Here is a 143,587-nt window from a genome sequence, read left to right as displayed (position 1 = left end):
CCCCCTCCCCCAATTTGGTTCCCCCACCACCCTGTCCTCCTTCCTTTCTCCCCTCCATAGTCTACTGTCCCTCCCCTCTGGCTGTCCCCACCTCGGTCTCGGGACTTGTGGTCGGCTTCACAGTCGTGTCCTTTGGTGTGGACACCATTTTTCTTTTTCTTTGTTCTTCCTTACATTGACGATGTCATTCAATATTTCTTTCTGAGTTTGGCTAACTTTAACTTTGCCAAGCATAAAGTTCTCCAGTTTCGTCCACGTCTTGAGGTGTTTAAGAGAGGCATGGGTGCTTTTGCATTGAGGTGCAGTCGTCCATTGCATGAAGGTACCGGAGTCTGTGTATCCATTCCTTTATAATCGGAGTTTTGGGTTGTTTCCATGTGTTTGCTATTTTGAAAATAGCTGCAATGTCGTATTTTTCCTTCCTTGGAATATTTTGCACATACCCAGTCGTGGGACTGCAGGGTCGGGGGGGGGGGGGCGCTCCTCTCGCCACAGCCTCTCAGCGCTCATTTTCTAATTTCTAAGTTTTGCCTAAAGTGCTAAAAATGTTTGATTAAAAAATTTGTTAAAAGCGAGGTGGCATCTCGTTGTTTTAATTTGTACTTTTAAAATTAATAAATGGGACCGTTTCTTCATATGGTTGTGGGCCACCTGGATGTCATCTTTAGTAAGTTGCTCATTCATGTCTTGTGCCCATTTTGATCGGCTTATTTGTATTTTTCTTGTTAAGATGTTGTCGTTTGCTATCAACTGAAACAAAACAAACACTCACCGCTATGGAGTCCATGCTGACTCATAGTGACCACCTGTGGGTTTCCAAGACTCGGGGGTAGAAAGCTCAATTTTCGTCCCTCAGAGCTGCTAACTGTAGTTTCTGACTGCTGTGTTTAACCCCTATATCACCAGGGGTCCTGTAGTTTGCTATAGATTTTTATCACTGGTCCTTTACCTGAAGAAGGATGGAGGGGGCCCAGGGTGGGAAGAGTAAAACACTAACTATTTTTCCTACTCTGTGCATTCTTTTAAAACTCTCTTGACTGAAGCCCTTTGAAGTCCATAAAGGTCGTGAATTTAGCAGGTTCTTTGTTTTGCCTTCTGTAGTGTGAATATTCTTCATTAGGTTCGGTAGCGTGTTTATCTCTTGTATCAGGACCTTTAAGTTTGTCCCTATTTGTTGTTGATGATGGTCTTTACGGTTTGGGGGTTTATATGTAGGTCAATGATTCATTTTAGGTTCATTTTTGTATATGCATTTGAGGTAGGGGTCCTGTGTCAATATTTTACAGGCAAAGATCCAATTTTTCCAAACCGTATATCAAAAAGGCTATCTCTTCTCCCATTGAATGTACTTTCATCCTTTATCCAAAACCAGGTGTCTGTAAGGGCTTCGCTGTATCTCTGGCTTCCCAGTTCTAATCCACCTGCTTCTTCACATCTATGAATATGCCAGTACCAAGCTGTGCTGAGTGCCAGAGCTGTAGAATAGATTTTAAAGTCTTGGCGAGAAAGGGCCCCACTTTGTTTTTATTTTTCCATCGTGGGTCATCTATCCCGAGTTCTAGCGACTGGTCTGGTCTGATGACAATTCCAAAGGGAGCAAGTCATATGATGTGTTATTTGGTTTCTGGCTTTATTTCTTGTTTCGCTCCTGATGTAAGCATGATGCTGGCTTTGATTCTGTCTCCCACAGAGATGGAAAACACCTTCAAACTCATGATTCTGACGCAGTCCGGAGACCACAGTGTTTATGCAGCGTTTGGCCAGGTTTTCAAATCACCCTCGGTTGTTTTTCCCTCTTCCCAGTCCTCTGACTCGGGCTCCTCATAAAAATCCAGAGCTCATCCTGGGTTAAGTGGCCAATTTCCTGGAAAACAGCTGGTTGAGCTTCGCCCTGTGTGCCTTTGCAGATAAACATCCCTTCTGGGGGAGGGCCTTCTTTTGAGCCTTCCTGCTCAGCATCTTTCCCAATTCACGTTCCTGGATTTCTCTGAAGAAGTCACACGGCATAATAAACAAGAGCCAAGGTCTACTAAGCACTATACTGACACATCGGCCCTGTGAGGTAGCACACATTACTGTCCTCTGTCACCCATTAATCAATAACTTACAAGTGTCAGAGGCGGATTTAATATCTAGGGAAGTTTGACTCAAGAGACTGTTGACTGTTCAGCCACACAGTCTCCTTGACCCAGAATTTGAACGTCGTCCTTGGCTTCAGCTCTCCAGCGGTGACAGGATCACGCGGAGCCCGATCTTGGGGTTCTTACAGTCCACACGCCGATGGTTATGCGTCTGCATGGACGCATCCTTGTTGCATGCGGTGGTAACCAGCTTTGGCCAGCTTATGCTGAAAACACAATGGCTGTATATTGAGAAACTCAGATGGGAAGATGGAAAAGAAAGGAAGGGCAGGGGAACATTATGAGGAAAGTTGTGGAAGGAAGAGGTGGTGTCTTGAGCACCTTATGACAATTCCAAAGATAGAGCTTAGGAATCAGTTGGCTTATGCCCCGGGGCAGCGACCTTGCAGTGTCTAAGCTGTCTTCCCTAGTGTGTGGCTTACGAGTCATTGACTTATCCACCGGGTCAGGGACCTCTCGGTTGCTAAGCTTCACACAGTGACTAGGCCATGTTATTTCATGAACACAACACACTCTATGAGCCAGACAGTCTTTTAACCAGTTTATTCCAATGGGCATTCACACATATCAATAGCCAGTTAAGAGAAAGCAGGGAAGACTTACAGCAAGAGCGAAGGAGAGAGTGAGAGTTATGTTCTGCTCGAGGAGCCAAGAAAACGCTACCCCTCTGGGCTCTTAGCTGGACTTGCATACAATGGGGGGGCAATATAGCCATAGGTGTGGTCTTGGGTGTCCAGTCCAATAAGGGGTGCAGCCTCAAGTGTTTAGTCCAACGACCTTGGATTCTGACCAGTTTCTGCAGCCATTTATTTTTTTTTATTTTTTGTTCTGCAGCCATTTTGTTGTTTCCTTTTAATTTTTGTGTCCTCCTTGTCAGCCTTTTATTGTCCATGGCTACTCCAGTCGGTATGCTCCATTCAGGCAGAGAAAGAGAGAAGGCGGCAGGAAGGGAGGGATAAGGAGAAAGGTAAAAACGAGTCTCCTCAGGTGTCTACGACGAAGCAAGAAGTCTTCTCCAGGACTTCGCATTGGGGTGGGTGAGCTCCGTCTGTGCTTTCTGCCCCTGAATCGTTTTGAGGAAGCGTTTCTGCCGCAGCACCTTGACTTTGAAGACCGATTGACTGCCCATGGACTCTTCTTGGCCCAGGGAGAGCCGGGTACTTGACTGATAGTCTCACTGAGCTAGCTCCCAATGGGGTAAAGCATGGATAGATAATTTCCCAAGGAAAATCCGACACTGACCCAGAAAGCACAGGAATGGACGATGGCTCCAGTGCTGACCCGCTCTGCTTGCTTCTGGCTCACTCAGAACACAGAAAGTCTCAGCCCTGCCCTTTGTTCCCACAGCCTGCCACTCACCCTCATGGAAACAGTGCCTAATGTAGCACCGGCAGTAGCAGGTACTTCACAAATAACTGTTGGATACAGACATAAATGAATGAATGAAAAACAACTGCCACCCCCCCCCCCAAACAAAACAAAAATCCCTAGAGTGATATTTAGGCTTTGTGTCAACTTGGCTGGGCCAGAATACTGGGTAGATTGGATGTGAGGCCTCCCCCATCCTGCAACTAATTAAAATGTGAACAACTCCATGGGATTAGGGTAGAGAACAGTCTCTTTGATAGAGATCCGTCTCCTTCAGGGTGTGGTCTGCTTCATATCTATAAATAGACACTGGAGAGAACTCACTTTTCCCTGTTGGCCTGGATCCTGCATCTGGTTTCATGGTGGACCAGTGGCCCACCATGTGGACAGCCAACCTTGGAAGCTGGTGGTAGGCTGTCATGTTGCCAGTTGACCTTGGATCCATTGGACTCTGCCTCCCCTGGCCTGTGTGGTGCCCACCTCCTGCTTCAGACTCCTGTTTCCTGGTTCATCAGCCTAATAACTGGGGGAGTTGGGAAGAGCCTCCAGCTGAGCATCTGGGGTTTGCCAGTTCTGCGGCTGTGTGGGCCGCTCTCCTGATAGAAATTTCATCCTTACCCATTGGTAAGTCTAGTTTAGCTTCTCTAGGAAAACCCAGTCTAATACATGCTGTGATCAATAGCGGGTCCAGGAACAGGATCGTTACGCAGAAATTTCCTAGCAATCTTTGGGGTGTTAATCATTCAGAATAAATAAATCAATTGAACCTCATCAAAATTTAGAATGTCTGCCCATCACAGGAGGCTATTAAGAAAATGGAAGGAGGGGGTGATGTGCTTGTTTTGCTGATAGCTACTGGGAAATTGAGGTGGACACATGGTGAGTGACCCCACATGAGTGGAGCAGAGCTGAGCTACTGGATTTTCAGAAGCAGGGAACCAGTCTTGTCTTCCCAGGTGCCTCAGACGGGCTCAAACTACCACCCTTCCACCCTTCCAGCAACTCGCCAACTATTTAGCCGTGGAACCACCCAGGGACAGACTAAGCCCTAGACTGGCAGTTGAGTATTTACTGAGAAAGAACTCATGTGCAGAACACAGACAAATCCCTACCAAGAATACTACAAGACAAACAGGTCAATTTTAAACAAGTGGGGCACTTCAGAGATGAGAGAGCAGTGTTTCCCACAGTGACAGATTCTCCCATCCCCAAAGAGGGTGTGTGTGTGTGCCTGCAAGAGGGGACATTACACTTTATCCTGATCGTGAGCTGGAGGACACACATTTGTAGTTGTCAGGGCAGACGCTGAGTCACTTTTGTTTTCTAAAAAGGGGAGGTGTCAGCCAAATACGTGTGGGGATGTATGAGACAGATAGTCAATCAGGACAAAACTGCAATTAAAAATGACAAGGAATACAATTCCACACCCATTTAAATGGAAAGAAGAACAGGAAGGAAGGAAGCAAGGAAGGAAAAGGGGATGGAGGAAGAGAGAAAGGAGAGAGAGGGGGAGGTAAGAAGTAGGAGAAAGAACAAAAGACAATTCCAAAGTGCTCATCTTTGGGGATGACAACTGCTTTGGAGATTGCTCGGTCATTGCTTATCCATTAAACACACACCAACCCTACAGCGCCGGAGCTCTGGGAGGGGTGTAGTCGCTGTGTGCTGGGCCGCTAACCACAAAGCCAGGAGCTCACACCACCAGCTGCTCTACGGCAGAGAGAGGAGGCCTTCTGGTCTCATCAGGAGTTAGAGTCTCTGAAACCCACGGGGCCATTCTACCCTGTCTGAGAGGAATCGACTCCATGGCCCTGAGTGAGACCCTACGGCCTAGCAATTCTGCACCCAAGTATTAGGCAAGAGAAACAACAATCCATTGCGGGCACAAAGACGTGTGCGTGAACACGCAAAGCTGCCTGAGTGATAATAGCTTCGTATGGCATTAACAGCTACATAGACCTTTTTTTTTGGGGGGGGGGGTGCATGAGATGCATCTAGATAATGGAATACTATTCAGCAATGAAATCAAGTGCTGATAGGCACAGAAACAGACAAATCTCCAAATTGTGCAGAAAGAAAGCGAGCCACAAAGGAGCAATACGCTGTATAGTTGCATTTCTGTGAAATTCTAAAAAAGACATTAATTTATACTAACAGGAAAACTCTCTGCAGTGGCCTTTTGGGGTACTGTATTGATGGGTGGCTGATCTGGGGCAACGCAATGAAAACATTCTCCAACGGGTTTGGGGCGGTCATCGTGTTATTGGTGGTGGTCTTTGGGGGGCTGCCGGGTTGGCTACAAGTCAGCACCCCTATGCAAAACAGAAGGAAGCACCCACGGCCCGGTCCTGAGTCATCCCCCCACCCTTGTCAGGATTGATCCCATCACTGCAGCCTTTGCGTCAATCCATCCCGTTGAAGGCCTTCCTCTTTTTCAAGGAAGTGACTTCTCCGTTTCCTTCTCCAGGGAGGGGTCCCTCCTAGTAATACGCCCAGCACCCTTGAGGCGAAGTCTTGCTGTCCACCCTCATTTTAACGAGCATTCTGGCTGTTCTGCTGAGACAGGTGCATTTGTTCTTCTGGCAGTCTCTGGTCCTGTCGAGATTTCTCCCCACTATCATCATTCAGATGCACCCTGCTTCTCTGGTCTCCCTTAGTCATCGTCCAATTTTCACACTCATCTCAGGCCATTGAAAAGACCGTGGCTTGGGGCACCTTTGCCCTCCAAGTGAACACCAATAATACTTTAAAAGGTCTTATGCTACTGCTGTTAGGGACCCTCTAGGTCAGTGGTTCTCAACCTTCCCAATGCTGTGACCCTATCATACAGTTCTTCATGATGTGGTGACCCCCCAACCATAACATTATTTTCGTTGCTACTTCATCACTGTCATTTTGCTACTGTTATGAATTGGGTGACCAGTGAAATGGTCATTCGATCCCCCCAAAGGGTCACGACCCACAGGTTGAGAACCGCCAATCTAGTTGATTTCTGACTCGTAGGATCCCGTGTGTCAGAGTAGAACTGCCCTACAGGATTCTGTAGGTTGTCATCTGTAGGGAGCAGACTGCCGGGCCTCTCTACCCCTCCAAGAGTTGCTGGGTAGGTTAGAACAGCCAACCCCGGGGTTAGCAGCTGAGCTTAACCATTGTAGCCCAAGGCTCACTGGTTGATCATTACAGGACTGCATATGAGGACGTTTCAGAAAGTTCATGCAAACATTCCATGATCACTCAATTCTGTTTTTCCACGAACTTGTTGATGCCCCTTTGTCTATGCCCATCTGCAACGAGTGGCTCATAGAGACAGTGTCACGAAATCAAGCAGTACACCACGCTGGGCAAACTGACCTCTTTAAAGTTTTGAAAAACAAATATGTTCCTTTGAGGGCTAAGATGCACCTGACCCAAGCCAGGGCAATTTCCCAAACGCATGTCCTGCATGTGACCTGCTGGACGATGAAGGAGGAGGAAGGGGGGCCTTGCTGAGCTTGAATGAGGCGGCAGGGGAAGAATATTGTGAGTCCTACGGAGCGACAGCAGGAGTGACAGTGTCTTGGAGGAAGGATAGCCGGCCTGCTTGCCCAGGCTGGTGAGATGTCATCTCACGTTCTGTGAGTACGCTGTCAGGAGGGGTCAGTCAGTCCCTGGAGAAGGACGTCCTGCTTGGTAAAGGTCAGTGAAAAAGAGGGAAGCTAGCCAAGGGGCTGGGTCGACACAGTGGCTGCAGCAATGGCCTGGTCACAGGCAGGGTCATGAGCAGGGCCCAGGACCAGGCGGTGTTTGGTTCTGTGGCACAGGGGCCACATGGGCCAGAACCGACCCAAGACAGCACAGCAATGCAGCCCAACCACAACGTAGGTGCCCAGATTCGGAAGTTAACACGGTAAGACCTGTGCATTTCAACACATGCGAATTCTGCTTCCACTGGAGGGAACCAGGGCCATGTTGACGGAGAGAAAAGATCCGGTTAGCACCTTGTCTGCCTGGGGGAGCCCACATGGGGTTGTACAGGAGGCGGGGAAATCAGGAGCATGCTGCTGCTGCTGCGAAGTTTCTGGTTGTACCCAGAAGGAATTCGCTCCTGTGTCGGGGCATGGGAACTTGGAAGGCTGGGAAGCCATGCCCTGGCCCTGCTCCTCGCCAACGCCCTCCCCTTCGCTGGGATGGTTTCCACCCGCTCCCCGGGGGAGGAGGCTGGTGGCTGGCACACACCTGAGGGCCCCGACTCGTTTGTGTGACTAATTAGGATCCTGCTGCCACGGAGCTTTGCACAAGTCCCCCGAGAGAGCACCGGGGGAGATGGAGAAGCAGAAGCGGGGACTGTTTCCACTCTTACTTTCCGAGAACCAGAGGAACAAGGCTGCGAGTTGTCAAGACCTTTGAATTCCTCCCAGGTCTGAGGCCGGTGTCTGAGTCTTGCTTGCTTTTCCCTCTTTGTTTTTGTTTTCCTACTGCTGCACTGGCAGAGACCTCACAAGGGCGTTTTCTTTCTCGCCGTTTCGCAGACCAGAAGTGGAGATTCCAGGGACCGGCTCTCTTGGTCAGCTACAGAGAAGGGTCCTCAGACAACTTTCACGTGGGCTGGCATCTCCCCGCCCACCCTTCACCTCTCGGATTCGTTGCTTAGGGTCTTTTCCGAGGGGCTTCAAAAAGTTCCTGGTAAAGTAGCAAGAAAAGACAATGAGTCCACCCCCACCCCACAGAAACCTTCTAAACCTCCTCAGATATCTCAAGACACACCCAACACTAATCCTTCCTCATTAACATAACAGAGACAAGCTATTCCCCAGGGGCTCCTAACCACAGGCAGAGAAGATAGGATTTATAACACTAATTTTGTGTGTGTGTGTGTGTGTGTGTGTGGACACAATTCAACTCTAAGTCTCCTATTGCCCAGGGAAACAACAAAGCACCTTCAATTCAGTGGGTCCCAATCACGCAGATCGATCATTTTACAGTTCTGGGGTGGGGGTCTCACTAGGTTGCAGACCGGTGTCAACAGCGCTGGTTCCTTCTGGATGCTCCAGAGAGTCCATTTCCTGGCCTCTCCTAGCATTCCTTGGGGCAAGAGCCCTTCCTTCAGCTTCAGAGACAGCAGTATTACCTCTATCTGTGCTGTTCTCCCAAGAGCCACATCCCCCTCTGCCTCTGCTTCCTCCTCAGCCTCCCCCTTTCTGTTTAAGGGCTCTGAAGAGTCCATTCGGAAGCCCTGATAGTGCAGGGAACAAACACTCAGCTGCTAACCTGGGAGGTGGGAAGTTCCAGCCCATCAGGTCTACTCAGTCACCAGGAGTCAGAGTCGATAACAACAGGCAACCTGCTGGGCCCACCTGGATTTCCAGGCCTAGCTCTTCTCCTTAAAACCAGCGGATACATCAAAGAACAAAAGCTCACATCATTGTGAATGAGGGGGAGTGTGGAGTGGGGACCCAAAGCCCATCTGTAGGCAACTGGACATCCCCTTACAGAAGGGTCAGACGAGCAAGTCAGGGTGCAGTGTAGCAACAATGAAACATACAACTTTTCTCTAGTTCCTAAATGCTTCCTCCTCCCTCTATCATGATCTCAATTCTACCTTACAAATCTGGTTAGACCAGAGGGTGTACAGATAAGAACTGGAAACACAGGGAATCCAGGACAGATGATCCCTTCAGGACTAGTGGTGAGAGTGGCAATACTGGAAGGGTGGGGTAGAAAGGGGAAACTGATTACAAGGATCTACATATAACCTCTTCCCTTGGGGGCGGACAACAGAAAAGTGGGTGAAGGGAGACTTTGGACAGTGTTAGATATGACAAAACAATAATAATTTATCAATTATCAAGGGTTCGTGAGGGAGGGAGGGGAAAATGAGTAGCTGATACCAAGGGCTCAAGTAGAAAGCAAATGTTTTGAGAATCATGAGGGCAACAAATGTACAAATGTGCTTGACACAATGGATGCATGTATGGATTGTGATAAGAGTTGTATGAGCCCCCAATAAAATGATTTAAAAAAACCCAACAGCTGATACATTCCATCTGGCCTTGGACCCCCCCCCCCCCCTTTGCCAGGGCAGCACAGTCACAGGTCCCCTTGCTTGCACCCACAATCAATGCTCAGGGAGGCAGAAGTCAAGAGATCAAATGAACCCATTGCATTGGGTCAATTGGGTACGCACAGACTTCTATAAACTATGGAAAAGCAACGATGTTACTTGAGGGCTAAGGGCGTTTGACTCAAGCCATGGTATTTCCAGTGATCTCCGGTGCATGTGAAAGTTGGACACTGAATAAAGAGAACCAAAGAAGAAGAGATGCATTTGGATCACGGTTCTGGTGAAGGCTGTTGAGAGTATCAATGGAGTGGCAAGAGAACAAACAAAATGATCTTGGGAGAGGTACAGCCAGAAGTCTCCTCAGAAGCAAGGATGGTGAGACTTCATCTCACAGACGTGGGACGTGGTGTCAGGAGAGACCAGTTCCTGGAGAAGGACATCGTACTTGGAAAGCAGAGGGGCAGTGAAAAGAGGAAGGCCTTTGATGAGATGGTTGACGCAGTGGCTGCACAACAGGCTCTGTCTGACAGGAAACAGTTGTGAGGCGGCGCAGGGCGGGGCAGGGTTTCCTTCCGTGGCACACAGGGCTGCCATGAGTTGGAACTGACTTGATGGTACCTACCAAGGACAGGTCACAGGTTCCAGGCGTCAGGGTGTGGACATCCTGAAGGTGTCAATATTCTGCCTACCTTACTCCCCGATGCTCTGACTTGAACTCACAACCTCCTCACTTGCAAAATTGGACCTGGGTTCCTAGTCTGGTTCTGTTGTGTGGGTGACGGAAGCAACAGCGACCCCAATAGCAGCAGCCCCCCACTGAGACCATAGCTCCAGGGCAGAGGGGACAGGTGGTCGCATTCAATTCTCACAGGACCCCTGTGCAGTAGGGATGTCTTCCTTATTAGAAAGGGGAGATGGAGGCTCAGGCAGTATTGGTAGCCAGGCTCAAATTGCTATTTTAAAATGGCAGATGTTGGTTGGGAACATTCGTTTGTCTATGATAGATGATAAACACTCATTTTCATTTATCCTATTAGTTAATTGGGCGAAATATTCAGTTTCCACCACTCTTTTTTCCTCTGAACAATGGAGACCCATGGCTGTACCTGAGACGGTCATTCATGGCTGTACCTGAGACGGTCATTCATGAGCTTTTCAGGCTCCAGTCACTACACACATAGTAGGATGTAGGCCGTCGTCTTTGTGAACTATGTTATTCCCATTGACCTCGGTGTTCTTCAAGACCGGGGTCCTGAACACTCAGGTCCAGCAACTCAGTCCCTCAAGATGCTCGATTATGTCTAAGAAGTTCTCTTAATATTGTCCGCTGTATGCGCCACTCGATGCATGGATCTACTTGCAGCCAAGGTAAATACACACGCATCAATATCCTCTGTCAAACATGCATATTCATGGGTGTATTCCCCTGAACCACTCAGTCCTCATGTCTGTTCACGCATCGACTCTTCCACATCCTGGCTATTGCAGGGTTTTGCCTACAGCAATATTTATACAGCCTCTGTGACTTTGAACTCTTCCCTGTGTTCCCTAGCCTCTATCACTTCCAACTGACTTCTCTTATTTTGCATCGCCTTCCCCTGCAGGCCAATCAGCAAATGTCTACCCTGTCTTTCAAGACAGAAAAACAAAACAAACAAATAGACTCACTACCATCAAGTCAAATCCAATTCATAGCAACCCTATAGGACAGAGTAGAATGGATTTCTTTCTTTTCTTTCTTTTTGCAGTTTGAGAAAGTGCTTTATTACTGAATGGTGAATAATTTACGTTTGTCTTTTTAAGCCTAGAATATTCTCAAATTGTTCAATTTGAATTGATTTTAGAATTTTATTTTGCTACTGATGGATTTAAAAAAATACATTTTTGGGGGGACTCTTACATTTCTTATCACAATCCATACATTCATCCAGTGTGTCAGGCACATTGGCACATATGCTGCCATCATTGTTTTCAAAGCATTCTCTTCCCACTGGAGGCCCTGATATCAGCTCCCCATTTCTTCCCCTCCCTTCCCCCGCCCACCCTCCCTCACGAACCCTTGATAAGTTATAGATTATTATTTCCATAACTTACATCATCCTCCATCACCCCTCACTCACTTCTCTGTTATTTGTCCCCTGAGAAGGGGTTCTAGATTGATCCTTATGATCGATTCCCCCATTTTCTCCCCATCCTCCCCTAATCCTCCTGTTATCTCTACTCTCCTTGTTGGCCCTGAGGGGTCTAGCTATCTTGGATTCCCTGTGTTGTGGGCCCTTATCTTTAGCAGTGTGCATGCTTTGGTCTAATCAGATTTGTAAGGTAGAACTGAGGTCATGATAGTGGGAGAAGGAAGCACCAAAGAACTAGAGGAAAGTTGTGTGTTTCATCGGTGCTATACTGTACCCTGACTGGCTCATCTCTTCCCTATGACCCCTCTGTGAGGGGATGTCCAATTGTCTACAGATGGGCATTGGGTCTCCACTCCATGCCTCCTACCCCTTTCACCTTGGGTATGGTTTTGTTCTGGGTGTTAGATGCTTGATACCTTATCCCATAGACACGTCATGATCACACAGACTGGTGTGCTTCTTCCACGTGGGATTTGTTGCTTCTGAGCTAGATGGCCGCTTGTTTATCTCCAAGACTTTAAGATCCCAAATGCTATATCTTTTGATAGCCGGGCACCATCAACTTTCTTTTCCACATTTGCTTATGCACCCACTTTGTCTTCAGCGATCATGTCAGGAAGGTGAGCATCACAGTATGCTGGATTGTAAGAACAAAGTGTTCTTGTGTTCAGGGAGTACTTGAGTCAAGATCCAATGTCCATCTGCAACCTTAATTCTTAACATATAGATATGAGTACATAGTTCTATTCCCTTCTCATTATATCTATCTATCTATCTATATATATCTATATATATATACATTTGTACAACATGTCTGTATTTAGGCCTCTATAAATGTCCGTTGCCTCCTGGTTCTTTCCTCTATTTCCTTTTCACTTTAGAATGGATTTCTAAGCTTTCTAAGACTGTGCATTGTTGAGAGTAGACCACTTCACCTTTCTCCCTTGTAGTGGGTGGCTGGTGGGTATGGACCACTTACCTTGGGCTTAGCAGCTCAACAGTTAGTCCCCTAGGGCATCCTTTCCCCTCCCACTGCTGATAACCCACAACAAATGTTTCTTTTAGAACAAAAACCTTCTCTTGACTCTTGACAATAGTGGCTTCATAGACGACTTTTCCTTTTGTGATGGACTGATTTCACTCAGCATCATGTCTCCCAGGGTCATTCCTGTTAGGAGGCGTTCACAGCTTCATGATTATTCTTTAACTTTGCGTAGTATTCCATTACATGTTCGTACCAAGGTTTGGCTATCCATTCTTTCACCGACGGACACTGAGATGGTTTCCATCTTTCCCGGTGCTGTCAGTAGTGCAGAGCTGAGCACAGGGGTGCATCTCTCTATCGGTGTTGTGGCTCTATGTTCTGTCACGTATATACCTAGCAGAGGGACGATCAAGCCAGACACTACTTTTATTTCCAAAATCGTAAGGAAGGGCTATGCTGTACGACACGGTGGTGGTGCCGTTTTACAGTGCCACCAGCATTAGATGAGAGCTCCAGTCTTTCCACACCCTCATCAGCATTTGCTTTCATCTTTTTTGAGGGGGAGGGGCTAATGGGTTAATTTTGCTGTTAAGGCTGGTGTGAGATGCTGTCTCCCTGCTGTTTGGAAGGACATCACTCTAATGCCTCAGGAGTGTGAGCATGTCCTCAGATGTTTGCTGGCCACTGGAATGTCTTCTTTGATGAGCTGTCTGGTCATGTCCTGGGCCCTTTTAATATTAATTTTTTCTCTGTCCATTTTTAAGTGGATTATTTATCTTCTTGTTGAGGTCTTGACGTTTTCTACAGATATTAGTAATTCCTTCCGCGTCTGATCATTGCCAATTTCTTCCCCGAGGCTATGGGTTCTCTTTTGACTCTCTGGATAGAAACTTTTGTTGCACACCAACGTCTCAATGTTAGGCGATGTCGGTCATCTAGCTTATCTCCTGTTGTTGGTGTGTTTTCAGCAGTGTCTGATAGTGCTGACACTCCTTCTGGGTCTCAGGTTCTCATCACTCAGATCGAATGCTCATAAGAAGAGGCGTGGTTACTGAGAAACACCAGAGCTGAATGAACACTCTGAGCCCTCTTGGTCCTCACAGGAATTCCATCTCAGCTCACTGCCCTGGCGTCAGAATCACCCCCACGGGATGCAGGAGCGCTATCTCTGTGGGTCTCTGAGACTGGAAATCTTATATAGGAATACAAAGTCAGGTTCCTTGCTCCTGCAGAGCAGCTGGGGATTGAGAACTGCTGACCGTGTGGTTAGCAGCCCAATGCCACAGAAAACTCAATGACGCAGAGTTTTACACAGCTCTATAAATTATAGTCAGCTCGGTGGCAAGTTGTTTAGAGTGAGCCAGACACGGCTAGGCATTTTTTCTTGGCTAACGCTTCTAATGCATCTCCTGGTACTGTTATCAGTACTCCCATTTTGGAAATGAGGAAACGGAGGCACAGAATCTTTCCTTCACTCGCATCTTCCAAGCACTGGGACTCACAGGGGTCTGGCTCTGGAGGCACAGTATGGAAGGCACAATGGTTTGTGTCATCCGGAGTGGCAATTCTCACCCCGAAGGTTGATCAGCCTGCCAGGCTCTTATTTGGCTGCGCCTGGTTTCATTTCCTGTTGAAGCTGGAGTCAGCTGCCTTTGGCATCCTAAGGAGTTAAACTCACACCAGGAAGATGCTCACGCATCCGCCCCTGCAGCCTGTGCTAGGAGAACCCACCCTTTGCCCGGTGCCCAGCTCGCCTGGCCTGGAAGCTGTGTGTGATGGCGGAGGTGGGGCACACTCCCCTGGAATTTTACCAGCAGCAAGTGTCCCTCAGTGTTTCTGTTTACTCCTGTGTGCATACCAGAAGCCCTGGTGGCACCGTGGGTCAAACTGGGCTGCTAATCTGAACGTTGGCAGTTTGGACCCACCAGTGGCTCTGAGTGGGAGAATGATGGGGCCGTCTGCTCCCAGAAAGATGCAGGGCTCCGAACCCCCACGGAGCAGCTCGCCTCTGTCCTACAGGGTTGCTATGAGGTGGGAGCATAAATCCCCTTCCCCTCTATAACTTCCTTTTGGAAAGAGTTTTCTGGTCTAGTATTTGCTTAATCTAAAACAAAAATGATAGTCTAAGCCCCTTTGTTTGGGGGCACTGCGGGTTTTCCAGTGACGGTGGAATTTCTGGGGGTGGAGACAAGTGAAAATGGGCACTGCCTGAGGACCGTGATCGGTGTCCCTGGCGGTGAGTGTGAGAGCAGACACGCTGGTCTGCACTGGTCATGTTCAACATCATAAAAGCAAGCCGTCTGTTGCCACGGAATCGAATCCTACTAATAGTAAGCTCACTCTGGTTTTCCATAGAGCTTTCCCGCGGCTGACTTGTCAGAAGGAGATCACCAGGCCTTTCTTCCGAGGGCCCCTGGTGTCAGGAACCTTCTGCCTTTCTGTTAGGAGCTGAGTGGGTCAGCCCGAGCATGTCCCCGCCCCAGCCCTCCATACTTAGTAAAACTCAACAGGAAAGGAGCCAAACCCACGACCATTGAGTCGATCCCAATCCTCAGCGACCCCATGCAGAGCTCCCTGAGGCTGGCAATCTTTACGGGAGCACACAGCCTCCCCTTCCTCCCCAGGAGTGGCTCAGGGTTCTCCATAAGACGGACCTGTTTAGGAAATAGTCAAACACCCCTACAGTGTGAGTAAGTGAAATGGAAGGGGGGTGCAGGCCCCAGGCATGGAAAGACCCTCCCCGCCCAGAGCCCCCTCCAGATAGAGCACACGGAGAGGGGAATCTTGATGTGGAAGAAAGAGAATCCACACTGCTACCTGAGGCTGAAGGACAACAAGGAGCTTTTCTTTCTTTCTCGTTGAAAATATTTCAGAAATGTATTTTGTTCTTGATTTTTAATTCGTGTTTACCTGTAGACACATAGCAACGCGATTCCCATTTCTAGACATAATGAGCAGTGGCATGCCTGAGGACTTTCACATCATGTCAACATCCCCATTATGTCTGTTCTAGTGGGTTCCCTTTCATTGACTTGAAGTCCCTGCTCCCTCCACCTTCTCATTGGTGCTTTAGAAGAGCTGTCACCCATTTGGCTTCATAGTATTATTATTTTTAGAGCACAGTTACTCAAGGGTGACAATCTACTTCTCGAGCAAATGGTTTCCTGGTTCAATTTAGAGGACTCCTCCAGCCCGAATAATAGGTACAGAAAGTCCGGATTCTTGTCGGATGTGCAGTTCTATTCCATAGATTACTTGCTTTCTATTAGGATCTATCTGTGTGTCGCTGATGAGATTGGTTCGTACAGCAGAGCTGGGCACCATTTAGTTCTTCTGGTTTGAAAGGGAAACTCCTTCTGTATCTCCATCACTGCGTAAAGCAAACAAAAGAGGAGGGCTGTGTTCTAGCAAAACTTCCCGGAGCCTTGGGCTCATGGTGTGTCCAGCTCTGGTCTAGAGAAACCAGAAAGACACACTTACTTGCTTGAAACGCAGGCATCGGACCCTGAAGCGGTGCAGCCAGTTTCCCCATGCTGAGTCCGAGGAGGAAAGGGGAGTCTTTATGGAGAAGGGGAATCAGCAGGGATCCCTCAGCAGCGCAAAACAGACTGTCTTTGTGTGCGATCAGAACACAGACGATGGAACCTTGGCTTTGGAAGTTGCACTTCGGGGGGGTCGCGTTCAGATTTTTTCCATGGACACGGGTTTCAGGGTCACCACGGGACACCACTGCTGACCACGAGCCAGTCCACGGCACACACAGTAAGATTGGCTCCGTCTCAGGCCTGTCTCGAGTGTCTTTGCTGGCTGACTGCACAGCAGGGCCTAGCTTCTCATCACCAACGGTCAGCACAGAAGAGGAGACTCTCAGCATTACCTGGCCCTTTGAAGCAACATCTGCATCCAACCTATCTGCTTTTGAGCCGTGTGGCAAGTTATAAAAATTCATAGAGAATGCATTCAGTAAAGGCCTGTAGGCTAACTGCACTTGATAAGGTTGTGTGTGTGTGTGTGTGTGTGTGTGTGTGCATCTAACTAAATGAAGCAAAAGAACTTGGATTACAACTTAAAGAATGATGGGGTTCTGGGAGATCTGGGTTCAAAATCCACCTCTTCCACTTAGTGATTGTACCATCTTTGTGAATCTCAGTTTCCGTGTTTGTAAACATGAATTACTGGTAACTGTGCACTTAGCATGTGAATCTGTGTGACGAGGAAGGCTTAGAAGGAGAGGCAGGAAGAAAAGAGGTGGGGATGGAGTGATGAACAGGGAGAAAGAGAGAGGGGGAGAGGAGAGGAGAGGAGAGGAGAAGGAAGCAAAAGAAAAGACTGGAAACATTATGCTTTGGCGAAGCTACTGTTTAAAAGGGGGTGGTGTGGGGTGGAGAGTGCTCATAGGTGTACCTACCTCTTTGATGACTTTGTCATTAGAATCAGATGGAACAGAACTTGACAAACACTTGGCCCTGGGCCAGGGCGCATAGAAACACTACATTATAGAAGGGGACCCCCCCACAACCAGCCCCCACCTTTCATGATGGGACTCACTCCATTGCACTCTCCCCTCCCCTGGCAAGAATTCGAGGATCGCATCTCCTCAGCACTTGACGGTCTTGCACTTCCTCTAAAGGCAGAGCTTGGGCTGAGGCCTTGGGAGCAGAGGCTGAGCCAGGGAAGGGCTCGTGGAAGAAGGTGAGCTGGCCAGGGGAAGAGGGTGTGAGGTTGGCCTCCTGGGTCTGGTTGCAGCCTGGCCCGGTCGAAGGCTCTGGTACAGATGAGAATAGGACACCACATTTGGAGTCTCACCTTGACCCAAGGGGGCTTGCCATTTGTCACCTGGGGCAGTCAGGTATTGTCTGTGGGCTGTCCCATCATGGGGGTGGTGCCCATTCCCCCCGCCCCCAAAGGACTCAGTCTAGTCTCACTTAGAATGAGCCCCAGGTGCAGGGCTGGGGGGAACCTGGCTGGGCATGCAAGGCTTCCACGGTGGTGCACATTTGGTGCATGCTGCATGTTCTGAAGTGGGGGCAGCCTGGTGCCACAGTGGTTCACAAGAGTCTGCTACCAGCAGAAAGGTTCCCAGTTCAGGGCTGAGCTGCTCGGGAGGAGAAAGAGCAGTCTGCTTCTTTGCAGACAACAGCCCAGGGCAGCTCGTGGGGCCAGAGCACCCCGTCCTATAAAGGTTGCTGCGAGTGTGTTTTAGTGGGCGCCTGGCATGTGCTAAGCTAATGACTGACCTCCCTTCCTTTCAAACCAAGTCTCTCCCCTCCCTACACTCTTTGATCTTCAATGAGTCATGGATGTATCCTTACAACTACTTGCTTGGTAGGAATCCCCTGCATCCCACCAGGGGATACCCCCCTTCCTGCCCCCACTCAACCCGTTAGATCACCGAGCTCCCACAGACAACCAGGAAACCGATACTCAGAGCTGAGTGCTCAAGACGAGCCCTGGAAATTCCCCTCCCTGGCCTTAAATAACAGGATCAGGAACACAACAACCCGAGCTTTGTCCAGGCTGGAAACAATGTCCTTTCTAAGCGAGTCTTGTACAGAAACACTTACTGATCACTCAGGACTCATAGTGACTCTATAGGACAGAGGAGAAAACCCTTTGAGGGTTCCCAAGGCTGTACATCTCGATGGGAGCAGAACGCCTCATTTTTCCCTCTTGGAGCTGCTGCGGGGTTTGAACTGCTGACCCTGTGGGTTAGCAGCCCAACTCAAAAGCACTATCCCGCGTATATGGATACATGGTAGTAGTTTTCGCTGGCAGGCTAGAAAGAGGCCAGGCTATCTGGGGACCATCCCAGGGACAGCCACGGTGGGCTGCAGCGAGGCCCAGAGGAATGACCAAGAAGGTTAGGGCGGGAAGGGCGCTGTCACACGGCACTCACCTGGGTTGCCTGCTGCACATCATTTAAGACTGAACTACAGGTAGTGTGTTCTGTTCTTGGGACATGGGCATGAAGCGTCCTTGGGGCTCTCCTGCGAACGTATGTCACTATTTTGAAGATGACATCAGAAGTCTCTCTGAGGCCAAGCACAACCTAGACCCCCCTGCTGCCTCCTGCGCATGGCATTCAACATGAATAAAAATGCAACCCATGTCATTGAATTGTGCATGTAGAAACGATTGTGTACATTTTACCGTGGAGAGTCTCAATACCAACAAACACCGCAAGAAGTTTTAAAAAGAGACGACAAGTAAATAAAAGGTATCTGGGACCAGGCTTTCACTTGGCTCCTCACAGCATTTCAAACATCACGAACAAACCGTCACTCACCCTGAGCTCACTAAAGCCTCTCGTTCGCACATGGGCGTGGGAGCAAAACCGTGTGGTTAGCAGGGAAGTTATTTTGAATACGGGTTCTTTTATCTCTGCCTCATCCTTTTTTAAGTGTCTGATCTATAATTGTTGTATTCGAAATGAATGTAATAAAAGGCTAAGATGAAACACTAATGATTAGTGAATGGGTGAATGCTGTGCTGTATTTATTTTTGCCAAAAGTAAGATGAGGCTGTGTCTTGTGCTTCCTGTCTCCTCAGACCAGGGTGTGCGGGGCTCTGGGTGTAACAGGGTCACCAGAATGGGCACCTAAAGGCATTCCGCTCTTGCCTGTGGCTCTGCCCCAACCAGCTGTGCGACCTCATTGGGAAGTCATGGAGTCTCCCTGGATTTCCCCATCTATAAAAAAATGCAAATGTTGGATAGACTATCCTGGCAAGTTCTTTCTAAAATTGTCTGATTTCACCGGTTCTGGGTGAAAGGAGGGTCTGGAGACGGGTGGTGAGGATATCACACAGGCCCAGGTCTTGCTCGTTGTAGGGGGCTTGCAGTTTTGGGGGTGGGGTGTGGGGAGGCAGTTTTACTCTGTCCTGTAGGGCTGGTAGGAGACGCTGGGCGTGTCCTGTCTGGTTCCGTGAATTGGAATGGGTGGAGATGGCTCAGGGGAGCCGTAGTTAAGAGCACAGCTGCTAACCGGCAGATTGGCAGTTCAAACCCAGCAGCTGGGCAGGAGCGAGGCCTGGGAATCAACTCCTGGCCAGACTGCAGCGGAGAAAACCCTGTGGGGCGTTCTGCTCTGTCTCACAAGGTCACGAGGAGCAACAATGAACTGGCTAACAACAACGACATGCCGAGTGCACGCGGCTGACAAACTTTGCCGAAGGGGCTGCAGCATTTTCAGTTTCCAGTCTGAGAAGGCTAATGGCTCCGCACATCCTGCCAACACCTGACGTGCTCATCTTCCGAGTTTTAGTCATCGCACTGGGTGTGCAGTTGGTATCTCCGTGTGGTTTCAATGTGCATTTCCTTAGTGACTAATGACATGGAGTGCCTGCTTGGGTCCTCTTTCCTGAGTGACAAAGCTGTGACATATTTTGCCTAGCGTTGTTGGTTTTTAATGGGCGTGTTATTGACTTGTAAGGACTTCCTGATGGATTCTGGGTATCAGTCCTTTATTAGACACCACTTTGCACATATTTCCAGCTCTGAGACGTCCCTCCCTTCCTTCTTCTTAGTAGTGTCTTTTGAAGAGTGAAACGTTTCCTTTTGGATGAAGGTCCATTTAGCCATTTTCCTTTTAAGATTTGTGCTTTTTTTATGTCTTAAGTATTTGTTTAAGATCTAAAGTCATAAAGATTTTTCTCCCTAGTTTTATAAGTTGAGCCTTCACATTTCGGTCTCTGGTTCATTGCAGCTTTGCAATTTTGGTCTGCTTGTGAGGCAAGCGTGAAAGTCGGTGTTTGTACATGTGGATTTCCAATTGCTCCAACACTGATTGTTGAAAAGACCGAATTCCCCCCCCCCCATTAAATTATGTTGGCATCTTTGTCACAAATTAAACTGTGTAGATTTATCTCTGGAGACACGGTTAGGCTTTGTGTCCACTAGGTCTGACCATAGGGCTCAATGGTTGGGAGGCCTCCCCATGATGTGATCTAACATAATGTAATCACCTCCATGATGTAGGCAAGCAGCCAAGCCGTTGTGGGAAGATTCGGGTGGAGTGAATCCACTTATTTAGAGCACAGCCCTGATGCTATCCCCTCTTGTGGGGAGCCCACTTGACATGCTATGCTTGCTGTAGGCTATGGAGAGCTTGTTTGCTTTTCCTGCTGGGTCGTTCTTTGGTCTTGAGTCAAAGGCCCGCCATAGTACCTGCCAATCCTAGGAGTCATCTGACCTTCCAACCTCGGAGTCATTTAACGCTGTAGTCACAAGTCTGACCTGATGACACCCACCCGCTTGTGGTCTTCCTGCTTTGTCTTCTTGTTTCCGAGTTCAGCAACTCCCACCATTACATGAGTCAGGAGAAGCCTCCAGCTCAACCCTTTACTTGACCCACAGACCTGAGCTGGACGGAACTTACCCGCTTCTACCACTGCAGGAGCCATTTTCTTGATACAAGCTCCTCTCTCTCTCTCTTTCTGCACACCCATATGTATAGATTGTATGTATTTTTTTCAGTTGCCTCATATGCAGGTGAACGTAGGACATTGATGAAGGAAGACCGGGGAGGATTCCGTGCATTTGAACTGTGGCTTTGGAGAAGAATATTGAAAGTACATGGACAGCGGAAAGGGCAAACTGATCCATCTTGGAAGAAGTATAGCCAGAGTGCCCTTTAGTGGACGGGGAGACTTCATCTTACATACTTTGAACATGATGTCGGGAGGGACCAGTCCCTTAAAATGATTGCTTGGCAGTGATTGGTGGAAATGAATCATGCTTGGCAACAAAGGGGAAGTCCCTCATGGAGATGGATGGACACAGTGGCTGTGACAATGGGCTCAAGTGTAGGACTGAGGATGGCACAGGCTGGGCCCGTGTAAGTCTGTTGTGCAAAGGGTCACCATGGGTTGGAATTGGCTCAATGATACCTAACAACAGTGTATATATACACAAAATGGATTTTTTAAAGCTATATATTCAAGTTTTTTTTTTTTACAAAACAGCGATATCACCTTCAAACGATTCTCCATCACACTTAATACATCTGTCAAATCTGTGATTCCATTCTTGGAAACAGTTTTCAAATTCATCTGTTTGGATGACTGACAGCACCACCCTCATTTTTTCCTTCACCTCTTCTACACCATCAAATCTTTGTCCTTTCAAGTCCTCTTCATTCCAGAAACAAAAAGACATCGCCCTGAGCGAGGTCGGGTAAGTAAGGTGTGTGGGGGCAAGAATGGCATGCTTATTTTTGCCAAAAACTGGTGCACTGAAATGGCTGTGTGAGCAGGTGCATTGTCTTGGTGGCAAAACCAGTCCCCCATCCACAAATCAAACCTTTTTGGTCCCACACTGTTATGCAATTTTTTCAGAACCTCTAAATAGAAAGCTTGATTAACAGTCTGACCTAGTGGAAGGAACTCCAAATGCACTACCCGCTTCACATGACGTCGTTTTGGGGGTGCCCCTCGTATATGCTAGTTCTGCTTCTCTAGAAAACCCAGCAGATCACACCACAGTATCTCCATTGTGGCAGTTTTATGTTTAGTCTTGAACTCTTGAAGTCTCCAAGTCGTCTGCATTTTCTCCTTTTCAGCATTCATTTATCAAGTGCCATCTGTGTAACCGGTCTTTATCATTGCTCACTGATTAATCCAAGAACTTCTATAGAGCATCTCTTAAGTATCAGGTTTGGCTTTAAGTACTGGAATATAAATATATGCCATACAATCATTTAGTGACAAACTATATCAGTTTCCTGTCCTCAGGGAGGGTACAGTTCATTGAGGGGAGGGGTAGTGGAATTGTACTCCACACACAGATGTATGTCGACATACAAGGGGACTTAACACGTTCATATAAAATTCCATTCTCTTTTAATATCACTTTTTCCATGAACTTTTTGAGGCTCCCATGCACACTGTGCGTAGGCCTCGGAGAGACTTTAGGTTCTGCTCCAGATGACTGCGATAAAGCCGCTGCCACAATACAGCAAGCATCGCCAAAATATGGGCTTCCCAGTCCATGGGAACATCACGCTTACACCATCCTGTAGTCAGTGCAGTCTGCCAGGGGGCCTTGGTGGCGCTGCTGAGTATGCGCTGGTGGTTCAGAACCACCAGCCTCTCCGCTGGAGAAAGATCCCTGTCTGCTCCTATGAAGATTTACAGCCGTGGGAGCCCCATCAAAGGTTGCTATGAGTCAGAATTGACCTGATGGCCGTGGGTGCGCGTTGGTCGGTTGGTTCGTGTAAAGTGTGCGATGGCATTGTGAAAAAGCTTGACATACTGTGAGAATGACCCAAAACAGGAGGCTGAAACATGAGGTGAACGCACGGTGTTGGGAAAAGGGCACCCACAGGCCTGCTGGGTGCAGGTTGCCGCCGACCTTCGGTGCGCAAAAAAAAGTCCCTGGCTGCGAACTGTAGTCAAGGGAAGCGTAATGAGCAGCAGCCCGCGTGTCTGTCTGTGCACACAGAGCGGAAGAAAAGAATGCAGAGACGGAGCGGGAAGTGGGGTTTCCTGCTGGGGAGAGCTGAGCCAGGCAGCATACGTATAATGGGGGCGGGGACAAATTCAGCAGGGGCAAGGGTTTAGATGAGAGTTCTGGAAATGTTGGGTGGGGAGACAATCCAAGTTCTCCAACCTCCATTCGTGGTCGTGTTTGTTAAACAGGACTGCAACCACAAAGTGTCAGAACACAGGTCTGTCAGTCTGGGTGGCCTAGAGAAAGAAATCCATGGACACACCTATGTGTAGAAGAAAGAGATTCATATACAAGAGCAATTGAACATGGAAAAAACATCCCAGCCCAGTCCAGATCAGGTCCATAAGTCCGATATTAGCCCACCACATGTCTGATACCAATCTATAAAGTTCTCTTCAGACTCACGAAACACACGCAATGAAGTCTTTGGGTTCAGTGGTGTTGTAAGCAGTTCAGCGCTGGCAGGGGTCTCTGCGTGGCTTCTCCAGCTTCCGAGCTCTGGTTGCGTCCATGTGGCTTGTCTTCTGTAATGTCTCCCAGGGAGTAACACACACACACACACACACACACACACACACACACACACACACAGAGAGAGAGAGAGAGAGAGAGAGAGAGAGAGGTCTTCCACTTCCAAGGAGGAAACGTCAGATTTCCCAGAATTCTCAGGAGAAGGCCATGCCTACACAGAAGTCTCATTGGCTATTTCCAGACTGAGAGCCTAGACTCCACCTTACACTCTTAATCCTTAAATTGACACCAGATTAGGTGACTGCCACAACAGGTGCCTAAAAATGGCAGGGAGGTATCGTCTCAAAGTTCTGGAGGCTAGAAGGCAGAATTCCTGGTGTTGGCAGGGCGCGGCTCTCTGAAGGCTCCACAGGAATGTGCTTCCCGGGTTCTTCCAGGTTCCAGAGGTCCTACACATCCCTTGGCCTGTGGCAGCGTCACTCTGTCATCTCCTTCCTTGCCAGATGTCCATCTCCCCTATGTGTGTCTCTTCTCCTGCCTTATAAGCACCCCTCTCCTGTTGGATCAGGACCCACCCAATCCTAGTGTGACTTCCTGTGAAGGTGTACCACCTCCCAAGCCCTCTCACAGGAACCAAGGCTTGGGACTCGAACATAAACTCTCTTCTGGGATACAATTCAATACACAGCACGGGTCATGTATAGAGATCAGGCAGAGCTAGGTAGGACAGTGTTGAGCTGAGACTGAAATACAAACCCCAACCCCAAAGCCACCACCACAGTGTCAGTTCCAACCCAGGTGGGGGCTGTTGTATGGGGCCATCGAGTCGGTTCTGATTCACACGTCCCGTCACAGGAAACACGACTGGGTCCTGTGTCATCCTCACAAACGCTCCTATCGACCCTTGAGCCACTGTGTGAATGCTGCTCTTTGACTTTCCTCTCTTTTGCTGCCCTTCCACTTGAACAAGCACGGCGTCCTTCTTCAGGGTCTGAGCTCCTGATAACATGTCCAAAGCACACAAGACCACGTCTCACCTTCCTGGCCTCTAGGGATCACTCTGGCTGTCCTTCGTCCAAGGCAGATTGGTTTGTTCTTGGAGCGGTCGGTCTACAGTACAGCGCATCCGCCACCACAGGGCGGCAAACTGACAGACAAGTGGTAGATTCATAGCAACCTTCTATAGCAGCGGTTGTCAACCTGTGGGTTGAGAGCCCTTTGGGGGTCGAACGACCCTTCACAGGGGTCGCCTAATACAGCCTGCATATCAGATATGTACATGATGAGTCATAATAGCAGCAAAATGACAGTTATGCAGTAGCAGTGAAAATAATGTTATGGTTGGGGTGGAGTGGTCACCACGACATGAGGAACTGTACGAAAGGATCACGGCATTAGGAAGGTTGAGAAACACTGCTCTAGGGCTTCTGGTCTCCGAGTGTGGAGACTGATGTTCCTTGTTTCCACGTGTCTTTTGATTTTCATGACTTTTCTTGCGTCTCAGAAGCAGAATCAGGCAGGTATGGAACGGCCGACTGCAAGGGTCAAACTCGCTCGGGAGCAAGATGAGGCAGTCTGCTCCCTGTAAAGATTGACAGTCTTGGAACTGGACAGTCTAGGGTGTCTTATGAGGGGACTTGACAAAGTGTTTTTGGGGAACTCTCATTGGTGCCTTCTTTCATGAACTTTTTGATGTCCCTCATAGTTCTGTTGGGGGTGGAAACTGAGCAAGTGCCAATATGTCATGACCAGGGGCTTCCACGAAAGGGGAAATCGATCCCAGAGAGAAGCAGCACAGCAGGGAGCAGATCTGAGAGGCAGAGACAAAGGTGAACTGGGTGGATGCTCCGTGAACCTTGACGTTACCTGAATGCATGTGTGAGGCTGGGTTGTCTAGGGAAACAAGACCAGCGACGCTCATTCATGTGTAACAAAGAGATTGATACCAAGAAAACATTTTATATCGAGAAAGTGTCCCAGCCCAGCCCAACTCAAGTCCATGGGTCTCATGCCACCCAGAGCCTCTTCAAACGCATGTAGCAGCGAGCTGAGGGTGCAGAAAGGTGAAGCAGAGAGCAGGGAGCTCACAGGCAGAGAGACAGGATTGAAGGTCAGCGGGAGTGTGACAGCTATGGTGTCCACCGCTCGGACGGAGGTTGGCTCCTAGGGTAAGGTGACCAAATTTTAACATTGGTAAAGTGGGACACCATTGACCGGGGGTGGGGGTGGCAGTGGTTCTTGATGAAAAATTTGGTCTATATGGAGCAACAAAAATTTTCATAGAATACAAAAATAGTATTGTAATATATATTTAAAAATTTCAACATAAGTACAATTTACAAATATAATACATTAAAATTATGTATAGTATCATTTTATTCTTTGGCATATTTCTCATTTGAGTGAATTTTTTTAGTACATTGCTGTTGTTGTTTAAAAGGTCATGATATTTTTTACAAGAATTTGTTAAATTATATTTCATACATAAAATGGCTTTCAAAGTCTCAACAGTTAATTGTGATTTTTCTGATGTCCACACTTTATTTACTGTAGAAAAAACGCGTTCAGTCGCAGCATTAGTTCCTGGTAAGGACAGCGTGTATTCCACAATTTTTAGTGCATTATTGTATGGAACATAGTTTGTTTCAAAATGATGAAATATTTCTAACCATTTGTTCTCTATTGTGATTTTTGCTGATGTCCAAGATTTAACCTTTTCCTTATCAATATATATTTTAATAATGATACCTCATTAAAAATATCATTTTTGGAAATATTACCATATGGGAAATTTTGAGTAATGATATTTTGCACATCATTCCAAATAAGTTCTTGTTTTAATGTAACCTAATGAAAATGATCAATATCATTATAATGTACCATCCACTCTTCTAAATAATCTATATAGTTACTATAGAACTTTTTAACATGATTTATGGTATCTGCACAATTTATTACACCTTGTTCTTCTAGCTGGCTTATACCATTACAGATAGTTAATGGAAGAAAATTATTTTCTAACCACTCTTGACACTGAAATTTAAAATTATTAACTTCATTTGCTACTTCGATTACCGAAATTTTGCTACCTTCAATAAGTTTTATAGCATTTTGAAAAAGAGCTGCTTGATTGTATACAAACTCTAGCCGAATTTTTGAAGATTCCTTTTCAAAAAACTCTTCCAAAATTCTAGGACATTTATCTTGTGATAGAAAGTAGGATTTCAAAGGATCGTTTATTTTCAAAATGCTTCCGACAGCTGGCAAAAGAGCAAACCAGCGTGTTTTACCGTATCCAAGTATTTTCTGATATTCAACTTTTGCAGTTTCACAAAATTCTTTAAGCATTTCAACGTGCACAGTGTATATATAGAAATAAGAATATATTTTAATAACAATATTTTCCACATCTACGGGCAGCAAATCAGCAGCCGTTTGAATGGTGTTATGTAATATGCATATTCCCTTCCCGTTCTCCCGCCATTCCCTAGCTTGTCGTGCATTCTTTCCAAAAATCAGGACTTTAAAAAAACGCCGTGGGATGGGGGACAAATTGTTAAGAATCGGAACTGTCCTGCCAAAAGCGGGACGTCTGGTCACCTTATCCTAGGGCCAGCGACACACCTGGGGCCACCGCTGGAGGCTGACTCTGAGTCCCAGAAAGAAGGCAGGCAAAGGGGCAGAGAAAGAGATGCCCAGTGTCCCTCTTATACAAAGGCCAAGCCCCCAGGAAGCATCATCAGGCTGTGGCCTAATTGATTGCTTGGACTCCACCCCTCCACTTTCACACAGGTGCGCGCTGACATAAAACCTAACTACCACAGTCAATAAACGGCTGTGTTGCGTAATTTAGTTTGATGGCAAGGGCTATAGCCACACAGCGGGAGAGAGCGTGGCCCAGGAGACGACTAGTCTAGTGTCAGAATGCAGTGTGGCTCGAGTGGAGCGGACACGGGAAAAGAAGTGGCAGAGACCACCAAGTCAGCGGCAGGGCCGAGGAAGAGAGGCGGGAGGGGGCTCCAGTCAGCAGGCACATGTTTCTTCCCTAGGGATGCTGCCGCGCTAAGTACCACCCACTGGGACTGGGCTTGAGACAACAGAAATCTAGGTCTCCTAGCTCAAGAGGCTGGCCGTTGGAACCCAAGGTGTCAGCAGGGCCAGGGATGTGCACTCTCTGAGGCTCCAGGGGGGACCTTTCCGGGCCTCTTTCTAGCACCTGGGGGCTGCTGGTCATCCGTGTGTCCTTCCCTTGGCATGCGGATGCATCCTTCCGATGTCTACCTCCACCTTCAAATGACTTCACATGGTCTTCCTTCTGTGTGTGTGTGTGTGGTCTCCTCTTTTGTAAGGACTCATTGGATTCAGGCCCCCCTGACAGCGGTATGACCGCCTGTGACTAATAACATCTTCCAATACTCTATTTCCAAACAATGACACACACACAGGTCCTGGGAGCTAGAACTTGGCCGTATCTTTTGTGGGGTGTGGGAGACCATTAAATCCATGCTATGGTGCAACTTCATGGGACACCTTGACAGTCCAGGTTCTGCAGACCAGGGTACCCAGTCCTGGCCGAGAGAGATGTGTTCCCCCCTTCCCCTGCCTGCAGAATACACATCCTGGCTTTGCCATTGGCCAAGGCCCATCTTCTCCAGGCCCTGTCCCCCATCAAAAAGTCTAGGGTCATTCTAAAGACAACAGAAGGGTGTTAAGCAAGAAAAGCATTTTTAAATAACCCTAAGGGATGAATCCTCTTTGATTTTGCTTTCTCTCTTTGGGCCAGCAGAGTGGTTCTGCATTGGGCTGCAGTCCGCAAGGTCAGCAGTTTGAAACCACCAACCATTCCTCTGGAGGAAGACCCACGCTAGCGAGTTACAGTCTCAGAAACTCACAGGGCCAGTTCGATATGCCTTGTCAGTGGCTAGGAGTGGGCATCCACTGGGTGGCAGCGAGACTGATTCCCGGTTTAGGCTGTCCTGTAGAGTCCCTGTGAGTCAGCCTCCACTCAATGGCAGTGAGTGTCCTTTGGTTTGGGGGTTTTCTGGGGCATGGAACACTGGGTGCTAGAGGCAGGTGCAGGGATCAGTTGATGACCCTACAACACCAGGATGAGTCACTGTGTTCTGGGGCCTTCTGCCAAGGGGTGTCAAGAGGAAGACACATGAAGTGGAGATGGTTGAACTCAAAGAAAGCTTGTGAGCAAGTGAGACAAAGCCCAGCTCTCCGGCCCTGATCCTGGAGAGAGGAGAGCGAGAGAGCAAGAGCGAGAGCAAGAGCGAGCGAGAGCCGACTTGACCAAAGTCGCACAGCTGTTTTCCTTCCTCTTCCTCCCCTCCAAGCCCCGTCCCTGCATTTACCACACAGCTAGTCCTCTTCCTCAAAAGCGTTGCTGAGCGACAGCGGGCACGCTCCACGTAGCAGCCCCTTCAGAAAGTTCTTGGGACTCTTACAACGGGAGCCGTTTCATCTCATCAACAGAATCACAACTCCATTTCTCAACAAATCCACTGCGACTGAGTCCCTTTTCACTCTTAGCGCCCCTCCAGGACTTGGTGGGACTGACCCTGTGCGTTTCCCAGGAGGGAAATCTTTGCCGGAACAGACAGCCTTATTTTCCTCCCTTGAGAGCTGGTGGTGAGTTTGAACCACTGACCTTGCGGTTAGTAGGCTAACACGGAACTCAATATGCCACCAGGTACCAGAGCGTCTTACAAATATGCTGTGTGTGTGTGTGTGTGTGTGTGTGTGTGTGTGTAGAAAATGAAACTGTAACTGGCTTCAGGCCCTCAGACTTTAGGGAAAAAAATCCTATGTTTCATCATGAACTGGCAACAGCAGCAAAAGGCAGGGGAGGGGTGGGGGCAGCTAGGACTTCAGCCCCAGGCAAGAAATGAAAGTTACTAGTTGGGGGTGGGGGTGGGGAGGAAGAAGTGAGGGAAGTTGAGAGAGATACTTAAGGTAGGAAGATCGATAAATAGATAATAAGCTTAAAATCTGAGCACCAAGTCTCTCTTGTACCCTAAAACAAGAAATGAGCTAAATATAGTGTGAAAAAATGAGAAACTCTGAGGTTGAAAGAAAGAGGGGTTTAGAAAAGGGTATCTATGGGTGTGTGCTGAGAGAGATATTGATCTACGACGGAGCTGCAAACAGTTTGTGGAAGATTTTCATCATTTTTCAGTTCTACTTTCCCACAAACTTTTTGAAGCCTCCTCATGTATTAATATATATTTAGTATATGTTGATAATAGTTTATATTGGCATGTGAATAGATCATATGGAGAGAATGAACATGCGACTGAGATTAGGAGAGAAAGAAAGAGATCTTGATATACATATATATTACATATGTGCGTTCTATATCGATATGTCTATCTCCATCTCTCTCTATATCTATATAGAGACATAGATATACACCAGTATACGGAGAGAGCCAGCCATGGAGATTAGGAGCTGGGAGAGAGGTGAGGCGCTGGCAGCGGCGCGGGTACCTGGTGCCACCCCCTTTTTGCAGCCACCACCATTTTGTTGCTTCCGAAGTGTGAGCTGCAAGGCTGTGCACCCCCCACCCCGCTCCCCCCAGGAGGCCGGGCAGGAGGGGGGCGAACTCGGGTCAGTAGCCCCTGGCTCGGCCTGGCTGCCCGGGGGGCTCTGACCGGCCAGCGGGGAGCGCGCATCTGCAGCGCGTTCTGCAAAATGGTGCCTGTGAGTTTGCAGGGCGGCTCGTGCTGCGCCCCGGCCCGCCTGCAACCGCTCCGACGGGACTCCCGGCCCGCCGCCCAGCCCTTAGGCGCACCTGTCCCGACAGTGACCTGAATGACCATCTGCCACCTTGGTCACCAAAAACTATCACTGGGGTGGGGGTGGGGTGGGGGGGGGTGGAGGGGGCGGGGTGGAGAAGAAATCCCAGAATCTTACACTGAAGTGCCCTCTTCTGGGCGAGTGGGCAGGGGTGGGGGGACAGCAGGCAGCAGGACTCCAGAACCAGAGCAAAAGTCACCACGCCTTCGCCACCCAGGGCAGGGGCTATCTGTAAATCTGTGCTTTTGAACGTTGTGCTGTCCTTGGGTAACGTGTACAGTATGCATCTCCCTCCATCCAACAATGCACATGCTATTCTCTCCCTGGCACCAGCGCCTGCCCTTGCCACCAGGCCCCATCACCTGCTTGCCCTGCCCTTTCTATGCTCGGAGCTTGGAGCCTGGGCAAAGGCTGGCCTTGTGCGCTCTCTCCTCTGGTGCATAGCTTTGAGAAGTAGGTGCCCCACCTTCCCCCATGTCCCTGTTACTATGCTATTCACTGACCTGTGTTTAAATATGGCTCCTGGGGTGGGTTTCCCTTCTAGGCTTGAGGGGATCACGTCTCTGGGGTGCCCCAGCCCCTAGCGGACGTGCAAGTCTGTAACATTCTTTATTATGATTTTGATTTGGTTCTATAGTCCCCTCTTTTCTCAGTCCAGCTTGGTGTATGTGAGCCTCATCCATACTGGTAGCTGGGCACCATCTAGCTCCTCCCGCTTCTTGCTTCATCCATGTGGTTATCAAACAGAACACAGGCCCATCTGAGTTGCCCTCAGCAAGGAGAAATAAGAACACCAAATAAAGCATAAAATTGGGGCTGCTTGCACTAGATCCCTCACTTTGGCAGAATCGACGACTTACTCATTGGGAGAAAGATGAGGTTCTCTGCTACTATATAGCTAGTTTCAGAAACCCGCAGGGGCAGTTCTACCTGGTCCTACAGGGTTGCTATGGGTCAGAATCAACTCTATGGCAGGGATTTTGGTGTTTGGTAATTTTTCAAGCATGAAGTATTTTCTCTAGGAATTGATCTCTCAGGAGAGAAAGCAGTTAACATGTCCAAAGTATTCAGAGAAAAATATCATCCTGGCGTCTAACGTGTGTCCTGACTGTACTTCCTCCAAGATAGATTTGTTTGGTCTCCTGGCAGTCCGTGGTGTATGTAATATTCTTCACCAACACCATCATTCAAAGGCATCCATTTTCCTCCGGTCTTCCTGATTTCTTTGTTCAATTTTCGCACGTACACGAGTCCGTTGAAAAGACCATGGCTTGGATTAGGCAGATTTATTTAGCCCTCAATGTGACAGCTTTGCTTTTTAACACTTGAAAGCAGTCTTGCGGATCAGATTTACCCAGGACAATAGGTTCTTTGTTGTCCCGACTGCTGCTTCCATGAGGTACTGGCCATTTCATTATCCATGTTGAGTTATGAATAATTTTGAGGGTCAAAGAGGGAGCGTTTGAGGATCACACCAGGACAAGGGCTGGAACCCGGGAGTATTCCATGCAGACCAGTTGAGTGCAGTACAAATGGAGAAACAGGAAGTCCCATGTTGATAAAAAGGTGCCGCAATTAGCCACGGGGGGCTGGCGAATGCTTGAACTGTGGGGTATGTAACTTTTAAATGATCTACTTTTTGTTAGCCTAAATTCAGAGCGGAAGAGTCATGTGTCTACGTGGCTGCTGGGGTGGACAGAAAGCTCTAGGCGGATTGGTTGTAGGGGGAGCTTAGAACTCTCAAAGGCAGGAGCAAGTGTTACTGTAAGTGGCCCTCAGAAAGAAAGAAGTGAAAAAAAATTAAAACAGAAAGTGTTCGGCTGCGTCACAAATTCAGAACACTTCTTGGACACTTCCAGAAAATTCCAGCACCCAGCTCCGCCCGTCCCTTCACCCAGGGCGTGCCAAAAACCCACCTGTGGAGCGTTCAAAGCTGATCCCGGCTGGCTGTCCACCTTGGATTCTGGCACTCAGGCCAGCAGTTGGGAGAATTATTTACTACCTGTTTCCAGAATGTTCCCAGTAGTGTCCGTCACCCCCTTCCCCAAAGCCAACTTTGTCAAGCTCTGCCTTATCCGAAAAGGCCTCCTTTCATATGGGGCTTGACCAGCCAACTTTCATAATTTCTTCATTTGTCTCCACAGCAGCAAAAGACGTAATTTTGTCTCTAACAATAAACTCCTGGGTGATGTCATTAAGCCCCCAGTGCCCAGCAGGGCAGTATGGAAAGAGGGGGAACAATATGTTAACAGATTATCTGGACGAGTCAGGAAGAAAACGATGAAAAGCAGGCTAGTTTGGGGCCCTGTTTCCCAGCCTGCATTCTGGTGTTAGCAACTGCGCTGGAAGAGATAAGATTCACATGGCTTTCATAAGGAGGCGCTAGGCTCTCCTGGGGACATGAGACACGGGAAAAGAATTAGGCTGAAAACATCCAGTCACCACACAGCCACCGGGAAAGAGATGGCAGAAGGCCGAGGAAGGTCTTGGAGGGACTCTTGGCCTCCGGGGCCAAGATTGAGGGGGATGTGGGACAACCTGACGTCAGCTGCATGGTATTTGATAATGGAGTGGAGAGAGAACAGATAGAGCACACACTGTCACTTTTAGCGCCGAAGCTCTCGTTGGGCCGTGAATAATGTTCCTCCAGGCCAACACTCACTCAGAAACAAGCGAGGAATTAAAGCAATTACTTGGAGCATCCGGACAGCGCTACCGGCCTGTTTCCCCCTCCCCACCCCTTGCATCCCTGATAGAGCCAAGAAACAGTGCAGCTTTTATATGTAGTTTTGTGATTTGTAGCCCCATCTTGTGATCACACGCTGAATGTTAAAATGGGCCTGCATTCAGGCATCAAGGCAGGGCAAAGTGCAAAGTAGGGTCCCCCCCCCCCGACCCCCTGAAGTGAACACATCAATTTACCCAACATAGCATGTGCCGATGCTCCACATGTTTGCTTACTTTGTGTGTGGTTGATACTTTTGCATCGGATTATATTTGGGTCCTGAGAGGGAATAGCACATTAAGACGTCTGAGGGACTGTGGACAGTTCTCCCTGACTCTGTGTCAACTGGATGGCAGTCAGTTTTCTGAGTGTGTGAATGGGCAGGTCTCAGGGACCCCTGGTGGCAGAGTGGGTTATGCATTGAGTGCTCACGGCAAGGTCAGTGGGTGGAACCTGCCAGTAGAAAAAGATGAAGCTGTCAGTTCCTAGGAAAATGTAATGTCTTGGAAACCCAAAAGGGCAGATCTGCTAGGTCCGGTCCTACAGGTCACTATCAGTCAGAATGGATTCGAAGGCAACAAGTGGGTTTTAGGCTTTGTTTCTGGGAAGTCCGGCTGTCCTATTGAGGGTAGCAGTGAACTGGCTCATGCCACATATCATTAACATGCATAAACTATGACTGCGGATCCCTGGGAGGAGGGCCTGGGGCCCTGCCCCATAAGGGTGACAACCTGGGGACCCCATGGGGCAGGTCACTGAGTGAAAGATCATCTTGGCCGAACGAAACAACAGCCAATGGGAAGGAACATTTTTGGTTTTAAATATCAGCTCTTCAGAGTACGAGCTTGGAGCAGACTGCAGTTCACCAGGCATAGAATACAAAATCCCAATGACAGTAGTTTTAATATGTTTATTTTTCCCACTCGACACTTGCTGGTGCTTGAGCACTGGCTCAAGAAATTTAAAGCATGTCTTTTTGGCTTTTCCCTCAGTCACCTAGCCTTCCTGCAAACAGGAAGGAAGGAGAGGTTAAAACAGTTCTCCTGCATTTGCTTTCTTCTCCTCCACACACACCCTTCTCCACCTTACAGGAACTTTTTGGGAAGTCCTATCCAATGACGGCTGACACCTCATTGGTCAGAAGGATGCCAATAGACTAGGTCTAGTTGCAAAGGCTTCTGGGAGATGTAGTTCTCAAAGCAGAGTAACACGTGCCCCCCCCACCCCAAGAGATAGTCCCTTCGCAAGTAACTAAGTACTGAACATCTCACATTTTGAAGCATCTCAATGCCAACACATGAAAAACTGAAATATATAGGTAGCTTTGCAAAGACAATGAACCCAGTAATTGCCAGGCTGGTGTTGGGCGCTGTTGACTGAGTCTGTAACGATCACATAAAGAACGTCTGTCCGGTCCTGTGCAGTCTTCATATTCCTTGTTATGTTTGAGCCAGTTGTTGGAGTCATTGTGTCAATCATATCGTTGAGGGCCTCCCATATTTTTATCTTGCTTATGAACAGCTCTTATGTAGAATAAATCATCCCAGGCCAGGGAGCCCGGGTGGCGTAGTGGTTACACACTGCTAACTGCAAGGATGGCAGTTCTAAACCACCAGCCACTCATAGGAGACAGGCGGCTTTCTATTCCCATAAAGAGCTACAGCCTCAGAAACCCACAGGGGCAGTTCTACCTTGTCCTAGAAGGGTCACAATGAGTCAGAAACGACTCGATGAGGTTTAGTGTTTTTGCGTTTATGCCAGGCGAGTTACCCATCACATGGCTTTGAATTCACCACAGCCTTGTGTATGTCAGTATAGCACAGCACTCCATGCAGTTTCCAGGGGCTGACTTTTCAAAAGTAGATTGCCAGGCCTTTCTTCCGAGGTACCTGTGGGTAGACTCCAACTTTCAACCTTTTAACCAGCAGTTGGTGTGTTTAACCATTTGCACCACTCCCACTTCCCGAAGAAAGTGCTACATAGTATTCCATGTGCGTGTCCAGGGAGAAAAATAAAAAGCTGTGTGTGTATCTACATGCATGTGTGCACGTGTGTATGTACACATGTGGGTGCTAGCAGTATAAGCAGCATTCTCTCAGGATAATCTTCAGCCCATGTCTGCTCCCACCTCACTGGGTTGGAAACAAATGAGCCCTCTTTTCCCATCTGCAGTCCAGTCTCCCTCAATTAGAATCTAATGGAGAGTTCCAAAGGAGCTCTTCAGCCTGAACCGGCCTGTCTAGAGCAAGTTCAACTTCATTAGCAATTTGAAGAGAGATTGATGGAGACAAAGGGAAGACCTCCTGGGGGAAGAGCCTGTCTCCTTGATTTCAGCAAGGACATAGCCATTGGGTTTGAGCAGTGCGTCGGCTCAGGTGTGAAGCGCTTTCTCCGTGAGCTCACCATTACTCCAAAAAAACAAACTCACTGCCTCTGAGTGGGTTCCAGCATGGAGCTGACCCTATAGGACCGAGTAGAACTGCCCCTGTGTGCCAGTCTTTAACGGAGTAGAAAGTCCTTCTTTCCCCCTGGATCCGCTGCTGGTTTCAAACTGGTGATCTCGCACTTGGCAACTCAATGTGCAACCACCATGCCTAGTTTTGGGGAAAACTGAAGGGGGAGGTTGGGAGTTGAGGCTTCTCGGTGGGCAGGGCAGGTTGAGCTGGGTCTTAGGTGATCATCACCACATTGAGTTTTAGCTTGTGATTCAAAGGTTACAAATAAATGCCTTGCGGGTCATGCAGAAGTATCACTAGGTGAGGTCCCACATAGCTAGCTCATTGGGCTTTCCAGAAAAAACAAACAAACACTGCTCTCTGAAATTTTATGTGAACTCTCTAGATTTGATCATATCTGATCAAATTTTATAATGCCAATCAAATGCTGGTCAGATGCAGCCACTGATAGCTCTGTGGTAGCTATGGTAGGAATGTTCTAGGATAGAGAGTGGGCAGCACAGTGGGATTGGGGGGGTCAGTGGATGGTGGACAGCCAGTACATATATGCTCTTGTCTAGAGGCCAGTTGATAAAAATCATCAGCCATGAAGGTGGATAAAAAGCACACTAAGTCTGCTGCTCTGGAGTCAATTATGGCTCCTAGTGACTCTTGTCTTTCTCCTGAGGAGCAGCTGGTGTGTTTGACCCATTGACCTTATCATTAGCAGCCCAATGTCACCAATACCCTTTGGAGATGGAAAGGTGGGAACGCGTTCCGAGAAAGTTAGGGTTGGTCAGTGTGCTAGTCCGATATTAGCCCATATGCCCCACACTCGTCCATATTCCTCTTTAGACTCACGCAGCCCAGGCAATGATGCCGAATGCAGGAGGATCACAGGAGATAGGCAAGAAACTCAGAATTCCAGGTGACGGTCGCATCCCAGGATCGACTGAGGAGAAGGCAAAGGGATTTAGAAATGCGGAGCTGCGGGCGGGAGAGGAGAGCATCAGGGAGAAGAAGAGGGCGAGAGAGAGCTGGGGCACCCACAGAGCCAAGTAGCAGACAACTGGAATCAGGCTGCTCCTGTGCTTCCTGCTGCCTTCCAAGGGTGTGGTAGTTACATAATCTGGTGTCACTCTGAGGATTCAGAGTGAAAGGGGGGGAGTCTAGCCTGTCAATCAGATCACAGCCAATGAGGCCTTTCTGTGGGCGTGGCCTTCTCCTAAGGATTCTGGGAACTCCGGTATTCTTCCTTAGAAGCGGGAGACACACTCTCTGCGCACTCCCTGTCAGACATTTCTGATGAGAAGCCACCTGAAGCTATCCTGGTTTTGCCAGCTCCCTGTGACTGGAGAAATCATGTGGAGACCCCTGCCAGCACTGAGATGCTTACAACGCCACTGGATCCACAAGACTCCCCACCCACTGGCCTGTGGTCTTCCTGCATTTGGTGTCATTGTATGTGTTTCATGAGTCTGAAGAGGACTTTATTGATTGGCATCGGACATGTGGGCTAATATCAGACGTTTAGACTTGATCTGGTCTGGGCTGGATGTTTTCTCAATATTCAATTGCTCTTGTATACAAACCTCTTTCTTATATACATATGAGTGCCTATGAATTTGTTTCTCTAGTCTACCCAGACCAACACAAAGGGCCTATAAGTCAGGCCTGTGGCTATTGGAAGGAGGTCTGACAGCATAGCGGGTTACTCGCTGGGCTGCTTACTTCTCGGTCAGCAGTACAGGACCACTAGCAGCTGCACGGAGAGAGACGACGCTCTCCGCTCCCGCAAAGAGTTCCTGTCTCCCAAGTCCACAGATGCTTGTCATTCCTGTCCCGCTGGGTCACTCCGCGGCAGAATGGACTCAATGGCACTGAGTTTGAATTTGAGTGAGTGGCTGCTGGGAGGAGCCCCGGGGTCATGATTGGGCGTCTTCCAGCTAGGTCAGCAGTTTGAATCCATCAGCCGCACTCTGGGTTGGAACCCCAGAGGAGCAGTGCTGCTCTGCCCTACAAGGTCGGAAGCAACTCAGTGGCAGGGGGCCTGTTGGTTGGTTGGTTTGCTTTTTTGGTTGCTGTGGGTGTGGCTTTCAAGTGAATTCAGACTCAAAGCCGCCCCCTGCGACTGAGTAGAACTGCCCTGTAGGATTTTCTTGTCGGGTAGAGTGCCCTTCTTCTACATCTACCCTGGGTGGCCCGGGCTCCCACTCACCCACTTTCCTGCCCCTTCCTACTTTCTGAGCTTGGTTTTTGGGCAAATGCTGTCCTTGGGGTCTCCTCTGGTGGACCATCCTTAAGAGTCATCTCCCCATGGGGGTTTCTGTTTACTTGACAGGCCTGTGTACTGTTTGGCTGGAAGCTCGGGGCAGGGTTCGGTTCCAGGCTTGAAGAATGCTGGGCTGCAATCTCCGTGGGGCACATTTCTAGGTCTTTCCTCCCCCAGAACCACTGCGTGGGTTTGAACTACCAACCTTTCAGTTATCAGCTGAGCATCTGACTGTTGGGCCAGCAGCGTCCATAACCATGAAAAATCATGCTGAGTTTTTACAACACGATATGGGAAAATAATAAAATGCTTTATGTAAAACAAACAAAGAGGCTGCAATACCTTTTCTGTAGTCTGAGTTTAGTCCCATTACACAGGTAGTGTCTATGCATGAAGAAAAAAACAAAACACAACAACACAATTAAATAGTTAACGGGTTCTCCCTTTGTGATAGGAAAATTGGTGATTTTATTTTCCTTGCATTTCTGTCAACACAACAGATTCTCCAAGGAAAACAGTCCTGCTCTTGCAATTCCTCTGAGAAAGAACAGAAAGAGCTCCTGTCTGGCAGGGAACCAGGCGGGTACCCCGGGCTTGGGTTTGGGGGACCTTTTCTTTTCCTTTTGCAGGAGAAGGACGAGGTTCTCTACTCGGAAACCCACAGGGACAGTTCTATCCGACCTGTCTGCTGGGGTTATTATGAGTTGGAAGTAACTCGATGGTGGTGAGCTTAGTTTTCTGATTACTTTTTCTTTTGCTCAAATGTCAGTGAACAAGGCCTCACATCACCCTCTTCCCTGAGACAGGGTGACAAATGGCAGCTGCGGATGATGTCAACTAGACACTCCTGGGTAAGGGTAGGGGCAGAGCTCAATCTATCAATTTGTCGAAGCTCGATACCACCTCTTTGGTGTCTTAAGCCTTCTGGTATAAGAGAGAGATAAAGCGGGGTCACATTCTCCTTGGCCCTTCTTCTTCTGCCGGAGCTGGATTTGCATCTGGTTCCACCATCTCCTGTTGCATCGCCTGATCCCAGGAGCCAACAGCACATCACAGGCGACGGATTCATTCAGCCGAGACCGTGGGCCTCTGTATCCACTAGCCTGAGCCCCTCCCTGCCTCTGCTTCCTCATCCTGCCTTCTCTCCATGAGCTTCCACGAAGTCAGGAGAAGCCTGACTTGAACCGGATTGCATTGACCTATTTCTATAACCGTGTGATCCATTTCTCGATGGAAATCTCTTTTTACCCACAACATACACACACAAGTGTCATTGGTTTTGCTTTTCTAGAGAATCCAGCAGAACAAAGCCGCGCCTTCTGGCTCCCAATCTAAGTGACACCTGCGTGGCCTCGTCCTTTAACGTTGAAGGGCCAGGTCCACGCGCCTGCTCCCTCTGCTGGTCCTCCGAGAGGCCAGTCCAGTACAGGAAGAACCCTGGTTTTGTTCCCTCCTGCCCCATCCATTCTTCTCATTTGTTTTGTCTGAGATGTCATGGTGTGTCGGAAAGATACCAGGAGACGTAATAGCATTGGAGAGATCATGCGCAGAGTCTGAAGAGATCGGGAGGTGACCTCAGAAGTGGGGTGCCACCTTCATGAGCGGCCATATTTAAAACCACGTTGGCGCCAGAGAAGAAGAAGAAAATGATCACCCGTTTAACCGGCGAAACTGGGACCACTGGAAATCCAAGTGGGTAAATTTGCCCCCGAGCTTCTAAGCTCTCTGAACACAAATAAAGGAGGCCCTGGTGGCGGAGTGGATTACTTGCTGGGCTGCTCACAGCAAGGTCAGCAATTCAAAGCCACTAGCTGCTCGTCAGGAGAAAGGTGAGGCTGTGCCTTGCTGTTAAGATCGACAGCCGCGGAGACCCGCAGGGTCAGCTCTGCTCTGTCTTATTGGTGTCATTATGAGTCAAAATTGAGTCGATGGCGGCCAGTCTGTGTTTTGGACACAAATAAAGAACCCTGGTGGCACTGTGGGTGAAGCATTGGGCAGCTAACTGCAAAGTTGGTGGTTCAAATCCACGAGCTGCTTCGAGGGAGAAAGATGAGGCTCTGGCTCCCATCAAGATGTATGTGAGCCCATACCTCCAGGAAACCCTGAGCAAGGTCGTTATGAGTCTGAAACACTTCCATGGGTTTGGGTTTGGTACTCAAAGGAATCCCAATGGAACCTACTCATATTTCTACCACGATGGCCGCCTTCCGCTTACACTCCCAACCCTTGGAATCAGACAAGCCTGTTTCAAATATTACTCTTCTACCTAAAAGCCCCATGGCTTCCAGTAAATTTGTAGCTTCACAGTAGCCTGGCTTTCTCATTGACAAAAAAGGTACAAGGACCTCCATCCCACTGGGATCTTGTAAGATGAAATGGGACCAAGTCTGTAGATTGTAGCCTGCAGCCAGGCAGCGGACTTACTCTCTGTGGTCTCTCATCCATCCTCAGGTTCCACCACCATTCAGTGGGTGGAACCTGAAGACGGGTAGGGAAGAAAGAGACTGTTTAATCTGCAGTTTTCCCTGGGGAAACAGAGCCTCCATGGTCCATGTTAGTGTCCCTTAGAGGGACAAATAAATTTGTGTAGCACTATAAAACCAAGCACATTGCCATCAGGTGATCCTATAGGGCAGGGTAGAATGGCCCCATGTGAGTTTCTGAGACTGTAACTCTTTATGAGAGTGGAAAGCCCTGTTTCCCTCAAGGGGGCTAGTGGTTTTGAACTGCTGACTTTGTGGTCAGCAGCTTCCAAAAGGGATCCCTGGTGGCCTAGGGGTTACCTGTTGGGCTGCTAACTTTAAGGCAGTCGTTTGAAGATACCAGCCGCTCTGAGGAAGAAAGACGAGGCTTTCGACACCCTCAAAGGGTTACAGTCTTGGAAATCCATGGGGCAGTTCCACCCTGTCCTGTGGAGTCACGCCCCAGTGGTGTAGGGCTAAAGGGCTGGGCTGTTAACCTAAGGGTTGGCAGTTTAAACACCATAGCCAGCCATCCGCTGGGAGAAAGCAGAGACAGGCTGCTTTCCTAAGAGATGAAACCCACTGCCATAGAGCCAATTCAGACTCATAGTGACCGTGGGACGGGGTTCTGAGGCTGTGAATCTTTTCAGGAGCAGACACCCTCATCTTACTCCCATGGAGTGGCTGGTGGGTTTGAACTACCGACCTTGAAGTTATCAGTCCAATACTTAGCACAGCCCCACTAGTGATTTCTCTCCTAAGGATGGCAGGCTTGGGAGCTCTATGGGTTGGCTGCACTCTGGCCTATGGAGTTGCTATGAGTTGGAATTGACCCGATGGCAACAGGTTTGTTTTATTACTCACAACCTCTTGAGGTGTGTGGCCATCTGTCACGAGTGACTTTATGCTGTCTGTCACGTTATATTTCAATACGTTCGGTCACCAACTACTTCTCACCAGCATGTCAGCAGCCACGCTAATCCCAGCCACCATCAGCTCTGCGTGACAGCTACAGCCCTTACCCAGGCCTCCCCATGTGTATCCCTCACCTTTCCTTCCAGCGGACCTGGGACTCACATAGGCAGCAGATGCCCCGGATGGAGATCCAGCAGGAGGCCTGGTGCTGAACCCTGCCTGGGTCAGGCACCAACTTGCCTCCAGTCCCAAGGCTGCAGGGGGCAAAACCATGGCCACACCCAGGGCCACCTTGCCCCCAAGACTACACTCTGGACTGTTGGGGTGGCCCTCACGTATCACCTCTGAGTCAGCATGAAGTGTTACAAGTGAGGGTCTTCAGGAGGCATGCTTAGCTGGACAAGGACTGGCAGACCCCGTGGAAGGGGCTTCTTTCTACTCATTGTGTTCTGCAGACACCGTGGTTTTCACCAGGAGCCCTGGTGGCCTAGTGGGTTACATGCTGGACTGTCAACTTCCAGGTCAGTAGTTTGAAACCACCAGCCTCTCTGAGAGAGAAAGACAAACCTTTCTGCTCCTGTAGAGAAACCTGCTGGGACACCGTATGAGACGCAATCTACTGGTGTCACTTTTCCAACAGTTTGTGCTCGCTGTGCTGTGTCCCTGTGTCCCATGTGGGTCATTAAAATTTTTTTTTAATTTTAATTTTTGAAATAGATTTTTGACCGTTTTGTTGGCATATGGTTCACAGATATATTTAAAATTTATTATTCATAGGGATTTACTACATATCTCACATCAATCACGTCAACTGTGTCATTCATTCACTCACTCACTCATTCATTCATTCATTCATCAGGAAGACTATCTGATCATCACTGCAATAAATTTCAGAATATTTTCTGCATTCTTGTACTCATCCTGATTAGCTCCCTGTTCCCCCCAGCCTAGCTTGCCATACCCCCCAAGCTCAAAACTCACTGCCATCGAGTCTATGTCGACTCATGGTGAGCCTGTAGGACGGCACAGAACTGCCCTGTGAGTTTCTGAGGCTGTAACTTCTTCTGGGAGCACAAAGCGTGTCTTTCTCATGTGGAGCAACAGGTGGTTTCGAACTGCTTACCTTGCCAATCAAAGTCCAATGTGGAACCGCAATGCCACCGGGGCTCCTTCTTATAATCTGAGGAACATAATGAATACAAGCAGGTTCAGCGAGATCTGCTGTACTCGTCCGGCTGAGTCCACCCCCTCCACCCCTCCACTGTAAGGCTCCATGCTGTCCCACGCATCTCCCACAGGTGACGCGTATGACTGACCACCGTAGCCGACCCTCAGGAAACCATTCACGCAGGTACCGACTCTATAGATTTGCCCATTTTAGATTTCATATACAAAACAACACGAAGCTAACAGCAATAGTGAAGCAAAACTGATAAAACCGCAATTGAAAAGAAAGGAGAAAATGTTAAAAATCAGAACAAATTTAAAATGGGTCAAAAGGGCGATCGAATGAGAAGGTGTTCAATTTTAACCCAACTGCATCTGCGAGAATCCGCTTTCCTAACAGCTCACTGCGCGACGGCGAGGCTACGCACATCCCTGTCTGCATGTCTGTCAGTTGCTCCCACTGGCGGTTGTGATGGCGGAAGTCCCGTCACTGGTACGTCTAAGGGCACCAGGTATCTCTACTCTCATTGTTGGCCCTTGGGGGATTATCTAGCCTGGATTCCCTGTGCTGCTGGCTCTTCAGACTGTAACTCTGTAGGGGAGTAGAAAGCCTCATCTTTCTCCCTCAGGGAGGCTGGTGGTTTCCAACTGCTGACCTTGCAGTGAGCAGTGCAACACATTAGCCACTCCACCACCAGGGCTCCCAGACTACGGTGAGACAGGCAGAAAAGCCTTCTGAAAACTAGCCAATGAAATCAAAGGGCCGGGGCTCACAGTGGCCGGATCCCAGTGGACCGGAGGGATGCTGAAAGACCAGGCAGCCTTTCATCCTGTCATGTGTGGGTCACACAAGTCAGGGGTGTGTGTGTGTGTACTTGGCAGCAGGAGCCAACAGCAGCAAGGATGTAATTAAGCACATCGATGTAATGATTAGCAATATATAATTAACTCTATATAAATAGACACATCACAACTTCCCGCAGTAGCAGAACCAAGACAGCAATCTCTCCAACTCATCGTAAAATCCAGAGAGAGGCCTTTGCCTCGGGAAACAGGATATGCAGCTGAAAATATTTTCCCAACAGTGTTTTAAAAGCCAGTCTTCGAGTGAGCCAGAGGGCAGCTGAGGTCTCTCCTGGCTGATATCTCCAACGAGGGAGTTGTGTTGCCGTTGCTAAGGAGGGCATCGACACCCAAGCCAAACCCACTGCTCCCAGTCCATTCCGACCCGTGGGCCCCTGCAGGGCAGAGGAGAGCTGCCCCTGGGCCCCGAGACTGTCACTCAAGATCCTCCCTTTCTCCTGGGCACAGCTGGAGCGTTTGAGCTGCTGACTCAGCAGTTAGCGGTCCACCATCTGTCCCCCTCCCCAGAAGCACATCAGTAGATGCATCTATGACTCATCTGCACTTGAGGGCTGGGATTTTAAATGTTTAGATTTTTGTTTTCTTTGCACGAATGAAAAGCTCTACTTTACACGAAACAGGATCCCCGCATGATTTCCTCATCTGGTGGTGGGCCTTTCCTTACTGCCCGAACTTACGGCCGGGATCCCGTCTTGATGTAGCCTCTCCTCTTGTCCTTGTACACCGGCGCGAAGCTGAATGAGCTTGGGGTACTTACCTTCAGATTGTACGACTGTCGTGTGAAATGTTACCAAAAAAGTCAACTTGCTCAAAAAAGCAAAACTCCCACGAAAGAAGAATGCCGCTTGCCGGGCTGGTCTCTAAGAAGCCCTGGTGGTGTAGTGGGCGGCATGTGGGGCTGCTAACTCGAGGTCACCCGTTTGAAACTGTTAGCTGCCCCCGCAAGGGTGAAAGGCGGGGCTTTCTGCTCCTGTAAAGTGTTACAGGCTCGGAAACCTACAGGGGCTTGTCCTGCAGGGTGGCTGTGCATGGGAGGGGACTTGATGGCGGGGAGCTTGGTTTCCCTTTCTATTTCCCCCGTGTCCTCTCAAAGGGGTACTTTCAGCAATGCCGTAAACAAGTGCACGGCCAAAGGGAACTGGCTTAGCCAGGGACTGTACTGCACTGTCATAAAAGCTATCATCCTGTGATCTCTGAGAACACAGAGCGCGGTGTGTACGAGACCATTCCAGGCCTGCAAGCTCAAGGAAAATGTTACGTGCATGACTCAGGCCCTCAGTGAGCATGTTACTGAGAGCCTACTCGCGGCCAAGGGATAGACCTGTCCCAATGAGTTTCCGAGACTGTAACTCTTCACGGGATTCAAAAGTCTCCTCGTCCTCCGGCCCACAGAGCAGTGACCTTGTGGCTCACAGCCCAACGCCTAACCACGCAGTGCCCAGAAAGCCCTGTGAGGCACCGCTACCCTGTGACATGGGATCGGCAGGAGCTGGGACCCACTTGATGGTACTTGACGACAACAACTATATGCCGGGCACCTGTGCAGCCGAAAATAACCCACGTCAACAAATATTAGATGCGACGGTATAAAAATAAGATTGGGTCAGAGGGATGGGATCAGGCTGGCAAATTTTACCTTCCCCTCGACATCTTTCATAAGCATTATTATTTTCTACCCTACCCCCCACCACATCGCTCTGAAACAACGTAAGGATAAAAATGGCAGATGTTTATTTTTTGCTAAACGTATCTCAGGCATCTCATGAAGGACCAGGACCGACTCTGGTGGCCTGATCACCACCATTTCCCAAGATGTAACCCACTTCACAACTAGAATATAAGATTCAAACTGAACTCACTGCCCAAGTCAACGTCGACTCATTGCGACCAGATAAGAAAGGGCAGAACTGCCCCTGTGGGTTTCTAAGACTGAAACTCTTTACGGGAGTAGAAAGCCTTCCATGGAGAAGCTGGTGGTTTCGAACTGCTGACTGTGCGGTTACCAATGCAATGCATAACGAGCCTGCCGCCAGGGCCCGCTGAAGTAGCTTGTAGGAGAGTTGACTTCTGGAATCCAGTTCCTGGCTACTACTCCAGCCACAGCACCCACTCGTGGCGTACCCCATAAAGGAAGTGGCTCTGCCCAAGCATTGTCTCCATAGCTTGTCTTCCCAGGGGATGTCTCTGTCACCCCACTGCTTCCCTGGCCAGATGCCCCCCCAGCACTGGCTTGGTTCACACCCAAGTGTTGAAGAAGCCAATCGATTATACCCTCCTAAAAGAGGCCAGGATGTCCCCCAGAAACACTTGTCACCAGTTTCTGGGGTCATAGATGTGTGTCCACCTAGAGTCCTAAAGGGAAGCAGAAGATGGCCCCCTCAGCTCACCACACAAGCGAACACTTGAAATGAGACGGCAGTGACAACATCAGGCAATAACTTCATCCCAGGAAACGTCCAGAAACCAAGTTAAACTGCTTTGTGTCCAACGGGACCCAGGTTCACGCCCAAGTTGACTCACATATGTAAATCCTGACAAGGACCACATGGACAGTATGCGACACACACACACACACACACACACACACACACACCCACCCCACCCCCCCATGCAGCATCCATCAGAGATTCGTGAGTCCATTGCACTGAGTTCATGGTCAACCTCGATTCCTCTTTCCCACCACACACCCAATCCAACTGCCAGGCTGATTGCCATCTTCTCCCGCTCTGCAGAGTGGAATGTCTCCTTGCCACCCGCCGTACCCCCTGCCCTCTGAGCTGTGACGCAGCAGCCTCCTGCCTGCCCCTCTTACTTCCTTACCTGGGAAGGTTTGGGGGAGAAGGTGAGGGGCACTGGCTGCTGGGTGCGGAAAGCACCCCTTCTCCAAGTCCCCTTTGCGCCTGCTTTTTCTGCCCTCCCCCCCCCCCCCCCCCCCCGGCACAGACTGTAATGCAGGTGCTCTCCAGGGCTCTGGCGCCTGGGCCTTCTTTTGACCCATCCGTCTGGAGGATCATTCGTTCATAGGGTCACTAGTCCCAATAGGTTTAGGGACTTTGGTGTTGTACTGCTGGCTTCTTAGTGAGCTTAGTATTGAGAAAGGGGTTTCTTTCTCTTGGAATTCAGGTGCCTTGGGTCTGTAGAGGACACAGGATTGAGCACTCAGCTGCTAACTGAAAGGCCCACGAAACTGCTTCCCAGGAGAAAGATGAGCCGCCTGCTTTCATAAAGACTTAAAAACAAAAACAAACTCACCGCCATTGAACTGATCCCAACTCACAGTGCCCGGCAGGGTAGACAGAGTAGAACGCTCCCTGTGGGTTTCTGAGACTCACTCTTGTCAGGAGTAGAAGCCTCACCTTGATCCTCCGGAGAGGCTGGTGGTTTCCAAATGCTGACCCCACAGTTAGCAGCCCAGCGTAAGCCCACGGGAGCACCAGGGCTCCGTATAAATCTCACAGCCTCGGGAAGCCTCCGGGGCAGTTCTACTCTGTTCTAGAAGGTTGCTATGAGTCAGAGTGGACTCGGTGGCAAGTTTTTGTTGTTGTTGCACCCAGGCTGTGGCCTCATTCCATGGGAGCCGGGTGGCGGAGTGGTTACCCACTGGACTGCCCACTGCAAAGCCAGCAGTTTGACACGGTTAGGTCCCCAGAATAGGGGCTCAGGGGGGTTGTGTCCCCAGTGCCTGCAGAGGGCCCCGGCACAGGGGTTGCAAGGAAATCAGGCACATTCCTTAGACACCTATAGAATGATCCAAACTGAGCATGCTCAGACCCAAGCCCCCTAGGCCCAGGTGGGAGGTCCACCTGGGGCACAGACTAGGCCCAGCCACATGCTATCACCCAGGTGCAGTTAAACTCAGCCAATGAGGTCGGCCAGTACGTTCAACCCTGCCTCCCCATCCGCAGCTGAGAGCCTGCCGCAGGAAGGCCACGCCTCTCCGACTACTCCCTTGCCTGGTGTCCTCTTGCAGCTGGGAGGACAGGCCTCTCTCACGGGATTTCCTGCTCTTGACCCCTTGGATTTCCTGTGAAAACCTGAAACTTCCCCGTTCCTCAGAAAAGTCACTTGAATTTACAAAAGTGCTTCTGCCGTGTGAATTCTTTCAGTGTTGTGAAGCCAGAACCCAGGTCTATGCCACCCCAGGGACCTAAACAAACCTACCAGTCGCTTCGAGAGGAGACTTTCTACTCATGCCAAGTGTTACAGCCTCAGAAGCCCACAGGAGCAGCCGCACTCTGTCCTGCAGGGTCACGGCGCCTCAGAATGCACGCGATGACAGGGAGGGCTGTGGGTTCGAACCATCCATTAGCTGTCCTTTTGAAAGTTGAGTTTTGAGGAAACTAACCTCTGAAAGTCTTCTCTGAGGTCCAGGTAAACTGTGGGTCCTCCAGATGAACGAGCACAGACTGGTGTGCCCCAGGCTCTGGGCAGAAACCCAAGGTCAGTCTGGAGCTGTGTTTGAGGAGAAACTGTGGCTATGTAAACACTGTCCTTGCCTCTGTTTCCATGGTGATGATGCCCCCAAGCAATGGTATCCTAATTTTGGTAGCTCGCTCTTCGCATCTTTAAGGAGCGCTTGGGGCCTAGTGGCTATGCACTGGGCTGCTGCCTGTGAGGTCAGCAGTTTGACACCACCAGCCGCCTCGCAGGGGAAAGACAAAACTTTCTACTCCCATGGAGAGGCGCAGTTTCGGAACCCCCCAGGGGCAGCTCTACCCTGTCCTGTAGACTTGCTTTGCTGTGTCTTTCATCTTGGAAACCCTTGTGGCTCCTTCGCCGAAATGCCACCCCGATTTGCAACCCGCTTATTAAGCAAAGCCCATCCCTTTCCACCGCCGGCTCCGTGCGCCGTGCAGTTGGGTGTTTGACGGCATACGGTGTTCCCTGTGGAGCCCAAGGGGAAGACAGCAGGACGCCCGAACATTTCCCAAACTGCTGCCGTTGTAGGGACCCACCCGGCCCCTCCCTCCGCTCCCTCCCCTCCCTCAGGGTCCTGCTGAAATGGCGTGTCCTCCGAGAAGCTGTTCCCAAACCACACGCCCCTTCCTACCCCCTTTCCATGAGTGTTGGTTCAACTGGGCACTTGTCACCCGCAGTGGATTGAAGTGGGCTCCTCCCCAAATAGCTCAGTGCCGCGCAGCCTGTCCTGACTCATAGCAGCTGCACAGGGCCGGCCGACACTGGGCCTCCTCGGGGTTCTGGACTTGAGATCTTTAACCAGCAGACAGCCTCATCTTTGTCCCGTGAGTGACTGGTGGCTTCTGATGGCGGGAACCCAACTACACCCTCAGCCTTCCATCCAACCTCTCCCCCCACCAAATCTCTCTCTCACTGACATTGAGTCCATTCCAACACCCAGTGGCCCTACAGGACAGAAAGAACTGCCCCCCTGGGTTTCCGTGACTGTCATCATGACGGGAGTAGAGAGCCTCACCTGGCCTCTGCAGAGGGGCTGGTGGATTCAAACCGCCGATCCTGTGGTTAGCAACCCAACACGGAGTCCACCACACTACAAGGGATCCTGATTATAGAACCCTTCCACCTTTGCCATCTAAGGTAACGCAGTCATGGGAATGATATCTCAGCATGCTCACAGATCCCGCCAACTCTCCAGGAGAGGGGACTGTACAAGGTGCATCTGGGTCTGGGAGGGGCAGATCTTGAGGATCATTGTAGAATTCTACCTAACATAATGCATAGCTCTTAAAATAGTTTCACTGGCAAATAATTCACACACCATACAGTGTAGTCATAAGAAGGGCTGGGAAACCATCATGGCAGTCAATTTCAGAATACTTGCTTCTTTCTCATAATCCTTGTTAGCTCCCCACTTCCCCCCAACCTCTCCTTCCATGTCCCCTTAGGTACAACTATCAATTCAGTTACTGTCTCAATAGATTTACCTCTCTAGTTTAGATTTCATATACCGAAATCATATGCAACAAAAATAAGAAACACACGCCAAAATGAAAAAAAAAAAACAACCCCAACAAGAATGACAAAATAAAACAGGGAAAAACCTCACTAAAAAAGAAAGCAGGAAATATTAAAAACAGAAACATCTCAAAAATGGGCCAAAAGGGAGATGAAATGATAAGGTATTACAATTGAACCGAACTACCCGCAGGGTCAGTTCTACCTTGCCGTAGTCCAGTGGTTCTCCACCTTCCTCATGCTGTCACCACTCTTGTTGTGGTGACCCCCCCAACCATAACATTATTTTTGTTGCTACTTCATCACTGTCAATTGGCTACTGTTATGAATCAGGCGACCCCTGTGAAAGGGTCGTTCGACCCCCAAAGGGGTCTCCATCCACAGGTTGAGGACCGCTGCCCTAGGGGGTTGCTGGGGTTGGCGTCCACTAGATGGCAGTGAGGGCTTCGGCACGTCTGCGATAATCGACTTTACAATGCTCTCTGCTCTCTGCTGGACAGCAAGGCTAGACACATCCCGGGGCTGTGGTCAGAGGGGGTTCCCTGGAGGCTTACTCCACGTGGGGACCCTGCAAATGGATTTTGGACTTCCTCTGTTACTCATAGCCTTCTGCAAACTTGCTGTTCACAATTTCAGCTCTGAGACGGTTCCCGCCTCTGGATTTGGGTTTCAGTATTTATAATCCTTGCGTCACACAGGCTGCTGTGCTTCCTCCATGTGGGCTTTGTTGATGCCTCGCTTAGACGGCTGCTGGTTTTAAGAGAAGCTTTTAAGACCCCAGACACTACTCTTTCTGAGAGTTGGATAACAGCGGATTTCTTCACCCACAGTTTGCTATAGCATGCCTGTCTTCAGTGGCCTCTTCACAAGGGCGAGAATCACGAAGGGCCACATCATAAGAGCTAATTGTGCTTAGATTAGGGCTACGATGAAGTCCAGCACAAGATCCATTCATATGTCTAAGGTTGATACTTGTATCTGGTTCACTTTGGAGACATCATTGCCATTCTACAATAGAGAGCTTGATAAACCATCCCCCTGGGACATAAGTGATTACATTGGCAGTGTCATTAATTAATCAATTAATTATTAAGGTAATTATATTGGCGGTGTCATTAATTAATTAATTTTTGGCCAGTGGTGTAGAAGTTAAAACACGGTTGAGAAAAGGCAAGGATACATGGATGGGCTGACTTTATAGACAGCAGTACATGAATGAATACCAAGACAAAGACAGGCTTCTGCTCCCAGGCCATGCCATCTTCTAATGTGGTCCCCACACAATGAGGTAGTGAGCCTGCCCAGGGCCCGTGACCCATATATCTCTGTATATCTTAAAATCCACGGTGACAGAAGAGACCACGTCTCAAGATGAGGGGAGAAGGAGAAGAGCCATCGGTTGCTGCCATACAACATGGTTCTACCGTCACCCCAAATCAACAGACTCTCCTACAAGAGTGACTAGTGAAACTTACTGGGAATGCAAGTCAAGACAGGAGGTCTTGGGGAAGATGATCCACCCTTGGTCTGTCACTTGCCATTGGGAAAATCTGCTTAACAGAACTTAGACCAGCGGTCCTCAACCTGTGGGTCACAACCTCTCGGGGGGTCGAGCGACCCTTTCACAGGGGTCACCCGATTCATGACAGTAGCAAAATGACAGTGATGAAGTAGCAAGGAAAATAATGTTATGGTTGGGGGTCCCCACCATATGAGGAGCTGTGTGAAAGGGTCGTGGCGTGAGGAAGGCTGAGAACCACTGACTTACACCCCGTAAGGGGAGAATGCCCTGGTGCGATGCTACTCATTAGACGCTTTGACCTCGTTTCTAGCTAGTCCTCGGTGACCCAGGCTGTGTGCTACAGACAACGGGGACTTCAGACTGTCCTTTCAAGGCACGCATCCTTCACAGGCCACACTAGAAGGATCCTTTTTGGTACTCCCCACTAAGCAAATTTGGCTTTAGCTTAAACTCACATGTTGCAGATTTAAGGAACCGACATACCCCGTTGGACGGAAACACCTTGGTGTGAGGAGAAGCAGATGACTGCTGGCTCAAGGTTATGGCATCGGCGGTCGTTAAACTTTGGTCCTGCATTGGGTGCGCCCAATGTATTTACTATTTCCTGGCTCTCTCTCTCTGTCTCTGCCTTTATGACATGTGTTAGTCCGGCAGGCGTGGGTCTTCAGTTGTGAGTGAGTGTTATTGAGAGTTCTGCCCTATCCCAATCCTCACTGATCATGAATGTAGTATCCACTCACTTAAACTTTCAGTCTGTACAAGTCAACATGTATGTTATGATCTCCCGGAATCTCATAGAGGTCTGGTATCATCTGGGATACGCTTTGACACATGAGCTTTATCTTCACAAGGCCACCAATGCTCTGCCTTCAACTCAAGGGGCTTTTCAGGAGCCCCCCTGGGGATGGGCAGGCGGGACAAAGTCATAAGGAATCATGTTGACGTGAGGGTAAGCATCATATGGCCCAGTAAACTTTTTTCCTCGGTGTCTTGGTTTTCAGGCCTGTTCATGGGGTTATTTGAGGTGCTGATTCGGAAAATTGCATCAGAGAGACCACATCAGCTCTCGTTTCTTAGCTATAGTGTTCTACTCTATGGTTAACTATTAAGTCATACTCCTTTTTACATGTATCATCCTAGTTTTAGATATGAGCATTCAGACCCACAAATTACAGGATGAGACAGAAAATGACAAGGAAGGCACATTTGAAAAATGATGAGGTCTTAAGGGACTCCCCAGGGAAGCTGTACATGGGCTCACGGAGGCTGGTTGGTGATGCATTCAGTTGCCAGTCATAAGGTCAGTCCTTTGACCCGCCCCCCCCCCCCCCAGTCACTGTAGCCTTTAAAAGACTGACAAGTTTGGAAATCCAAAGGGGGCCCTTCTGCTCTGACAGACAGCAAACTGGTATCATTTTGGGGCTCAGCAGGTCAACTATAGCCAGAAACAAACAAGTCTAACATTTGAGGCACCAAAATGTGCGGGGACCTGCGATCTCTTGGGGGAGCCCAGGGGTCTCTGTGCCTTGCCCACGGTTCCTCCACTTCTAACGCTTCAAGAAAACCTGGGTACCTGGCTTTGTGGGTGAGTCCTTCCAGTGCTTGACTCTTAGAAACCAGTCCAGAAATGGCAAAGCAACGTCCTCCCCTGCCACCCCTCCCATGACCCCTGCCACCCCCCAACAAGCTTAGCGGAATCTGACAATCCTGGCTGAGGCTTTCCCAACCCACTCCTTTAGCTTGGCGCATAATGCGTAGCTCACTTCCCTGCTCCCTGCACAACCTCATGAGGAACCTCTCGGCAGTTTCAGAGCTCCAGACAGAGTGTGGAACGGGCCCCCGAGAGAGCAACAGGCTGGGGCCACAGGAGAGGGGTGCCAACAGGGAATCCTGGACTATAAACTGCCTCAGAACCTCCACCACTGGGAGATCAAGCCTCAACTTCACGTTCCCTTGAAGAGACCGCGGTTCAGAGAGGAGACTCACCGACTCCAACCTCATAAAGCCAGTCAGTGGCAGGCTGGGACTTGAAGTGGAGCCAGGAGGCTCTGAAGTCCACTCTGAATCATTAAACAACACCGAAGACCAGGGCCTGTAGACCTTTATTATTATCTGGATAAACCACAGGGAGCTTGATACCGTCATGGATACACGCGCATTTCTAGTGCAAGCATCAGTGTTGGCCAAATTGCTTACAAAGGATCATGTGTTCTGTTTCTTTCCTCATCTCTCTGCCCCCTCCTGTCCCATCCCACACGCACTGAAGAGCCGGTTTCCAATCAAAACCGTTCCTAAGAGACCAGTGGGTGTATGGGTGGTGGTGGCGGTGAATGAAGTACAGAGACCCCCCTGATCGACCAGTAGGAGCTTCCAAACCAAACTCATAGCGACCCCATTTGAGAAGGTGGAACCGCCCCTGGGGTTTTCCGAGACTAATTCTTTACAGAGGAAACAGCCTCGCCTTTCTCCTAGGAAAAGCTTAAAAAAGCAAGGACGTCAAAGCCATTGCTGTTCTGTCTGGCAGGAGTTTCAATAACGAAGCCCCCCTGGAGCTCCCACATCAGCTGAGCAGTGACTAGGGGCTACAGGTGCCTTCTAGTCCCTGGGACTGTGTCACCCAGCCGGGGACTGCTACCCATGGGCAGAACCCTTGGGGGCATGTTCCCAGTGCTCTGTACAGTGCGGGCAGAGGTGTGGGCTGGGAGAGCAATCCCGGCCGCTGCCTTCTCTGCTCAAACATTCCGGGATGCCGCAGAAGGAAGACGTCCTGCAAATATCCCTTAGCGTCAGGATCAACAGCACAAGGATATTCCAGCACAGCCCTTTCTTGCCCAATCAGCAGTTTCCAGACTTGCTCACTGTGCCCGGCTGGCTGCCGCGGCCCCGAGGGATAAGAGAAAAGAAAAAAAAAAACAAACCGCTTTACCTCCCCCGATTCCAGAATTTCCTGCCTTGTCTTGTGGTTGTCTTAAAAAATGTTTCCAGCTCCCCGCCTCCCTCTTTCTCACCAGTTCCTCTTCTGGGTGAAGGAGGTTATGCATTTGCAAAGGAAATGATTAAGCAGACATCTCCCCAGGTCCTGGCCTGGGATTGCTCCCAAGGCCCTGGTCTCTGGAGAGCGGCTTGGCTGTGCACAGCCAGCGTTTTCACAGGAGTGGATTGTTCTTGTCAGGGTTTGGCCTTAGTCAGGCTATGCCTACTTTCCTGTTTTTGTACAAAGTCTCACAACTCTTCAGCCACTTGTGCAAAGCTGGCCTGAAAGGCAGAAGGGGTGGGACTGGAGGCTTCCCGGAGAGAGGGGGAGGCTGGAGCCGAAAGGAGGCGGAGAAACAGGGCTCCTACCCTGCGTCTAACGGGAGTGCCCGAAGGAGGACAGTGGGATGCTTGAGAGAGCAGACAGTGAAGCGGACACTGGGATCAGATTTTTAGTGGGCCAATGAACACCCTAAGAATCATTGGATCTCAACCCATACCAGCAGGCCTTCACATTCATCAGGTGCCGATTAGACACCGTGCTGTCTCCTAGACACGGACTATGAATATGACATTAGTTTCTCCAAGTCATGCTGGGAGGTGAAGGCCACAATCACCTTCACCTCTGAAGCCAGCCTGGAATAGGCAGTCATCCCCCATGGGACCCTGGGTGCCATTTCTAAGAGTTCATGCCGTTTTGGTTTTCTCTCATTTGTGGTTAGGTGCCCAGAGTTGGTCCCGACTCACAAAGAACCCACATATAATAGACTGAAACACTGCCCGGTCCTGCGCCGCCCTCGCAATCCTTTCTACGCTAGAGGCTACTGTTGCCACCATGGTGTCCATCCATCTCCTGGTGGGTCTCCCTTGTTTCCCCTGCAGCCCCTCTGCTCTAGCTAGCAGGATGTCCTTCTCCAGGGACTGGCCTCTCCCAGGACCATGTCCAGAGTTCATAAAGGTGAAGTCTCAGCAGCCTTGCCTCTAAGGAGCCCTCTGGACAGACGTCTTCCAAGACGGACCGGTTGGCTCTTTGAGCAGTTCGTGGTATTTTCAGTAGTCTTTGCCAGCACCACAATTCATAGGGCTCTGTTCCTCTTCGGTCTTCCTTTTCCAATGTCCAACTTTCACATGCACTTGAGGCGCCTGACCATACTAAACGTGGTCGGGTGAATATTAGTCCCCCTAGAAAAATCCTTGCTTTTCAGCCCTTTAAAGAGGCCTCTCAGTGGGTCTCCCCGATCATCTTTGGAGAAATTGATTAGGCAATGATGACACCGTATCAACCCACCACATAGCCCAGCGCCCTCCATCAGCACTCACCGAGTCGACTTGGGGTTGAAGCAGACCTGCAGCAAACTTCGCCTCTCTCTGGCTACACAGCCCTGACTCTACTCTCTTCTGTGGCTCCACTCAGCCAACGGTTTGAACGGACTCTGGACCTCCTACCACATGCACAAACATTCCTGGCCTCTCTGCCACCTCCCTCCAAGTCCCACCCTCTGCTCCTCTCCGCGCCTCTCCCCACCCGCCCCAGCACTTTCTCTCTCCTGCCATGCTGAACGGCTCACGCTCTGTGGCCTCTGAGCGCTTGCACATGCCTTTCCACCCGGATCACCTTCGACTGAATTCTCATTCCTGCTTTGTGCCTTCGCTGTCGTGTCCCCACCAATGCGCATCCTCCCAGGCCTGTCTTCTCAGGGGACCGTGCCTGCCTCAGAGACAGCCTCTTCTCTCACACATTCCAGGGCTGCTGCCTTGAGACCTGCCAGCCTCTCCTTCAGGCAGAGAGAGTTTGTCTTGAAGAGCACAGATCTGATTTTGACCTTGGCTCCGTCACAGGTCCTTGGGCAGCTCGGCTTTGCTTTATCTGGGCCGATTGCCTCCTCCGCGACATGGGCAGCAGGCCCATTCCTGCACAGCTCAATGGCTGGCGCCGTCAGGTTCAGGCTTAGCCTTTGTTATCCTCACATCTTCGTGCTCACTGGGCCCCTCGGTCGATGCTCGTTGAAGTGGTCCATCCGCCCTGCTCAGGGTCCTCACCCCGAGGGCATGTTGAGCCATGGCTTTAGGGGCCCGTCCATGGACGTTTTGATCAGTAGGCCAGGATTGGGCTTGAAGCTGTGCCTTTCTAATAAGTTCTCAGGTGACAATGCGGTGGCTGCTGGCCCTGGGTTCGTACTTTGAGGGCCACGGGGCTGGTCACCAGAGGAGGCTAGGTGTCGGAGGAGAGTGATTAGAATCCTGGACTCACACAAGCTTGTACTAGAGCCGAGGGTAGCCCACTGCCCAATGGGTGCGCTCACAGACTGCTGATCCCTCCCCCAGTGTCTACTGCCTTTCGACCACGGACAAGCATTTGCTAGACGCTGGGGGTTGAGGAGTGACCAGGATGGACAAGCAGGCCCAGGTCTGGACAGACTCCCGGTCTAGTCTAATGGCTCTGCTGTGAGGGGCGGAGCAGCTTAACTGCACACCCCTGTCTGTAGGAATTCAAGGGGCGTGGCTGGTTTGAGGACTAAACAAATAGCCAACAACAAAACTCACAGCCCTCTAGTTAAAGCACACTCATCTCGACCCTCTAGGACCGGTCGAACGGCCCGTCGGTGCTCGAGGCTAACTCTTTACGGGAATAGAAAGCCTCATCTTTCTCTAACGATCGGCTGGTGAGCTTGCACTATTGACTTGGTGGTTAGCAGAGCAACTCGTAAACCACTAAGTCACCAGAGACTGGCTAACCTGAAATCATAAAGTTACTTGACTGGTATTGCATCAAGACTATTGTCTTCTCAACACTGAAACGTGGCTCTGAAACTGATGACAGTAACGCCAGACTCCCTTTGTCTGGAACCGCAGCCCAGGATTGTCTCCCGTCTGAAGATAAAGTCAACCAACCCATGCAGTGGAGCCCCAGTGCTGTGCCAGGGCACCTGTCAGATGGAATGATGGTCTTTTGTTTGTGGTATGTGCTGTTGGCCCCTGTGAGTAGGGGTTCTCTAAATCTCACTGCCACGTAGTTGGTTCCAGCTCACAGCAACCCTGTAGGACAAGGTAGAACGGCATTTTTTTTTTTTTAAAGAACTGGGTTTAAAAAAAAAGACTGTAACTTTATGGGAGCAAAAAGCCTCCTCTTTCTTCCAGGGAGCAGCTGGTGGATTCAAACTGCTGACCTTTTGGTTAGCAGCCCCGTGTGTAACTGCTGGTTGACCAGGGCTCCTCATGTGAGAGAAAACACACACACACACACACACACACACCCCTTTCCATGGCTCCATTCTGACTCATAGGGACCATATTGGACCAAGTGTAGAGCTGACTCATAGGGGCCTCAATGCTGTAGGTCTCTTGGGAAGCTGACGGCTACTGCTTTCTCCGGGGTTTCACCACGAACCTTATAGTGAGCAGGCAACTGCTTTACTCACTGTGCCACCAGGGCTCCTTAAAGCCTGTTCTATGCCAGCCACTATAAATGCTTTCCATACACCATCCCACTCCAGGCTCAGCAACAGCTCTGGAGTGGCTGTACCACATCCCATTGTATAGGGAGGGGCCTGAGAGGTGGGATTCTTGCCCCCCAGGTGGCGGGGGAAAGGGGTGGAGGGAAGCTGCTGTGGGGCCTGTCGGGACCCACGAGGATGATGTCCATGCTTTGCAACCGCTCCAGAGTCCTGGCTTTTGTAAGCACCCTCTCTTTCCTTAAGCTTTCCCCAAGGTGGAGCAGATCGAGAGGGAAAACCAAGCCGACCCGACCTTGGCTTCTCATCTAGCAATTCTGACTCATAGCGACCCTGCAGGACGGGGAGACCTAACTGCTCCTGTGGGTTTAGGAGGCTGAACCTCGTTATGGGAGTGGAAAGCTGCATCGTCCTCCTGAGGAGCGGCAGGTGGTTTTGAACGTCTGGCCTCCTGGTTGGTGGGTAACCCTGTATATCCTCAAGACTCCCAAACCAAATAGTGACCCAACCAAATCGTGACCCTCTACGGCAGGGTACAGCTGCCCCTGTGGGTTTCCGAGGCTGCACCTCTTTGCCGGACTAGGCAGTCTTAGCTTTCTCCTGCAGAGCAGCTGGGGTTTTTGAACCGCTGGCCTGTGACTAGCAGCTCAATGGGGAACCCTAACCATTAGGCCTCCCGGGCTTCCTCTACCTTGGGTCAAGGGGCTGGAAATTCTAGAAGGCAACTGGACCACCCAGCTTTGCCTTCTCCTTCTAGTTCCTTCATGTTGCTTTTTGGAAGTTCATGAACAAGCACACTCCCAGTATCCTGTTTGGTCCCAACCTCCTGGTCAGGTAACCTGGGGGAAGGTGGGGGGCAGGCGAGGAAGGAGCCATGGCTAAGCGCTGAACCCATAATCCAAAGGCCACAGGGGTGGGGGGGGACATGCTATCTGCTCCCTGAAAGGCTGTGGCCTATGAATCCTGGGCGGGCAGGGTCTACTCTGTCCTACTGTGTGCTTCTTGTTGGCACCGGCTCCTCTCCATGCAAGGGAAGAGGGTAGGAGCCCAGGTCCTGGAGCACCACCACGTGGCCGGACCAAATAATACCAGGCTTGGTGCGCACTTCCTGTCAGGAGCTCACTCACCCAGAGCAAACCTAAACCGGGGTGGGGCCGGGAAGGAAAGAGCGACTCAGTTCACCCCTTAATGAAAAGTGAAAGCGGGCCTGTGAATATCAGTTAGGGGTGCCCAGATGTAAACTGGATTAGAGACAGTATTCAAAGTATTCTAGAAGCCCGTCTGAAACTGTATGGTGGTGGGGTGATCCTGACCCCTGTCACAGAGCCCTGGTGGTTATTAGGCTGCCTGCCTGCAAAGTTAGCAGTTCGGAACTGCCTGCGGCTCTGCGGCAAACAGATGAGGTTTTCTACTCCCAGTGAGTTATAGTCCCAGACACTCACAGGGGCAGTTCTGCCTCGCCCTGCAGGGTCACTGTGAGTCGGCTTTCCATTGGATGGCAGGGAGGATTTGTTTTAGCTTACTTCCGTGAGATTGGGAAAGGGCTGCTCTTTCTGGGGTGGCAACTTAAAAGGCCTGGGAATGGGGGGATTTCTGGGGGAAGGCCAGGGGAGGCGGCAGGGTTAAATTCCCCCGGCTAAGTCCACGTTCTTCCTCCTAGTGAAGGGAACAGCCTCCTGAGCCGGGCTGGGGTTTCACATGAAGGGGATTCCCCAGGACAGCCCCTTACTGCTATTTTCCCCTCTGGGAAAGGTCACTCCGGTAACTGGCTCGATTCTTTAAGGAATAAGGACATTTTGGGACTATTTGATGTTTTTAAAAAAAAGGCATTGGCCGGTCCAGTCTGTGGCCATCTGGTCCCTGCCAGGCACATGGGCACTGACCCCTTGGGGTTGAATTTGAGGGAACCAAGGCAAAAAGGAAATGCAGCGTGTGCCTGTTCCAGGTGTGGGGCTTTTGTCAGAGGAGCGGGGAAGTGAAACAACACCAACACCGCGTTCTTCTCTTCTTGCCCTTCTGCTGTGGACGTGCGCCACCTGCCCCAGGGCGCTGCCCTCAACGGGCCACAGACCCTCCCGCAGGGATGGCCTTTGCATGAATAGATTCCGTCATGGGGTTCGCCATCCAAAACTCCCTACTAGCGGGAAAGCAAGAGTTGTGTGTGTTGGTGGGGTGTGTGTGTGTGTGTGTTGGTGGTGTGTGTGTGTGTGTGTGTGGTGTGTGTGTGTGATTTTGCAAAAGGCAGCCATCTCAGCTCTTCAGCATCATTCTCCGAAAAGGCCATTTCTTCTTCAGGTCGGAGAAGGCGCAGTGCCCCGGGCACCTAGGAACAGACAAACACGCATGGAAATCACAGGCAAGACCAGGCCCCTTTGCCTATCACCCCCCTCCCCCCTGCTTTCTTCTACTTCTTTTGTTAGTTTTAGGCTTGGTGATGTGCAGGTTAGGGACGCCTCATCCCTGCATTCTCCCTTCTGTCCGCTGGGCCCCGGGTTTTGAGGGACCTGGTCTCTGCGCTGCGGTAGGAGGGGGACAGGGTGGAGAGCGGGGTGGGGCGGGGTGGGCGTGCCGGCTCTTTTGCGCTGGGGGGGGCGGTTAGTATTGACTGCAAACACACACGGAGTCAAAATCAGAGTTCCAACTGGCTGCCCAGGCTACCGTTGCCTTAGCTTCTTCCAAGGCAGTGGATTTTCTTTCTTTGAACTTCTCTCTGGCTTCAATGTGCTTGCCTTCATAAACTGCAAACAGCCAATCCCATGAAAAAATTCTGCCCCTCTCTTCTCCCCTCTGCCCAGGAGGATAAGAAATGCCCATTTCTGAAGCTGTTCCTATTCTTCGCGGACAGAATTAGCAGGGAAGTACTCTGGTCCCTGCTGGAGGGAATGGGGATAGCAATTCTCCCGCCTCAGCGGGGACCTGGGGCACTGTTTCTCCCCCTCCTGCCTGGGTCATCTCCTCTCTGGGCAAAAGGTACCAACGCCCAGCAGCAGGAGACTTGGAAAGGACTCTGTCCCCTTCCTGCATGTCCTGGGCGGGACCCTGGAGCTCACCAAAGGTCCGACCTGGTGAGGCCCTCCCGTGGTGCCTGACTGGAGATGCAAGAACAGCCAGAACTCTCGTTTGCTCCTAAATGTTGAAGGTGAAGCCTCAAGGCATCTGCCAGGGGCGTCCCCTCCAGATGAAGCTACCCCCAGCCGTTCCTTGATTGGGACATTGGCCAACCTAAGCGGAGAGTTGGCAGTCACCAGCCTCCAAGGGCCAGCCCCGCTCTGGGTTGGATTTGCCGACTCTTCTCCTCCAGGCCCGGGTCCTGTTGGGGCTGTAGATCCAGGCCTGGATGGGCCAGGTAGGAGGGGTGGCAGTGCTGAAAGAGTGCCTGGGTCCACCTGTGTGTGCCGGTGCCTGTGAGCCTATGCAGACTTCATCGTATACTTGTGAATGTGGGCATCCATCACCCAGGCTATGAAGCAGATCCTAACACACAGGTGTATTGCTATACTGGGCACTGCCAACGATGGGTGCCAGCTTGCCCTCACTTCTCAGCTCAATGGGAGCAGGCTGCCAGGAGGCTAGATCCCACCTGTCTCCCAGGGAATCTCCTGGTTCCCCAAGAGGGGGTGCTGGTCTCTATGGTGCCAGCCCTGCCCCTAAGCCCCATGGAATGCCCCCCAACCTTGCTCAGCTCCCTCGTTTTCTTCTCTCAGGGCCCCTTTCTCAATCTACCATAGGCCCCCAACGTCTCAGGTGCTGTGCTAGGCACTTGCATGTGTTCTGTTTCAGGGGCCCGGGCAGCAGATGTTACATGTTGGGCTGTGAACTGCAGGGTCAGCAGATCAAAACCACCAGCTCTGCCTCACGGTTAAGATTAGTCTTTTGACACCTGTAAAGAATCATACTCTCAGAAAACCTCAGGGTCAGTTTTACTCTGTCCCGCAGGGTGGCCGCTGTGAGTGGGAACTGACTTGGTGACGGTGAGTTACAAGGAGATCTAGGCTTGTGGTTTGGGAAAGAAGGCGAGAACGGGCATTGAGTCCGTTCTGTGGGAGTTAAGGGCATCGCAGACAGTGTATGACAGGCCTGCTTTAGACGTGAAAAGTGAAAGATACTGTAGAAGTAAAGCTATGCATGTGCACAGATATATGTCTTCTTTTAATTAAATCAGAAAAACAAAAGTATAGTGTGTGTGACTATCAATCCATCGTATCTGCTTTGAGTTACATGATAATAGGCTTATGATCCCACTGACCCCACTGTATAGGTATTTAACGAAAAAAAAAATAACCTCAAGTATTTGAATGATCTTTTTTAACTTTTTTATTAACTGGGGTTATGGGGAGGGTTTTATCAGAGCACATCCTGAGAACATTAGGGGGTTACAGACAAACTTGAGAGAAGCGTCAGACAGAACAGATGAAGCAAAGCCTCTCAGCCATCTGAGAAACATTAATCATGTCAGACTGTGAAGACCCCAATCTTTGTTAGTGAGACAGGATCGAAAAGGAGGCCCGGGCGCCCCCAGGTGGCTGCAAAAGAAACGTGCAACTTTCCCTTAAAACAATTTTTTTGGTGAATTTGTAATCCTTGTCATGGAACCTCAAAAAAACCCCAATTGTTTTCCCTAATCATTTTAAGCCCTCTACAAGCCATAGATTTCCCTCTTATCAATAACATTCATGGACCCCATCCGACCAAAGACTTCTCATTCACCCCTCTGTGAGACACCCCTTCCCCCACATACCCTTCCGGGGAGCTGACAGCACCCCAGTCCAGAGCCCAAGTCCTCTCTCTCTCAGACTGGAGAGTCTATTCTCCCCGATTCAGGCCCACATGAGGATCAAGTATTTGCCACAAAGCCTAATTACTTCCACGAGGCAGACTGCAACAGCCCGCTCTTGCTGGTTTTCAAAATGTAATCGGCCTGCGTCCATGTACCGGCTCCCCACATCCCCCTCCCCAAGCACCAGTCTTCTGGCCCTACTAGTTAACCTATGGGACCATCTTTACAGTGACTGACCAGGCAAGGCTGGGCCAGAGACGGGACAACATACACCTCAGTGAATACACCTCCATACACATGCGCTTATTGGGCAGGCGGAGTTCTGTGCAGCGGCCAGGAGACTCAGAAGTATGTACACGGCCCGGTCTGGGAAGGAGGCGGAGGAGGAGGAGGAGGTGGAGGAGGAGAAGGAGGTCACTCGATGGCAGGAGAGCCTGGTGGGAACTGTGATGGTAATTTGTTTACTTGGATTTGCCGATGGGTCCGATGGACACGGGGTCTGTCTGCACTTGAGCATCCAGCATCCGCTTTGGTCCCTGGAGAGCAAGAGGAAAAGAAAGACGTTGGATGCTACGGGAAGAGGTACCGTGTCATTGCTAGGGCTGTCACTTGTGTTGCCCTTCACCCTGCACCAGCCCCCGGGCGCAGATGCACGTGGGGAAAGCGCTTGACCACAAACCCAAAAGGTTGCCATTGGCGCCCACCCAGTGGGCACAACAACAAAGACGCACAGCCCGGGCCACAACCTTGCAGACCTCACGGAGCTCGGTGCTGCTCTGCACACGTGGGGCCCCCGTGACTCAGACTTAGCCGGCCACCGACGGCGTGGTTCGTGTGTCTGGTACTGAGATGAAACAGCAGCGCCTGGGTTGAGGCTGTCGGCAGGTACACCGCATGTGACATTGCAGGGATCCTCTGCCGCCTCCCCACTCTCGGCGCTCACTGCGGACAGACATGCACTATCAGAAACACTGCCGATGAGCAGGCCAGGTGCTGGTCTCCAAGGAGCCCTGGTGGCCCTGTGGGTGAGGCACGGGGCTGCTAACAGTAAAGACGGCGGTTCAGACCCACCAGCCGTTCTGGGGGACAAAGAGGAGACTGTCTGCTCCTGTAAAGATTTATAGTCTCAGAAGCCCTACACAGACAGGGTGGCCAGGACTCAGAATCGACTCAGTGTCAGTGGGTCTACACTGTGCTGGCGTGGGCAGTCCTGACAGACGGAAAGTTGGGCAACGTGAAGTGGAAGGGCACGCACACCTTTAGTGTTTGTGCGTGTGTCCGCCGTCTGGGACCGCTCCGCCTCCATCAGCACAGTGACCGAGGTCAGCTTCACGGCACCACAAGCCTGCGGTGTGTTCGTGGTCAGTGCCTCACACCACTGCCTGCCCTAAATCGGTTCTGTCTGATTCTCTGATTCCCACTTTGGGAAATTCTTGGACTAAACACTGAACTCAGGCCCTTCACTTTTACAATGGAGAGGGGGCACAGCTCGTGGGCAGCTGTCCCTTCCACGAGTTGAGACAACCTGGATGTAGCAGCTCCACCCCTCCAACCCCCAACTGTAGCTCACCTTCCCCACCGCCTAGTCCCGCCTAACCACTACCGTGTGACATTCTGGCAGACCATGCTCCTGGCTGAGTTGGCCTTGTCTGCTTCGCTTCGGTTTCCTCCACCAGAATTTACGCTCCCTGGGGTCCATGTGCTGTCGCCTTCATGCTTGGCGGCGTGCTGCTGCTGTTGTTACGTGCCATAGGGTGGTTCCGGCTTATGTACAGCAGAGCGACACACTGCCCGGCCCAGCGCCATCCCCATCATTCTCCTAAAGTGTGTGCCCATCGCTGGAGCCGCTGTCAGTCCGTCTCACTGAGAGCCTTCCTCTTTTTTGTTGTCTCTGTACTTGACCAAGCATGATGGCCTTCGCCCGGGATGGATCTCTCCTGACTACATGTCCAAACACATGTGTCTCGCCAGCCTTACCTCTAAGGAGCGTCCTGCCTGCAGTTCCTCAACACGATCTGTTTGTTTTTGGCAGTTCATTATTCTTCGTCAGCACTGTCGGTCAACTGCATTGATTCTTCGTCATTCTTTCTGACTCAATGACTAGCTTTCAGCTGCATATGAGGCGACTGAAAACACCACGGCTTGGGTCAGACACACCTTAGTCCTCAAAGCGACAGCCGTGCTGTTCAACACATAAAGAGGTCTTGTGCGGTAGATGTACAAATGCAACACACTCTTGACCGCTGCTTCCACGAGCATTGGTTGTGGAGGCAAGCAAGATATATATATATAATCCTTGACAACTTCAACCTCTTCTCCAGCTATCATGTTGTGACGCGCTGGTCCAGTTGTGAAGATCTTGAACCGCTGCTGCTGAGCCGAAGCTAACTCAGGGCGGTGGCCTCGCAGGCCTGTGCAGAGCTGATGGATGAGCGTTTCTGAGACTGGAAACCTTTCCACACGCACGTGGACTTATCTTTCTCCCGAGGACTGAAGCGCCTTCTGATTAGCAGCAGGTGTGCTGGAACCTCAGCTTTAACCTTTAACCTCACTTCTTCCACAGGAACCCCCAAAGCAAACCCACTGCCACCCAGTCGATTCCAGCTCACAGCGACAAGGCAAGGCCACAACTCTGAGCTGGTCAAAGGCCCGTAGAACTGGACAGTTACCAAGAGGGAGTTTCACTGAGAGCGCGCCCTTGGAATCTAGCCCCCAGGGGCGATCCTGTTTGCATTTAAGACATGGAGGACTGTCGCTTCCAGAATCACAGAAACTTGTAAGCCACCACAGTAAGACAGACAGACGACTGACTGGCCTCTGGCAGATCTATGAGGGGCTTTGAATGAAAAGACAGAAGCATGAAGACCCTCCCTCTGTGTGACTGTCACCCACTTTGTAGGGTGCCAAACGGATTAGCCTACTGCTCCCTTTTCCGGGAGAAAGCAAAAGAAAGATCAGCTTCCCCAGTGCCCCCGACAATGACAAGCCTTTTGTGCCACAGCCTAGAAGAACATGTAGGATAAAGTGTAGGCATCTGCTTTTGCAGCTGCCTGGATGGTTACAAGGAGCTCTGGTCACGTAGTGGTTATGCACTGGGCTGCAAACTACAAGGTCAGCAGTTTGAAACCCACTGGCGGCTCTGAGGAAGCAAGAGGAGGCCTGCTACTCCCTGAAAGAGTCCGCCTCAGAAACCCACAGGCCCAGTTCTACCCTGTCCTGTGGGGTCTTTAGGAGTCGCCATCGACTCAATAGCAGTGAGCTTTGGTAGGATGGTTTCAGCGCCCCCCCCCCAGGGGGTGGTATCATACACGCTGGGGACACTGCTTGGTATTCTGGTTCCGTGAAATGTTCTTTTGTAAAATGTCTAGATTGGGGAGTCCTAAAGGCATCATCCTTCTACTTCTTTTCAGACCCAGTGGCCTCTCTGTTAGAATGCCAGGAGGAAGACAGGGCTGAGTGAGGAGGGGACATTCAGGTGCTGCAGGAGTGCCCAGGCCTGAGCTCTGGCCTGTCCTGTGTTAACAGAAACTGCAATGGTGTTGGGCTGGGCCAGCCACGGCTGCCTGAGTCCTCTCTCAGGGAAAGGGCCAGGCAATGGGGGGGGAGGGAGAGGGGGGAGAATATGTGCAGCTGGGGTTATGTGGAAAACAGAGGCCTGGGAAGAGAGTGTATGTGGATGAATTCTTTATTCTCATATTTTAAGAAGCCTGGCAGGCTGGATTTCTGGGCTGTAGGGAGGCCTTCACCCTTTTGAGTTAGAGATGAGTCCCTGTCACATTCTCATAATTAATATTGTCCCCCACTTTATTCACCCATATAATGCAACATTAAAGCTACCTCCTACAAGCACATGGCAGATTGCTATCTGGCCGGCAGCTGTAACTACAGGAGCAGACATGCACTATTGTTCTCCAGGCTCAGGATCCACAGTCACCCTGCTTGCCTGCCACCAACCCTGGTGTTAGGTTACTCCTCCAATGAACTCAGGGACCTTTAGGGTGAAGGGCACAGCCCACTTGGTTACCTCTGTGGTTACTTGTAATTAGCGGGTTTGCACCCAGGGTGGACCATACCTTCAGGACCAGGGGTGTGAGGGGCGATGCTGGGAGAGTGGAGGGTGAGTGGGTTGGAAAGGGGGAACTGATTACAAGGCTCCACATGTGACCTCCTCCCTGGGAGATGGACGGCAGAGAAGGGGGGGGGGGAAGGGAGACTCCGGATAGGGCAAGATATGACAAAATACCAATCTGTGGATTATCAAGGGCTCATGAGGGAGGGAGGAGCAGAGAGGGAGGGGAAAACAAAAAGAGGACCTGATGCGGAGGGCTTAAGTGGAGAGCAAATGCTTTGAGAGTGATTAGGGAAAGAATGTACGGATGTGCTTTATACAATTGATGTATGTATATGTATGGATTGTGATAAGAGTTATATGAGCCTCTAATAAAATGTAAAAATTTATAAATTATCAAAGGTTCATGAGGGAGGGGAGAGTAGTGAGGGAGGGTGGAAAATGAGAAGCTGATGACAGGGCTTAAGTGGAGAGCAAATGTTTTGAGAATGATGAGGGCAATGATTGTACAAACATGCTTCACACAATTGATGTATAGATGGATTGTGATAAGAGTTGTATGAGCCCCTAATAAAATGTTATAAAAAATTTTAAAAAATTAGCGGGTTTGCATGCATGTACATAGCTGTTGTTGGAACTATACTCTCTCTCTCTCTGGGCTGATCTGGGTCCTGCAGAAACAGGGTTCAGGGTGGTCTTCATGGTTTGATTGTTGGGGTTTTGTTCTCTGAGTTTGCTGGGTATTCTCGGACTCCTGGCTCAGCTCTGAGGCTACAGTGGAGGTCAAGAACATCGTGTGAGCATGCAGGGCATGCTGGGTCTACTGTTCAATGCTTTAGATGTGACCTCACGGAAGCCCCAACTAGAGCCCAGGAGAGCTGTCTCTCTGAAAAGGGCCAGGCAGCACACGATGTCGGGTTTCTCACCCATTTGGTTTCTGTTGCAGCTATGTTGGGGCCGAACCCTGGCCAGGATCATCTATAAAGGAGTATGGAGGTATTCCAAGAAAACCTTATTAAAAACCAAACCAAACAAAGGGTCTGCTTTGGCCTGGTGGTTGTAGCCTGAAGACCCCTGGCATAGCTCAGTGCCAGGAGCATGTGGGCACTCTACCAAACTCTCACTCCCTGCCACTGAACTGACACCAACTCATAGCAACCTAAGGGCAGGGCAGGACTGGTCTCCAGTGCCGTAGCTGTTTATGGGAATAAATATCTTCAGCTGGTGGTTTTGAATTGCTGACCTGGAGGATTACTGCCCCCATTGCAACTGCTATACCACCATGGCACACAAGAGCTGTGCCACAAATATTTGGCACCAGTCTGGCCAGCTCCGGCCCACTTCCCTGAGGGGCCAGAAAGGAGAAGACGTGTCAAGTCCACCTACCAGGCCCTTCAGGAATCCCCGGAGAGAAGGCCTTGGCCTCTCGGCTCTCTGGTCTCCGTTCTGCAGCGGGTCAGCCTCCACCACGCATGGCTCAGTGCTCGGCGCCCCGTCTTTGGCCTCAGGCTTGTTGCTCTTCTGCTTGTTCAGCTCGGCAGCCACCTTCTTCTCCTTGGAGGGGCCCTCTCTGCCCCTGGGGGCTGCAGCTGTGGGCTCCGGCTCCGGCTCGGGGGGCGAGGGGGTCTTCTCTGTCGAGTCTGAGGTCTACAGCAATTTCAAACAGAGCACATGCTTAGTGGCTGCAAGTCACCTCTTGGTGGGAGTGGAGTAACTGGCTTAGAACACGGCTGCTCGAAGGGCGGGTGGTGCCTACACATTCCTGCGTTCTGGGTGGAAGGAAAAGAAATTTAATGTGCACACACTTATCCTGATGCCAGGCCCCAGGAGAGGGCATTTACCAATCTATCTAACTCACACATTCCCAGCAAGTGCCCTTTCCCTGTCTTCTGCACCAGGACCTGGGCTTTCCTTGGGGGAACTAGCTTTCTCCCTTCTCCAATCCCCATGGCCAGGTGAATCAACTCGTCCCCCGGGTCTGGGCATGTGACTCAGCCTAGCCAACCAGAGCCCTGCTGGCTTTCTGATTGGGCCAGGTTGGCCACACGCAGATATAAATGGAGCAGTGGTCAAATAGCCAGGAGCGAGGCCTACTGGCTTCCCACTGGATTAGAAACCATGAGGTGGAATCCTGGAGTCACTAGAGCAACTGTGTGGGAAAATCTGCCCCCAAATGAAGTCAATGAAGAGGTAAGGGGAGCAGAGTGAGAGAGAGGAGGCAGGAGAAGAGAGAAGCAGAGAGACAGACAGAGATATGGGAGCTGATGGCATTGTGTGTCCTGGATCAAGCTGTCCCTGAAGTCCCTTAAGTCAGAACATGGAGAGGGTTTCACCCCACTCACAATGAAATAGGCCCCTTTTCTTTGGGGGCACTCATTCTTTGTGAGTATGCCCACCTCAGTCTGCGGCGTGACATGATCCGTTCGCTTTGTGAAATGGTGGCGAGAAGAGACAGTTAGTTGCATGTGTGGTTGTCGGGGTGTCCTTGCAGTTTGTAGCCAGGGGGCTGTGGCAAAGTGAGGGTGACATGCTCTTATCTAAAGGACCGTGGCTGGCTGCCCCGCTGAGAGCACCCTGTGAGGAGTGCTACCCCATGCTGTCAGGACTCCTGGTTTCTCTCCATCTGAGAGAGGGAACTTGACATTGACTTTCAAAAATGCAGAACACCTCAACTTAAAAATAGCGACTCTGAAGGTTTCACTCGTTCACATAGGAAGCCTTCCCTGGGCCCAGGAAGTGCTCACCCCACCTTGAGGTAGGCCAGCAGCCTTCCTGAGAGGGGTGAGAGGAAGTCTGTGGGGGCGTTTGTGATTGAGGAGGCCGGGGCCAGTGAGGCTAAGTTAAAGGGAACGCGCAGCCACAATGGAAGGAGGAGAGTCCTGGTGACTGTGCACGTGGAAGACTAACCAGGTGACGGTGACTGTGTGCAGCAGCTGTCGGACCGAAGAAACTCCTGTGGGTTGTGATAGGTTTGTTCTGTGCCAACATGGTACATGTGAGAAGATATGGGTGGGAGGTTAGCCTGTCAATCAGGTTGTGGCCTGATGACCTCTCTTGGGGGTCAGAGATTATATAGCTCTCTGGAGGCCGACACCCCACTCTCTAGCGCTTCATCCACCTTCCTGCTTGTGGGCCACCCTGAGAGTTGAGGGAGCCCTGTAGCATTTCCACTGACCTCGGATCCACAGGACTCTGCACCCACCGGCCTGGGATCTTCCTGCATTCTGCACCACTGCACGTGGCTGTGGGAGTCTGAAGAGGGATTTATGGACTAGAATCGGACTTAGGCACTTGAGTTGACCTGGGCTGGGATGCTTTCTTGATATGTAATTACTTCTGGATATAAAGCTCTCTCCTACACATATAGGAGTATACCTGGATGTGTTTCTCTAGTCGACCCAACCTAACACAGTTGTGTCGTACCCACCAAAAATGCACTATGTTTTGTAAAGGAAATATTCGACTTCAAGAAGTAGGTCGTTCTGACCCCAAAGCTTGGTTCAGGGCAAACCACCACCCCAAAAGCATCCCTGTACGATGGGGCCACCGGACACAGGTTTACAGCCTCTGGCCCTTGTGGTCTTGAGCTGTCCCTGGCTCAACATGTCCGAGGACAAAGTTGTGGTTGTGGTTGACAAGGTAGTAACAGGGGAGATGTGACATTTCCCACAGGAGACTGGAGTTCACCCTCAGAAACGGGAGCAGGTAAATGGACTAGGGTCCCACCCTACGCCTCCCAAGGTGACCCCTCGCCAGAGGGCAGCCGTCATCGTCTGAGACCAGCAGCAGACACCCCAGTCCTGGAAGCACGTCTGTGACCACAGGCCCCGAATATGACTGGCTGAGGGCAGGTGCCAGTGTCCCAGCCAAAGTGAAGGTCCAGCATCCCAGAAGCACCAACAGCTCAGAGCACAGGGCCCAGGGAAAGCAGAACTTGGTTCTGCTCTGTGGCGGTGGACACCCTACCATGCTCTGCGGGACTCAGGACATGCAGCCCCAGGGCCCAGCCTGACCTCTCTCTGTTGCATGCCTGCGGCGTGACCAAGGATAAATCACGTGCCCCCTCTCTCCTCGCCTGCGTGGGAGCAATCACACAAGGTGCAGCTTGTGCGGGTGGCTGAGAGGACTGAAGGTGTGAATCCTACCATGTCTGAGCTCTCCAAGTGCCACATGGGGTGGCCAGCCATCCCAGTTGGTCTGGGACTGAGGGTTACCCTAGATGGTAGACTTTTGAGATTTAAAAAGCAATGTGTGTCAGGCCGATTGGCATGTGCAGGTGGCGCTGGCTGCCCCTTTAAGGGAAGACAGATAAGCCTTTCTTGCCAGGGCTGGTACAGATCATCCAGCAGCTAACCAAACAGAGGCTCGAGTCCCCTGAGAGGCACTGTTAAAGAAAGGCCTGGTGATCCACTTGAGAAAACCAGCCCTGGAAACTTTAGGAGGTTGAGTCGATGCGATGCTCACGTGGGTCCCAGAGAAACCCCGGTGATGCAGAGGCCCGATGTTCAAAGGTCGGTGGTTCGAACCAAGTAGCTGTACCTCGAGAGAAAGACACGGCTGTCTGGTCCTATAAAGCTGATGTCCTTGGGGGCCTTCGGAGGCAGTTCTACGCTGTCCTGTAGGATCACTGTGAATTGGAATGCACTCTGTGGGAGTGGGGTAGGCTCTTAGCTTTCATGTCAGCATCCTCAGCCTTCATCACGTGCCTGGTACCGATGGAGGTGGCACTGGGTCCCTAATTGATGCATGCTATGTGTCTCTCTTCTCCCTCCCCCCTCGATGCTGTCTGCTCCGATCACATGCTTGGTTCGGCCCCAGCCAGGCTCCTGTGCTGTTCCCTCTGCCTGGTGTTTTCCCGAGCCTCCGGAAGAGAATGCATCTCTTCTATTGAGTACCAGCGCAGAGCTAGCTCCTGGGAGTGCTGACTTGTCCCTGGCTGTCCCAGCAAGCCCCAGCTCAAAGCCACTCACTGGGAGCTCCTGTCCTGATTGTCCCACCAAGCCTCCATGCTTACCATTACCCCTGGGAGTGCCATCCTGTCCCCAAGGGTCCCAGCAAGTGTTGGCTCAGTGCCACTGCTGGCAGTGCCATCCTGGGCCTCCTCCCTCCCCAGGCCTGTGTCCGTCCCTCTCGAACATGTCTTCCTCTTGGGCAGTCATCCTGGGAGTCTGTGCTCATTTGTTGGCTCCCTCCAATGGGTGCTGAGCTCCGGGCAGCAGTGCTCTCCTTTGCTTTGTCCCTAGTGCTCAGGGCCGCACGGACACCTGAAGGTCTCTGCCTGAACGCAGCCATGTTTCATCATCAGAAGAAAGGCTGGGCTGGATTCAGTCATCCACCAGCGATTCTGAGCGAGTGGTGTGAGTAACATTCCTAAACACCCATGGCTGTCAAGCCCATTCTGACGCCAATTGGCCCCATTCATGGCGGGTCTCCAAAGCTGCGAATCTTTTTGGGAGCAGAGGAGTGGCTGGTGGACTTGAACTGCAATTGCCTATGAGCAGCACACCAATGAGCCTAAAACTGAACTCACTGCCGCCGAGGTGATGCTGACTCATAGCAACCCTGTAGGTCAAGGCAGAACTGGCCCCGTGGGTTTCTGAGACTAACTCTTTATAGGAGCTGAAAGTCTTGTCTTTCTCCCAAGAGCAGTGGGTGGTTTTCGACCTCCTGACCTCGTGGTTAGCAGCCTCATGTGTAATCACTAAGGGACTGGCATTCCTTTCAAGTATAAAAGTAGCAGTGGAGATTTATGGAGCCCTCTGCTCTCTGTGCACATTGTACCTACACTGGTTTCCCTACCCAGGACCGCAATGCCCGCCACTACCGCTACTAGCCCATTATTCAGATGGGGAAACTGAGGCCCCGAGCGATTTGACCATTTGCTTTAAGCCACACAAATAACTGATGGCTAAGCCAAAATTCAAACCCAGGGCAAGTTGAGGCCATGCACAGGCTCTTAGGCACGTTTCTATAGGACCCAAATCAGCAGCGGCCGTTGGAGGGCATGTCACCAAGGTGTGTTCTTTCCTCTAAAAACGAACAAAGTACAGGTTATAAAATAGGGGGTACATATACAGTTACTTAAGTCTGATAGATGCCATCCTTTAGAACAGAGAAAAACCGGGAAAAGAACCATGATTTCAGAAACGCCACCAGGCGGTGTGACACGGAGGTTCCCCGCTCCACGGCACGTCACGGGCGTGGGGGTGGGTGGGTAGAGGAACAGGGTGGGGAGACAGAGAACTAAGCACCAAATGAATCTACGCAAATTGTGCCGAAGGCCATGAAGTCGAAGAGCAAGGCACAGCAATGGCAGGCGGGCAGGGATGAGCTCTTTGAGGAGGTGACATCCATGCCAAGGCTTGAGGGACGGGAAGGAACTGTCCAAGGAGAGAAGGGATGCCAGGTGCCAAGGGGTTGCCACAGCACAGAGCCAAGGAGCCCTGGGAGGTTCAGACTTCTACCTTCTACCTGCTGTGTCTGGGCACCGCATTGAAAACAAGGCTGAAGAGAAGAGGGAGGGATGGAGGGAGAGAGAGAGAATATGCCAGCTGAGCCCACCACCAGGTCACTTACTTGGTGGGTGGGATCTTTCCCATTTACTCCTTCCGAATTGGTACTCTCACCTTCCTCCTTCACTGACTACAATGAGAAGCAGACAGTGGCCTTTAGCAACACACACAGTCAAGCCGGTGGGGGGGGGAGGGGGGGCTGGGCGGGGGGGTTGTCCTGAAGGAGGATGGACTTGGGCACTGGATGACTTAGGAGATGCTTTAAACTCAAATTGGGGGTCTCCACACACAAGGAAGACCAAATCAGCAACGCATTACGACTGAACCACATGGGTATATTGGGAATGCTGGGATCAGGAGGAGGTTGCCCATACGGGATGAGGGACTCCAGGAATGAACAAATGAGCCAGGAGTGGCTTCCCATGGGTAATGCTGACGCAGTGAGGGTTTTCATTGAGGCAAGCCCCTCCCCTCTGGTGGAGAGATGAGCCCTGGGGGAGCAGTGGGTTACACGTTGGGTCACTAATGATGAGGTCAGCAGTTTGAAACCACCAGCCGCTCCTCAAGAGAAGGTCCTAAATGATGAGGCTTTCTACTCCCGTGAAGAGTCACAGGCTCTGCAATCCACGGGGGCAGTTCCACCCCATCCTGCAGGGTCCCCACGAGTCAGCATCTACTCGATGGCAGTGCATTGTGTGGCTGTTTGTTCCTTCCAGTGGGTTACCAAGAGCCGCTAGGCAGGGAGTTTATTTTCATTCATGAGGGGGGGTCACAGGCGGATGGGTGAAGGGTTCGAGCCTCACCATCTTTACCAGGAAGAAAGCCCCATTTTTCAATGGCCAGTGCCTATGAACTGCTGACCTTGCTGTTACATAACCCACTACACCACCGAGACTCCTGAAAAAAACCCAAACCCAACCAAATTCACTGCCATCGAGTTCATTCCAACTTATCGCAACCTTAGAGGGCAGGGTAGGGCCGCCCTGTGTATTTCCAAGACCGTACCTCTCTATGGGGCAGAATGTCTCATTGGGGCTCCGTCTCAGCTCACTGCTGTCTAGTTGATACAACTCAGAGCACAGTGGTTCTCAACCTTCCTCATGCCGCGACCTTTTCATACAGTCCCCAGGGTGTGGAGACCCCCAACCTTAACATTATTTTCGTTGCTACTTCATCACTGTCATTTTGCTACTCTGATGAATCGTCATGTAAATATCTGATAGGCAGGATGTAGTTTCATGGTTACAAATTGAACCTAATCAAAGCACAGTAATTAATCACAAAACAATATGTAATTGTGTATTGTAAAATATTTATTTCTAATGACAAATAAATGAAATTTTGTCTTAAAGCACGGTGTAGCATGGGTAACGGTTTTCATGCCGGGTACTTGTATGTGGACGTATCTGCCTGGAGACGGATAGAGGAGCGGTGTCTCAGTTCCTAAGACCATCGGAAATTTATGCTTTCTGATGATCTTAGGGGACCCCTGTGAAATGGTCATTTGACCCCCAAAGGGGCCTTGACCCACAGATTGAAAACCGCTGTCATAGAGACTCTATGGGACAGGGGAAAACTTCATGTGAATTTCCAAGACTGTACCTATTCACGGGAGTAGAAAGCCTTATCTTTCTCCTGATTTCGAACTGTGGACCTTGCAGATACAGCCTAATGCATATCCGTGTGTCAGACCCTGTGTGAAAGGATGGGAAATCCCGAGGGGGGGGGGATGTAAAAGAAGAACTGGGCTGAAAGCAACTACAGTGAGTGTGTGTGAGTGTGTGTGTGTGAGTGTGTGTGAGTGTGTGAGAGTGTGTGTGTGAGTGTGTGTGTGAGTGTGTGTGTGAGTGTGTGTGTCTGTGTGTGTGTGTGAGTGTGTGTATGTGTGTGAGTGTGTGTGAGTGTGTGTGTGAGTGTGTGTGTGTGAGTGTGAGTGTGTGTGTGTGTGTGTGAGTGTGTGTGTGTGTGTGTGTGTGAGCAAGCTCACTCACAAGAGCAGCCTGTGACAACACAGCTAAGGAACTGGACCCCATGGGGATTTCCAGGAGAAACAAGGTCTCCGAGATCAAGGGTCCATGTTTTACCAGGATCCTCGCGTGAGGTGGAGACAGGCTGCGGAGACAAAATTCTGCAGCCAGCTGACCTCAGGAAAACCTATGCCAATGCGCTCTGTGAGCCAGGGACGGCCCTCACTCTGCCTTCCTGTTACTGCTTCAGAGATCCCCACTTCATACAGCTGAGCTCCCCCCAAAACAGGACGGAGACAGTCCCCCCAATGGAGCTTCCTCCAGCACCCTCACTCCTGGGACCCATGGGCCAGAATCGCAGGCAGCAGCCACTGCCAGAACTCACCAGGGCGACAAACGGAAAGAGAGCCTGAGTCTGAAACCTGGCTTTCTCATTCACCTGTTGTGGAATCTTGAGGAAATGGTCCAAATGTTCTCTCTGGAAGCTTCCTCTCTGGCATGTGGGGCAGGGGCAGCATGTTATCTCACAGGGCTTTTCCAGTTTACTATGAGAACGTGGTGCATGCAAGGTGCACAGCCAGTGCCTGCCAGGTCACAAACCCTCAAGGAGCCCCTGGAGGCCCGGTAGGTTAAGAGCCGAACTGCTTGCTTTGAGGTCAGTAGTTCAAATGCTCCTGTTTCGGAAACCCCAAGGAGCAGCCTACTCTGTCGCGGAGGATCACTATGCACCCGTATCGACTTGATGGCAGCGGGTTTCGTGTTTTATTATTGGTCATGGTCAACAATTGTTGTTGTTGCTAGGTGCCATTGAATCTCTTCCGACCCATAGCGACCCTATGCACAACAGAACGAAACACTGCCTGGTCCTGTGATATCCCCACAACTGTTCTTATGGTTGAGCTTATTGTCTTAGTAACTGTGTCCATCCAGCTGGTCGAGGGCCTTCCTCTTTTTTCCTGCCCCTCTACTTTTCCAAGCATGATGCCCTTCTCCAGGGACAAGTCTCTCCTGACACCACGTTTGAAGTATATAAGACCAAGTCTGGCCATCCTTTCCTCCACAGGTGGTGGCAATGGCTGACACACTTAGGTGCCAAACAAAAAGATGGCGGGTTGAGGCCACCCAGATATGCCTCCGAAGGCCTGGCGATCTACCACCCCCTCAAATCTGCCGATGTAAACCCTACAGCACCGAGTTCTACTGTGTCATGCACACTGGGACTGCCATGGGCTAGAATCAGCTCTGTGGCAAAGGGTTTGCCTTATCACTGTCCCTGCCATTGATAACCAAGGAGTGTCAAAGGGCTAAGCCACTCACTTCCACGGGAGGAAGGAAGACAGGTCCTTGGGTGGAGACAGGCATTGCCCACGCAAATGTTTCTACTGTGGGAAGCTTTTCCGTTATATGAACAATCAGTATGAACACGAGGGGGACGTCAGACGGCCATGGGAAAACTCTGTGATCTTCACATTCCATTTTCCCATGAGCCCTCTGAAGCCTCCTTGTACTTTAGGAACCAGGGAAGCATCTGAGATGAAGAACGTTGCCTCCAGGATGCCTGGGGTTTGGGTTTTGTAAAGTCACCATGGCAAACCACCCTCTCTACCCCGCTCCTCCAGACGGTCCATTTCCCATGTCTTATGAGACTTACTGGATCACATGGCATAGACGACATTCTATCCTTTCCTGGCTGTCTTCCCATTTGGGCCTCGGGCTTGCTCAGCCTGAAAACTCTGTTTTTCTCAGCCCAAGAAAGTTATGGCCACCACAGGTTTCTCATAAAAACGAATGGTTGGAAGAAGCAAGAGACTTGAGAAGGATCGGATGGACTGATGTCTGTGGGGACAGCTTGGAAGGAAGCAGCGCCGTCCAAGTACAAGGTGTTGGGAACACGGACGGATCCTGAATCTTCGTCTACCAATTTCCTTCCACCACTTCCATGGCTTTTCATCTGCCTACCTGGTTTGTGGGAACACGAATGCAGGCATCTACCCACTCACTTTTTAAAAATATATGAGCACTTCAAACACCCAGTTTCCTGACGTACAGTTAATGTGGATGACAACCCTTTTCTAGTTAGGGCATGGCAGATGTCTTAGACATACCTTGCAATTATTTTTGAAATCCTGTAGGAGCCCATAGTTGTGTGTGTGTGTGTGTGTAGGTACATCTATTTGTGTCAAGTGCAGTGCTAGGATGTATATGACTCCTAGGCCTTCACTCCTAAAATTATGGCTTTTTTAGAAAACGATCTTTTTCTTTCTTTGGAGAAATTCATGTCATGTCTGAAAAGAAAATGTTATCTTTAGGGCTGACGTGGGCAATGCATTTCATTGGGTCCTTTCAAAAACACTCACCCAAGTTCAGGAGAACCCAAGGAAGCTGGGAGAAAAACATGGATCTTTTCCAGGCGGCGAGGGCTAGGAATGCAGAAGGCTTGGCCCTGTCACAGTGGAAAGCTCCCGAGATCTAGAGAAACCTGGCAGACCCGCCCACTTCTGGCTCAACAGGTCTCAAGGGAGCTACCTGGAAACTGGATGAGGTCTCTGAAAGGAACTTGGGGGGCTACATGTTTTGCTGCTCACCAAGGTCAGCAGTGTGAACCCAGCGTTGCTCCGCAGGAGAAAGATGAGGCTGTCGGCCACTGTAAGACTCACAGCCTTGGCAGCCCACAGGGCAGTTCCACTCTGCCCTAGAAGGCGCCTGTGTGCTGATGCCACTGTCTGTCTGGGAGCAACTAAGGGAGGTTAAAGGATGCTGGATCCAAAGGAAGCTCACTGCCGCCTGGTGGATTCTGACTCCTAGCAGCCAGGTGGGGCAGAGCAGAACTAACTGCCCCAGTGGGTTCTCAACGTGGTAAATCTTTACAGGTGACGCTGGTGGATGCTTCACACTGCTGACTCTGTGGTTGGGGGCCCAACGTGTGATCTATCAGGCCACCCGGGTTCCTTTTTGTGGGCAGTGAGTAATAATGAAAAATGGAGAGTCTAAGATCTGGTGCCGTGACTCCACTGAGGCATGCATGGACCCTCCCCCCGCCCAACCTGTCTCCTCCTGCTTCTCTTACACCAGCATCTTTGGGGGTCGACCGACCCTTTCACAGGGGGCGCCCGATGCATAACAGAAGAAAATTTACAGTGATAAAGTAGCAATGAAAATAATTTTATGGTTGGGGGGTCACCACAACATGAGGAACTGTATGAAAGGGTCATGATCCACTGGACACCCCCTTACAGAAGGGTCTCAGGGAGGAGACGAGCCAGTCAGGTTGAGATGTAGCAACAATGAAACATAAAACTTTCCTCTAGTTCCTAAATGCTTCCTCCTTCCCCACTATCATGATCCCGATTCTACCTTACAAATCTGGCTACACCAGAGGATGTACACCGGTACAGACAGGAACTGGAAACATAGGGAATCCAGGGCAGATGATCCCTTCAGGACAAATGGTGAGGATGGCGATACCGGGAGGGTGGGTTAGAAAGGGGGAACCGATTACAAGGATCTACATGTGACCTACTCCCTGGGGACGGACAACAGAAAAGTGGGTGAAGGGAGACATCAGACAGGGCACAATATGACAAAATAATAATTTGTAAATTATCAAGGGTTCAGGAGGGAGGGGAGGGAGAGGAAAAATGAGGAGTTGATGCCAGGGGCTTGGGTAGAGAGCAGGTGTTTTGAGAATGATGAGGGCAATGAATGTACAGATGTGCTTTACACAATTGATGTGTGTATGGATTGCGATAGGAGGTGTGTGAGCCCCTAATAAAATGATTAAAAAAATAAAGGGCCATGGCATTAGGAAGGCTGAGAACCACTGCCCTACACTATGAAGCCCCCAATCCCAAAGGTCTTGCCTGGGTCTCCTTTATCCCTTGAATATTCAGACTTCTCCAGTTTCTCCTGTTAGGACATTTCCCCCACAGTGTGAAATGGAAACAAACAGTGGTCCCTTACAGCCACCTGCAACAGAAAATTTCCCCAACAATGTGTGACAAAAGATAGAGAACATTCTGTTGCAAGGATGTATTAACAGACAGTGTGTGGGGGTATGACTTTAAGTCATATGGGACCTTCGGATTGAAAGATTGGTTTCAGGTAGTTGCAGTAGGTGGTTTAGAGAGTTTTCATGTTTTATTTTGTAACCCAAGTTATTTTACTTCATGGGGTTAGAAAACTCCACCTTACCAAGTGCAGTTAGCTTAAAGACCTTTAGTGAATGCATTCTCTATGAATTTTTATAACTTGCCACACGGCTCAAAAGCCGACAGGTGGAAGCAGATGTCACCTCAAAGGGCCAGGTAATGCTGAGAGTCTCCTCTTCTGTGCTGACCATTAGTGATGAGAAGCTAGGCCCTGGTGTGTAGTCAGCCAGCAAAGACACCCGAGACAGGCCTGAGACGGAGCCAGCCTTACTGTGTGTGCCGTGGGCTGGCTTGTGGTCAACAGTGGTTTCCCGTGGTGACCCTGAAACCCGACTCCATGGAAAACATCTGAACACGACCCCCCCAAAGTGAAACTTCCAAAGTCAAGGTTCCATCGTCTGTGTTCTGATCTCACACAAAGACAGCCTGTTTTGCGCTGCTGCGGGCTCCCCGCTGGTTCCCCTTCTCCATAAAGACTCCCCTTTCCTCCTCGGACTCAGCATGGGGAAGCTGACTGCACCGCTTCAGGGTCCGATGCCTGTAGTTCAGATGGCAGTTGGGGCCTCCTCTTTCAAGTGGAGCCCTGGTGGCCTAGTGGTCACACCAGGTCAGCAGTTTGAAACCACTAGCCACTCTGCGGGGTGGGAGGAAGATGGGGCTTTCTACTCCTGAGAAGACTTAGTCTTTCAAACTCACAGTGGCAGCTCTACCCTGTCCTGAGAGTCGGCATAGACGGGAGGGTAGTGGGTTTCCCATGAAGAAAGCTTCATGCTGGTTGCCTGGAAGGCCCTGACATTCTAATCTCTCTTCATGCTTCCCTGTTTCTTCAGTCCACCCAGAAACAAGGGCATTGATCCCCCTCAGCATCATGGCCAGCTCTGAGGGGATCCCACCTGCAGTTCACTTGAGTTGCCAAAAAACAGGCCTGAGAGGCTTTCTTTTGCTGGGATTGTTATGGGCCATTTGGAAGCCCAAGCTCAGCTCCAAACCGCAGAGACAAATGACTATCAATTCAGGGGGCGTCGCAGGCACCTGCTCTGTGCACAGGCCCTTGACACGGCTTGCTCTCTGAGAAGTTAGAGAAACTGAGAACAGCGCCGCCCCGCTATTTCCAAGAGGGCTGGCTCCACTCGCGGGCAGGCTACAATTTCGTTTTGTTCTGTTCTGCCAACGAGAATGGATCCCTTCGCAATGGGAGCCAGAGGGCATTGCAGAGCTGTTTTCTCAAAAGGGCGAAACCTCCCAAGACAAAGTAAACCAACGATACCACAGGTGGCTTTTACATGTTGCTCCCCGCTTCTCTCCCACTGATCTGAGTCTGCTGTGTCCTGTAAGGTCCTGATTGTGAGTTCTGGCATGCACATAGCTCTTCCTGGGTAATTCAAAAGATACCGACACGCATTCTTTCCAAGCCCATTGCCCTCAAGTCAGCAGCGACTGACAGTGATCCTACTGAACAGAGCAGACCTGTCTCACCTGGGCTGCAACCTTATGGGGGACCCACGTGAGACCTGCTGCATCAGTGGGCTCTGGTGTAGGAATCACTGTGAGGAAGCCACAGGACCAGTGTTTCGGTCTACAGCATGTATAGAGTTGCTATGGGTCGGAACTGGCTCGATGGCACCTAACAACCACTTGCTCCCTGGCAGGTAAGCAATAGGCACCCACCTGCAGCTGCTCTCCTCTGGGAAGTTCTAGCCTGCCCTGTGGGGCCACTGTGAGTCCAAATTGACTCAGCAGCTAACTGAGAAGTTGGTGGTTCAAACCCACCAGCGGCTTCATAAATGTTTATCTAAAGCCGAGCCCACAGCTGATGAGTCTTCCACCTTTCTCCCGGGGTGTGGCTGGTTCTTTCTTTCTGGGTGGCACAGTGGTTGTGTGTTGGGCTGCTAACCACAGGTTCAGCAGTTCGAAACCACCAGCCACTCTGAGGTTAGAAAGGTGAGGCTTTCTGCTCCCATCCAGATTTATAATCTTAGAAACTCAGGCTCAGAATCGACCCAATGGCAGTGAGTTTGGTTTGTTCTCTACCAATTAAAATCAAGGCGACTGCCCCAGATACCTGCTCACCGTTAGAACATCATTTTGTCATCTTTCTTCTCTGAATGATCTACAAATTTGCGCCTCTCACACATGACCTTGAAACCCGTTACCAAACTCACCTATGACTTGGGGACAACTTATTACTTAATCCTCGAGGCAAGAAAAATACCTTTTGTTCTTTATAGAGATAATCATATTTTCAAAGGAAACACTGTAGCCTGAACATAACAGAAAAAGCAGTAAAATTAGCCATAAGCAGAAGGCGACTTTACAAAAGCAGCAAAGGGCAACGATCACATTAACCTGTAGGGAGGTTGGGATTTGCTGACCCTCTGGACCAGCTCGACCTCTGCTTGTGTTAAAAATGGAGCTGGTTCTCGAGTCAGGTCTGACTCAGAACCACCCGTGTCCTGCGCTGCCCTCACAGGGTGGTGATGTTGGAGGCCACCCTGGCAGGCACTGTGTCACAGGGAGACCAGCTGCGGTTAAAGAAAGATGAAAGACTCTTCACCGTGCACCGAGACTGTGGCTCAGAAGATGCAAAAGAATGGTCCCTTTGCACCATTTGTATTTCCTATACCAACACCTCGCTGCCACTGGGGCAACGCTGGCTCAAAGTGACCCTACAGGACAGTCAACCTGCCCCCGTGGGTCTCCCAAGACTATAACTCTTAACGGGAGCAGAAAACCTTGCCCGTCTCCTGCAATTCCATAGACACCACCCACAATGATGTCGCACACAGCCTACACACACCACCCACCATGATCTCTCGTCCAGGAGCCTGCCGCCTGAAGCCCTTTGTTCTGGGCAGCTCTGCCCGAGGTACCGTACGCAGCTGGGCTGAACTGGAGCCGGACGGCTTACCATCTGCCTGAAAAATGCCAGGAGGGTCCTGGGTGGCTTGCTTGCTTCTTTGGCGGGTTTGACGTGCGCAGGTTGTGGCGCAGCGTCGACGATGTCCTCACTGAGGTCCGCCGGGGGTAAGGCCGACTTCGCGTCCTCTGACTTCCTCCTCTCCCCCGGTGACTCACCCACCACCTGGATTTCGTTGCCAGGCGATAACACAGTGAACTCAGCAGCCCGCTCCTGTCATGGCGTGGACGCTGGACGGCCTGCTTGCCCGGGTCCCCACGTGGGAACTGAGTGCCATCTCTGCACGGGCCCACGTGTGAGGACCGACACGTGCCAAGGCCACTTCCTGGGTCAGGCTGCTTGCACGTGGACTGTCCCTTCCCCAAGAAAGCCCAAAGCACAGACGGGTGGTCCCAGCATTTTGTTTGTTTGTTTTTAAATGCTAGAGCTAGTTTTGGAGTTTTGGGTGAAAGCTTTTAACAACAAAGTAGACTCCCATCTGGAAGTTTCCTGGATGTTAGTTAACTCCATCCCCACGTGTCCACATCCTCTTGAATTGTGTCCAGTAGGTTCCCGTCCTATGCTCTACGCTTCCTGCCCGCCTCCCTTCTCATCTTGGAATCAGACACAGGGTGAAGGGGACCGGACATCTAACCCCCTATGCCGGCCACCTTTTCTTCCTCATAGCTCTTTAATAGGCAGTGAGATCCTAGGAGGGAGGGAAGTCTTGATAGAATAGTGGTTAGGAATTTGGCTGCTAACTACAAGGTCTATGGTTCAAATCCAACCAGCCTCTCTGAGGCTAGATACATGATGCTTTCTGCTTTTTAGTTTCAGAACCCCTCATGGACAGTTCTACCCTGTCCTATAGGGTCACTATTATTCAAAATTGACTCAATAGCAGTGACTGAGTGCCTGAAACTCAGTAAGGAGCCCTGGTGGCCTGATGGTTGGCAGTTTGAACCCACCACTCTTCTCCTAAGAAGAAAGATGTGGTAGTCTCCTTGGAAACGCAGTGGAGCAATACGATCCCACCCTGCAGGGTCACCATGAGTCGGAATGGGCTGAATAGCAAGGAGCTGACGGGCGCTCATGAGATATCTTCATGGGAGCAGGAAGACGGGGGTGGTACGACAGTCATGGTTGTCTTTGCCAAGTTCATTCTCCATCCCCCAGCATGGTCATGGACTGCAAAACCGGTGAATGAGTGGCCTGGGCAGGAGTGGAGGTCAGTTAATGAATGAATAAGGAAGCCCCTCCCCCTCCACCAGCAGCTGGTTTGAGTGGCTTTTCTGCAAAGCAGTTTCTCCCCAGGCCTGGGAGAGAAGCAAGGGAATGGAAAGTGTCCTGGCCACTCTCCGAGTTGGGCACCTGGTGAAGTGGTTCTTCCCGACTCCCGCACAGGCCGGGTGCACTTACTTCACCCTGGAGGCAGCTGGGAGGGATGGAGCCCCTAGGGCAGGGTTGGGAACATGTGACCGGTGGGCCATATCCACGTACTCTGCCACTGAGTCCACTCTCACTTATAGTGACCCTACAGGACAGGGCAGAACTGCCTCTGTGGGCTTTCAAGATGGCAACTCTTTTCAGGAGTAGAAAGCCTCTCCTTTCTCTGAAAGCACATTTAATGATTTCAAACTGCTGACCTTGGAGTTAGCAGCCCAATTCTTAAGGCTCTCAAAATCATCGCACCTCTCATCAGAGAGGGGCAGTTCCAGCCACCATATTCTCAATGCCATCGAGTCGACGTCAACTCACAGTAACCCTCTAGGACAGGCTGGACCTGCCCCAGGGACTCTCTGAGACTGTAGCTGTCTATGGGAATAGAAAGCCCTGTCTTTCTTGCTTGGAGCGGCTGGTGGTTTTGAACTGCCGACCTTTCAACTAGCAGCCCAACCTGTAACCACTCTGCCACCAGCCCTCCTTAGCCATCACATCAGCTGTGAGTTAATGAAATGCTTGGCCAGTATGATCCTAGGAGGATGTTAGAAATATTGAAATGGACCTTGGCAGAGAAAGGTTCCCCACCCCTGCATTCAAGCATCAGAAGGACTGGGCATACCATGGGGCAGAGGGGCCTGAAGATTCTGGGGACACATGCCTCGACGGCGACTCAGAAGCCAATCTTTTCAGAAGCAGACTGCTACATCTTGCTCACAAGGAGTGGCTGGTGGATTCAAGCCTGCCAGACTTCTGGTTATGGTCAAGGTCGTAGCCACTGCCCTTGCCCACCAGGGCTCCTTCCTAGTGACCTCACTGCCTCTTAAAGTGGCTGTGGGAAGAAGGAATGGCCAGCATGGGGTTAGATGGACATTGCCATTCACCCTGCATCTGATTCCAGAATGGGAGGGTGAGTCAGGTGTCGTTGCCCTGATCCACTCCCTTGTCCTGTGTCCCATTCACACCTGGGACAGTTTCTGCATGTGCCTTGGGTCTCTGAAACAGGACAGAATCAACTGACCTGGAGAGGGGATTATATTGCTCAGTGATTGTTGCTATGTCATCCTCCAGCAGAGGTCCCCAAGTCATTGCACCTGCCAACTCCAGCTCCCAATCTGAGGGAGGCTTTTCTATGTTTAACGGCTTTCAAAACAAACAAACAAACAAAACTCAAGAAGATGAAGATCATGCAAGAGGCCCCCAAAGCCTACAATCTCGACAACCTGGCTCTTAAAAAAAAAAAAAAAGGAGTTTGCCGACCCTTGCTTCAGAGGAATGCATGTAGGGCCACCAAAACACGGGCATCCTGACACTTCTTGGCTGGTTCCAGACCCCAAGATTCCTTGTGGAAGAAAGGAGCCCGAGTCAGGGCTTTATTTTTCCCCAAGATAGTAATGTGCTTGTGGAAAGACTCTCACGCTTCCCATCACAAATGGAACATCGGCTGCAAAGGCCCCAGATAGGCTGCTTTGGGAAGAGGCTTGACTCTCTGCCTGGCCCCCTGGGGCAGAGACGTGGTCCATAAGAGATCTGTGAGCAGCAACCCCCGAGACCCGCCAGCAACATGCCACAGTCTCTCCCTGTCTGGCTGTTCTTTAAGACATGGACATAGGATTTCCCCCTTTGTCTACATGCAGGGGCTTCGAAGCATTTGTGGACAATGGAGTGGAAAGGTAGTAGACTGTTCTCCCCCCACCGGCTTTTTGAAGCTTGTTAAGATTGAAGCTGACGAGTCATGCACCCCAAAGTCCCCAGGGGGCAAGGCAGGTTCCATCAGCATAGACTGATCTAATAGAAGAAGGGGCACTGGAATGGCTGGGGAGCAAAAGTCATGTGTGGGCCCCATCTACAGACCGTCTAGAAGCCCCGGCTGGCCCCACCCTACATCTCTGGGGTTATGGCTTCCTGACCCCGTCCCTCCTCTAGGAAGTCACCCTCAGATTGGAGCCCAACCAGGGATGGCAGCTGGACAGTGAACACGAGCTTGGGTCTCCCCATGTCTGAGTCCCTGCAAAATACCCTTCAGTGAGAAAGGTCCTTGGTGATGGGTGGGTGGGTGGGGGGATGTCTGACATGGAGGCAATTTTTGGAGCAGTGATGAACACAAGCTCAGAGCCTGGGCTGAAATCTACTCTATCCTGGGCTGGGGGGCTCCAAGGGCGCCCACCACTCCACATCGCCACACCTCAGCGTTCTCCTCTCTCCGGGGAACACGGCACTCTTCAGAAAGCTGTTCTGAGGAGCAAGTGAGGCAATGCATACCAACATGTTCGCAGAACAGAACCTGGTCCCCTTTCAGCACTCCATTCACGCCGTGCACTATTGTTGATGTTACGATCAGCGCGGTTTACTCCCCAGGCATGATTTTTCTGGTCCCTCACTGGGAGCAGTTGTGTGACTCTGTCCAGCTTCCCGTACCAGCATCGTGCAAGGTGTTTTTTTAATAGATATACTCAATAAATAATTACAGCGACAGCTAGGGGAAAAGCCCATCATCCCCGGTCTACAGGTGAAGCATCTCAATGGTTAAATGATGTGGCCAAGGTCACGGCACAGGTAAGGAGCGGATCTCCATGGAAGTAAACTGGTTTTCCAGGGACCTGAGTAACAAGGCTTCACCAATGAAATTGGGGAATCAGACGCTTGAAATCAGGAAGTCGCAGAGTTGGTTCGGTGGCTCCATGATTCACGCAGGACCCGGCTCTCCCTCTGTCATCTTTGGCGTACTGTGTTCTCACTGTAAAAGTCGTCACCTCATGATCATAAAAGAGCTGCCGGGGCTCCAGACATCACTTCTCTGTCCCGATGATCCAAGGAGTTAGGAAGGAAAGGCAGAGAAACAGATATGTTGCGATGGGACGTCTGTATTTTGAACCTCCCCCAAATCAGGGTCCATACACCAGCCGGTCGAGGTCACATCTTTACTCCTGGACTTAACTGCTGGGGACTTGAACCGGCGACTGGCTTAGACCAATCACAGTCAAATACTCTGGGGTGGGGGCGGGCGTGGGGGGTGGGAGTTTCCATCTTTGCGTGAGATCCAGAGCAGAAGGGTGGAGGGGTGGGAAATAGGCCACTAAGAAATGAGTGACCCAGGGTTCTGGACATTCCTGTCTTTGAAGTTGGCTAGCCCCTGTGTGGTAAGCAAGGGCCTGGAGGGAAACCGAGCCCCAGGACAAAGCGGTGGGGCTTCGTGGCGGCGAGGGCTTCGCGAAGCAACGTTATGTGACTGCCACCAGGGCCCGTCCAGTGGGGAGCCTCAACTCCTAAGTGCTGGGCCACAAGCCCATCTCCTAAACATGGCAGCTTCAGTAGCCCAGGAAACAGGACTTGCAAACACTCCCGCTGGCTTTGAAGTGAGGCCCAGAAGCTGCTTGTGGGCTGCCAAGGAAAACCCATTGGCATGAGACTGGAAAGCCCAGAACGCCCTGGGCTGAAGCGTTGGATTGATGAGCATGCACAGCCACACGGACTCTCTGTTCCCTTGGATCATTCTCCAACTTCCTCTCAGGAGGGTGCTTTGGACGAAAAGCTGCGCCTTGTTCAGAAGACACGGTGGCCTCTGCCCATTCTAAGCTGGGGACAACGGGAGCTCCAGAGTCTAGATGTGACCGTGTTTCAGCGTTAATCCCCACGGGTTGCTTTTCCCAGGGAGGCGGCGTTCACAGCGCGAAGATGCAGGTGCGTCAGCGTCGTTGCTGTTCTGAGTCCTATTCCTTGAGTCTGTACTGACTCATAGCGACTTGATCTACGTACAACAGAACGAAACACCGCCTGGTCCTGCACAATCGTGGCAACGTTTGAGCCCAAGGTTGTAGCCGCTGTGTCCATCCATCTTGGTGAGGTTCTTCCTCGCTGCTCTTGTCCCTGTACGGAGCACGATGCTCTTATCCAGGGACTGATGTTCTCAGATAACATCCAAAAGACACGAGGTGACTTGCTTCTGAAGAGCGTTCTGGATGAACTTCTTCCCAGACAGATCTGTTTGTTCTTTTGTCAGTCCACGGTACTTTCAATAGACTCCCCAGCAACACAGTTCAAGTGCACATTTCATAGAGACGTAAAGCATTCGGTGTCACTTCTATTTTCGACCATACCTGCTGGTAATCAGAGGTGGCTCTGGCGTTGGTTGGTAGGCATGTTTGGGAAAGTAGCAAGGAGAGCAAAGAAACAAATTAAACTTGACCCCAAGAAGCCGTCAGAACTCACTAGGAAGGCTGACGGTTATCATGAGCTGCCATCGCGCTGGGCCCCACTCCTGTGGACCTTGTTACAATGAGATGGAACCGCTGTGATCTATGTTGTTTCCAAAGGCTGTAGATCACCACGCTTTTCTTTCTCATCTCTCTTGGTGTGGAGGTTCCACCAAAACTTGTTCAGCATCATAGCAACACGCAAGCCTCCTGTGATCACCGGGCCACGGCTGAGCTTGGGGGTGCAGTGGCCAGGTCCCTGGACTGGAAGGTCATAATGTTAGCAGGAAGTCTTCTTAATCACACACCTAACTGTCCTGATTACAGTCAAGTCTATTGGGTTGACTCACCTCTCTGTCTCTTTCGAGTGGAGGGCATGAGGGAGGCCCCGCGGTCAACCTGTCTCCCCTCCGTGTGGGCACTGGGTCAGCCGGGAGACGTACAATTTTCCCAGGAGATTTCCAGTGGGGCGGAAGCACTCCCTCATAGCATTAGGTCTCCGAGTGCCGGCAATGACCACAGGTGGCATCCGCTGATATTTCCTGCAGGTGGGCTGGTGGCCGGAGTCTCTGGTGTGGCTTCTCAGCTCTGCCACAGGACCAGGAAGGCAGCCATGAGGAAGGCAGCCATGGAGCATGTGGGGAGGAGTGGGGGTGCCTGTGCCCTAAGAACCGATCTATGGACAGTGGTAATCAAATCTGAGATCATTTATACTCGTCCTCCAAAACCACCCTCCTTTAGACCTCCAGCCCCTTGCCCCTCAGCCACTTGGCAAGATTCATCCTTTCCTGAACACCTGGGTTCTGCAAAAATGGGTGGTGGCCCAGATGGGGCCATGGCTGTGGTCTGCCTACCCCAGGATGAGTGTTTCTTGGGCCTTGGACTCTGACCTAGGACCCAGTACAGGCATTCTCCCTATTCCGTTCTCAAAGCAGCCCCAAAGGGCAGCTAACATGCTCGCTGCCCTTGCACAGACGCGTACACTGAGGCTCAGGAGGTGGTGCAACCCGGGTGGAGATGGTGAGACCTAGCGGCCTTCCACCCAAGGGGTGAGCAGAGAGAAACGCATCGTCACCACTGAGCCAACGGAGTGCCTTGGCAGTTAAAGCGGGGTGTCCAAGGCTTTGCTTATCTTCCCTAAAAGAAATGCTTCGTGTTATCTTTTGGCACCGAAGGCTGAATTCTCATGGAGAGCTTCTCTGTCTGTCTCAGACTTCACTCCAGAAGGGAAGAAATGCCCAGGGCTGCCTGCCAGAAACCCACTCTGTGTTCCCGCAGTGGGGCGTGGGGGTGGGGATGGGAGGGGGCGCTGTAGGACAAACAGGTGTCCTCAAAAGACTAACTGAGCGCTAACACTCCCCAAATGACTCTTTTCTTCTTTATCTTCAAAACAACAACAACAACAACAAAACACTCAGCCCTGAAAATCTGAAAAGGGAATTGATGCTCTGAGTGCAACCCACAACTTTTTACTTAAAAAACAAAGCAACCAATGAGGCCTGTAAGATTCATGGGGCCCCTCTTTGCCAGTGGCTGAGATAACTAGAGATTATGAGTCTCCATCCAAAAGCTAGCCAATCCACAGGACATTCTAGATCTATGAGAGACCTGCGTTTTGAGGTTAGCGATGGCTATAGAAAACGTGGATTTTAGAAGGTCTCCGTTCTACAGAGAATTCTAACATACCACCTCCGTTTTAATTCCCTTTCCACCCAGAGGACAGCATGTCTGTAACTTGCTTGGATTTCCCACATCTGCTATGCCTCAGCGGGATAGAAATACATGAAAACACAGGCCCCGCCCCTGGGCAGGTGGGACAAGCAACACTGGGGAGGATGTGAAGCAGGTGCTTGCCTTGGCGAGGCGAGAGCGATCTGTTTCCTGTCTTGAGCGCCTGCCTGTGAATTCACTTATTCTCACTTCAGTGTTGCGTTTTTACTCTTAAGACATACTCAGGGCAGAGGGCTGCTATTTCCGGTCTGGAACGCTCAAGGCGCCCAGTTTTAAAGCTCCCTCAAAGAGTTTTTGGAAAGATCCATTTGATGTTACTTTTGGGGGTGGGTTTCCATGTGGGTTCATCTCCTTCGGATGTAATCATTCTTTCTGGGAATTCCAGACCATGCTTTTACAAGGTCCACGGCACACACACACACACAAGGACCTAGAGCTCCAATCTAGTGGTGTTGCCCAAGATGGGTGGCACCACCCCCTGCTGTGGGGGGAGGGCACTGGGACCCGGGTGTGTGTGTGCAAAAGCAGATAACCTAGCCTTGATCCTGGATGGTGGGGGTCAGGACAAGTTTTTAATGGTCAGGGGTCTTCCTTTCTCTCTATTTCTAAAAAGGGGGGGTTGGCCAACTCAGTGTGAGAGCCTGTGTTGTGGGCAGTTGGCGCCCTAGCCCAAGACCAACAGCCCTGGTCGGCATCTATCTACTGTGGAGGTGGTTGTGCCTGGTGCACCTGCCCGCCCCCCACCGCCCGGAGTGAGCAGAGAAGCTGAGCAGCCGTGCGAACAGGTGGAAGAGCAATCACTGTAGAGTCAAGGAGAGGGTGTGGCTCCGAGGGGGTGCAGAGCTGTTCACCCACTGGGTAGACTCTTTCAGCCCCTCAATGACAAATAGTTACATGTTCTGATTTTGCATTTAGTTCCCACGGACCTCATGGGTGTTACAGAGTCCCAGAGGCACAGCAGTTAAGCAACTGGCTGCTAAACCAAAAGGTTGGCAGTTCAAACCCACTCAAAAGCTCTGAGGGAGAAAGATCTACTGCTTTGTTCCGGGGACGGGGGGAAGGGATCACAGCCTGGGAACCCCCATCTTCTCATAGCACCCCTACAGGACAGAGTAGAACTGACCCTTTGAGTTCCCGAGGCTGCACATCCTTACAGGTGCCAGGCTCACTGCCATGGAGTCTATTCGGACTCACGGTGGCCCTGTTAGGCAGAGCAGAACTGTCCTGGTGGGTTTCCCAGGCTGTGAATCTTTATGGCAGTGGAAGGCCTCATCTTTCTCCCGAGGAAGAGCCATCACTGGGTTTGAACTGCTGACCTGGAGCCTGGCAGCCCAAGGAATAACCCACGATGCTATGGGGCAAATATTGATCAGATGGGACGCCACAACCACACATGTTACAAATCCAGTGTGGTTCCCCAGCAACCCCCAATCATATGAGTGGATGAAAGAGTCCATGGCAGAGGGGTGACCCTCGGGTCATGCAGGTACATGAGACCCCAGGGCTGGGCCACTACCAGTCCAGCATGCTGCCCGTGAGGGTGGAATGATTCTGCCATGGGACATGCAACTTACATTCTCCTCTGACCCTGTGGGGGCGGAGTCCTCTTTATTGGACTAAAGGGAAGAGAAATGCAAGAGTCAGGGTGCTAAAAAAACAAACAAAACACCTACAAAAAAGTGAAGGATTAGTGGGCTAGTGTTTCCTCCTGTTGCAACTCTTGGACATTGAGTTGTTTATGGTAAACTTTGTTCCAAAGAAAGACTTGAAGGAAGCTGACGGAAGTGGAATGGTAAAGATGAGTTTGTAAGAGGAGGAGGAGACGTCCCACAGTTGACGGCGACGATGTCTGCACAGCCCTTCTCGATGGGACTGACCGAACCATGGAACTGTCTGATACGCTCAGGACAAAGGGAAATGTAAACATGGCAGAGAGGCCGTATACACTAACTGATGGGGTTTAAAATGCAACACAGGGAACATAGGCAGACAGACAGACAGACATAGTAGAGTCCAGCGAGGAGGTTCTGCAGAAAACACCAGCCCCAGTCTTGGCCAGAGGGTTGAGATGTACATTTTCAAGTCATTGATGAAGCGAGGGAAATAAGGACAGATCACTCAATAAGCCATAACGGTTGGGTAAATATCAATTAGCCATTCGGGAAAATTCTGCAACCGACTAGAGAAATCTGTCCCAGGAGCGAGCTGGAGGCAGCAGGCCTTGCCATGTCAGCCTTATTCTGACCAGAAGCCAGTAGTCAGCACAGGGGCTGTTTGTCCCAGCTGCCCTCAGTATGCACCCATCTCCTCGTGCCAATACTCAGTCTGCCTGGCATGCATCTACGGAGGCCAAGAGCCTGTTCACAGACCCTGTGAATCTCACCTCTGGGGTTCCAAGTCAAGAGCTTGTAGTGGTGAATTTAATGTGTCACCATGGCCAGGTTATAAGCTCCAGAAACTCATGCTATATAGTGCAGACCCATAGTGACAGGGTACAACTGCCCTGTGAGTTTCTGAAATGAACCCTTCACCTGCATAGAAAGCCCGATCTTTCTCCTGAGCAGTGGCTGGTGGCTTTGAACTGCTGACCTTGCACATGTTAGCCCATTGAGTAACTGCTACACCATTTAGACTCCTTTGGCTAGGTCAGGGGTCGGCAAACTTTTGAGATGGAAGAGCCAATCTTGTCCTTCACAACAATTTAAGAAGTACTCGAGAGCCACAAGCCTATTTTTTTTATTAATCATTTTATTGAAGGCTCGTACAACTCTGATCACAATCCATCCGTCCATGGTATCAAGCACATTTGCTGCCATCATCACACAAGTCTATTTTTACAAACAAATGAAATCAACAGTGTCTGAATAATATCCTTTAAAAGTATATGGCTCCCGGGCCAGTTTGCTGAGGATATGACTAGGGTATGGCGGTGGTTGGCTGATTGGCTGAACACGAGTAGAGTCGAGAGGCTGCCGTGAAGTTGCATTCGGGGAAGAAGTTAGCTTTAAGAACAGATGGTTCTCTAACAGGTGGGTGGGTCTCAATTAACCCCCTGGAGACTTTCAGAGCAGTAAAGGGGTTCTCCCTAGGAAGTGTGCTCTCTCTAGGCCACACAGTGACATTTGCCCCAAGCCCCTTACTCTTCACTCCCTGCACCGCCTGGCCTAGAGGCTTTGAGACCCACGACTGCAGGGCCCTCCCGCCTCCAGCCAGTGGATCTTGGAGTCACCAGAGTGGGAGTCGCCGCGAGGGCAGGGAGTTTGGTTTGTGTTTGGAACTTTGCCTGGTCATGTGACCTAATCCCTTAAAGCCAGTCTTTCTCTCTCTACAGCCCGGCTGGTTGTTGAGTTGATTGAGGCTCCTGGCAGCTCCACAGGTTTTTGCTGATTGCATTCTGGGCACTAGATCACCAGGCCTTTCTTCCAAGGTGCCGCTGGGTGGTCTCAAACAGAAGACACCACCCAAGGACTCCATTTATGTGCACTGGCCCCTGAAAATGGCTGATGTTTGTACATGTAAACAGCACAGTGCTGCACTTGGTACGGGTTGGTTATCGATAGCGCTTTTGATGAATGCTGGGAAGCAGGACTATCGACAACCTATTAGACCTATCCTAGGCTCCTCTTGGGAGCCCTGGTGTTGTAGTGGCGATGCACTGGGCTGCGATCTGCATGGTTGGAAACCAGCAGCAGCTCTACTGGAGAAGGGCTAGGCTGACTAGGTCTGTAAACAGTTACGGGCTCAGAAACCCACAGGAGGTGGCTATGGGTCAGCACTGACTCGATGGCAGTGAGATTGGTCTTGGTTGGGAGGCTTCTCTTCCCGAAGTCTGCCTAAGCCAGATAAACGTTTTCTCCCAAAGTGCATCATAAACCAACATTGTAAACACCAGCCCGAGACTATCTTAGGTTTCAAAGGCTGAATGGGGTGTGGGAGATGTGGGTTTAGCTACAATCTGGCTGGCCTGTTTATACTGGGCTTTGGGGGGGGGGGGGAGAGAGCTGTATTTGGCGTGAGATGACTTCAGGAGATTTCCAAAACAAAGGGAAGCGTTTAAGGGCAGCCTGGAAGAGGCCTAAAAGGATTAGCCTATAGCGCTGCCTCCCAGCCTCCATCAACATTCGCCATGGTTAACTGAGCATGTGCAGCCACTGTGCTAAATGGTTACATGGATGAGCATCAGCGGTTTCCTAGGCTGATGGTCAACACATCACACCCGTGTGAAGCAAAGCCCAGGGACACTCTCATTGATTGTGCCAGTATTCTGAGATCTGTATTGGCTATCTTTTTGATGACGTTCATGGACCCACACAGGGTGCAAACATGGTGGGTAATCACTCTTCTGTTATCGATCAAGAGACTGGTAAAAACTTTGAACCAACAGGGCCAATACCATGTTCCATAGGCCTTCCAGAAAGGGGCTTCTGGCAGTGGGGCTTGGTTGTCTTTGGGGGTTGGGGCTACCATTCAACAAGCTACCAAGTCACTGTACTGGGCTGCATCTGGCAGCAGGGTGAATGCTTTCTATTGGTTTTCCATGTCAGGGCTCACCGTGGGCGCAGATTGTCCCCAGGATGAGTCCCAGTCAACTCGATGGCTGTGACTTTGGGTTTTACTTTGGCTCCAACATCTGTTGAACGTTGGCTCCTCCTCCAACACAGATGTCCTTTGGAGCTTGGAGGTGTCCCTGGCTGTCCTTTAAAGCTGACCTCGGCATGTCAGCATCCTCAGCAGGCCATCGCTCTGTCTGCTCCTTGACTGGAAGTTCTTCCGTTTCTTCTCTTTATCATCTTTATTTCAAACTGGCTGCTTCCCAGGTGGAAACTCTGTTGCTTTCTTTGGGACACAGGAGAGTTGCCCCATCGGGGTTTCCTGGCTTCCAACTTCAGGGAAGCAGGTCACTAGGCTTTGCTTGTCTTCTGCCTCTAGGTGGGCTCAAACCGCCAACCTTTAGGTCTTCGGTCGAGTGGTACGGACCTGCCATCCAAGAGCGCTGGGTTGCAAACTTCACAGAGTGAAGAGCCCTCACCGAATGCTGAATGCTGGTCACCCAGCATGTTTTCTTACCCAGTCCTTCTAATAACCACGAGGGCAGGTCTCACCGGCCAGGTCTACAGCGGGGGGATCGGAGGCTCAGAGGGTTTGCGTGAACCACTGGAGTTCAACAGCTGGCGGCGTCAGAATGGAGACGAGATCATGTGTCTTTCTGGCTTCAGGGCTCATTTGACTCGACCGGCGGTCACGAGGAGAGGCGCTCCTTTGGCGTGACCTTCCAAATACACGAGTGACTCTGTGCACACCTGTGGTGTACTTTGTGCCCCAAGTGGATCACAAGCCATTTAATAATAGCACAGGGGTCTCATACTTTTTGTGCCGACTGGGGGTGGTGTTGGTGGCACCAGAAGTCACACTGGGATATTGAGCTTATGACCAGCCAGAGTGGTCCGTGGAAGGAGGAGGACACCATTCACTGAGCATGCGCTCTGTGGCAGGTGCTGGGTGTGCACAATTACTGTGTTCTCCTCACAGCACGTTGAGACCAACACCTGCCCGACGCTGCTGTTGTTGCTAGCTGCCTTTGGGTAGGAGCTGACCCACAGTGACCCCGTGGAACGCAACCAAGTCCGGTCCTGATCCATCCTCACATTCTTGACTAGATCCAGCCCTTGTTGAGGCCATTGTTTCGATCCATCTTGTCGAGGGTCTTCCTCATTTGCTCCGACTCTCTCCTTTCCCAAGCATCATGTCCTGCTCCAGGGACTGGTCCCTTCTGGTGACATGTCCAAAGCACACGAGACAGGGTCTGGCCATCTGCTCTTCGAAGGACCCTTCTGGCTGTACTTCCTCTGAGATAGATGTGTTCATTCTTCCGGGGTCGATGCCGCCGTCAGTGCTCTGCTGTAGGACTCCAGGGCTGCCTAAGGTTCCCGAGGCCCCCGATTCCCCTCCCGGGGGATGTTCCAGGCTGACTGTACACAGGGCTCTCAAGCTCAATCCTCCCACCCCTTTCATTAAGCCGAAGCGGAGCAAGAGACCAAACAGAACAAGGATGTTCTGCAAGGCCACGGAGCCAGGAGCAGCCCAGTTAACGCTGGCTCTACAAAGGCATGCTCGCTCCAGTAATTAGTCTTAACCATTATTTCTTCTTCCTGTTTGTTTTTGGCAAGGCCATCACAACGTGAAGTTCACTTCTTCAATGGTCCCCGTTCTTCGGTATACCGACAGTAAGAATACCATCAGCAACCAAGACCATGCATTTTGGCCACAGTTTCATAGTCAAATATGGGGGAAGCCATCTGTAATGGACACCATCAGAGACTTCCAGATGCCGAAGTCTGCTTCGCCACACGCTGCTCCATGGGCACTCGGCAGAGTGTGGGTGTGCGTGGTGCTGGCTATCAGGGGAAGTACGAAAACACCCCAGTGTTTTTTAAGCACCCTTCAAATACCTCCTTAAAAACAAAAAACAAAACAGGAGTGAATTTGGGAGCCCAAAGGTGCTCCACTTGAGCGAAAAGTACACAAAGGTCCTCGTTCGGCATGCGGCTTGGGCATGGGTGTCCCCCAGGAAGGTCAGCGGTGGTGTGCAGGGCCTGGCTCCCCATCGGCTCTGCCAACCTGCCTCGTCACACAGGGAGGCACGGCACAAAGAATGTGATCAAGCTTGGGGGTGAATATGGGGAACAGTCCCTACTTATGCTCCATGGGGCATTTTCTTCTCCCCCCACCCCCCGATCTGGCAAAAGAAAGACACGATTTAAAAAAAAAGAAAGAAAGAAACATGCGATTTACAGGAGCCTGAGCCCTGGTGGTGTAGTGGTTACATGCCCTGCGCTCCAACCATAAGGTCAGCCATTGGAAATTACCAGCCGTTCCTGGGGAGAAAGACGGGGCTTTCTACTCCTGGGAAGAGTCACAGTCTCAGAAACCCACAGGGACAGTTCTACTCTGTCCTATAGGGTCGCTGTGAGTCAGCATTGACTTCATGGCTCTTGGGGCAAAACTGGGCTATGCATTGAGCTGCCATCCATAAGGTCGGCAGTTTGAAAACACTCACTCCTTGGAGGGAGGAAGATGAGACTGTGTGTTCCTGTAAAGAGTTTAAATCTTGGAAACCCATAGGGGCAGTTCTACTCTGTCCTGTAAGTGAGATTGCATGGCAGCGAGCTAAATCTTAGTTTGGAAATGGGTTTCTTTGGCTTGTCTTAGCATCTAGACTGACTCATGAAACAAACAAACGAGCCAACGAAACAGTTGAGACAGAAATGCACAGATTCTGCCACGAGGAGGGGGCTGACTCGGCAAGGGGCTTGGCCATCAAAGATGAGCCAGTGTGTCCCCTATGAATGTCAGTGATTGGAAGAGGAAGCCCTGGAAGCCATCACTCAGGAGCTCCCCAAACGGGGCAACACACCCAACAGCAAAGTGGACGTGGCTTGTGCCCGACTCCCCGGAGCACAATGGGAATGCGTTGGGTGGGGAACATCCACTACCCCTCCGCCACCTTCTGTGTTTCCCCTGTGGTCAGCTCATCTCTGCCACCCCCACCGCACACACTGCACCCAGCGGGAAGCTCTTCCCCACCCCATTTCGCTGAGGAGCAAGTTCAGAAGAAGGAATGAACTATCAGCTGCAGAGAAAGACGATCGGAACAGGATGCTGCCGGCCGAACCACCACCAGGGTGTCCACGAAACGCTGCCGTCTGCTCTCTGGGCAGAGCCTGGCAGGGACACTGCTGTCCTGCAGCAAACAGACAGGAAGAGGCACCAACAGCATCCAGCTGGGGGCTGGCCAGGCTCATAAAGCCTATGCTGCTAGCAAGCATCGCCTGCCTTCCTCGTGCGACGGACGCGGCATGGATTTTGGATGAATGGCGAAGGTGGATCTTCCGGTTCTATGAATGCCACAGGCGCACCTGCGTGTACACACACACACACACACACACACACACACACACACACACACACGTCTTTTGACTAAAGATAACACAGGTGAAAGTTCAGGGACACCAACATTCTCAGAACATCTCAGTCGCTATCCCCATCCAAGCTCCTGTGAGAACCAAAGCCAGTCAGGGGTTGGCATGTCCTGGAACTGGCCTGCGCTGGTGGTGAGCTGGGGGACCCGCTCCCTGGGTTGACCCCGTGGCCCACCATGGGGAAAAGAGAAGGGGAAACACCCAGAGGTGGTTGGTTTCTTTGGGGGGCGAGCTCACAGAGGACACCCGGAAGAAGCACTTGGTCAAGCACCATTTCAGAGAGAGCATGAAGTCATGAAATATCACAACCTTGAGCCATGAACCCGAATCATGAGAGGAATGGAGAAGTCTCTTGGTCCCCCCCGGTACTGTCCCACCGAACGCATGTTGTTGTGGAGTTAACACAACAGGCCTTCCCCCCCCCCCACCCCATCTTGATAGCAAGCAGAGTCATTGAAGGAGGCAACAGGAGGTTCAGAGGGGACGGAAGGCTCTGAGCGAGTGAGTGAACAGTGGCCGCAGCACTGGAGCGCTCGGCAGGTCTTAGGGAACCTGGGAAAGACACACTTACCTTTTTCCAGAACAGCTTGCCCAGAGGCAGCGAGGTGGGCCCCGCTCTCTCCTTGGGGCTCTCCTTGGCTGTCTCAGGGGCTGCTGCAGATGGTGCGGGCACGGAGGGGCTGCAGCTTTTAGTGTTCTTGGCTGCCCCTTGGGTCTCCTGGGGTACAAAGTTGGCTTTGTCTGACTTGGGGTCAGCCAAAGCGGGGGGTGACTTTTCAGCACCCTACAGAGTGAAACACAAACGAGGGGAAATACTGAGAAGTCTCAAGTGTCCCGAAGGGAAGGATGGAGTTCTCAATCACTCTAACAACAACAACAACAACATGGGCTGTGAGAAGGTGTGGTGCTAATGTTCCTCTTGGCAAATTTCTGCATTTCTCCAAATTCTCTACTAGGAACATGGACTTCGGTTAATATTCTGAGGATTTAAATATAAAAAAGTCAAGATTTCCCCCCCCCCAAAAGACCATGACTTTAAAGTGTGGTTATGCACATCGCAGTGGTGAATTAGGAAGGACTCCAGGTGACAGTAGGCACTTAGCTGTCAGATGGTGGCGTTCTCTGGGCTACGAGTCTCCAAGGGATTGTCATGAAGTGTCCCCATCAGGAAAAGCTTCTTGAGTAGAGGCCCCCAGTACACGCATACTGGCTTATGGATCTACGACAAGCTTGTACTGATTACCTACATCTGAACTTAAATAACCAACCAACCCACCATCCAACCTGCCAACCAACCAGCCAACAATCCTTGTCTTTCTTGGAAAGCAGATTGGTGGCAACCAATCCACCAAGCAAGCAAACAAACCAAGCTCACCACCATCCAGTGAGTGCAGACTCATAGCCACCCTATAGAACAGGATAGAAATGCCCCCAGGAGTTTCCAAGGCTGTCAGTCTTTATGGGAGTGGAAAAACCTGGTCTCCTACCTTGGCTTGGTTGATGGGTTTGTACTGCTGACCTTGAAGTTAGCAGCCCAACATGTGACCGAATTAGAAGAAGAAATTCTGTGTTTTCCTTCCTGCCCCCATTTGGGTGCTCACTGGGCAGAGGGGGGGGGGGCAAGTTGGGGGGGAGGAGCTACACAGTGAACCTGTGATACCTGAAGCTCCCCAGGAGGACCTGGTATTTTTGGGGGTCCCTTCAGTATTTGGCCTTTGAAGGGGTGCAGTTTAATCACTTTTCTGATATTTGCCTTTGCCTTTTCTAGTAGGCTCTGCTTTTTAGAGGTGTTCCCTGAGGCTGAGGAGGAAGAGCTAAAAGAACCCCATTTCTTCGCTTTGAGAGCCAGTCCCACACCCCGCAACCAATACTTCAATGTCTAGTGTTACTCATTTAGCTTGTCCAGCCCCCACTCCCTCCTCTCTCCCTCCCAGGCTCTCAGGGGCCATCTACCTTCTGCAGTGACCAGGCCATTCATCCCTCCTAAGTATTGGGATCCGCGCAGGGTTGGGAGAATTCTAATCCTCATTTGTCTCCGCATGATTAAAATCACCAGTGTTTAACAGGCATGAACACCAGGTGCCTCTGAGCTAGCTTCTCTGTCTTCACCATCTTTTGTTTTATGACTTTTTGCTCCAGGATCTGTGACTCAGGACCTGGAAAGTCCCGGGGATAGTCAAAATAGGGTCTGGACAAATTCAGGAAGTTTCCCAATATTTCTGATGCTGAGAAAAGTCTTGGAGGGCTTGCTCCAATGGCCCACGATTTCAGGCACTCCACCTGGCCTGAGTTACGCTGCACCCCTTCAGTCTGGCCCTGTGAACTCCCCCTAGCACTCCCACTCCCCCAACCCCCCAGCACTTGGCTTCCACACAGGGTGCTTGGGAATCTCATGGCACTTCATGAGACAGAAATGCAATCAGTCTGTGCTGGCTTTGTTTTTGTGCTGACACCGATCGAGTCGATGCTGACCCACGGCGACCCTACAAGACAGGGTAGACTTCATTGCCCCTGGGGCGTTCTGAGGCTGTCAGTGTTTAAGGGAGCAGACAGCCTCAGCTTTCTCCTGTTGAGAGCCTGCTTGTTTCGAACTCCTGACCTTGGGGTTAGCTTAGCAGCCCCACAGTCACCCAGGGCTGAGTTCAAATCAGGAGTTCAGGAGCCCAAGTCTAGAAGCGACTTTTGAGACACTCGAAAATCCAAGAAGCTCCACAGTGCCACTTAAGCGTAAGAAACTGCACAAGGCTGGAATTTAAAAATAATATTTGCGCTCTATCAACGGTCGTGTCCAAATGACCTGATTCGGAAGGTTCCAGATGGTCTCGGTCCCTGGCCCTGTTTTCTATCTAAATGGCAAAGAAACCCAGGGAAACTGCAGCAAGGGCAAGCACCTCCCACCCAGGTACAGCGCCTCCCCTTCGTTTTTCTCAGAAAACACAAGCAGGAAGCCCTTCGCCTCATGCATTCGCCCCCTCCCTGCCTGCAGAAGAGCAGGGCACCCTGTCCCCGAGTGTACTGAGTGCTGGGCTCTCACGGGCTAGTGGCACATTCTCCCTGCTGGAGAGGTGGCCCCTGCACCAATCACTGCGCACGTGCAGGGCAGAGTGTCCATTGGGGTACGTGCTGCCCTGGGTGATGGAGGGGTCTTGGTGCTTACAAGTGAATGGAACCAGGGAAGAAAGGCTTTCCAAGAAAGACAAGGATGGGGACGCTGGGGAATGAACCGGGGCCGGGGCTGGGCCATCTTCTGTGCCCAGGGTGCAGTGTGCTCCGCAGCTCTTTGGGAGGGACACAGAAAAAGTGAGGCGGGGTCCAGCCAGGCTGCTTCCCCAACATACACCTTCCCCTTTCCTTTCAGTTTCCTGGGAGGGGCCTGTGTGTTCAGTGGTGTATCTGGTGGGAGGAGAGCTGACCGTCTCCTGACGTGGTTGGCTTGGGCCCACTATCAGCGCTGCCACTAGCCTTTGAGCAGGGCACCCGTGGTTCAGTGGCCCCACTTGGCATTGACTGCAATCCTGTTACTTGGTTTTGTTGTTTTAATTTTTTCTACTACTTGTTTTTTATGTGACAGGTGTTGACTTTTCCTCCAGCTCACAGCTGCCCTCAAGTAGTGCCCTCAGCCTACGCCCCAACAGACACAGGGAGTTTAGGACAAATCCCCCCACTCCCTACCCTCAGCATCTAGGGTAGGGACTTTCTCCAAGTCCAAGACAGGGCCTGTTTATCACGTCTTTCTGTCTTGCTCGGTTTCCACCCCAGCTTCTTCCTCTCTCGGCCTCGGGCCATTGTTACTTCTTGGAGACAGAATTCCCTTCCTGTGACTCTGCCATCATCCTTCCGCTGGCCCAGGGCCTTGAACGCTCTAATAGTTGCCTCGAGAGGAGGGAACCGGTTAGGTCCAGTTTACAGACAAGAAATCTAAGTGCCTGGTGCTCAAAGAGCTCACACACGGTCACACTAAAGGGCAGAGGTGACACCTGTATCATGGGGGGCGGGTTGGATGCCCAAATTAAACACTTAACAAACCCCGCCATCTCCAACACAGCAAGGCCTCCTGCCTGCACTAGCCAATGATGGGGCCATTTCCAAGGGCAATATTGGGAGCTGGGGTGGGGGGTGGGGCGGGCGGAGCAGACTTGGTTCTTGGTGTGGGGGTGTGGAAGATAGGTTAAACTCAAAACTCGCTACTGCCATCAATTTGATTCTGACTCACAACGCCTCTATAGGACAGGATGGAGCCATCCTTGGGGGTTTCCAAGACTGTAAATCTTTACAGGAGCAGCTGGTGGGGTGGAGCAGTTGGCCTGGCAGCCAGCAGCCCAGCAGGTAGCCAACTGGGCCACCAGGGACCCAGCACAAGCTTCTCACCCAACAGGTCGCAGTATCATCTGTGGGGCTGAACGCCCATGGTGGTGGCAATGAGGACAACTGAGGAAAATCGCCTGAAAGGTGTTTGGGGTACAGGTGATCATGAAGATGGGTTATCAGGTGAACTGAATACCAGCCACGTCTTGTTCCACTGGGCAGGCAACCTGAGACCCTTGCAATATAACCCTTCAGTAATGATGTATGGCAGAGTCGCTCCTATATTCACAGTAATTTAAGAGCTATATTGTTGTTACTGAGTCGTTATGACTCACAGAGACACCCCCACCCCCCTGTGACAGAGTAGAAAAGGCTCACAGGGCTTTCGAAAGCCTCATCTTCATGGGCAGATCACCAGATCACAGAGTCTCTGGTGGGGTTGGAACTGCCAACCTTTCAGTTAGCAGCCAATCACGTAACAATGCCCCGCTGGGACTCAGGGCAATAATTTGTCAAGTGTGTCTCCCATGCTAGACTCTGAGCTCCATCAAGGTGAGCACTGGTGTGAACTTGGACCCGTGTGAAAGTATAGGGTGGAGTCCAACCGCTCAACCAGGTCACAGACTGGTGATGCCTCCCTGGGGGTGTGGCCTTCTTAGAAGAGAGGCTGTGGGAGTGCCTCTCTCTTCCCTTCATCTTCCTCCTAGGACTGGGACTCTGTGTTTGCCTCCAGGGGTGGTCTCCTGTGGGCCACTGACCTTGGGAGCGGACCTAGGAGCTGTGGGCCCCCTGCCATGTTCCCACTGACCGTGGCTCCCTGAGACCCTGCACTCACCAGACTGCGATCTCTCCGCGCCATCGTCTCGCAGCCACAAGAGTCTCCAGAAGGCTCTGGCCAGCATCGGACCCATGGACTTGAGTTGAACTGGGCTGGGAGACCTTCTTGCTATAAATTTCCTTCTTATACATATAGAAGTGTCCCTGCTTTTGTTACTCTAGACAACCCAGCCTCACATAAGACCCCTTACAGACATTCTTAGCTTGTACAAGACTCTTGTCTGGCACAAGATAAATACTACACATATCATCATATGGAAGCAACCAGAGAGAGAGACCCAGCCAGGATTCTGTCACGCCATCCCTCCGGGGTGGGGGTGGGGGGTTGTCACCGTCAGAAGACCACTAGCCTTTTCTTCTCCTCCACCCACCCCTCTTCTCACTTCCCAAAGCAGACTCACACCCTGGACATAATGCCCTTTATCTGAAGCCCAGAGACTTCCCAAGATCCACTCATGCTTCTCAGAGACAATCTCGTCAACCAGGTGGGCTGATTGAACATACTGACAATAGAACCTCTGCCCGTTTATATGTGAATTTCAGATAAAAGATGAACACTTGTGTTTAAGTGTGTCCCAAAGTGTGTGCCTAGGACATCCTTGTTTCTATTAAAACATCACTCCTTTTACTGCAGGTTGCCTTTAATTGGGTGTTGTGCACGTTATCCGCAGCCCCAGCCACGGAATCCTCATGCATCAGACGTGGAGGCTGTGCATCCCCTGGCCACACCTTCCTCCGGCGGAGGTTTGCAAACTTGGCTTTGCACAGAGACGGAGGGGATGGGTTACGGGATGGAGACATGCCATCCAGACCGAAAAGCAATGAATGGGCGGCGGAGCTTCAGGATCCCAGGAGCCAGCAGCCACTCTTTTGAGCTGCCTTGCAGAGAGGGTGGACCTAAGGAAAGCCGAGTGGGGGAGGGACATTTTTGGTCCTGGCGGAGCATTCTAGAGCAATGCCATGTTGCTGTCGGGTCGTAGAGAAATGCTCAGTAAGGTTTCATTTCGGGGTGGCCCGTGTGAGGAAGCCAAGGAAGAGACAGGTGGACTAGAGAGAGGAAAGCTGGCTCTTTTCTTCACGACAACAGATTCACAGCCCCTCCTCCACCTTCACCACTTTCTCACACTAAGCTCATTCTTCTTACAGAATTGGGGTGGAGAGCAAGCAACCCACCAGTGAGCCAGCATCAGTCCCCACTGGCCTGTTCTTGCTGTGTCTGTGAACTGGCTTGGATTCCCCTGCTCCGGTCCCAGTTTATGACCACAGGCTGAGGGTGAGGTGACCATCACCCCTGCCAATCATGAGCCGAAGTCCACAGATGGATTCTGTTTGACCAGTTGTAGTGGCCCCGTGCCCCTGGTATTGATGACGGCAGAAGCAGCCGAACAGGAAGACTGTCTTAGCTGTTGATGGATCCCCTCTTCTAGTGCCCCCTTGTGACAGTGGAGAACTGCCCCAGAGGGTCTCCAGGGATTTACTTTGTATTGGATCAGACCACTGGGTCTTTTCTCTCCCAGGGTTGGTGCCCCCTTCAAGAAGCAGCTGGACACTTAACTGTCTTGCCATCCTCCGAGGTAAGAGCCACCAGCCCTACTGGTCAGCTGAAAAATGGAGGATTCTGAATGGTGGGAATCCGCCCCTTCCTTTAATTGACATTCACCTGAAACGCCATGTGTTCCTGGTGTCCCCAGAATCTGATCTTCCCCCAGGGCACAGCTGTGGAAGGACACGGAGCGAGTGAATTTGGGAAGCCTGAGGAATGACCACACTGAACCAGTGTGAATCATTCACGGGGGGTGAGGGGGAGAGGGGAAGATTCTCCGATGTGAAACTTTGCACTGCCTGGATGAACGTCTTCATGAAATGCAGATCTGGGGAGGTAGGGAGCATCACCCATTTCTCAGCCTTCCAAGGTCCCCTACTCCCAAAAGCTCCAAATGGGAGATCAGCTGGGCAGGTAGTTCCTGTGTACGAAATCTATGCCACCGTTCACTCTCAAAACCTCACTGCCACTGAGTCAATGCCGGCTCATAGTGACCCCATAGGGCAGGATACAACTGCCCCGTGAGTTTCTGTGAGTATACTCTTTATGGGAGGACACACCCCGGCATTCCCCCATGAGATGGCTGGTGGCTTCAAACTTCTGACCTTGCGGTCAACAGCCCAACTTGTGACCACGACACCACCAGAGCTCCTTGCTCTGTTTCACTAGCAGCTACCACACTGTCTCCCACAGAGAGTCGTGCCCCTCTTCCTTCCTTCCCTCCCCCATGGGCGCTAACAACCTTCTCTTCCCCATCACAGGACAGCAGTCCGTCGGGGCGCTGAGGGCGGCAGCAGAACCCAGTTTGTTTGTGCAAACGGAGACTCAGCTTGGGAAACTTTCTGCTCCGCTTCTGCCCACACAATCCTGTAACTGCAGCACCCAGCCGGGCAGATTCAACTTCGTAGAGAGTGGATGGTCTTTGCCATGCATTTCCAAGTGTGCTGGCTCAACCCAGGGGTCCTCTCAGCCTTCCAGACAAACAGGGCCGACTTTTGAGTCACTGGAGTTGTAGCCCATCCCAAAGGGCCGTCTGTGTTGTTCTCGCTTCCCACGAGCACGGAAATACGTACACCGACTCTGCCGGCATTCATTGCTTTTCTGTTTGGGCTGGGCAGCTATTAGGGGGTCCAGTGTAAGTGCAGTTAGAACTAAGAATGGATGGAACAGACTACAGCATGATCAGAGGGTTATCTGGGGGTGAGAGGGGTGTTTCCCAATGTGGAGGGAGCAGACCGTTGGTTGCCATCAGCAGTGTTTTTAGGTGGAATGGGGACATGACATTCAATAGCATGTAGATAGTGAAAATGCTGGTCCTTGTCTAATTCTCCTCTAAACTTGGGGCAAAGTCTCAGTCTGCACAACCCCTGACTCATTGACTTTTAAGAAGGAGGCAGTGGGTACCAGAGTCAGACCCTGAGGCAGCAAGGTTGCAAAAACAGAGTCGGTTTCTCTTTAGTCATTAAAAATAAAGACCGCTCAAACAAAAACCAAATCAGTCAAGCCCCAAAGAAAATGCTAACTTGAAGACTTTCTTGAAATCCAGCAAATACCCCATTTAGGAAGTAAAATTTGTGCTTGGCAAGCGTCGACATCACACCTCCCAATTGATAATGCTTTGAGCTTTTAACATTTCACCCCGAATCAAACCCCACATGTACACAGAGGTGACAGACTCAAACCAGCTCTTGTTTCCTTGGTGTAATATCTTTTTTTTACACCCCTGACCTTTTTTCAATTAGCCTTATTCATCGTTAACTTTCATTTATGAAAAATGATTCTGGATTTCCATGGATGGGGCAATAGGAAGTTTCCTTTTAAGGTAAATCTGATTGGAAAATGGGTGCGCTGAAAGACACCCAGCAAGGAAATCATGGGGCATCCGGCCAAATTGGTGAGGACAGTGTGCCAACCACCGGCCTTTGGGAAACAGTGAGTTAGGAGAACAACCTCAGAACCCTGGTCCACCCTGGGGAGACGTCGGCCGAGAGAGTGGAACTGCGCTCCATGGGGTTTTCTGGAAACAGATCTCCAGGCCTTTGTCCCGAGGTGCCTGGGATGGGCTCAAACCTCCAGCCTCTCGGTTAGCAGCTGGTTAGCAGCCGAGGCTAACCACTCACGCACACCCAGGGCCGATACGCTGCTGAGTCCCTTTGAATCCCACTCCCATGGTGCGGGCCATGAGCACTGGGCGGGAAAGACCAGGGTTCCTCTTGTTTGTTTGTTAGCTTAAGTGATACAGACCTTGTGTCTAAAGAACTTCCTAAAGGCGAGCCCCACCCTGGGGCTATCCAGGTGCTTTTTCTTGGCACCTTTGGCCTGGCCCTCTGCGGTCTTCTGCCCGGCTTGTCCGTCACACACCCGCTCCGCTCGAGCTGCCTTCTGGGTAACAGCAGGCACAGCTTAGAACTTTGTTCTTTACACAATTTCCTTTTTATTTTCCTGTCTGTTGGTGGGAGGCGCGTTGTACCACTCCGCCCACCAACTGCTCTCATAGTCCCCACACCCACCAACCTCTCCCCCTCTCTCCACCAAATCCATTGGCTAAAGAAGGTGGAACAGGACATCCAAGCTCGGCCCACATGCCATAACTGTCCCGGAGACATGGCGGGGGGCAGTGTGGGGGTGTGTGGGAGACACAAAAACAAACCAAACAAAATCCAGCCTCTCCCTGGGAGTTCTGACTATCTAAACGCTATTTTCCCTGAAAGGGAAAGAAAGACATATTAAAGGGTTTGTTTTCGGGAGTTGAGCTGTCGCAGAACGATTTTCCCTCCCAGGGGGATCTGCCTTTCATAAACATAAGAAACTTCATGGTGCTGGGGGGGAGGCGGTGCTCGCCCAGGCAAAGAAGCTTCTAGAATGAACCAGCCCACTCAGTACCAATTGGGGGAGGATGGAGAACCACCCCCAAAGGGCTGAGTCAAGTAACAAATTGGGGGGCGGAGGGGAGGTGGGCACTCATCGTGTGCCTCAATCCACCAGGAGCTGATGGAAGGACGGGCAAACCCTGCAGACATTTCAGAGGTGCTGGGTTTGTCACAAAGAGTGCTAATACCCCATGACCTCTCCAAGACCCAGCTCCACCGGCGGTGCCAAGGTAAGTTCAGCGGGCACCCCACTCCAGGCCCTGGTGCGTGATGAACAAAACGGGGCCCGTGCCTCCGCTCTCCTGGGAAGCCACCCAACCCACCCACATGCCTCGCTGTTTGGGGCCCATTGCTACTGAGTGTGTGGCTTGGGACAATGCAGAGGCCACAACCAAAAGAGACTCAGTCACTCATTGAGTTGGTCCTCGCTGGCTGTAGCAAACGAATCACTTCCCAGGCAAACTCATGCAGCGATGAGGATACAGGTGCATAGAGATTTAGATGGAAGAAGGAAAACATCTTGCGGAAACAATCAGACCGAGTTCTACAGACAGAGTTCCTGAAAGCCTTCCACCTCTCGCAGGGTGCAGGGCTGACCCTTTTCCGATCACTTTTTGGGGAAAAAGACGTGAGTTTTCCTTCTCTGGCAGGTTTCTGCCTTACCAGCCTTGGCAGGCTTGAGTAATTAATAAGCAGTATTCAACCCATCTTGCACATGCTGGAAGAAGCAAGGATCACTGAACGTTTGAGTAGTCCTCTACGACTTACAAGACATTGTTACACCTTCACTCAGCCCCTGAGTCAGGTAGCTCGATTTTTAAAAAATTGTCCCCACTTTACAGATATGGAAGCTATTGGGTGACACAGCCATCCAGTAACAGAACTGGACATGCAGGTCCTAAGAGACAAGGCCCAGATCCTTTGTACAACAACCTCTCAAACTCAAACTCATGCCATCAAATCAATTCCGATTCATAGTGACCATGTAGGACAGGGTAGAACTGGCCCCTGTGGATTTCTGAGACTGTAACTCTTCATGAGAGTAGAGAAACCCCTCTTTCTTCGGCAGAGTGGCTGGTGGTATCACAGTGTTGACCTTGGGGATAGAAGCCTAACATGTAACTACTAAGCCACGAGGGCTCCTGAACAACTTAGATATTGCAAATATGGGCCCCACATGGATCAGACAGACCATGCCATGTCCTCAGTGCCCAAGTGTCTCCCAGATCACATTCAATTAAGAAAAGGAGGAAGGAGAACACCCAGCTGTCATCAAGTCCGGCTTCCCCGGGTGCTCATGCCATTCAAACCACGGGCTCCCCGGTGAGGTAGCGGCTATTCGTGCACCAAGTGCAAACCCCTCCAGAAGGCTTCAGATCAAATGTACTGTGCATCCCAACGATGCATTCGACATCGCCCCGCACTTGGCGAACGTCCAGTGAAGAGAACCCTTCCTCCCAGGCACTAGTGAAGGGTCATTTCTCAAATAAGGCTCGAAGCACCCCAAAACTGCCTTCTACTTCGAAGCACCCCAAACTGCCCTCTACGTCTTCCAGTGCTCATTTGAACCCCCGACCCCACCCGGGGGCTCTCTGAACACAAGGGAGAAGAACAAGGCAATGGTATACTTGTTACCACGTTCTTCCCAGTCTAGGTAAGAAAGTGGTTAATGGGACATTATTTAGGTTAAGTGACGTCTATTTCTTCAGCTGCCCGCTGACATTTCCAGTAAAATACCCCAAGTGCACATGACACAGTTCAAAGGCCATCAAGCGGCAATATTAAAATCTCTAACTACATCCATCACCAGTGCCAGCTCACTGCCAGTGGAGTGGGCTGTGACCACGGTGACTCCGTAGGACAGGGTAGAACTGTCCTTGTGGGTTTCCCACGCTGTCACTCCTTTCTGGAGTAGAAAGTCTCCTCTTTCTCCCAGATGAGTAGAAACACATGTAAAATTCAAGAAACAAACACGCAGATTAAACAAAAGAAAATCTGGAATCCAATTTGAAGCACAGACACCGAACACACACACACACGCTTCACCTACCGCGTCTTCAGGATCCTTTTTGGTTTCAGCTTTGTTTGGAGAAACCTTAAAAAATGAGAAAACCAAAGTTAGAAACCCCCTTTCTTGAGAGTGATTTGCAGCCCGTGGCGAGTTCACTCGACAGATGAAAGAATGAGATGGGATACTCTCAAGGTGTAACATGTTAAATGAACAAAATCCATGTTTTATAGGGAAATGGATAAGAGCTGGCATCTCCACCAAGAGTTTGACCGCATCGAAGATCACCCTCCGGGATGGGCTCAGAGGTCCCGACATGCCAGGCATGACTCCACACATGTGCACAAGTGCCGCACCTTTACTGACGTTTTGGGCTGGCTTGTTTTACCTTTTGACCTTAATCTTGCCATCTGGAGCTAGTCAAACACTTTTCATTCCCCCCCCCTACTCCCCCGTCCCTGCTGAGTGTCTGGTTTATACAGGACCATGGGTGCCAGGAACTAGTGATGGGCAAGCCAAGGAAGACCAGGCTCATCTGGTACCACTGCATTACGATGCCAGTCTTGGCTGTAGCAAGACAGCACAGGGTTTCTACAACGTGTTCTTTGTCACTGGAGCAGCTTAACGGCTGTGCTGATCCAGGGAGGACGTCTCCAATTCTTGTTATGATCCGTGACCACACCGCACCATCTGACTGCAGTCGCATTTCATTAGGAGACAATTTGTGTGACAACATTTGGATGACCACTGCTCATATCATGGTTCCCCATTCTTGGGACTGGACGCCTTCATCAGAACCGGATATAGAAGCATTTTGCTTACAAAGCCTATATTGTTCCTGGTCTCCGCTGTCCCAGCTGCCCCTGATGCTAGCCCCATAGCACAGCCACATTCACATACTCTTCATTCTCAGCATCAATAAACCTTTTGAGCAACGGGGTCGAGCGGAAAGAGGAAAGGACTTACCAGCGTTTTAAAGAAACTCATGATGGGATGATCGCTCTCGGTTGGATCTGTGGCCTGGGGGCTCTCCTCTGTGGTCTCTGGTGCTTCTGGGATCCCCTCCAGGACAGAATAACTCGAACTTGCGATTTCCTGTCTTCCTCTTTTCTTGCTGTCAACTACGTCCTAGGAGTAAAATCGAGTTTTCACAGTTGCAACTCGTTCAACGCGAACTCTCAAAGGAATAGCGTGGCTTCACACCCCTTCCTCCTTCCCCACCTAATTCCAACCATACTTCTTCTGCCCACGGCGTGCAGAACAATCATGAGCTTATGAGGCTCACTCTTGCTTCCCCTCCCCTTCTTCCTAACATATTCTGCATTTGCAGTTGGTTGGAGGGACGCTGTTTGGAGTCAGAGGTCACAAATGCAGTAGTGCGTATTGCATTCTGCACCCAAACCACCTTCTCCTAATTCCAGCAATGGGGTTGTGGAAGACACCAATGTTTTCCAACCTTGGGCTCTTCTTGTCTAATGGTTTGTACATTAGCCCCAGAGACACCTCTATTTTTTTCCTCACCGTCCCCAAAGAGGAGAGTTACAGCAACTTAAAAAGAAAGTGCCGGTGCTTGAAGAGAATACTTATACTTCCGGAATCTGGGAGCTTATTGGCATGAAGAACATGGTCCTGGGACTATTCCTTCTAAGCGTCTTCTGAGTCTGTTCTCCTTTCTCCACCTCCACTCACATGACGCCAGGCTAGGTCACGATCATTGCTCAAGACCACAACAAACTCCTGCCTGGTCAGTTTGCACCCTCGTTGCCCTTCCATCCATCCTGCATGTAGCTGATCCCAACCTCACAGCTCTTTGTACCCTTCTTTGGCTCTCCACAGCCCTTCAGTTCAAGTCCAAACTCCAGAACAGAATCTCCAGGGTCTTACAAGGGGAAGCCAGGGAGATATGAAGCAAGTCAACAAAGATGCTTTACCACCTGACCATAGTCAAGGGGTGTGACTGTGAATAGATTTGCTACCAAAATAGAGAGCATTGTAAAGTCAATTATGGCAGATGGCGTAGGTTCCAATGCGATAGCTTATCATTAGATCTCACTTTGACTTCAGTTTTTAATCATTTCTTTTTGATTGAGCTTTTAGTCATTGTGGCTGGTTGGTTTGCTTCGTGTTTGGGATTTGTGTGATTTTCTGTGTGTGAAGTCCAGCATAGGCAGATGTATACAGACAGTAACTGCATTGATCATTGTCTCGAGGCATGGCAGGGGAGGATGGAGGAAATGGAGCGCTAACAACAATGAGCACAAGAAGAAAATAGTCTAAAATTGATGGTGGTGATGCCTGTACACATCTTCTTAATACGGTTGAATGATTAAATTGTGAGTCTATGAAGTATATGCAAAATACATGCGGATACAACTATTTAATAAGGGAACAGGGCTTTAGGTGGGTGGTGAGAGATGCCTTTCTGAAAGGAGGAGACACTTACTAGCTGAAGCGTGCATGAGTATTCCCCACGAGCACATGGTGGGGAAGTCAGACTGCTCTACTATTGTGATTACCTTGTGTTATGTCTGAGAAATCCCAAGAAGGCTGACGGGAGAGAAGCGTGTGCATTGAGTAGCACAAGCAGACTGGGATTGTCTGCAGTTGGCTTATAAAAGTTCTGGGCATGTGGCTGGTCTTGCATACACCATTGTTCAGTTAGATGACCGGGAAGGCCTATACTGTTGATAAAGGAGCCTTCTAGGCTCCATGGTGAAGCTATGGAGCTCATGGCTGCTAATCGAGAGGTCGGCTGTGTAAAACCATCGCAGGCTCTGCAGGAGGAAAGTCCTGGTGATCTGTTTCCATGGACAGGGTCGGAGTTGCTGCCTCCTCAGAGCAACAGCCCATAAAGATAGCAGCCGGGGAAACCGTGGGGCGGGTCTTCTCTGTCCTATTGGCTCAGTTTGAGGCCACGTCAACTCACCAGCACACGATTCCAACACCAATGTCTGTGACTGCCAACACCCCGTGTACGATGTTTGTTGTGGTGCTGGTGCTGCCTGGCTGAGTGAAGATACGATAACAAAAACTCAATCGCCGTGGATTGATTCTGATTTGCAGCGGCCCAGGAGAGGGCAGAAGAGTCTGGCAGGGGTCCCAAGGCGTGAACCTTTACGGAAGCAGACTGCCTTGTCTTTCCCCACGGCTGGTAGGTCCAACCCACTGACCTTTCAGTTGGCAGCTGAGCGCTTAACCATTGCAACCTCAGGGCTTCTTGGGGGAAGAGAACCCAAAGCAAACCCACACTATCCGGTGATGGTAATTAAAAGGAGACCAGACTCACTGTCATCGAGTCGATTCTGACTCACGGCCACTTTGCAGGATAGGGTAGATTGGCCCTGTGGGTTTCTGAGACTGAAACTCTTTACAGGACTGGAAAAACCTCATCTTCCCCTCGTAGAGCAACTGGTGGCTTTGAGCTACAGAGAGCCCAATGTCACCCGGGCTCCCTGAGTGAGGACATGGTTGGGGGCTGGGGGACCAAGGGCCGAGAATGATGCAGATTTTAATGAACAACGATAAATGGGTTTCTTCTGAGCTTAATTCTGAGCCCCTGGATTTCATATTTTGGTGTCGAGTTTTCATTGCGGATACTACCCAAGTAGTGCAGTTGGCTACACAAGTGTGGCCAAGTTGATCCTCCTAAAATGACAACCAGATGTCATCCTGGGGTGAGAAATTCATCAAGTACTCTTGGTATTCATGCAATAGTGTATGCGAAGTGTCAGAAAACATCTAAAAAAGAATTTCTTGTTGTTGAAAAGACACACAGCAGTCCATGCACCAATTTCAACAGTTCCTATATGAACATTTCAGGGACACTGATAAGTTTTTTCGGGTTGTGCGACAGCGCCCCCAGCCCCCCACTTCTTCTGCAAGTCACCCCTCCTCGGGAACATAAACTTTGTGTCCCCTAAGATTCCTTTCTAATCCTTTGAGTTTCTGTTGTCCGTTTGATCCCACATTGATAGATCTTTAAGGAGCCTTGGTGGTGGGGTGGGTTCATCGTTGGGCTGCTAACTGTAAGGTTGGTGGGTCAGCCCCACCTGCTGCTCTGAGGAAGGAAGATGAGGCTGTCTGCTCGTGTCAAGATTCAGTCTCTGAAACCCCAAGGAGAGGGTCTCCTATGGCTATAGAGCCGCTAGAGGTCCCCGTGAACTCAGAGGCAGAGAGTTCACTCACTGCACACTTTACAGAAGGAGATGCTCCGGGACCATGTGTGGAATGGATGGTGAAGAGTGAGCAGCTTGCCCCGCACCCTCTTGTGATGCGCTGAGGTGGTACCTTTTGATGGAAGCAAGTGGCCCCGTCTCTCCCCCACAGTGTGGCTGGTGGGTTTGAACCACTGGCCTCTTGGTTAGCAGCTGAGCCCTTAACCACTGCTGCCTGGTTCCTGTACTGAGTTAAACCCACTGCCATCATGCGGACCTGACTCACAGCGACCTTGTCTAGGAACAGACAGTCTGAGTTTTCTTACTCAACAGGGCTCCTTAACTGAGCGATGCAAACTCTCACACGAACTGCCTGCCAGGGCACTGCCTCCGGCTCATAGCAGCCCTGGGATCCCCTGGCTGTGTTTCTCTCTGATGCCTGTGAAACGAAGTCTCACTATCCTCACTTCTACGGAGCATTCTGGCTGATGCTCTGTGACGGGGTGCATTGTGGACGGCATTTTTCTCTTTTGAACAAGAAAGGCAAATAAGCATTGATGATTGGCTGTATAGCTACGTGCAGAGGGACTCCAGGAGGAGACACTGAAGGGGACGTGGGTGGGACATAGGTCATCTGGAGCCAAGTGAATTGATCTCCTTTTAAAATGGAAATTGAAAACACAATTCAGGTGACCAACTCAGTAAAATGAAAAAAAAAAAAACCAAAAAACCCAGCAGGCCGAGGTAAACGCAGCTGGCGCGAGAGCCAGCGGCGGGCAGCTCCCTGCTGAAATGCAACTTGTAGAATGACCTCTGTCCTGAATGACCTCTGTCCTGAATGACCTTTGTCCCGAACTGCAAACATGATTGTGCTTTTTCTCATCAGCTCTCCAGGGCAGAAGCAGGCACATTCTCCAGCAAATCCCTAGTGGATTCTCTTGAGCAAACAGGTGTTCACGGGATTCGCTGGGTCTGCTTTCTTTTTCTTCTTCCTTTCTTCCTTTCCGTGGGTTTCAAACAGCACATGGGCAAGCGCTGGTTGTTTGCCTTCTCTCGATCTGATTTTCTGTAATAAAATGCAAACGGTGGGTGGGGTCTGGCACCTTCCTGCAACTGTGAATTGCCAGGAGGATTTCCACCTCCTTCAGGACCCTGGGGGAAGGTCTGCAGGCTCCGCAATGTCCACAGGAAGATGCCATGAGGCAGTAAGACCAGGGACGAACGGCCGCCTGGAACAGTTGGGGATGACTGTTGACCTCAGCTAGACGTCCCCTTCACTGGCCACCGTGGCTTTCATTTTGAGCCTTCCAGAGGCCGAGTCCGAAAGCACAGCTTGATTCATGGGAATCTGCCTGGGAAACGCTCAAGTGGGCAGAAAGCCATTGCAATCAGAGCCACGTGTTGGCAATCAGAGCCTCGTGCTGTGTGGGATGAAAGAGAAAGGCCTGCTTGGGTGTCATGGCAGCCCAAGGTGCCGGTGATCAGGTAACAGGGGCCTGCAGTCCATCATTAAGTCTTCCGTTTTTTGTTCTTTAAGCACTCACCTGTGGCCATTGCCAGATGTCAGAAGAAAAATGGAGTCTCAGAGAGAGAGAGAGAGAGAGAGAGAGAGAGAGCATGTAACCTGTTGCCCCAGCAATCTCCGCATCAGATGGGAGTTTTCTGCTTTTAAACTCTGGCACTAATATAAAGCTCAAGGCCACCTAAGGAGGCGCTATATAAATATAAATCAATGTAGCCACATGATTACTTCTGTTTTTCTCAATTGCTCCTTCCCGATATATGCCAATTCATACCCAGGCACCACTGAGCCATGGCCAGGCCAGGACAAGGCACAGAAAGCACACTTGTAACCATCAAGCTAACCCCCCTGAAGAAAAGGCCTGTGATGATGAAAGGCTTCATAGCTGCCCACCCCCAACCCCAAGTTCTCCTCCCGCTGCCGAGAAGAGATCACTGCAGAGGTCAACACAGGTGCACCCGGCCCAAGCCATGGTATTTTCAATCTCTCCTATGCATGTGAAAGCTGGACACCGAATAAGGAAGACTGAAGAAGAATCGATGCATTGGAATCGGGCTGGCAAAGAAGCATGAATGTATCATGGATTGCTGAAAGCACAAAGCGATCTCTCTTGGAAGAAATACAGCCAGAATATGCCCTCGAAGCCAGGGTAGCGAGACTCTGTCTCATGTCGTCGGGACAGGTAATGAGGAGAGATCAGTTCCTGGAGAAGGCTGCCATGCTGGGTGAAATCGAGGGGCAGCGAGAGAGAAAAAGATGTGGACCTTTGGTGAGATGGGTGGACACAGCGGCTGCAACCATGGGCTCAAGCATAACAGCCGTGAGGATGGCACTGGGCTGGGCAGTGCTTCTTGTTGTCCTGAGGGTCGCCACGACTTGGAGAAGACTTGGCACCAAACAACAACACAATGGCAAGATTGAGGAAAAGTTCACGGTAATCGGCGAGTTAGCCGAGAAATAATTAGACTCTTCAGAGGGGGAGGGAAGAACCTACGCGTATTCCAAACATGACATCCGCATCTTTGTCACTCTTTGGAATAGTTTCTAAGTGGGGGGTGGGGGATTAAGCTGGAAAACCAGATTGCAGAATGTATCAACCTACCCATTCCATGCCCTTTCTTTTCAAAGGAGGCAGACAGGCTCACTGGTTTTAGCTCTGTATGCTATTTGAGGAGGCCTGGTGGTGCAGTGGTTAAATGCAGGGTTGTTAACTGAAAGGTCGTTGGTTCGGACCCCACCAGTCACCCATAGGACAAAGACTGGGCAGTCTGCTCTCATAAAGATCACAGCCGTGGAACCCCTGTGGGTCAGCTAGTGGGTAAGCCCTGGATGGTTAACCACAAGCTTTTCGGTTCAAATCCGCCCACCTTCCCAAGAAAGAAAGCTGAGGCTGTCTGTTCCTGTAATGATTTACAGCCTTGGAGACCTGATGCAGGATCACTATGAGTTGAAGTTGACTTGCTGGCAGTGAGATTTTGCCCTCTGCTTGAGGGGAGGTTGAGTTCACTGCCTTGATTTCCAGGAGGGAAGGAAGGCAGGGAGGCCACAGCCTCCTGTGTTGTCTTCTGGCAGCAGACACTGCTTTGGAAGCATTCCTGAGGACCGCTGAGATGGCGCGCTGCTGAACAAACTCTGTTTATGGGGCATTTAAGACAGAAACACATATGCTGCGGGTGAGGAGTGGGTCCCCGGGTTTGTCACACTGGCACACATGGCATTCGAGTAACAATCCCCTCACAGGGTTCTTTCCAACAAGCACAACCTCCACACCCAATCGCGGAATCATAGCCACGCGTACGCCAATCCTGTCTGGAAATTCAAGAGCTGATGGCCAAAGGCCTAGGCTGTTTATCCTCTGTTTAACCAACACTCCCAGACAGTGAGAAGACAGCGCTGAATGTGGCCTGAGTTAGCCTGTAGATTTTCTAAGAACCGTCTGAGCTTACGGCGATCCTGTGTCCTAAGTTCTCATGTGAAACCGAACCCTTTCCTGACCCAATCTGCCATCCAATTATACTGCCAGCCTCCTCTCCTCTCCATCGTCCATCTCAAAACCCTGTGTATTTCCTCCACAGGCCTTTCTGTAGCCCACTCCCGGGAGGAACCGAGCTTGGTTCGGTTCACCACTGGATTCCTCCCCCTCCAGAACCTAACAGCACGCCCAGCACCCAGAGAGCACGCGGGTGTTTGCTGAATGAATACACCCACGCACCCAGCTCTCCTATTTATTATTCAATAGTTATTCTTGCTGGTGGGCTGACTTTCCGATGGGATTTACAGTCTACGCATTGAGCTGCTAACTGCAAGGTGAGCAGTTTGAAACCGCTCCTCAGGAGAACGATGAGGCTTTCCGCTCCTCTAAAGAGTAACAGTCTCAGAAACTGGGGGGTGGTGGTAGCATTTCCACTCTGTCCTATAGGGTCACTGTGCATCAGCATTGCCTCAATGGCGGTGAGTTTAGTTTTTTGTGTTTAACTAGGAAACTTACAGAGTCCTGTTCTGCCCTGTAACACACGGAGTCTCCATGGGTAGGTATTGACTCAACAGCAGTGGGTTTGTTTTGGGGTTGTTGTTGTTTTTTGTTTTGGTTTCCATTTTAGATGGCTGTCTCCATAGCTTCGAATCATGCTCAGCAGAGAGATGGGAGTCAAATGGGGACCGTTGACTTTAGTCTCAACTCCATCACGAGAAAAAAACACAATGCAAGTGTTGACTAGAAGGTTGGGCGGAGTGCCATCGCTGCTGGGGACAGTCAGGCGTGGTGGGACTGCGGCGAATTAGAGGGAACGCCCTATTTTAAGGGGCACTCACAGCTCACACCCCCCATGGAAGCAGAGGACATGGCTCCACTCCCTGTGCTTCAGAACAGTAAGAAGTACTCAATTATCTTTCACCCTCACGGTTTAGAGGTATTGTCCACTTGATCTGCCTCTGTACAGATAATCTTCGTGAACTCACACGTTATTTTAAACATGATAAAGGTCCACTGAACACACCTGTGGCTCCATACATTCTATAGGGGGAAGTGTTCGCATCACCCCTACGCACTGCTCCTTGGAGGGCATGTCTCACTGATTGGGTGGCTGATGTCTCTACGGAAATGAAGGTCGAGGAACTTGGCTGAGCTAAGTTAAGGAGCTATGCTGACTGTCCTACTTTAGGACCTCTAGTAGGCTGGTGTTTGCTATGACTAGTCAAGACAGCATATCCTCACTCCCACTGAGTTGAGTGCACTTCATCGCCACCCTCTAGGACAGAGCAGAACTGCCCCACCGGGTTTCCAAGGTCGTGCATCTTCACAAAAGCAGACTGTTTTAGCTTTCTCCCAAAGAGCGGCCAGCAGGTTCAAACCATCAGCCTTTAGGTTAGCAACCCAATGCAGCCCTCCGCCATGCACAGCATTAGCACATCCTGAAATCCTGTCGACATGATTGCCATTGAGTCTACAGGAAAAGGTAGAACTGGCCCGGTGGGTTTCTAAGACTGTAACTGTTTTTACAGGGTATAAATCCTCATCTTGCTCCTATGGAGTGGCTAGTGGCTCTGAACTGCTGACCTAGGAATGAGCAGGCCACGTCATAACCCACTATGCCACCAGGGCTGCTGTCTATTGGATGGTGGGGCCAGTTTCTAGGCCTCTCTCCTTGCACTGATGTTAAACAGTGCACCGGTCTTGAAGCGATGGCTTCAGAGATTTGAAAATATCTAAGGTCTTTTCTCTTTCTGGACTCACAGCTGTAGGACATAACCATGTAGACAAAAAGCCCCACCCATTGAGGTCAAGTTAATTCTGACTCACAGCAACTCTATAGGTCAGAGTAGAATTGCCCCTGAGAGTTTCCAAGATGTTAGGTCTTCATGGAAACAGATCACCAGGTCGCTTCCTGTGAAGTGGCTGGTGGGTTTGAACCGCTGATCTTTTGGTTGATGGACTAGCACTTAACCACTTTACCACCAGGAGTCTTCTTCCTTAAAGAGTAAACCCCCTTGCCATTATGTTGATAGAACTCATGTTGGTCCTACCAGACAGAGTAGAACTGTCCCTGCAGGGCGTTTGAGGCTGTACATCTTGAAGAAGCAGAAGACTGCTGTCTGTCTCCCTCAGAGCAGCTGGTGGATTGGAACAGTTAACCTTCTGGTTTACAGCGGAGGGCTGACCCACTGCACCATTAAGGCTCCTTAGCATGGAGGGACTGGTGCCAAATCCCAGCACTGCCTCTGTCTAGTTGCATGCCAGCTGGGCACCACAGGGGACAGCAATAGAATAACACTACTCCAGTTCACAGGCTATTTTTAGGTGCCGCCGAGTTGGTTCTGATCCATACTGACTCTACACCCAACAGAAGGAAACACTGCTCAGTCCTGCACCACCACCCTCACCATTGTTCCTGTGCTTCAGTGCATCGCGGCAACCACTGGGTCGAGTCATCTCATTGAGGATCTTCCTCTTTCACCCTGACCCTCTATTCACCAAACGTGATGTCCTTCTCCTGGGACTGGGCTCTCCTGAGAACATGCCCAAAGCACAGTAAGATGAAGTCTCGCCATCCTAGCCCCTAAGGAGCACGCTGGCCATGCTTCTTCCAAGACAGATCTGTTCGTCCTTTAGGCAGCCCATGGTACTTTCAATAGTCTTTGCTAGCACCCCAGTCTTCTTTGCCAGCAATCAGGGTGCACTTGAGAATCAGATACATTACACACATATGGTGTGGCAGTTACACAATCTCCTGTCAACTTGAGTCAAGGGGTGGAGTCGAGCCTGTCAATCAGGCCGTAGCCAATGAGGCCTCTGTGTAGGCATAGCCTTCTCCTGAGGATTCTGGGGTCTTCCGTCTTCCTCCTTGGACGTGGGACACTCTCTCTGTTACACATTCCTGATGACAAACCACCAGATGGAGCTACTGTATATACTCATGTGTAAGCCAAACTTTTCAGCACATTTTTAATGCAGTTTTTGTGGTAAAACTAGGTGCCTCTGCTGATATTTGGGTCAGCTTATACTTGAATGTATATGGTGAGCTGATTTGGCCCGAGCCATGAGCTGGCAGAGCCATGTGGAGACCCACACCAGCACTGAGATGCTCCCACTCCAAATGGATCCACAATTTCCACCCACTGGCCTGTGATCTTCCTGCATTCAGTGTCATTGCATGTGTTGTGTGAATCTGAAGAGGAATTTACAGACTGGTATTGGACATATGGGCTAATATCAGACTTAGGGACTTGATCTAGACTGGGCTGGGATGTTTTCTTAATATACAATTGCTCTTTTATATAAAGCTCTCTCTTACACACAGATGAGTGTCTATGAATTTGTTCCTGCAGTCAATCCAGATGAACACAGATGGCAATTCATCCATGCTTGGCCCCCAACCTAACACTCAGAAAATGTTCCCTTGAAAGTGGGGGGAGTGACTAGATCACACTCATGGGAGAGCCAGCTCAAAATCCACCTGGCAACCTCACTGCCAAACAAGACCCACTGCGTATCTCAACCACAACTAACACCTCAGCAAACTGTTAGAGATGGGCTGAAAGGGGTCAAATGAAGGGTACAAGTGCATGACGCTTTGCAGGTTTGAGTGACAGCAAACCTATCAGCCTCGTATCCCAAAATCCCTCTCTGCTGAGAGCTGTGTTTGCCAGAGCTGCCCATGGCACAGCAGCAATGCATCCTCCTACCAATCTCTGACAAGTCACCATATGGTGACATCTACCACCTTCGTGCCAGGCAGCTCCACCTCACAAACATTGGATGCCAATGTGTGCCAGGCATGATGCCAGGGATAGAGGGTGCATGGTGGCAGAAGAGATAAGATCATCTCCCAGTCTCGATAAACGAAAAGGGGGCATTATGGTAGAACAGGGCTGCCCAAACTACAGATTGTAACTGCTCTCGGAATGGAAAACCATGGAAAACAAGCACTCGGCAAAACGATAAAACAGAAGGAAACAGCTCAGAGAATCGTAGGCATGCAGGCCTGCGGTCTATCATTCTGTGAATCCTTTGTTCGGGTGCCTGTGTGTGTGGGGGGTCAGCAGGTAAAATCTATTCCTCACGGTGGGTGTGATAGGTTTTGTGCAAACTTGGCTGGGCCAGGATTCTCAGTAGGTGGGCACGTAGTTTCTTCCTTCTTCGGATGAAAGTTCAGGGTTTTGAGCTGACCTGGTGCAATAGGCTTCAGAGGGTCTTGATTCTGGTTCTGCCACTAATTCACTGTATGGCCTCGTGGAAGCAACTGAACCTCTCTCAACCTTTGCTTCCTTATCAGTTAAGTATAAAAAGCAATCTTGTGTTGTTATAAAAATCAACGCAGTCCATGCCAATGCTTACCACCTGGCCCTAGAAACCCAGAAGTGTTAATAAAGGACCATCAGTCTTGAGTGATTCTACCACACCGTAAGAACCTGAACTCACCTGTTGGCCACTCAGGCGCTTCATACTCCCAGGTAATCTCGACGACTGTAAACATCTCATCTCGAATGTTTCTTATTGCTCAACTATGAAACATGACAGTGTCTGTCATAGCGGAGGGCCTTGTCGATAAGCATGATCTTTTACATTTAGGGGGCAGACTAGTACAGTGGTTAGGAGTGTGGACTTAGACCACCGGAACATGAACCTTAGCTTTGCCACTCACCACGGCTGGGGCCTTGAGCAAGTAAGCGTCTCCAAGCCTCATTCTGCTCGTGTATAAAATGGGTGCAAAGATCGTAACTAACCTCCCAGACCGCTGCCGTGAGAGTTCAGTGAGATACTGCAAGGATTGTGCTGAACTTGTGCTGGGGCTCAGTTTAAGTTGGCCTCTATAGCTATTCCGCCAGCACCATAATGACAACCATCCCTACCACCACCACCACCACTTTCACCACTGCTGCCACCACCATGGTTGGTGACGTTAGGATCTCTCAAGTCACTTCTGACTCACAGCGATCCCGCGGACAACAGAATGAAACATTGCCAGCCTTGCCCCGTGCTGCTCATGATTGTTGTTATGTTTGAGTCCCTCGTTATGCGCCCTGCACCAGCGAATCTCATGAAAGGTGCTCCTCTTTTTCACAGACCCTGTACTTTCTAAGCATGACGTCCTTTCTCAGGGACTGGCCTTGCCTGAGAACATGTCCCACATATGTGAGATGGAGTGTCAGCATCCTCACCTCTAAGGAGCATTCTGACTTAACTTCACAAGACAGATGTGTTTGTTCGTCTGCTTTATTCACTGTCCAGCTCTCGCCTGCAGATGAGGCTATCGGGAATATTATGACTTACCATGAAAATACCAAGAGTCAGACACACCTTCGTCCTCCAACTGAATCACCACCACCATTCCAACCACAAGCCAAACTCACTGCTTCCAGTTGATTCTGACTCAGAGTGATCCTATCTTATGGGACTGGGTAGAAGTACCCATGTGGGATTCTCTCTCTCTCTCTCTCTCTTTTGGGAAACAATCTTACTGGCACTTCATGCACGTATCATACAATTCAATAGTTCAATCATATCAAGAAGCATCGTGGAATCATGACCACGATACATTTTAGGACAGTTTCTTCTTCCTTGTACTCATTGTCCTTAGTGCAGTTGTTATTTTTTGATGTGGTAAAAATATACACAACAAAACATTCTCCAATTCCACAACTTCTGTGTGTATAATCCAACGTCATTGATTATGCTCTTCGTGTTGTCCGACCATGATTGATGTTGAGACTGTAACTCATCGAGAGCAGAAAGCCTCATGTTTCTCTTGCAGGATGGCTGGTGGTTTTGAACTGCTGATCTTGGGATGAGACACCCAGTGTATAATCAGCTCCACCACCGGGACTCCTAATACCAGCTCCATTACGGTCACTCTCACATGTAAGCAAACACACGTGGAAACGCAAATCAGTCACACAAGGACTTCCCCTCTCTTCAGTTCTGGAAACAGCAGTCGCAGACAGCACAACCCCCCTGCCCTCCGTCAGGTCGATTCTGTGTCAGCCAAGGGACCGGGCAGTGCCTCCTTCCAGGGTTTCCGTTGCTGTGCATCTTGACCGAAGCAGAGGAGCTGCTGCACTCCGGCTCCCATTCGCAGATGAGGGCTTTTCCCACGGAGTCAGAGCAGCGTGTTCCCGAGGACCTGGGTTCACCCCAAACTTGCGCAATTGGAGATGGAGTTTCCTTTCAACTGTCTTCAGGATGGATAGTTCTGAGCAGTTGAAATGGCACTGCCGTGTGGCTGTGTGGGGCAACAGCACAACACACTGCCTGCAATTCTGGCCTTCCAAAGGTGGATTCAAAACCCAAACCAAACTCAAAGTCATGGAGTTGATTTTGACTCACAGCCACCCGAGAGGACAGATTAGCGCTGCCCCTGTGGGTTTCCCAGATGATCTGAGCAAGCCTGTGGGTCAACAGGTGGGCACAGTGCCGCTGGCCTTGCCATGCACCCAGCACTCCATTCTGGACAGTGAGGCTGAGGTTGCATCCAGCTGGACAGGCAGAAATCCAAACAGACAGGCAGAGCAGACAGCTGGACCACAGGGGGTCAGGCGAGGTTAGAGAGACAACTTCGGGACTCCTCCCCAGCTGACTATACTTAACCCTTTGGGACTGGAGGAAATCTGCAAGGCAGGAAGTGCAGCAAGAGAAGAAACCCAAGGATTGAAACCCGGGCAGGTGTAGGGACCCGATTCAGCATAAGAGGTGGCCCAGGAGCTGAGAGGGCCTGGAACCAAGGGCAGGGGGCAGAGTGTTTCAAGAAGGAAGCAGGGAGTATCCCCTTAGGCCAGCAGAACTGGTAGGACAAGAATGGCTCAAGCTTGGGGAGATACGCCATCACGAGGGCATTGGCAAGGCTGGTTTTGTGCAGAGGAAAGACTGAATGAACAGTGTGTTCCAGAGAGGGGAGGAGAAGAAGAAAACACCCACTAGTGTTCTCCATCTCTGAATCTGAGGACCAACACACACACACACACACACACACACACACACACACACACACACACATCTCCATCTCCTTCCTATCAGATTATAGGCACCTTGGAAGATGAGGGACCTGATTTACCTTTGAAGTGCGGTGCACAGTTTGTGATTACCCAGCGAAAATTCTAAATCTCCTGAAAACTGTGGTCGGCTAAACTTTAAGCAGCCCCCCTCCATCACCACATGGACGCCTCTGGAAGGTGCCACACTGAGGACAGAACGAGTGGTGATGGGGTGTTTTTGTTCTTTTTCAACTGAAAATGGTTGAATTGTTGTTCTGGGACCAATTGTGATTGTGTGTGTGTGTGTGTGTGTGTGTGTGTGTGTGTGAGAGAGAGAGAGAGAGAGAGAGAGAGAGAGAGAGAGAGAGAGAGAGAGAGAGAGAGAGAGAGAGAGAAGTCTTTTCAATGCATATCTTACGGCTACAGCTTTGGTTCAGTTGTTGGGGGAAGAAGTGGAGAAGGGAAGAAAAATCTCATTGCTGCCAACATGTTGGCTTGTGTGAATCCCAGTTCAGTGAAACCTTTCAGGCATATAATTTATCTTTTCTTTGGCCTATGCAGTAAATGCTGCATTTGTTCATGAATTCTTGCCTTGTTCATGAATTCTTGCTGTGCTCTGAATGTCGGGGTTTTTCAGGGCACAAAAATAAGATTGTCGTCCTGCAAACACTGAAGATTTTGTGTTCCCCCCCGTCCCAGAATGGAAGCGATGCCATTTTTCTCTCCCCAGTTCACAGCTCAGAGGGGTTGTGGCTGGAATGACAATCCAGCGGGGAGCTGCAGTGGATGGGGGTGGGGTGGGGGAAGGCCACGTGGCTGCAGGGGAGGGACACGATGGTGGAGGAGGCTGAGGGCCGAGCATCATTCACCCTAAGGATCCTGAATCAACACAGGGATGTCTACTCTGATATCTATGCACAATGTGGTCCCCACCTCAAGAAAGTCACTGCCTGAGAAGTTCTAGTCTCATGACTTCCTGGATCCATTATGCTAATTCGCCGTGTGTCTAGTCAGCTTCTCAGACACTCTCCACTCTCCAGCAGAGCACCAAGTTCCCGCACAGCAGCTTCTGGACCCGTGTGCCGTGTCTCCCCCTGTGCTGTACACTCCAGAGGGCAGTCGGTGTGACTGGTTTCCCACCTCTCTGGCCCCACTCTCTGATCCAACAGGAAAACCTTCAGTTGGCTTCCTAACCTGGTGCATTTTGAGAAGTTCACATTCGAAGGGACTTTTTAAAAAGCTTTTCAGGGAAATCTGCAAACAAGTTCTCTGCACATAAAAATACGGAAACCACTGAATTGGTGATAGTGAAGAGCCCGAACAAGTCCCAGCTGCCCCGGAGTCCAGTCCGATGACTGGTAACCCCACGTGTCTCAGAGTGGGGCTGTGCTCATGGGTTTTCTGCAGGCTGATTTGGGGGACGCGGATCACCAGGCTTTTCCTTGAAGATACTTCTGGGTGCACTGGAACCAGCAAACGTTCCCTGTCAGGCATTGTGTCATGCACGTACGGCCCTGGCCCATAGCGACCCACACGACAGACTAAAGCGGGCTTTTGCGACTGTCTTCTGTATGGCAGAAGATGGCCAGGAGCTCTTTTCTTCCCCCGTGGAGCTGCTGAGAGGGGTTGGGCGCCCTTAGCCGCTGGCCCTCCAGGACGCCTTCCGAGCACACAGTGACCTTTTCATTAAGTCAAGGACATCTACGGGTTCACTGGCCACAGACGAGGCAGCCTACAACGTGGAGGCATGAGATATCAAGCCGACTCCAAACTCACCGCCGAGTCCCTGCTGACCTAGAGCGCCCCCACAAGACAGGGGAGAATCGTTCCTGGGGGTTTCCGAGACTGGAACTCTTTTCAGGACAGAAAGCCTCATCTTTTTGCCGAGGATGGATGGTGGGTTTGAACGGCTGACCTTGAGGTTTGCAGCCCCATGAGTAACCACTACACCACCAGGGCTCCTGCTATAAAACTGAGCCCGCTTAAAAAAATTTTTTTCCCCTCAAGGACAAACCAATCTGCTTTGAAGAAGCACCGCCAGAGTGCTCTTGGAAGCAAGGAAGATGAGACTCCGTCTCACAGACTTGGGATGTGTTGTTGTCAGGAGAGCCCAGTCTCTGGAGAAGGACATCACGGTTGCTAAACAGAGGGTGGTGACGAAGAGGAAGGCCCTTGACAAGATGGGTGGACAGACATAGTGGCTGCCTCCAGGGGCTCAGGCATAGCAATAGTTATAGGGATGGCATAGGACCAGGCCGTGTTTCACTCTGTGGTGTATAAGGTCGCTATGGGTCGGGACCGGCGCAATGGTACCTAACAGCGACAACAAACTCAAGAGAAAACCAAAGACATTGTTGTCCTCAAGTCGGCCCGACTCCTAGCGACCCCACAAGGCAGAGGAGCCCGCCACCCAGGATTTCCATCTCTGTGGAAGCAGATGGCCCTTTCTTCCACTGATGGTTTCAAACTGCCAACCTTGAGATTAGTAGCTGAGCATCTAACTTCTGCGCCACGACAGCTCCTCCTCCACCTCAACTAAAGGCCCTCACTTAATTTCCAGTGTTTGCAAAACACTGGCATCGAGAAGTCTACGCACCGAGGAACAAGGCGCCTTGACAAATTAACAACGCAGCAGGCCAATTTTTATGTCTTTCTGGTTCTAGGAATTCTTGGCCAGAGCACAAACGCGATACAGTTCAACGTAAGTGATCTTCACCTTAGAAAGCAAAATAACACGTGCCTTTTCATTGTTGGGGGTAGAGAGCAACTGGTTTGGGGATATGTCCTTAAAAACAAACAAAAATAGCAGCAAAAAGTTGGTTTTACAAAGATACTGCCCTGCTTGGTGGACTATACAGGAGGCCATCAAAGAGGCGGCTCAGAACCATAAAGGGCCTTTCTTCCAATCAGGGTCTTTTGCAAAAGGGCCATTCCGGGTGTTAAAAGCAGGGCAGGTAATGTGTTAACACCAACTCCAATAAGCCGGCTTGCCCGCCTGACCAACGGAGGAGTGTGGAGCGTGCTGGGCAGGGAATTTATCTGTTAGAAACCATTTTGACCCTGGTCACCTACAGCCTCCCCGCCTCTCAGGGACACCACCTCTCCTTTCATTGACCCCTGGATGCCCCAGCCGCCACAGTGCTCCCAAACTCCCGGAGACAGGAAGCCAGATGCGCTGCTTGTTCTAGAAGGGTCAGCGGCTCTGCACCCTGTCAGAGCACCTCCGCCTGCAACCATCCAGTTTGCCCTTGGCCGCCCTGTCCAAACCAGCCCAACCCGTGCACTCCCAGGCCTATGCCCTGCCCAGCCTGTGTCCCCAGAGCTTGTACTCTGCCCCCAGCCTGTGCCACCCCATCCCACCCCTGGGGTCTGTATTCTGCCCAGCCTGTGCCCCCCAGAGCTTGTACTCTGCACAGCCTGTGTCCCCAGACTGCGACCTGCCCAATTTGTGCCCTCCCCCAAACCCCCACCCCGTCTGCCCTGTGTGGAGACCAGTCCATGGCCTCCCGGGGCCTGAATTAGGAGCGGAGGGGCCATTCCCGTGCCCCCACCCAACCCCGCGACCCACTCTCCGAGCACTTGCCTGCTCTCCCCGGTCATCGCTGCGCGGCCCAGCCGGTCCAGCAACGTCCACAGTTCTGTCCCCGCTTGAGACACTCGGGGCGTCTGCTTGGCCGTCCACAGGGGCCTTTTCACGGCCCTTGTCCAGTTTGAAGAGGATTTTGTCGAAGAAGCCGGGGTCCTTGGGCCTGGAGAGGGCTGCGCCCTCCGGCTCCGGGGGAAGAGGTGCGGGTCCCCGAGGGCCGGAGGCGGGGGTTTTATCCGGGGCGGTGGGCGCTGCAGCTGCAGCAGGCAGCGGCACGCTCTCACTCGGGCCTTTGTTCCCTGGGCCTTTATTGGGGCTGACATGGAGCCGCACGGATCCGGCGGATGAATCTTGGTCTCGGGCACGTCCTGGTACAGGCCCAGAGAGGGTCATGAAGAGGCGCGAGCGAGCAGCTGGCGCCTCGGGTTTGGCCCCTGTCCCGCCTGCATCCGCGACCCTGCTCGGCTCCATTGTCCCCGGGGAAGAAGCGGCCGCATTATCCGCCTGGACTCGTATCCCCAAGTCGACTGCGAACACAAACGCAAGCAGCAGTGATTCAAAGGGCCGAGGACACCCAAGGCTTCCTAATGAACTCCACACTCTTTATAGAGCGCGGCGCAGGGGCACCGGGGTCGGGGGCTCTAGGCCCAGGGGTTGGCTACTGGAAACTGCCCTCTGGCAGCTGGTCAGGAAGGGGAGGCCGACTCCTGCCAACCCATTCCCTTGCAGGTGCCCTAGTGGTCTCACCTAGCTTTACTCTGCACTTCCACCTTCTTATTTTTTGGGGGTTGGGGGTGGGGGGGCGGGGGAAAGGGAGTGCATACTGTCACCACACCAGTTGGGAGGCAGCTTGTACATTGGTCGAAAGCCATGGGTTCTGGGCCCAGAATGAGGCTTATCCGCTCCAGCATGAGTGGCCTTGGGGGCTGCACTGTGCATTTCTGGATGGTAAGCAGCATGGCTGGCCTCGGCCCATTAGATGCAGGCAGCTTCAGCCCAGAGGAATGGCCTCAAATTGCTACGTGTGCAGGGAGGAGGAGGCCAGACCACACACACTGAGCCTGAATGTCTGTGTGAGTCCCATGCCCCTCACTCACCTGCTCGAGCACACAAAGCACAGAATGGATTCCCTCATTTTGTTACGACGTTTGCAAGAGCTAAGATTCTCAGGCCACAGAGACCAGACCCCCCCCCCAAAAACTACACTAACTGCCTTCGAGTCAATGCCGACTCATAGGGACCTTGAAGGACAAGGTAGAACTGCCCCTGTTAGTTTCCCAGTCTCTAACTCTATGGGAAAGCCTCGTCTTTCTCCCATGGAGCGGCTGTTGGTTTCCAACTGCTGACCTCATGGACCACAGCCTGGTGTGGAATCACTGCGCCCCCAGGAAATAGCATAGACCCGCAGGAGAAATCTTGGACTGTTGGCCAGTGAGGAAAACAGAGAGCTGGGGGGGAGAGGGGGGTGTTCAGCTTTCCCAGGCTGCACAGAGGCCAGTGGGCAGCGAGTCTAGTTCTGAGCAGAAACGTGACCCCCCCCAGGGAGAGTTCTGTGTGTGCCATTAGGTTTGTGGCGAGCTGCTCTAACTCCTGGGAGCTTTATTGACAGCTAGAGGCAACATGGCCAGGCCCGTGTCCCCTTTGTCACTGTATAGCTATTGAGACCATAGGACTTATTCAATAACCCCAGTGTCACCAATCAGAGGATCGCACCAGAAGACAAATTTGACTGAGCAGTGTAGGGTGGGCTTGTCGCAGCCAGTGTACCTGGGGCAGGCTCCGCCCTCTCTCAGAGGTACCGAGTCTGACACACACAGCTGCTCTCACCTCTGCTGCTCGCCCAGACGTTCACTGACACCTCTTCTCCCTCCTCTTTGTAAACAACCGCTGCCACTGAACAGCTGATTCTGACTGAGAGTGATCCTACCCGGTGAGCTAGAACTGCTCCCTGGCGATTCCAAGGCTGTAAATCTTTAGGGAGCAGCCAGGATGGGGAGTGGGGTTGGGGGCAAACAGCCCTCTCTCTCTCCCTTTCTCCTACCCCTTTTATTAAGGAAAGTAGTGTTGCGGGACAAAGGCACTCACGAAGAAATCACAGATCAAGGGTCTCTATTGGGCCACCTGTGTCTCTAAAGGGAAGCCACCTACAGTCTTTGAATTTCCTCCTTTGGGAAACCGGCTCAGTTGCCCCTCCCTTGCAGGGCTGTCCTTGCAGTACCCAAAGGAGAAAACTCCTACCAGGACATTGGGGCACAATGCTTTCCCCAGGCTCTCTACTGTTCCATATCGAGTCGGTTCTGGCTCAGAGTGACCCCATCTACAACAGGACAAACACCCAGGCCAAACCAGCCAACCAGCCACCATGGATTCTGACTCATGGCAACCCTATAGGAGTGGGTAGAACTATCCTTGTGGGTTTCTGAGACTGGAACTCTTTATGGGAGTAGAAAGCCCCATCTTTCTCCTGAGGAGCAGCTGGTAGTTTCGAATTGCTGGCCTTTCAGATTCCAGCCCAACATGTAACCACTATGCCATCAGGACTCCAACCCCTAGGGTGGGTACCCAGCAACGGATAAGAATTAAGAGCTACCTTAAGGTGTTAATGGCTAACATGATCAGATCTAAGCGAAGAACCAGAGGCACCTCAGAAGAAAGGGCGCCAATCCACTTCCAAAAAAAATCAGCCACAAGAACCCTATGGTGTGGCGGTCCATGCTGCATCTACTCTGACACCATGGGTCCCTGGGAGTGAGAAATGGCTTCAGGGTAACAGGCTTGGGGTTCCATTTAGATTTTTCCCTCTATGCCTTTTCCAAGAGTATAATAGACACTCGTTAACTCTTATTTTCAGAAAGAGGGAGAGAAGGGGCAAAATGCATGCTCATTAATTCATTGATGTGCAGTAGGAAACACACACACACACACAGTCTAGAAGAGGGAGACACAGCAAGAGAGAGAGAGAGAGAGAGCATGTAACCTGTTGCCCCAGCAATCTCTGAGTACTTGCTGCCATCAACTCTATGCCGACTCACAGAACCCCCATAAGACAGTGTAGAATGAGCCTGCAGCTCTGAGGAGCGGTGATGGGATGGGCAGGAATGCTGCCATCAACTCTATGCCGACTCACAGAACCCCCATAAGACAGTGTAGAATGAGCCTGCAGCTCTGAGGAGCGGTGATGGGATGGGCAGGAATGTCCAGAGACAAGACCTAGCATGTGCCCAGATCTTCAGGAGGTCACCATGCCGGCACAGCTCTTGTTCCCCCACATGTTTCGGGGTCCAGGAATTAATCATAGCACTAAGTATCATGTGGAGGGGAGAGGGGGAGCGGGCAGGGGGGGAGCGGGAGAGTGAGGAAGTGATGGATGGAGGTGTCAGGGTGCCAAGTAAGCCAGTGAGGCTGCAGAGTGTTGGGATGCATATAAATGAACTGAGAGAGAGAGAGAGAGAGAGAGAGAGAGAGAGCGAGCTGGCCAGGGGAGGAGGAGACCGCAGAGCACCAAACAGGACAGAGGCTAAGATTCAAACAAGGACGGGCTTTTCCACGGCCAAGAGCATCAGCGGGTTTCCTCCAGCTTTTCTGTTCTTCCCTGCCCGCCCCCCACCCCCAGCAGGGAACCGTGAGAGAGCTATCAATGCTCATTACCGCCATGCGGAGTGAGGGAGCCTGGAGGATCGAGCAGAACTGCCCTGCAGGGCTTAAGGTCTTTGCCAGAGTAGAGGGCCATTTCTCTCTACCAGGGAGTGCTGGGGGTTCGAACTACCGACTTTTCCATTAGCAGGGAAGCTTTAGTCAGAAAAAGTCCTTGTCTGAAAAGAAAACCTTCCTTTGGGTGGATTTGTCCATTGAGTTGTGAATCAGTATATCTATCCCCCTTCCCAGGTATGCCAGTTTAAACTGAGTGTACACCCACGGAGCCCTGGTGGCCTGGTGGTTACGCCCTGAGCTTCAATCTGCATAGTCGCGGGCTTGTGAGGGGAGAAGACAAGGCTCTCCACGCTCATAAATAGTCTCGGAGCCCAACAGGGGACTGTGATGAGTCAGCATTGACTCAATGGCCCTGAGTTTGGTTTGGGGTTTTATACACTCGTTAACTTGGAGGGAATGCCCGTTACACTGCTCATTTGCCAGGGACCCCTAGCCCAGTGGGTTATGCACGCTGCCAGGCTGAAAGGATAAACCCACCAACGGCCCCTCAGAAGAAAGATGAGGTTTTCTGCTCCTGCCAAGATGTACAGCCGCTGCTATCCACAGGGGATGGCTGTGCTCTGCCTTGATGGCCACTGTGAGTCGGCATCGACTTGATGGCAGGGAGCTTGGGTTCGGGCTCAGTGGTCATTTAGGAGCTCTGGTCATCTTCAAGCACTTAAGACTTTCACGGCCATCTTTCTCCCACAGGTTGGCTGCTGGGTTTGAACCATTCACCTTGCAGTTCGCCACCCAACCAAGGCCTAGCTCACCACGCCACTGGGGCTCCTACTTGAGATGCAGGTAGGCATGAAAACCATTCAAGGTGCTCTCAACCATGCAGCACACCCACAAAACCCATCTGTGTGGGGAAGTGGGGAGAGAAGGACCCTGGACCTTGGGGTTTTATTCCAGTCCTGGTGGGGCTGGTTTCCAGGCCTTGGTCACCTCCTTACGGGAGCATCAAAAGCTCTCTCTGAAAGACAAGACCTGACCATTTGGGTCCTGTGGAACATCTGTGGGGAAGGCCCTGTGGAATCTGGTTTCAATAAGACGCCTCCTCAGAAAGCAGGCAAGCAGATGGAATACCAAAGAGCTTTCACTTTGCATGACAAAATCAAAAGGTGGAAGACCTGAAGGCCAGGGAAGATGAAAGGAAATCAAAGGGCTGCTGAGGAGGCAACTCCGAGTATCTGGGGGAGATTGTTGGACAATTAGATTTCCTTGTTGCAAAAAAGGTATTTTTCCTTGTGTGGGGGTAAAATTTTGTTTTAGAAAGAAAATCGTTTTATCTAGATAGGTCATCAAGAATGTACTTCCAGTGGGAACTTACTGTCATTGATGAGAACTCCGATTTTAGACCAGAAGGCGCTGACTCTGAATCTAAAGTCTCATTTGTTAAATATGTGCCTTGGGGAAGACAGGTCATCCAGCGACACTTCTGTGTTCTCATAAAATGGGTACTAACATCACAGCATCTTCCTCTGAGGACGGAACTGAACGGCTTCCAGTGAGGTATATTTACAGGATGGTATGTATGGTGTTTAGTGAAGATGCGTTATTTTTGTTATATTTATATGTTGTTGCAATTACTATTTTATAGTCCTAAATATACAAGGAAAGAAATCATTCCAATGGTTTGACCTATAAATTTGAGTGTTGTGGAAAGATTGAAAGAAAATAGCAACAATCTGGATCCACTTAAACCCCAGAAAGCCAAGAATTAGGGCCAGAGATATTCTAGGAATGTTTATCATTTTCCAAGCACACAATTTAAACAAATATTAGATTTTATAAGATTTCTAATGACATTAAGATTTTTTTGAAGTTTGTATTACCCTATCCCGAGCTCCTGAGTGTTATTTTCTGTTTTATTGTGCTCCACTGCCCAAGCTACACATCTTCACCTGGTAAAACTGCAGAAACAATGGCTATTCGTTGAACACTTCCTCACGATAAATGCGGGAGCAGGAGATTTTATTTCAGGGTCACAGAATTCTTGGTGGTGTTGTTAAGTGTCATTGGGTCAGTTCTGACCCATAGTGACCCTGTGCACAACAGAACGGAACACTGCCCGGATCTGTGCCCTCTACACAATTGTTCCAATGCTTGAGCCCACTGTTGCAGCCACTGTGTCAAAAGCATACAACAGGTAATGTATGTACGTACACGTGATATATGTACGTACATACAGGTAATGTATGTATGTACAGGTAATGTATGTACGTACAGGTGATGTATGTATGTACACGTGATGTGTGTACGTACACACATACAGGTAATGTATGTATGTACAGGTAATGTATAAGAAGCACTCACTTTGCAGATTGGTAAATGGAGGCACCGAGAAATAAAGCCACTTTTATAATGTATATCAATGTGGTAGTTATATAATTGTCAATTTAGGGATTAAGCGTGTAGGGGTGGTCTAGCCTGTCAATCAGGTTATAGCCAATGAGGCTTCTGTGTGGGCAAGACCTTCCTCTAAAGATTCTTGGAATTCCGGTATATCCTCCTTGGAAGTGGGAGACTCTCTGCTCACTCCCTGGGAGATACAGCAACTGACAAGACACATGGACCCACCCTGATGCAGAGACACCTGCCAGTGCTGAGATGTTTCCAATGACACCGGATCCAAGGACTTCCTACCACTGGCCTGTGATCTTCTACGTTTGGTGTCATTGCATGTGTTTGGTGAGTCTGAAGAGGACTTTATAGATTGGTATCAGACATATGGGCTAATATCAGACTTATGAGGATTTGATCTGGACTGGGCTCGGATGTTTTCTCAATGTTCAATTGTTCTTGTATATAAATCTCTTTCTTATACACATATGTGTGTCCATGGATTTGTTTCTCTAGTCTACCCAAACTGACACAATCAACTCCTAAGTTGTGCGGCCCAGATTCGATCCCACATTGCCCTGAGTCCAAAGCTCAAGGTCTAAACAACCATGCTGGGACAGGAGGACAAAACAGACCAGAGGGAGGGAGGAAGAGAAGAGACCCAAACTGCCAATCACAGGATCTGTGGATTTCCAGGAGAAACCGTGCACAAGAAAAACAAAACAGAACGCGGAGCTCGAACATCTGGCAGCCTTCGGCAGCCCTTCCTTTGCTTGGTTTTCAACAGCACTTAGATGATGCCTCCCATCTGCATCAAATTATCTGCCATCATCCTTAACATCCCGCTGAAGCCCCTTACCCAGGATCACACCCACGGCTACTCCAGCTCACACTGAGTGCTTCCTCTCGAGGATGGTGTTCCTGGTGCTTGGCCTCTCCCCCTGGGCATGCTTCCTCGCCAGATCTTCCCAGGACTCCCTCACAGGCCTCAAGCCAGACAACACTATTGGAGAGGCCCCTCCCCTCCAGTCCCTGTGGCCTAATTGGCTCTGGGGAATGCCTCAGGGACTCACTGCTCACTTGTTCTTGATTTGCTTTCCCCTCCCGTGGAAGCCCCAAGTGGACAAGGGCGCAGGCTGTTTGGAGGACATGTTGGTGTTCACAGCAGTGCTTGGCTGGCCCACGACAAAGCCAGGGGCCATGGGTGAGGCAGGGAATATGAGCCAGCCCAGCCCAGTGCGGCACTCAGCAAGCAGCCACACTGTGACCGTGGATTGTAGCAGTGGCAGGGCTACGACCTTGGCAGTCAAGACCACGATGGTGGCATCAGCTGCTAAGCTCGTCTTACCCTCTGATAATCTGTTATTCTTGGAAACCCACAGGGGCCATTCTGCCCTGTCCTATCAGGTCACTAGGAGTCAGCATTGACTCCATAGCAGTGAGTTGGGCTGGGTTTTTGGATGGGTGAAACCAATGAATAAGCACTCAAGAAGAAAGGCCTGGTGATCTGTTTCCAAAGTCCCCAGCCTGGCAAACCATAGAGCCCCATTCTACTCTCACGCACCAGGTGGCCAGGAGTCACTGTTAATTCAGTGATGAGCAACATGCACTTAGTTAAGAGGATAAATAGCAAAGGAAGCAGAAATGCCGCTGTTAGTGGGGTCAGTTGGTTCTGACTCACAGCAGCCTTGAGTACAAGGGAACAAACAATACCCACCGGAGCTGTCCTCTCCTTGGTCCTTATGTGGGAGCCCGTTGTTGCAGCCCGTGTGGCAACCAGGAGATCAAATGACCCATTGCATTGGGCAAGTCTGCACAAGGCCTCTTTAAAGTGTTGGAAAGCATGGTTGTTACTTGAGGACTAAGGACACCTGACCCAAGTCATGATATTTTCAATCTCCTCACGTGCGTGCGAGAGTTGGATGTGGAATAAGGGAGGCTGAAGAAGAATTGATGCCTTTGACTTGTGGTGCTGGAGAACAATATTGAAGTACCACAGACTGCCTAATGAACAAGCCAATTTGTCTGGGAAGACGTCCAGCCAGAAATAGAGGCAAGGATGGCGAGACTTCATCTCACACCTTTAGACGCGTGGTCAGGAGAGACCAAACTTGAAAACTCACTACCATTGAGTCCATCGCCACTCACAGTGACGCTGTCGTTTATGGTGAGTTTCCAGGACTGGAGCTGTTTGCAGGAGTCGAAAGCCACCCCTTTCTCCCTAGTTGCTTCCCGTGGTTTCAAACTGCTGACCTTGGCGACCGCAGCCCAGCTTGTAACCACTAGTCCACCCTGGCCCCTCAGGAGAGAGCGAGCAGTCCCTGGAAAGGGACATCACGCTTGGCTAAGGAGAGGGGTAGCAAAAAAAGAGGAAACCCCTGAACAACGTGGAAGCAGAAATAGTCCTAATAATTTCATTCATAAATGAAGTGGCCACTTGTGAAAATTATTCCCTATGCAAACATCTTTTCCTATGCAATGCTCTCTTCTGTGTCCATACCCCTATCTGCCATGGTGAACGCTGAAGTGATTGTAAGATGCAAACCAGTCGCAAGGGGGTACTCTAGATCTTGCTGAAGGCAAAGGCTCTGTAGAGTTTGGAAAGAGACGATTGGGAATCGCTGAAATTGGACCCACAACTGTTGCTGGATGAAGATGAGAGAGAGTTAACACAGCAGCAGCAGCAGCAGCAGCAGCAGCAGGAGGAGGAGGAGGAGGAAGAGGAAGAGGAGGAGGAGGAGGAAGAGGAACATGACAACACAGCCAGGAGTTTTTCAAAAGAGAATGGTATTTGCATATCAAAGCTTATGGGGGGCCCTTGGGAATGCTGATGAAGCCCACAAAAGGTCCTGCAGAAATGACCCTTTCAGAGGGTGATTGCAGGCATCAATCCAGACTTGAAACAGCTGTGGTTTCTCTGTGTTGTGCAAATGGGTGCTGTTTGAAAGGTCTCTGGGATAAGGATTCATGTGGCCAACCGGAGAAGATGATGTTAGGTCCAGGAAACTTCACTGGGCGATTAAACTTCAGGCTTTACATCTCCATGTGAGAAAGGCAGGAAAAGGCGTGTTGGAAAACCCAGAAATGACTGCAGAAATAAAGGGAGGATCGCTTGTGGGTCACAGGGCAGGATCTTCAACCATCAGTTTAGTACAGGACAGAGGGTGAGTGGTGAAAATGCTGAGATCAAGTGGAAAGGGGGGGGGGGGAACCTAGTGGCTACCCGAGCTCTGGACAAACCAGCATCTGAGACCAGCAGGAGGGCCCTGGTGGTGCAGTGTTTACGCACTGGGATGCAAAGCAGGTGACCCCAACCCACCCTCAACTCCGAGGGAAAAAGATGTGGAAATCGACTTCTTTAAGGAAATACAGCCTTGAAAACCCCACGGGGCAGGTTCATCCTGCGCAAGGGGGTGCTGTACAAGGGAATGATGGCTTCCTAACCCCATAAAAGTTACCCTCTTGGAAACCCACAGGGCCAGTTCTATCCGGTTCCAGAGGGTGGCTATGAGTCATAGTCAACTAAATGACAGTGAGTTTATGGCGTGGCTGTGAGTAGGAAGTTCTGCTTGAGCACAATGAAGTGTGGAACTTATCCCCGATCAAGAGGTCCTTGTGCGGAGGGAATACTGCATGGCTTATAATCAGGAAAAGTGTGGGCCAGGCTTGTCTCCTCTCGCCATACTTATTCAGTCTGTATGCTGAGCAAATCATCAGAGAAGCTGGTTTATATGAAGGATGTAGCATCAAGACTGACGGTATCAAGCCTTATTAACGACCTGTGATATGCAGATGACACAATTTTGCCTTCCGGAAGGGAGGAGGACTTGAAGCACTTGCTGATGAAGGTCAAGGATTGAAGCCTTCAGTGTGGATTACAACTCAATGTAAAGAAGCCAAAATTCTCACAACTGGACCAATAGGAAACATCATGATCAATGGAGAAAAGGTTGAAGTTGTCAAGGATTTGGTTTACTTGAATTCACAATCAATGCTCATGGAACAAGAGTCAAGAGATAAAAATCGAGTTGCATTTGGTAAATCTGTTGCACAAGACCTTGTTGGAGGATTGGAAAGCAAGGATGCTATTTTGCAGACTAAGGTGAGCTATGGTGTTTCCAGTTGCCTCATATGCGTGTGAAAGTTGAACTCTGAATGAGGAGGACTGAAGGACAGTTGATGCATCTGAATTGTCCCGCTGAAGAATTTTGGAAAGTACTATGGACTGCTAAAAGGACAATCCAATCTGTCTCAGAAGGAGGGTAGAGTGCTCTGTAGAGGCAAAATGGCAAGACTTCGTCTTGCGTACTTTGGGTATGTTGAAAGGAGAGACCGACCTCTGGAGAAGGACATCATGTTTGGTAAAACGGAAGGGCGACCAAAGAGAGGAAGACCCTCAACGCGATGGATTGACACAGTGGCTGCATCAGTGGGCTTAGGTACAGGAGCAATTGCGAGCATGGCGTAGGACTGTGCAGTGTTTTGTTCTGTTGTGTACAGGTTGCTATGGACCAGAACCGACTTGATGGCACCTGACAACATGAGTCACAATCAACTGGCTAGTTACGCGTCAAGTAAGCGGTAGTGACCAGTCGCTGTGGGGTTGCACACTGAAACTGATCCACCATGACTTTCGGTCCTCTCTTAACTCACATATTTCCCATCATTCCTGTGTTTTGTGGAGGCTGGCCTGTACATGTGGATTTCAGATGTACAGCGACTCTGCTCCACCATGAGCAAGTCACATGGAGCGGGCATGTTGGATATCTGATTTGTTCTTTGGTGCTTTAATACATTTGAAAATAATACTCATCTAACGTATGTTTGAGGGGCCCCGATGGCATAGTGCATTATACATTGGGCCACTAACCACAATGTCAGCAGTTCAAAATCACCAGCTGCTCTGTGGGAGAAAGGCTTTCTATTCGCACAAAGATTTACAACCCCTAAAATAGAGGCGCTCAGTATTAGCGCTGCGCAGGTTTTGTTTGGTGGGTTTTAAGTCCTCTGCCTCTCGAAGCTGTCACGCACACAGACGAGAGGAGAGCTTTCAGGGTGTGCCTGCATGTACCTTCACCTCTTGCAGCCCCCACAGAGCCTTCTCCCGCATGAGCACCCCACTTTTCAGACCCCAGGTGTGCATGTCACGGTGTGGACTGACCTTCGTCACAATACTGGATGGTGCAAGTGGACAGGACCACAGGCTTGCCATTGGGGGCACACTCATTCCCAGACACCACCTGAAATGCAACATGGGAGAGTCAGGAGAATTGGCTATCTCAAGGCCTCGGTGAACTTCACCCCTAAAAACCCTTCTTTTATATGCTGTGGTTTGGGCAGCACCCACACTGTCCTGCCTCAGGGAAACAAAATAGCCCATGTCAAGGACAGACAGACTTCCCATTACCCTAAGGATGCCCCACTGCTCATGTGTTAGCCCTAGTCACCGCAGGAAGGTCCCCTTGCCAGCGAGTTGATTCTGACCCATGGTGACCTGATAGGACAGGGTTGGACTGCACTGTGGGGTAAGGCTGCAACTCTTTTTTATTAAGCATTTTATTGGGAGCTTGTACAACTCATCCATCCATCCATTGCGTCAAGCACATTTGTACGCTTGTTGCCCTCATTCTCAAAATATTTTCTTTCTACTTGAGCCCTTGGTATCAGCTCCTCATTTTCCCCCTCCCTCCCTGTCCCTCCTCCCTCATGAACCCTTGATAATTTATAAATTATTATTTTGTCATGTCTTACATTGTCCAATGTCTCCCTTCACCCACTTTTTTTGTTGTGTGTTCCCCAGGGAGGGGGTTATATGTAGATCCTTGTGATTGGCTCTCCCTTTGTACCCCACCTTTCCTCCACCCTCCCACTATCGCCACTCTCATCACTGGTCCTGAGGGATTCATCTGTCCTGGATTCCCTGTGTTTCCAGTTCTTATCTGTACCAGTGTGCATTCTTGGGTCTAGCCGGATTTGTAAGGTACAATTGGGATCATGACAGTAGGGGGTGGCATTAAATAACTAGAGGAAAGTTGTATGTTTCATCATTGCTACACTACACTCTGACTTGCTCATCTCCTCCCCGAGACCTTCTTCTGTAAGCGGATGTCCAGTTGCCTACAGATGGGCTTTGGGTCCCCACTCCGCACTCCCCCTCATTCGCAGTGATATGATTTTTTTGTAAGGCGGTAACTTTTTAGGAGAGTAGAAAGCCTCTTTCTCCTACAGAGTGGCTGGTGGGTTTGAACTGCTGACCTGTGGTTAGCAGCCCAATTTGTGGCCCACTATGCCAACAGGGATCCTCCACAGGAAAGCCCCCACCCTGTTTACAGCTATGACACTGAGGTCTCAATGGGGCAATTGTCAAACAAATAAGGGGAGGGGGAATCCAGCTCACTGATCTCAAGACCCGTGAGGTGGCCCTCACTTTGCCATCACGTGCATACGAGCAACCATCAGCCTGCATTGATCAATCATCTTGTCCAATCCAGGAGTGATGTTGTCTTCCTGCTCCGCACCCTCTATGGCCGCCTGCCTCTTCAGCTTCACTGTTGCCAGCCTCCATCCAATTTTAGGCCAATTCCCTGATTCTCCTGGTCTCCTGCTACTTAGTGCAGGTGCTCAACAGAAGGAGGCACAGGCTTGTAGGAACCAACAAAGACAGCAATGCCGCAAAAGAGAAGCTGTGTTCCGTAATCTCGTTTTCGCAACGAAACACTCTAAGTTTATTTCACTACTTAGGACCCCTGGTAGCACTGGAGGTTAAGCACCGGGCTGCTAATTGCCGAGTCGGCGGTACAAACCCACCCGTGGCTCCTCAGGAGAGAGAGCAGTCTGCCTGCTCCTGGAAAGATTTCCAGTCCTACAAACCCTCCGCGGGTCACTGTGAGTCAGAGTGGACTCTCTGGTCGTTTTTAAAAAATTTAAATCACAGTTATATCGACATACAATCCGTGCACCACACAATTCAGTGGCCGAATCATATTTAAAAGAGTATACAATCTTCACCGTAATCAATGTCGGAACATTTTCTCCACGACCATTATTCTTCACTTTCTTCGTCGTCATGCTGCTGCTGATTGTTATTATTCTTATTTCTCCATGATTCTTAGCTCCCCATTGCCTCCCAAACCTCCCTTGCCATAACCCCAAGGCGCTCTTAATCCAGTTACCGTCTCTGTAGAAGTGGGTTTAGTTTCTGATACTGAAAATAAAACCAGGCAACCGCAGCCCGCTGCACCAGTGTCACAATTGCTGCTGGGTTTGAGCCCGTGGGCAATGAGGCTGTGTGCATCCACCTTCTTGAGGGTCTTTCCTTTTGCTGACCCCCACTGACAAACCCACTGCTGCTCGCAGGCAGCGGCACGAATTGTGTATCGATTATACGCGGGATGCTTTGCACGGCGTATCTTCTTTTAATAAAGTATAGTCAGGTTCTAAAGGAGATGCTCGCAGAGAAGCTTAGATCAGACCACAAGCTGGAGAGCTTAGATGTGAAGAAGGGGAAATTTTCGATGAAAAAAAAATAGACATAGCTCTACCTGACTCATGCCACCATGCTGCACACCTGGAACCTGCCGACACGGAAGTCTTTGCATGGTCCCTGCTGACATCGGAGGCCCTCCCGTCTACTTTCTACTGTCTGTGATTGACAGCCTCTGTGATCAATGCCCATGGAAGCAACAGCCAAGAAATCAAATGCCAAAAAAGGCCACTTTAAACTGCTCGAAAGCACAGCGGTCGCTTTGAGGGTTAAGGCGTGTCTGATCCAAGCCGCCATGTTTTTGGTTGCTTCATGCATGCGAAAGCTGGACAACGAATGAAGAAGGCTGAGGAAGGGTTTACGGTTTGGGGAAGAATAGCGGGCACACCACGGACGGCAAGTGCCACCAACACCCACCAGATCTGTCTGGGAAGAAGCCCAACTAGAATGCGAGTCTGACGTGAGGCTGGAGAGACCGACCCGTGTACTTTGGACGTGTTACCAGGAAGGACCAGTCCCTGGAGAGGGGCAGCGAAAAAGGGAGACTCTCAGTGCGCTGCATTGGCACAGGCTGCAAACATGCCTTCAGATACCAACAACTGGGGGTGGGGGTGGGGGGGTGGGCACCACAGATCGGGGCAGTGTTTTCGTCTTTTCTGCTATACGGAATACAATGAGTTCGAGCCAATTCAAAGGCATGTGAAACCTCACCATAATCTATACGCCTAGACATGCTCTAAAGACTATAAACTATAACCTCAAATCTGGACCAGTATGAATACATGTTAGTAAGTGTGCAGAAGCCAGAGAGAAGACAAACAACTGGAGAATTCATTGAGGGGGGGGATCTTCTGGGAGCTTATACGAAACTTTCCCTTTCTTTGATACCTTTGTAGTGCTTTTGGTTAATTATAATGAGCCCATGTTCTTGAATTCATCATTATCTCTCAAACGAAATCCTAAAATCCAAGCATCAAACTCATGGGACCACTTGGTCCAGCAGCCACTCTGGCACCCCACCTCTCCAGGGCAATCTTGGGTTGGTAAATTAGACTGAGAGAGTTTTAGGTATTTGGGAATCTGCTCACAATATTTAACCACCAGGAGATTTCAGGAACATTGTACTTCCAGTCAGAATGGAAAGCACGGCTCCGACAACGGTAGCCTCATGATGACTTAGGTTGGCTGAGGCCAGCGGCTAGGGCGAAGGCCTCCAGGCAGGGCCTTTGCTGGTCAGTTTTCCTGCTTCACCCACTGCCTAATCCCCAGAAGTTCCCTGATGCTCAGCAACTGCGATTCCTTTGGTTTTAGGCATTAGGTGCTTTCAAAGCTTCCTGGAGAATTCTCATACAGTCAGACTTGAGACTCACTTCGCTGGCATGGAATGTAGTCAGTCACTGTGGCCTTCTAGCCAGAATCCCATAAATCCTCGTCTCGGTCCTGTTTATAATCCCATTTTGGAGGGAGTTCTCTGGGTAGGATTAGGGTGGGATCAAGTCTCCCATTTTAAAAGAGGTGCCCCCCACCGTTTCCGGGGGGCGGACGGGTATGGTCTGCTGCCTGGCAAAGCTATCAAAACCCTTTCTCCGTGTTTTAAGAGCCGTCTCAGAAGCAGGCAGAATTCCCAGAACCACCAAGGAAGAAGAGCCACCAGCAGAGCATGTTCCGGATGGGCCTCAAGAGGAGGAGGCTGACAGTAGAGGCTGTGCCGTGGGAGACCATGGGACGAGCAAAGGGGACAGGCTGAGGCCCGAGCCGAGGCAAGGGGACCATGAGACAGACAGAGGAGCGGCGCTGCGGAGACTAGGAGGCAGAGCAGGGGGCTGCTGTCCTGTGGCCCACAGCGGCAGAAGTCAGGGGACCCTGTGGCAACTGGAGAGAGGTCTGGGTGGTGGCCCAGGGGAGGTGTTGCTGTAGACCCAGGACTGCGTACTCACTGGTCCCCACGGTGGCACCCCGTTACATCTCCATGATTGTGAGGTTGTCTGTGCGCTCTGTGTGGCCATTGCAGTAAAGTGGAGTGTCATGGGAGGAAAAGTCAGTGTCGGAATAGGTCAAGAGAGCTGGGAGGGTAAAGGCCTGTCTGACTGGCCTTGCGGTAACAGAGAAGCCAGAGTCGGTCAGAAACGGCTTTCTGCAAGGCACTGCACGTTTCTTCAAGCCGTCTCATTCTGACTTGAGCACCTGCTGAGAGTTTTCCTTTCCCTTCTAGCTTGGCTGTATGTGAATTTGCACTTTACCCAGATCTCAGGTGATTCTCCTATGTTCGTGATACAGAGATTCCGATCCCGTCTCCTTGGGGGTTGAAAGAAAGGCCGATTCTCCACAGGAGGTGAAATTGGAACGAACTGGTTTGAAGCTCTGATCATTCTTTCTCTTGAGGAGCTGCTGGGGGGTTTGAACTGCCCACCTTTCAAGTAGCAATGGAGGGCTTAATTGCTGCGCCGGCCGGGGCTCCAGTCCAGAGGTTACATCCCTGAGGTATCTGCTGCAGTGAGACTGAGCTGGGGCCCCAGAATGTGCATTGCCCAAGAATGTGCATCGTCAAGAAGATCCGTGGTTGATCACGGAAGTTGGCAGAGAACCCAACCATCATGGGTGGAGCAGCCCCCCCCCAGCCCATGCAATGCCCACTGCATTGGCAGCTTGTCCCCTGGCACCACCAACTCATAGCTCAGGCTCTTGTGCCTGGGACTGTACTACCTGGTAGGTGACTGCCTCCGGTTCATCCTCTTGGTCTTGGTCTCCCACTCGTTGGGGAACGCTCATTTGGTTTCCCATCGTTGCTGCAGTAGGGAAAAAGATCGAGAGATCAAAGCCTGAAACCGGCACGGGTCTTCCGTCTACACATAAAGCTAAGGAGCAGAGAGCTAGCTGGTCACTCGCGGATGTGCTATCCCAAGCCCAGGGCAGACGAAGAATGAGGGCTATTTGTTTGGGAGACTGACCAGGAGATGTTAGGCTTGTATGTTCAACAGAATGAAAAGTAACTGCAGAGTAATTGTTAATGACATTTCATTGCTGCGGGAACTTTTTTTTTTTTTCATGAAAAGGATATTCCAGGGAGCCTGGTGGCATAGCGGTGAAGTGTAGAACTGCTAACTGCAAAAAAAAAAAACAAACAAAACAAACAAAACTGCTAACTGCAAGGTCAGCAGTTCGAGACCACCGGCTGCTCCGTGGGAGAAAGTCTAGGTTTTCCTCTCCTATAAACAAGATCTGTCTCGGAATCCCACAGGGGCAGTTCGACCTTGGCCTATGGCGTCCCTGTGAGTCAGAAGCGACTTGGGGCCAGTGAGAGGTTTTTTTTTTTGGGGGGTGGTGGTGGTGGTGGTATTTAAAGGGTCTTCCATGCAAATAATAATTCTTCCCTCTGATGCCACATCTATTATACCAAGAAATTTTTAGGGTTTTTTGTTTTGTTTTACAAAAAGATACTTATAACTTTTACTTTCTCA

General features: G+C 50.6%; 1 protein-coding gene across 1 annotated transcript; it reads right to left on the bottom strand.

Moving 5' to 3' along the window:
* Window positions 1-62,344: 62,344 nt before the first annotated feature.
* Window positions 62,345-142,910, bottom strand: BCAS1 (brain enriched myelin associated protein 1). The gene is made up of 12 exons (XM_075527696.1): window positions 142,833-142,910; window positions 137,808-137,886; window positions 126,608-127,137; window positions 109,348-109,509; window positions 108,424-108,468; window positions 105,748-105,882; window positions 97,390-97,602; window positions 90,414-90,455; window positions 81,488-81,661; window positions 72,529-72,594; window positions 67,339-67,599; window positions 62,345-62,419 (listed from the first exon to the last, which is right to left on the bottom strand). The coding sequence occupies exons 1-12, from the start codon at window positions 142,908-142,910 to the stop codon at window positions 62,345-62,347; spliced, it is 1,860 nt and encodes a 619-aa protein (XP_075383811.1).
* Window positions 142,911-143,587: the final 677 nt, after the last annotated feature.

This window comes from Tenrec ecaudatus, chromosome 12 (assembly GCF_050624435.1).
Source record: "Tenrec ecaudatus isolate mTenEca1 chromosome 12, mTenEca1.hap1, whole genome shotgun sequence".
In the NCBI taxonomy this organism is placed as follows: domain Eukaryota; kingdom Metazoa; phylum Chordata; class Mammalia; order Afrosoricida; family Tenrecidae; genus Tenrec; species Tenrec ecaudatus.
This window is presented reverse-complemented; position numbering and strand designations above follow the sequence as displayed.

Excerpts from the sequence above, each read along its gene's own strand:
- BCAS1 (XM_075527696.1), bottom strand. The coding sequence starts at position 142,910 with ATGGGAAACCAAATGAGCGTTCCCCAACGAGTGGGAGACCAAGACCAA. Across the intron at positions 127,138-137,807 it reads CATCCAGTATTGTGACGAAG|TCGACTTGGGGATACGAGTC; the intron begins GTCAGTCCACAC and ends TTGTGTTCGCAG. Across the intron at positions 90,456-97,389 it reads GCAAGCTGTTCTGGAAAAAG|TCCAATAAAGAGGACTCCGC; the intron begins GTAAGTGTGTCT and ends TCTTCCCTTTAG.